This window comes from Salvelinus namaycush, chromosome 1, assembly GCF_016432855.1.
Source record: "Salvelinus namaycush isolate Seneca chromosome 1, SaNama_1.0, whole genome shotgun sequence".
Classification (NCBI taxonomy): domain Eukaryota; kingdom Metazoa; phylum Chordata; class Actinopteri; order Salmoniformes; family Salmonidae; genus Salvelinus; species Salvelinus namaycush.
The window spans coordinates 1,583,091-1,702,104 of NC_052307.1; the positions used below are offsets into that span (position 1 = coordinate 1,583,091).

The 119,014-nt window shown below is 46.5% G+C and overlaps 1 protein-coding gene across 4 annotated transcripts; it reads right to left on the reverse strand.

The window, feature by feature from the left end:
• Window positions 1-33,587: 33,587 nt before the first annotated feature.
• On the reverse strand, window positions 33,588-100,708 carry LOC120032017 (BMP-2-inducible protein kinase-like). Of its 4 annotated transcripts, none has more exons than XM_038986968.1 (17): window positions 100,580-100,706; window positions 99,677-99,850; window positions 75,583-75,701; window positions 70,512-70,617; window positions 64,332-64,474; window positions 61,730-61,851; window positions 60,134-60,215; window positions 58,820-58,952; window positions 53,952-54,055; window positions 50,317-50,396; window positions 49,993-50,171; window positions 45,494-45,627; window positions 45,113-45,295; window positions 42,494-42,660; window positions 42,181-42,347; window positions 41,829-41,951; window positions 33,588-36,884 (listed from the first exon to the last, which is right to left on the reverse strand). In XM_038986968.1, exons 1-17 carry the CDS (start codon window positions 100,584-100,586, stop codon window positions 35,335-35,337), a joined length of 3,573 nt encoding a protein of 1,190 aa, XP_038842896.1. In that variant the 5' UTR covers window positions 100,587-100,706; the 3' UTR covers window positions 33,588-35,334. The 4 variants fall into 4 exon arrangements, with proteins under 4 accessions (XP_038842896.1, XP_038837506.1, XP_038844676.1 ...); XM_038981578.1 differs by having other exon boundaries at window positions 42,181-42,350; XM_038988748.1 differs by having other exon boundaries at window positions 42,181-42,350; window positions 99,677-100,708.
• Between the last annotated feature and the right edge of the window lie 18,306 nt (window positions 100,709-119,014).

A 119,014-nucleotide genomic window follows, 5' to 3' on the forward strand; every position in this document is an offset into this window, starting at 1 on the left:
ATATTACTACAATGGAGTGGTAATCCAGAGTTTTTTACCCTTATTATTACTATTATTATTATTATCTACCCTGATGCCTAGTCACTTTACCCCTACCTACATATCTACCTCAACTAAGGGGCGGCAGGTTATATAAATGGTGTTAATTCAAATCCCCAAGGTGGGAAAAAATCTGCCGTGCTGCCCTTGAGCAAGGCAGTTAACCCCCAACAACTGTTCCCCGGGTGCCGATAACGTCCGTTATGATAGCCCCCCCCCCCACCCCGCACCTCTCGTAGGTGTTGGGTTAAATGCGGGAAGACACATTTCAGTTGTAACGCATTCGGTTGTATTAACTGACTAGGTATTCCCCCTCCCTGTCTACACCCGTGGTATTCGGTAATAAATACTATTTTGACGGTAAAAGTATAATAATTAACTCATTACAGAAGAAGCCTTATTCAAGGTCTACATCCGTGTTTTGGAAATGTGTTGTATTCATTTAACTTTAACAAATAGATTAAATGTATAGCCGTGTCTACTTCAATGATAGTCTTGATTTTGAGACCTGTGGATTTATAGAAAGCAATAATGCAAATTAGCATGAATAAAGCTGAGAACATCCTATAGATTTATGTTATTAACCTTAATTAGTTCAATGAGTTATTAACCAGATATTAACCTTCAGGTTGACTAAGATATCTATGACCTGGATAAAACTCATAATTGTCTATTTGTTTGTTTTTTCAAAAAGCAATAGTAGTTCAGAAGTTTGGACAAAAAAATGATATGATGCTTTTTAAAAATGTGATTATGCTTTTCACCAAAAATATAGATGAGATTATTTATCTTTAAAATGAATTTATTATTGATCATTCACAAACATATTTTTGATATCAGGGCATTTAAAAAAAAAAAAAAATGTTATTTTATATTAATCTCCTTTGAAAACACTAGAAAAATCTACTTTTCATGTAACCCCATAAAGAGCAATATGTACATACAGTATAATCTAGAATCAGTTTTATAGTAAAGTGCTTATTTTGGGCATTGATGTAAAATAAGTTTGCAATATACAGAACCAGTCAAAAACAAATTGGACACACCTACTCATTCAAGGGTTTTTAAACAACAAGATTGTTCAAAGTAGCCACCCTTTGCCTTGATGACAGCTTTGCACACTCTTGGCATTCTCCCGGTGGCAAAAAGCTTAGAATGGCTGTATTTTCCGTCAGCGACATGGGTGGGCATATCATTTGATGTTTTGAGGACACACACACACACATGCACACACTCACACACTGAAGTTTAGCCTTGTAGGCAGCAAAAGTGACACACACCAATCCATTGTATGATTTTAGAGTATGTTAATTATTGTTCCAGTGGCTGCTAAAGGCTGTGGAACAATTACAATACCCCCCTAGACCCTCCAACCTCATCTCTCGCTTATTGTAAAAAAATATATAATATTTTTTCTTTCAGACTTGGGGGGAATTAAAAGACTCAGACAGATGTACTTCTTATTTTTTTTAGAGAACGTAAAGTAAAAGGAGGAAGCTCTAAGATTAGCATCTAATTAATATTAATAACTAATATTGTTATAGGATGAAACTTCTAGAACGTGTCAGGAGGATATTTATATATATATATAAGGATGTTATTCTGTAAAGTTGCTTTATGACCAAAGTTAAATGTGTGTTGAATTATTGTACAATATCGTGAACTGCTGGGGAAAAGATTTTGGTAATATGATTTTGATATATATTTGTATTTTTTGTGAATGTTGGTTTGCAGGGTGATGTAGGCCTACTCTTTCTGTAATGAGACATTTGTTAAAAAATAAATAAAAAAATGGTACATAAGTCATACTTATTGTGTTCTCAGCTAGGAATTTATTCTGAAAAGCCATGGATATTTGTCAAAATAAAATGTATTTTCTTGGTTATTCTTTTCAGGAACTAGTAAACAAAGGACATTTTTTGCTCTGTCTCTCTCTGTCTGTCTCTGTCTCTCTCTGTCTGTCTCTGTCTCTGTCTCTGTCTGTCTCTGTCTGTCTCTGTCTCTGTCTCTGTCTGTCTCTGTCTGTCTCTGTCTCTGTCTGTCTCTGTCTCTCTCTGTCTCTCTCTGTCTCTCTCTGTCTCTCTCTGTCTCTCTCTCTCTGTCTCTCTCTGTCTCTCTCTGTCTCTCCCTCTCTGTCTCTCTCTGTCTCTCTCTGTCTCTCACTTCATCCCAGCTCTGTGAGGAGAGAAAATACCTGTCGCTACAGGTAAAAGCCAGCAGAGTGGGTTAGAGCGAAAGAGCGAGACATCCTACTGCCGTGGATAGAGAAGGAGAGAGAGAGAGAAACAGAGAGAGAGAAGACGGACCCGCCATGCCACATCAGACGTCTGCAGAGGCAGAGCTCCACTCAACAATAGTTGCATACAGCAGCGACCAGACTGCTGATGTCACAAGTAAAACTGACTCTTGCTAACCCTTGCTAACCTAGAGACTACCATTCTGTCTTATATCATCAGCATGTCTTATTATTGTACTTATCACATGTCTTATTATTTTACTTATCAGCGTGTCTTATTATGTTACTTATCAGCGTGTCTTATTATGTTACTTATCAGCGTGTCTTATTATGTTACTTATCAGCATGCCTTATTATTTTACTTATCAGCATGCCTTATTATTTTACTTATCTGCATGCCTTATTATTTTACTTATCAGCGTGTCTTATTATGTTACTTATCAGCATGCCTTATTATTTTACTTATCAGTGTGTCTTATTATTTTACTCGTCAACTTGTTTATTATTTTACTTATCAGCATGTCTTATTTATGTGATAATGCCCGAGAAGCCGGTCTTTGGATTATATATTGGCACGGGTGTTGTAAGGCCTGAGACGAAGTCAGTGGTCGGAAAACCGGGCCAATATATCCTCCAAACACCAGCTTTGAGGGAATTATCACTTTTTTACAACAGGATATCAACAGTTTCAAATAATGACATATTTTAATTAAAAAACATTATGTTTATGAATTTCTTAATTCCATTTCATCCTTCCACAAGATATAATCCCAAAACAAATCTAGATTGCTACCTAAGCCGGCTGGTTGTTCGTTCTATTGGTTCGGTTGCCAGGGACTCAACCCAGTCATTCAGTCTTTTTGTTCTGTATCTATGGACGCGACCCAGTCGTTGTTCTGTATCTATGGACGCGACCCAGTCGTTGTTCTGTATCTATGGAAGCGACCCAGTCGTTCAGTCTTTTTGTTCTGTATCTATGGATGCGACCCAGTCGTTCAGTCTTTTTGTTCTGTATCTATGGACACGACCCAGTCGTTGTTCTGTATCTATGGACGCGACCCAGTCGTTCAGTCTTTTTGTTCTGTATCTATGGACGCGACCCAGTCGTTCAGTCTTTTTGTTCTGTATCTATGGATACGACCCAGTCGTTCAGTCTTTTTGTTCTGTATCTATGGATACGACCCAGTCGTTCAGTCTTTTTGTTCTGTATCTATGGATGCGACCCAGTCGTTCAGTCTTTTTGTTCTGTATCTATGGATGCGACCCAGTCATTCAGTCTTTTTGTTCTGTATCTATGGACGCGACCCAGTCGTTGTTCTGTATCTATGGATGCGACCCAGTCGTTCAATCTTTTTGTTCTGTATCTATGGATGCGACCCAGTCGTTGTTCTGTATCTATGGATGCGACCCAGTCGTTCAATCTTTTTGTTCTGTATCTATGGATGCGACCCAGTCGTTGTTCTGTATCTATGGACGCGACCCAGTCATTCAGTCTTTTTGTTCTGTATCTATGGACACGACCCAGTCGTTGTTCTGTATCTATGGACGCGACCCAGTCGTTCAGTCTTTTTGTTCTGTATCTATGCACGCGACCCAGTCGTTCAGTCCTTTTGTTCTGTATCTATGGACGCGACCCAGTCGTTGTTCTGTATCTATGGATGCGACCCAGTCGTTCAGTCTTTTTGTTCTGTATCTATGGATGCGACCCAGTCGTTCAGTCTTTTTGTTCTGTATCTATGGATGCGACCCAGTCGTTCAGTCTTTTTGTTCTGTATCTATGGACGCGACCCAGTCGTTCAGTCTTTTTGTTCTGTATCTATGGACGTGACCCAGTCGTTCCTTCTAAATGTTCCATTGCCATACTGGCTGGCAACGTTCTTATCCCTTGCTTGCTAGCTAGCCAACTACAGCTAACTTACAGTCACGTCAAACAGTGCAGACAGAATAACAACAGTAACTGCATTTGTTTAAGCTGTTTTCTAGTGACATTTATTTGGATACATCCATAACAATGAGCTAATGAGGCGTGATTTCACCTGGCATAGAAAATGTGCTCTCTCATCAGGACACTGTTGTTCAGAGGCAAGCCAACAACACAGCTAACACAATGACTTCAAACTGAAGCTGGAAAGACTGCAAACTAGATGCACTTCGTTTAATTTCACCTTTTTTCAATTGCCATTATGCTAGCTGATTTATGATTTAGACTGGCTGAGAAAAGCTGCCTGTCTCTCTCTCGTCCCGACTCCCGACCCCTGCACGTTCATTACTATGGGACAGTTGGAGATCGAATTTGGATTTTGAAGCAATGTTACAAATGTCGGAGAGACAGACAGCAAGGTTTATACAAATCTCCACTGATGAAAACGAAATGTTAGTCTAAAAGAAATGTGAGATAATGTCATAAATTATAAATTGCCTGGCTGGGCTGATGAGACAGTGGATTGCGCAGTCAGATGGAACAGAGTAAATATACATTTTAACATCATAGATTTAGCCGGTGGTAAATAGTGGAATAGACACCGGCTGGAATGCGCTTTTACCCTCTACTTAATCACCATCCGGGATCATCCTCATCAGAAAAGCTGACTAGCATAGCCTAGCCTAGCGCCACAGGGATATTCATATAATATAATTTCATGAAATCACAAGTCCAATACAGCAAATGAAAGATAAACATCTTGTGAATCCAGCCAACATTTCCGATTTTTAAAATGTTTTACAGCGAAAACACAATATATATTTATGTTAGCTCACCACAATAACCAAACACACAACGTCATTTATTTCACCGCAAACATAGCTTTCACAAAACCCACAAATAGAGATAAAATGAATCACTAACCTTTGAACAACTTCATCAGATGACAGTCTTATAACATCATGTTATACAATACATTTATGTTTTGTTCAAAAATGTGCATATTTATAGCTACAAATCCTGGTTTTACATTGTGAATACGGCGCCAAAATGCACCAAATTGTCCGGAGAAATTTTGGACAGTCACGTAATCTAACCAAAAAACTCATCATAAACTTTGCAAAAAAATACATATTGTACAGCAAATGAAAGATACACTGGTTCTTAATGCAACCGCTGTGTTAGATTAAAAAAAAAAAATGAGTACAAAGTACAGCATGCAATATTCTGAGACAGCGCCCAGCCATTCTCCGCCATGTTGGAGCCAACATATTCCACAAAAATACGAAAAAACATCATAAATATTCTCTTACCTTTGATGATCTTCCATCAGAATGTAGTGCAAGGAGTCCTAGTTCCACAATAAATCGTTTTGTTTTAGAATGTCCATTTCTTCTGTCGAATTAGCAACTTTGGCTAGCATTGTGGAGTGCACATGTCCATCAACTCTTGGCGCATGGAACGAAAAATTCCAAAAGTCACAATAAACGTTGAATAAACTGGTCAAACTCAGTTGAAAATCCATCTTTATGATGTTTTTCTCATATGTATCCAAGACGGAGCATTTCGTCGTGTCTACCTAAGGCATTGCAGAAAACAATACGGTGCTCTCTGGTGCGCAGGAAAAAAACTGCCAATATGGTGGACCTGTCACTCCAAAAGCTCTCATTCGGTCTCACATCAAGCTAGACACCCCATTCAACATTCTACTGCCTGTTGACATCTAGTGGAAGGCGTATGAAGTGCATACAGATCCATAAATAAAAGGCAATTGAATAGGCAAGGCCTTACACAGAGACCCATTTTCAGAATATTCGCTTCCTGTTTGGAAGTTTGCTGCCAAATTAGTTCTGTTTTACTCACAGATATAATTCAAACAGTTTTAAAAACTTCAGAGTGTTTTCTATCCAATAGTAATAATAACATGCATATCGTATGATCTAGAACAGAGTACGAGGCCGTTTAATTTGGGCACGATTTTTTCCCAAAGTGAAAACAGCGCCCCCTATTAAGAAGAAGTTTTAAGCAATCAGCATTCAGGATTAGACCCACAAGTTGTATAATATTTTTATAAAATACTCTATTTATGATATCCTTATAATCACGTGTGTTATGTTATTTACAACGATTACCTTTCACTTAACTCCTTACATTCTCACGCGTTGAATGGAATTGTATAGGATGAACTATGTTCTTGCATGGTGTGCTGTGATTCTATAGAATGGCAAGGACTATATTGACTGTTGCCAATCCCTATCACATCCTCCTTCCCTGAACGTATTGCCAAACGCTCAAGAACTAGGCACAAAAGGAAATGGACACTTACCAGGACCATGTCATTCCAATGGGAACCTCTCCACCAACGGATGTCTGGCTTCTAGCTGCTCCTCGACCGCTGTCCCAAATCTGGCTGATCGTCTGTGGGATACTCCATTACAACACACTGCTAAAGGAATGCGCTTATTTCTAACGTGTGAGTGTGTGAACTCTAATCGGTTGTTTGTTGTCCCCCTGCGAAGGACCCGCCCGGCGCAGCGGAGAACCTACACTGAGACTTACAGTCCAGCAGTTCCAGTCCAGAGAGAGGGACAGCCGGCGTCCAGCCGAGCCGGGCTACTAAGAAGGAAACTCATTGAGCACTACTAAAGGAAAGTACTTACGCCTAAAATGTGATTCCAAGGTGTAGATCAGTACATTCTCTAAAGGTATGTTTGTTGTACCCTGTGACTACAGAAACGGGGGAAAACGCCCAACGTAGCTGCGAGATTGTAATGTGTTGAAGGTATTATATATCGTTTTCTTGGTGGTTTTCATATAAACCCTTGGCCTTCCAACCTGCACACTGTTCTTATTTATTTATATCTGTATTGTTGTCTATTTTTTATTTTTTTATTTAACCTTTATTTAACTAGGCAAGTCAGAGCGTTGGGCCAGTAACCCAACTCTCTTATTTTCAATGTCGGCCTCGGAACAGTGGGTTAACTGCCTTGTTCAGAGGAAGAACAACAGATTTGAACCTTGTCAGCTCAGGAATTCGATCCAACAACCTTTCGGTTACTGTCCCAACGCTCTAACCACTAGGCTACCTGCTGGTTACTGGCCCAATGCTCTAACCACTAGGCTACATGCTGGTTACTGGTCCAACGCTCTAACCACTAGGCTACATGCTGGTTACTGGCCCAACGCTCTAACCACTAGGCTACATGCTGGTTACTGGCCCAATGCTCTAACCACTAGGCTACCTGCTGGTTACTGGCCCAATGCTCTAACCACTAGGCTACATGCTGGTTACTGGTCCAACGCTCTAACCACTAGGCTACATGCTGGTTACTGGCCCAACGCTCTAACCACTAGGCTACCTGCTGGTTACTGGCCCAACGCTCTAACCACTAGGCTACCTGCTGGTTACTGGTCCAACGCTCTAACCACTAGGCTACCTGCTGGTTACTGGTCCAACGCTCTAACCACTAGGCTACCTGCTGGTTACTGGCCCAACGCTCTAACCACTAGGCTACCTGCTGGTTACTAGTCCAACACTCTAACCACTAGGCTACCTGCTGGTTACTGGCCCAATTCTCTAACCACTAGGCTACCTGCTGGTTACTGGCCCAACACTCTAACCACTAGGCTACCTGCTGGTTACTGTTCCAACACTCTAACCACTAGGCTACCTGCTGGTTACTGGCCCAATGCTCTAACCACTAGGCTACATGCTGGTTACTGGCCCAACGCTCTAACCACTAGGCTACATGCTGGTTACTGGCCCAACGCTCTAACCACTAGGCTACCTGCTGGTTACTGGCCCAACGCTCTAACCACTAGGCTACCTGCTGGTTACTGGTCCAACGCTCTAACCACTAGGCTACCTGCTGGTTACTGGTCCAACGCTCTAACCACTAGGCTACCTGCTGGTTACTGGCCCAACGCTCTAACCACTAGGCTACCTGCTGGTTACTGTTCCAACGCTCTAACCACTAGGCTACCTGCTGGTTACTGGCCCAATGCTCTAACCACTAGGCTACATGCTGGTTACTGGTCCAACGCTCTAACCACTAGGCTACATGCTGGTTACTGGCCCAACGCTCTAACCACTAGGCTACCTGCTGGTTACTGGCCCAACGCTCTAACCACTAGGCTACCTGCTGGTTACTGGCCCAACGCTCTAACCACTAGGCTACCTGCTGGTTACTAGTCCAACACTCTAACCACTAGGCTACCTGCTGGTTACTGGCCCAACACTCTAACCACTAGGCTACCTGCTGGTTACTGGCCCAACACTCTAACCCCAACACTCTAACCACTAGGCTACCTGCTGGTTACTGGCCCAACGCTCTAACCACTAGGCTACCTCTGCTACACTCCTCTTCAACTCTACTCTACTCTACTCCACTACCCTCCTCTCCACTACTCTCATCTCCTCTGCTCTCCACTACTCTCCTCTCCTCTCCACTACCTTCCTCTCCTCTCCACTACCTTCCTCTCCTCTCTACTTCCCTCCTCTCCACTACTCTCCTCTCCACTACCTTCCTCTCCTCTCCACTACTCTCCTCTCCACTACTCTCCTCTCCACTACTCTCCTCTCCACTACTCTCCTCTCCACTACCCTCCTCTCCTCTCCTCTCCACTACTCTCCTCTCTACTACCTTCCACTACTCTCCTCTCCACTACCTTCCTCTCCTCTCCCTTCCTCTCCTCTCTACTTCCCTCCTCTCCACTACTCTCCTCTCCACTACCTTCCTCTCCTCTCCACTACTCTCCTCTCCACTACCTTCCTCTCCTCTCCACTACTCTCCTCTCCACTACCTTCCTCTCCTCTCTACTTCCCTCCTCTCCACTAGTCTCCTCTCCACTACCTTCCTCTCCACTACTCTCCTCTCCACTCCTCTCTACTTCCCTCCTCCCCACTACCCTCCTTTCCTCACCTCTCCACTACCCTCCTCTCCACTCCTCTACCCCCCATGACACAGACGGAATGGCCGCCTCCTAATGTATCGTCTAGGAGAGGTTGACATCCTCCTCTGTGTGGATACGGGTGGATGGATCCGAGGCTGCAGCAGATGTCTCCTGGCATAGTCCAACTAGAACTGTAGCAGATGATATCTGTGGGCCAGTGATGCTGCCCTGCCATGCAGCCTGGCTGTCTGGTTGGACGGGGCCTGCTAGATATACTGCCCTGCCATGCAGCCTGGCAGTCTGGTTGGACAGGGCCTGATAGATGGGACTGTCCTGTGTCTCGTCGCAGTCTGCACGCTAACCCCTCGACGGGCCGTACAACGCTAGGCAGTAAGACAGGCACCAGACTGGGGCCTGCCCCTCTTGTAAATGGGCCACAGCGAATGAGGTACCAAAGTAGTGGGTGGGACTTGAGACTAAAATAAGGGTCACATCTGTCTCTAGACCTACTTCCCCTGTACATTGTAATCTATGGGGCTTGTCCTTGCGTTATTATCTTGGCATAGCACTTGACAGTTAGTGGAAGTGGAGACGTTGAGAGGTACATTAGTAGATGCTAATGAAGACACACTCCCACAAGGCAATGAACTGACTCGGTGTTAAAATACAATAGGTGTGAAAGAGGGAGGGAGGGAGGGAGGAAGGGAGGACTACAACGTGTGATTCTACGCCTGAGGGGGTGCTACCGTACAGCAGAGGTGCAGCAGCTCACACCTGAAATGTCTACGGAGGGAGGGAGGGAGGGAGGGAGGGAGGGAGGGAGGGAGGGAGGGAGGGAGGGAGGGAGGGAGGGAGGGAGGGAGGGAGGGAGGGAGGGAGGGAGGGAGGGAGGGAGGGAGAATGAAGACATGTTGATGGGAATGTGTGCCGACTACAGTATGTCGACACCCACAAGTATCCAAGAAAGATCACAAGCTCAGTGAACTCACACAACCACAAATTAAGTTACAGAATGGCGCCTGTAAGGTCATGATTTCATTGTACATCACATTATATTTATAGTTTATATTTTATTATATTTTATCGTAGGCTATAATAATATTTGCATGCATCATCAATCAACATTTTGTCAAAGACTAAGATTATTGAATTCAGATAATAACTGAATTATAGGCTCTATTTTATTATATTCTACAATAATTGAAAGCCATTTAAGGAGATTAACAACTATTATTGTTTTTATCATGTGGAAAGATAGGCTTGGCTACCATGACTATATTCCCTCAGCCCTATGCTCCCTCAACCATATGTTCCCTCAGCTCTATGTTCCCTCAACCATATGTTCCCTCAGCTCTATGTTCCCTCAGCTCTATGTTCCCTCAGCCCTATGTTCCCTCAGCCCTATGTTCCCTCAGCCCTATGTTCCCTCAGCTCTATGTTCCCTAAACCCTATATTCCCTCAGCCCTATATTCCCTCAGCTCTATGTTCCCTAAACCCTATATTCCCTAAACCCTATATTCCCTCAGCCCTATATTCCCTACGTTCCCTCGGCCCTACGTTCCCTCGGCCCTACGTTCCCTCGGCCCTACGTTCCCTCGGCCCTACGTTCCCTCGGCCCTACGTTCCCTCGGCCTTACGTTCCCTCGGCCTTACGTTCCCTCGGCTCTACGTTCCCTCGGCTCTACGTTCCCTCGGCTCTACGTTCCCTCGGCCCTACGTTCCCTCGGCCCTACGTTCCCTCGGCCCTACGTTCCCTCGGCCCTACGTTCCCTCGGCCCTACGTTCCATCGGCCCTACGTTCCATCGGCCCTACGTTCCCTCGGCCCTACGTTCCCTCGGCCCTACGTTCCCTCGGCCCTACGTTCCCTCGGCCCTACGTTCCCTGGGCTCTACGTTCCCTCGGCTCTACGTTCCCTCGGCCCTACGTTCCCTCGGCCCTACGTTCCCTCGGCTCTACGTTCCCTCAGCTCTACGTTCCCTCAGCTCTACGTTCCCTCAGCTCTACGTTCCCTCAGCTCTACGTTCCCTCAGCTCTACGTTCCCTCAGCTCTACGTTCTCTCAGCTCTAAGTTCCCTCAGCCCTATGTTCCCTCAGCTCTACGTTCCCTCAGCTCTACGTTCTCTCAGCTCTAAGTTCCCTCAGCCCTATGTTCCCTCAGCTCTACGTTCCCTCAGCTCTACGTTCCCTCAGCTCTACGTTCCCTCAGCTCTATGTTCCCTCAGCTCTACGTTCCCTCAGCTCTACGTTCCCTCAGCTCTACGTTCCCTCAGCTCTACGTTCCCTCAGCTCTACGTTCCCTCAGCTCTAAGTTCCCTCAGCCCTATGTTCCCTCAGCTCTATGTTCCCTCAGCCCTATGTTCCCTCAGCTCTACGTTCCCTCAGCTCTACGTTCCCTCAGCTCTACGTTCCCTCAGCTCTACGTTCCCTCAGCTCTACGTTCCCTCAGCTCTACGTTCCCTCAGCTCTAAGTTCCCTCAGCTCTACGTTCCCTCAGCTCTACGTTCTCTCAGGTCTATGTTCCCTCAGGTCTAAGTTCACTCAGGTCTATGTTCCCTCAGGTCTATCTTCTAAACCAGGGATCGGCAACCCAAAAGAGAAGAAGAGTACCCTGTTTGATAGGGGAATATGGAACAGAGGAGATTATAGACAAAAACTGGATTTTATGTGATGAGAAATATTTTACATACCGTATATTTTTCACACCCTTGATGTACACAGGTCTTTTGGTGAGTCGATCCACTGTTGCATGAATGAATGAATAAGGACCATCAATACCAGACCAGACTCATGTTTATTGTAACACATGTTACAATAAATGTGATGGTCAGGCCATATAAAGTTAGGTCATTACCTCCAATGAATATTTCCGGTCAATGAACTTTCTGCCAAAGTATATATTCTTTAGAAATGTTTTGTCTGTCCAATTGGCATTGCTTATTTGTGCCAAATATGATTGAAATAGCTTCTATAAATGGCGAAATAAATAACCACTTATTCAACTCAGAAATGTGTTTCCGGTCACCAATGAATAGTTCAGTGGGTCCTAGGCCATATCATTTTACACATTTAAGCCAATCATTATAAAAATGTATTGAGTAGATGTTGAGATAAACATTTAAGAAAACCCAGAAAATGCTATATGGGGTGCTGCAAAACTGACAAAAGGTCAAATTGATCTAACATATTCAGAAGGTCCCATATTTGTATTTATTATGGATCAACATTAGTTCCTGCCAAGTTGCTGCTCTTCCTGAGGTTCATTATGGTTCCCCATTAGTTCCTGGCAAGTTGCTGCTCTTCCTGGGGTTTATTATGGATCCCCATTAGTTCCTGCCAAGTTGCTGCTCTTCCTGGGGTTTATTATGGATCCCCATTAGTTCCTGCCAAGTTGCTGCTCTTCCTGAGGTTTATTATGGATCCCCATTAGTTCCTGCCAAGCTGCTGCTCCTCCTGGGGTTTATTATGGATCCCCATTAGTTCCTGGCAAGCTGCTGCTCTTCCTGAGGTTCATTATGGATCCCCATTAGTTCCTGCCAAGTTGCTGCTCTTCCTGGGGTTCATTATGGATCCACATTAGTTGCTGCCAAGTTGCTGCTCTTCCTGGGGTTTATTATGGATCCACATTAGTTCCTGCCAAGCTGCTGCTCTTCCTGAGGTTCATTATGGATCCCCATTAGTTCCTGCCAAGCTGCTGCTCTTCCTGAGGTTCATTATGGATCCCCATTAGTTCCTGCCAAGCTGCTGCTCTTCCTGAGGTTCATTATGGATCCCCATTAGTTCCTGCCAAGTTGCTGCTCTTCCTGAGGTTCATTATGGATCCCCATTAGTTCCTGCTAAGTTGCTGCTCTTCCTGTGATTTATTAGTATTATATACAACACACAATCCAGGTGTTCGTGTGTATAGTGTGTGTGTGTGTGTGTGTTTGTATGTGTGTGTTTGTACTTGTGTGTGTGACTCTTCACTGTCCTCGCTGTTCCATAAGGTGTATTTGTATCTGTTTTTTTTTTAATCTGATTTTTCTGCCATGGAGTCACTACCTCCACCTCTAAAGGACGTCTTCAAACTACAGGAACTCCTGGTCAAAAATATGAGAACAGAAAAAAATGTATCCCTAATGTCTGATGAAACAGCAATTAAAAAACATCGAGATTACAAATCGCGAAAAGGGACGCCGTCGACGGCTTAACCATCAAGGGAGATGTTGCCAATCAGGCAATGGTTGCTATGGTGAGGAGTGTCACATCGACGTGGAAACAGGTCATTATGGGACCCGAGCTATCAGACAACTACATAACTGTTTGTTTAACGTTCCTAAAATTCCCCTCCATAATAAGACACTTAATTCACTTACCCCTTGCCTTGTTTACATTTCCCCACACAGGCATATGGCTAAACCGGCAACGCCAGCCCAAGAGACTGCTGATATTGCGGCTGAGGCAATAAAGAGACTAAAAAGCATAGGACTAACTAAGTAATAATGTCTATATACAATAGTTCGGTTCCATCACTACTTTATATTTGGGATTTACAGGAATTACTTTAATTGTTCAAATAAATATTTTTAACATCAAATAAGACTTCAGGCACGTCCAAGATGTCGGAGAGCTATCCAACCACATCCTCTGTGTGTGCGCGTCATGTTCATGAGCGAGTCAGGCCTTTGCCAGAGGAGAGAGAACAAGGTAGGTAAGCCTACACAATTTGATAGACAACAACACTAACTAGAGCTGGGACGATAAACCAAAAATTACAAAACAACGATAATTGCCCTCCTCTTACCGAAGCAGTTTTTGGTTCTAAAACCATTATTTGGTCAACAGTCATTAACCTGCTTCCTGCAATGAAAGTATCTGCCCTGTCGCTGTTTCGCTGCAGGCTCTCACTACCGCTCCCCTCCTTTACACACTGAGTGAATGGATGCAGTCAGACATGAACAAACAACTACTGACAGTTGAGCAACATCTCAAAATGGGATTGCTGGAAAGACACAATAGTTATTTCTCAACTGACAATTTAGAGAAAAATAACACCACTTTAAAAAACACTAATTCAATTAATAAAAAAATGCAATTGAGATGTGCCAGCTGTCCCGAGCCGTCAGAGCCGTTAGTCAGTCAGGAGCCGCTAGAGCCATTCGTCAGTCAGGATCTGCCAGAGCCGCCAACCAGACAGGATCTGCCAGAGCCGCCAACCAGACAGGATCTGCCAGAGCCGCCAACCAGACAGGATCTGCCAGAGCCGCCAACCAGACAGGATCTGCCAGAGCCGCCAACCAGACAGGATCTGCCAGAGCCGCCAACCAGACAGGATCGTACAGAACCACCCACCAAACCCGGATCAAGCAGCGGGACTACGAGCAGCGACCAAGTAATCAGGACTCATGGACTTGGGAGGAAGTAATGGAGGGAAAAGGACATTGGGCACATATTGGGGAATATCGCCGCGCTCGTGAGGAGATGGAAGCAGCGAGAGCCCAGGAGCGGTGGTATGAGGAGGCAGCAAGGAGACGTGGCTGGAAGCCCGCGAAGAAACCCCAAAAATTTCTTGGGGGGGGGGGCTAAGAGGTAGTGGGCCTAGGGCAGGTAGGAGACCTGCGCCCACTTCTCAGGCTAACCGTGGAGAGCGGGAGTACGGGCAGACACCGTGTTACGCAGTAGAGCGCACGGTGTCTCCTGTACGTGTTCATAGCCCGGTGCGGGTTATTCCACCTCCCCGCACTGGTAGGGCTAGATTGGGCATTGAGCCAGGTGTCATGAAGCCGGCTCAACGCGTCTGGTCTCCAGTGCGTCTCCTCGGGCCGGCATACATGGCACCAGCCTTACGCATGGTGTCCCCGGTTCGCCTACATAGCCCGGTGCGGGTTATTCCACCTCCCCGCACTGGTCAGGCGACGGGGAGCATTCAGCCAGGTAAGGTTGGGCAGGCTCAATGCTCAAGGGAGCCAGTACGCCTGCACGGTCCGGTATTTCCGGCGCCACCTCCCCGCCCCAGCCCAGTACCACCAGTGCCTACACCACGCACCAGGCTTCCAGTGCGTTTCCAGAGCCCTGTTCCTCCTCCACGCACTCTCCCTGTGGTGCGTGTCTCCAGCCCAGTGCCTCCAGTTCCGGCACCACGCACTAAGCCACCTGTGCGTCTCCAGAGCCCTGTACACACTGTTCCTTCTCCCCGTACTCGTCCTGATGTGCGTGCCCTCAGCCCGGTGCCACCAGTGCCGGTACCACGCACCAGGTCCATAGTGCGTTTTGAGAGTCCAGTGTGCCCTGTCCCTGCTCCCCGCACTAGCCTGAAGGTGCGTGTCCTTAGCCCGGTGCCTCCAGTTCCGGCACCACGCACCAGGCCTACAGTGCGCCTCATCCGGCCAGAGCCATCCGTCTGCCCAGTGCCATCTGAGCCATCCGTCTCCCCAGTGCCATCTGAGCCATCCGTCTCCCCAGCGCCATCTGAGCCATCCGTCTCCCCAGCGCCATCTGAGCCATCCGTCTCCCCAGCGCCATCTGAGCCATCCGTCTCCCCAGCGCCATCTGAGCCATCCGTCTCCCCAGCGCCATCTGAGCCATCCGTCTGCCCAGTGCCGTCTGAGCCATCCGTCTGTCCCGAGCCATTAGAGCCGCCCGTCTGTCCCGAGCCGTCAGAGCCGTTAGTCAGTCAGGAGCCGCTAGAGCCATTCGTCAGTCAGGATCTTCCAGAGCCGCCAACCAGACAGGATCTGCCAGAGCCGCCAACCAGACAGGATCTGCCAGAGCCGCCAACCAGACAGGATCTGCCAGAGCCGCCAACCAGACAGGATCTGCCAGAGCCGCCAACCAGACAGGATCTGCCAGAGCCGCCAACCAGACAGGATCTGCCAGAGCCGCCAACCAGACAGGATCTGCCAGAGCCGCCAACCAGACAGGATCTGCCAGAGCCGCCAACCAGACAGGATCTGCCAGAGCCGTCAGCGAGCCATGAGCGTCCAGAGCCGTCAGCCAGCCATGAGCGTCCAGAGCCGTCAGCCAGCCATGAGCGTCCAGAGCCGTCAGCTAGCCATGAGCGTCCAGAGCCGTCAGCGAGCCATGAGCGTCCAGAGCCGTCAGCCAGCCATGAGCGTCCAGAGCCGTCAGCCAGCCATGAGCGTCCAGAGCCGTCAGCCAGCCATGAGCGTCCAGAGCCGTCAGCTAGCCATGAGCGTCCAGAGCCGTCAGCTAGCCATGAGCGTCCAGAGCCGTCAGCCAGTCATGAGCTGCCCCTCAGCCCAGAGCTGCCATTTATCCAGAACTGCCCCTCAGTCCAGAGCTGTCTCTCTGTCCGGAGCTGCCCTTCAGTCCGGAGTTGCCCCTCTATCCTGAGCTACCTCTCTATCCTGACCTACCTCTCTGTCCTGAGCTATCTCTCTGTCCTGAGCTACCTTATCCCGGTGCTGCCCCTTGTCCCGGTGCTGCCCCTTATCTTAAGGTTACCATTTAAATTAAGTGGGTGTAATATGAGGGTGGTCATTCTAAGGGGGAGACGTAAGCTGGGATTGACTATGGTGGGGTGGGGACCTCGCCCAGAGCCTGAGCCACCACCGTGGTCAGACGCCCACCCAGACCCTCCCCTAGACTTTTGGTGGTGCGTTCGGAGTACGCACCTTGAGGGGGGGGTTATGTCACGTTCCTGACCGGTTTTCTGTTATTTTGTATGTGTTTGACGGTCAGGGCGTGAGTTTGGGTGGGTAGTCTATGTTATGTGTTTCTATGTTTGTTAAAGGGTGACCTGATATGGTTCTCAATTAGAGGCAGGTGGTTTTCATTTCCTCTGATTGAGAGCCATATTAAGGTAGGTGTTTTCACATTGATTGTGGTGGGTGGTTGTCTCCTGTGTCTGTGTATGTTGCGCCACACGGGACTGTTTCGGTTTGTTTGTTCGTTCGTTCGTTCGTTTTGTGTAGTCTGTTTTTCCTGTTCGTGCGTTCTTCGTTACATGTAAGTTCTTACGTTCAGGTCAGTCTGCATTCGTTTTGTGATTTTGTTTAGTATCAAGTATAGTTCGTTTTTTGTCTTGTTTAAATAAATCATGTCAAACTACCACGCTGCATATTGGTCATCTGATCCGTCTCTCCTCTCCTCGTCCGAGGAGGAGGAAGAGCTAGAGAATCGTTACACCAGCGGAATGGAGCAAAGTGCGCCATTTGCGGTGAATACCTCAAGTAGCCTATTAAGGTCTACCAATGGAAAAGTTTTTGTAGGACATCTTTACTGTTAGATCAATTGCATGGCTATCTAGCTACTATATCATATTTAGAGTTAGCGATCTAGGTAATGTGTTTTGAGTTCCCACTTCCTCAGGTGGTGAAGGATGTAGGATATAGGCCTAGCCTAGGGTCTAGGGCAATATGCCCCAAAAAACATGCAGGCAAATTAATCTCTACACATTGAAATAATTCATCATGCATTCCCTGAGCATGCTATCAGTGGTTCCCAAACTTTTTATTGTCCCGTACCCCTTCAAACATTCAACCTCCAGCTGCGTACCCCCTCTAACACCAGGGTCAGCGCACTCTCAAATGTTGGTTTTTGCCATCATTGTAAGTCTGCCCCCCACACACACAATATGATACATATATTAAACATTAGAATGAGTGTGAGTTTCTGTCACAACCCGGTTTGTGGGAAGTGACGAAGAGCTCTTATAGGACCAGAGCACAAATAATAATATAATAATAATCAATAATTTTGCTCTTTATTTAGCCATCTTAAATATAAAACCTTATTTGATCATCAAAAATTGTGAATAACTCACCACAGGTAATGAGAAGGGTATACTTGAAATGATGCACATAAATCTGCAATGTTGGTTTGTATTGGAGAGTCTCAGTCTTAAATCATTTTCCACACACAGTCTGTGCCTGTATTTAGTTTTCATGCTAGTGAGGGCCGAGAATCCACTCTCACATAGGTACATGGTTGCAAAGGGCATCAGTGTCTTAACAGCGCGATTTGCCAAAGCGAGAAACTCTGAGCGCAGTCATATCCAGAAATCTGGCAGTGGCTTCTGATTAAATTAAATTTTCACAGAACCGCTTGTTGCAATTTCGATGAGGCTCTCTTGTTCAGATATCGGTAAGTGAACTGGAGGCAGGGCATGAAAGGGATAACGAATCCAGTTGTTTGTGTCATCCGTTTCGGGAAAGTACCTGAAGTAATTGCGCACCCAACTCACTCATTAAGGTGCTTCGATCTATCACATTTGACATTGTCCATAAGCTTGAGTTCATTTGCACACAAAAAAAATCATACAATGATGGAAAGACCTGTGTGTTGTCCTTGTTAATGCAGACAGAGAAGAGCTCCAACTTCTTAATCGTAGCCTCAATTTTGTCCCACACGTTGAATATAGTTGTGGAAAGTCCCTGTTTATTCTAGATTCAGATCATTCAGGTGAGAAAAAACATCACCCAGAAAGGCCAGTCATGTGAGAGGAAACATCACCCAGAAAGGCCAGTCATGTGAGAGGAAACATCACCCAGATAGGCCAGTCATGTGAGAGGAAACATCACCCAGATAGGCCAGTCATGTGAGAGGAAACATCACCCAGATAGGCCAGTCATGTGAGAGGAAACATCACCCAGATAGGCCAGTCATGTGAGAAACTCGTCATCATGCAAGCGGTCAGACAAGTGAAACTAACGATTTTCACTGTAGTGTCCAACACGTCTTTCAAGCTGTCAGGCATTCCCTTGGCAGAAAGAGCCTCTCGGTGGATGCTGCAGTGTACCCAAGTGGCGTCGGGACAAACTGCTTGCACACGCGTGTTACCACTCCACTATGTCTCCCGGTCATGGCATTTGAGCCATCAGTGCAGATACCAACACATCTTGACCACCAAAGTCCATTTGATGTCACAAAGCTGTCCAGTACTTTAAAAATATCCTCTCCTGTTGTCCTGGTTTCCAGAAGAGAATGTCTTCCTTAATTGACCCCCCATAAACGTAACGGACATATACCAGGAGCTGTGCCAGGCCCGCCACGTCTGTTGACTCATCCAGCTGTAACGCATGGAATTCACTGGCTTGTATGTGAAGCAGTAATTGTTTCAAAACATCTACTGACATGTCACTGATGCGTCGTGAAACATTGTTGTTTGATGAAGGCATTGTCCCAGCCATATCCGTGGCAGCAGGAATAATTAAGTCCTCCACAATAGTATGGAGCTTGCCTGTCCTAGCCATTCGGTAGCTCACCATATAAGACGCTTCTAGCCCCTTCTTATTAATGTTATCTGTTGCTTTTATACATGTCTTACTATTCGAAAGTCGTCTTTAGTCTCGGTCAAAAAACTCCTGTGGCTTATTTTTCAAACTGTCATGTTTCGTTTCTAAATGTCTGCGCAAGAGTGAAGGTTTCCCGTGAGAGAGTAAAGGTTAATGTGATTGGATGTTAATTATTTGACTAGGCTACCTGTATTTGACATTGTGTTGTTATATCGCTGAACACTAGATGGTTTAATTTTATTTTTGGCAGTGAAACGAGGCTACTCAGGAGAGAAAAAAACCTCACCCAAATAGCCCCGTTGTAAAATAAATGTAAATCACATTTTTATTTGGCGTACCCCCGACGGCATTGTGCGTACATACCCCAGTTTGGGAATACCTGATCTAGATGGAATAGCTAACTTCTTTCATGTCTTACCTGGCACTGGAAAAAAGTCAGTCTAGATCCCTCTCGCTTAGCTACCCTGTTTCGATGTACAGCCATTTGATACCTGATTCACCGAATGAGGGAATTATTGAATTAGAAATTTTTCAGTTCTAGGTTACTGTTCTAATGTTCTAATGTCATAATAGCCCCAGGGGAGTTACTGGGTGTGCAGGCTTTTGTTACAGCCCTACTCTAACACACCAGATTCTACAAATCAACTGTTCACAACAGGAACTTGTTAAGCTGACTCGGGTGTGCAGGTTTATGATAGAGCCCTGCTCAGACACACCCGAGTCAGCTTAACAAGTTCCTGTTGTGGCCTAGCTCTCCAGATGCAGAGTTGACCACGTGTTTTATACAGTAACAGTGCTGTATATTTGACTTCAAGGCATTCTTCCACAGTGGTATTATTATTATGGTATTGACTCGTTATACTAAGCTGGTATTGTTAGCGAAGACAAAATGCTGAACACTTAAAGAGTTTGTGATCTAGCTAATGACTAGCCCATTGGGTTAGACTAAACAAATGCATATGGGCAACGCCATGCTTTGGCCATCTATAGCCTAGCCACTATGCTACTACATCCATTAGCCATCTATAGCCTAGCCACTATGCTACTACATCCATTAGCCATCTATAGCCTAGCCACTATGCTACTACATCCATTAGCCATCTATAGCCTAGCCACTATGCTACTACATCCATTAGCCATCTATAGCCTAGCCACTATGCTACTACATCCATTAGCCATCTATAGCCTAGCCACTATGCTACTACATCCATTAGCCATCTATAGCCTAGCCACTATGCTACTACATCCATTAGCCATCTATAGCCTAGCCACTATGCTACTACATCCATTAGCCATCTATAGCCTAGCCACTATGCTACTACATCCATTAGCCATCTATAGCCTAGCCACTATGCTACTACATCCATTAGCCATCTATAGCCTAGCCACTATGTTACTACATCCATTAGCCATCCATAGCCTAGCCACTATGCTACTACATCCATTAGCCATCTATAGCCTAGCCACTATGCTACTACATCCATTAGCCATCTATAGCCTAGCCACTATGCTACTACATCCATTAACCATCTATAGCCTAGCCACTATGCTGCTACATCCATTAACCATCTATAGCCTAGCCACTATGCTACTACATCCATTAGCCATCTATAGCCTAGCCACTATGCTACTACATCCATTAAAATGCTAATTGATAAAATAGCACACCTGCCTGATAATATGAGCCATGTAGATTTTGGTGGAAGAGCCAAAATACAATTTTTTGCCAACATGGGCTAATTTCTGGGGAGGAACATTAGCAGGAGTGTGGCGTGTGCAGATCCCAACATATGTATTAAATTGTATTACAAGTGGCGTTAAAAAAAGTCTTAAAAGGTCTTAAATTCAACTTCATGGAACCTGCAGATACCCCGAATAGGCTACACAATAGGCCTTGTAACTATATTTGAGAAGTAACATTTAAGAATAATGTAATTGAACCAACAAACCAGCAGTGTGCGGCACACTGAAGATTGTTTGAGAACAGAACTGTGGACAGCGACCGCTCAGCGCTCACTGAAGATTCAGTCCAGCACCTTGGCGAGCGCCACTGCAGCTGTCAAGCATGTAAAACCTGTCAATGTTTTAGCAACTAGAAAAACAAAGTAGGTTTAACTTACTGTTTTCAAGTGGCATATTATATTCGTTGTTGAACTATGGTAAGAAAAACCCGATGTTTGCTAAGTTTGCATTCTGCCTTTTGTTTTGGCGTCATCCTTTTACTACGTGTTGTCGTAAGGAGGCCTAATAACAGTATCAAGTAGTGCCCGTATGTACCGGTAAATAAGTCTTTGGCTACAATTAGGTTCATGTGCGTGTGGTGTCTGCAAAAATAAAATCAGGCAGATACACTAGAACCGTTAAAGCAGTCATTTGGACTGCTCATGAATTTAAAAACAATATTACTCTGCCATTTAAAAAAAAAAGTCATGCCCCCCCCTTCCGTCCTTGACTTGTCCTAAATAAGTCTATAAAGCACAGCGCTGTTGTTAGAATCTTAATATCACAAACAGAACTGGAGTTTTAAACAGTTTTAGGAGGGGTGTCATTTTTGGATTGGCTATCCCCAGTTGCCCCTCCTCCCGAGGGTTGGGCTTGCTCCACTCCTTCTCTAGACAGTGATAATCATCCTGATAATTGCCTTGAAACTGAACCTAAACTAGACCGAAATTACACTGAACAAAACATCTAAATGCAACATGCAACAATTTCAAAGATTTTACTGAGTTGCAGTTCATATAAGGAAACCAGTCAATAGAAACACATTAATTAGGCCCTAATCTATGGATTTCACATGACTGGGAAAGGGCGCAGCCATGGGGAACCAGGCCCAGTCAATCAGAATACTCCTCAGCACCCCCCCACCCCCCCACCCATCAGACGATCCCGCAGGTGAAGAGGTGAAGAAGCCAGATGTGGAGGTCCTGGGGTGGCGTGGTTACACATGGTCTGCGGTTGTGAGGCTGGTTGGATGTACAGTACTGCCAAATTTTCAAAAAAGACATTGGAGGCGACGTATGGTAAAGAAATGAACATGAAATTCTCAGGCAACAGCTCTGATGGACATTACTGCAGTCAGCATGCCAATTTGCACACTCAAAACTTGAGACATCTGTGTCATTGTGTTGTGGTGGCAAAACTGCCAATTTTTAGAGTGACCTTTTATTGTCCCCAGCACAAGGTGCACCTGTGTAATGATCATGCTGTTTAATCAGCTTCTTGATATGCCACACCAGTCAGATGGATGGATTATCTTGGCAAAGGAGAAATGCTCACTAACAGGGATGTAAACACATTTGTGTGCAACATTTGAGAGAAATATGTTTATGTGCTTATTGAACATTTCTGGGATTTAAAAAAAAAATTCAGCTCATGAAACATGGGACCAACACTTTATATGTTTCGGTTATATTTTTGTTCAGTATACATTTCACACATAACAGATAAAAACCAATGAATTAGAAGTATGATGAGTGAAGGGGAGGTAAACAATGCATAATTATGTAATCACCAATTGTGAATGAAGAACAGGGCAGCCCGTTCTATTGTATTGATCTATTCAAATTATAATATCAAAATGGTATGTACCCTATATCAGTCCGCCGAATCCAAGAAGTCTAATCGGTCTACTTCTGGCTGAGAGCGTGCGTAATTTACAATGGCAAGAAGCCCAAGACTAATGGATGCAAGTGCTGCTACAAAATCTGAATGAAAATGACTCCGATGGTGGGGAGGAAATGAATCATGACATCTCTGATGATTATTCTTCTGATTCTGAGCCTCAGTTTGAACCTCCTAAACGCAAAAAAAAAAGCCAGAACGGTGCGCAATGAGCAGGTGCCAGTGCCAGTGCCACCACCAACAGGGTTGGGAAGTAACGGATAACATGTAATCCGTTACATATAAGGGATTACCAAAAAAAAACAGTAACTGTAATCCATTACGTTACCAGCAAAAAAATTGTAATCAGATTACAGATACTTTTGAAAAACTAGATGATTACTTCAAGGATTACTTTTAAATTCAGAAAGGATGTTTACGAGAAAAAAAACTGACACTTCTCTGTTTTCTCAACGACATTCAAATCAGCATTGAAAAAAGGTGCAAGTTTAAGTTTGTTCCACCTGAGCGAGTCTGACCACAAATCAGAGACCACTGTGATGACACACCAAATGTGTTTGGTGGATCGCGGGAAAAGAGCAGGAATAGACTTTTGTAGGCTACAGTCCAAGCTATGTCTTCCAATGGTGCGACTGTTGTCGGCATCCAAACATTATCCAACTTGAATAAACGCTTGGAGGTAAGGATGACAGCAGAGGTGTAGTCTACTGTACATTGCGCATCTACATTGCGCATTGATGTGAACCACACTGCTGCTCTCTCATTTAGCTATTTGCGCTTTACGGATTGTAGTTGTTGTGGATGGCTGTTCACAAATCTAAATGTGTATATGAACCCAATAATGGTTGAATTCAAGAAGTTTAAGCTGCCTATCAATCATTGTTTTTGAAACCAGTGGAGAGACAGTGAACAAATGCGCTCTTGCAACAGCTGCATAGTGCGGATCCCAGCCTATGGAATAAAAGTGGGGCTTTTATTGCTCAATCTAATTCATGCTGATTTAAAAAGATCCATAGACCTAATGGACACATGCTCAAACTCGCACACTTTTGATAGACTTAAAGAGGCAATCTGTAGTTGCTGAATCCATTTTTAAATGTATATATATATATATATAAATTGATTCTTGAAGAATATAATTTATAAATCACTCATGAGCTTAGTTCAACTGTTCATAACACTGTATAGCCCCATAACATGGTTAAAACAATCGTTTTGATATCATGGATGGTCAGTCCTGTATAGCCTCATAACATGGCTAAAACTATAATGTTGATGTCATGGATGGTCAGTCCTGTATAGCCTCATAACATGGCTAAAACTATAATGTTGATGTCATGGATGGCCAGTCCTTGCATCCATAGCTCTGTCTATTAATCTGAGAGAGGTTGCATTTCTCCAGGCCCATCCCTCAGATTTTTACCAAAACAGAGGCGGGGCGTCCGTGTTGTTATTGTTTCATCTGTGGATGGGCTTCCGAGTGGCGCAGCGGTCTAAGGCACTGCATCTCAGCGCTAGAGACACTACAGACACCCTGGTTTGAATCCAGGCTGTATCACAAACCGGCCGTGATTGGGAGTCCCATAGGCAGGCGCACAATTGGCCCAGCGTCGTCCGGGCTTGACCGGTGTAAGCCGTCAATGTAAATAAGAATTTGTTCTTAATTGACTTGCCTAGTTTAATAAAGATTAAAATAAAAATGTAAATAGTTGAATATTATCAAGATATCAAAGTGTCACCAACAAAAAGGTCAACAATAAGCCTGCAGCATATGACATTTATTTATCACATGTAAATAGGACTTTTCTGTAGTGCTCAAAGCATGCCCTTCCACGAGCGCAGCAGTTATTTTTCAACTGGAATCAATGAGCCCAAATCAGTTCTCCATGGCAACAAAATCATAAACAACAGAGTAGTGCTGGTTCTCGGGTCATGCTCAGGTAAAACAATCTGGCTAATCTTTACTTCCATATTTCCAAATTCTATTCTTGGGGTATAACATTTATTGGAATGCCTGGGATTAGGATAGACTTTGTTTTTTAATGTAAAGATACAATTTAATCGTGTTATTATTTGTAGTAGAAAGCGATGGGTTAGAAGAAGCCTACATAACCAACCCATGAAGTACAATGTAACATCCATGTATGGCCAGCGATGTAAACTTTAACACTGATTTATCCTGCAATAGATGTCGTTCAATTGGTAACATACATTTTTTGTCTTCTTCTAATGCCTCTTAATAAGGGGAAAGTAATCTAAAAGTAACTGAGTGTAATCAGATTACGTTACTAAATTTGTGGTAATCCTAAAGTTACATTACCGATTAAAATGTTGGACAGGTAACTAGTAACTAGTAACGGATTACATTTAGAAAGTAACCTACCCAACGCTGACCACCAAACGAAACGGTGAAACAGTAGAGGGGTTAGGAACGGGCACAGTAGAGGGGTTAGGAACGGGCACAGTTTAGATAGAACAAGACGGTGATAATAATACAGGCAAGATTATCAGCAGAAAAATGTCTTCACTGAGAGAGCAGGTCGTCAAGCAAAAACGGACTCACCAGCTTTCGTTGTTTATGTAACATGGACATGATCCAAATGATGACATTGTGTGAAGACGCACATCAAGCACAAGCTGACGTTAATTCACCATTTTGTTGTTGTTGACTGCAGTCATATGAATACTTATATATTTATTTTAAGGCCGTTATTGCTTTGTGCGATTTTCTCTATTTCTCAAGCACACTTGGTGCGTAAAATGATGTTTAGGCCACTGATGTTTTCCAAATTTTACCGTGTGTTTTACTGGTTGGTATTTTTTTTAAAAATAAAGACAAAGCTGTTACTGTGTTCCAACTCGCATGCGTTCTCTTTTATAGCTGTAACAGAAGGCACTCCCGTCAATACAATTGATTGAACACTCGGATTTTTGTTTTTACATATAGCCTACAGTAACAAACGAATTAAAATGCTATTGTTATTTATTTGAAATATATTTGTTTTGTATTCTAATGTTAATCTAAGACCTTCATAAACACACCCAAATTATATATATTTTTTTGCGATAACATGAAACGTATGAATTCCACTGTTAGAATGCTACAGTCAGAATGACTGCTCATTAGCATATATATATTTTTTTATCGGTGTTTTTACATAATATATTCATATACAATTTCAGTAGCACATACAGTATGTTGTCGAGTGATGGACTGTGGATTAGTCCGCTAAGACAGCGCGAATCAGACAGGTGTCCCGTGTCAAAAAAAAAATATATATATATATACACTTGCGACTTTATCAATCGATTTGCGTGTTTATGGGTTGTTGTTGTGTGTGTGTGTGTGTGTGTGTGTAAGGGTCGGGTGTGTGTAGAATCAGTGCAAACAGTCTCTAAGGTGAAGGTCTGTGCAGGGAGACAGCTAGCGTTAGCTGTTCAGCAGTCTCATGGCCTGGTGGTAGAAGCTGTCTTGAAGCCTATTGGTCCAACACCTGACGCCCCGGGTACCAGATGGTAAGAGAGTGAACAGCCCATGGCTCGGGTGAGGGCACGGCGCTCGTCCCCAGTGATGTATTGGGCCGTCCGCATCACCCTCTGTTCAGCCTTTGCGGTTGAAGCCGGTGCAGTTGCCGAACCAGGGAGGTCGGTCAAGATGCTCTCGATGGTGCAGCTGTAGAACTTCTTGAGGATCTTATAGGACCCATGCCACATTTCTTCAGTTGCCTGGAGGTTGAAGAGGTGCTGTTGTACCTTCACCACAGTGTCGGTTTGATTGGTCCATGTCAGGTCCTCTATGATGTGCATGCAGAGGACCTTAAAACTGTTACGTAGACTAAGCAAACTTCTACCCATGCAGACTTTACCCTGCTGTTACTTCACTTGGCTTTCCCTGCTGTACTTAACATTGCATGAAATCACACTTTAGGGAAAGCTTGACATGTGAAGGGTTTTGTGTGCGAGGTGTAGGAATGAAACTCTTCCTTCGGATCGGTTCTGTCTGAATTTCCCAAGGACTCTAGGTTAGTAGTGGAGACTGCTTTTTCTGTTCTACAATTTTGACATGATGGCCCTTGGAGATAATTACATTTCTCTTGATAAATTCATTATTCCTAGAAAAATAATAGGATGTGAGTTTCATTTCATTGCTGCTCTGTACTGAAGGAAAACAATTTGGACTTTGATGTGTTGCCCGAGCAAGTCCGTCCGTTCCTTCCCCCTTTCCAGTTGCCTCCCACTCACTAATTTCTGTTCTGTGGGTGCTTTGCGGCGCTATGTCTGTCTCTCAGAATTTTTGGCGGTGGCACCAGTAAGCGATTTCCCCCGCATATTGGAAGTGCTGGGTTATTGTGCCCCCAGAACGCAGCTGAAATCTGCTCCAGTCAGAACCAGATGGCTGCGTTCACAGAACGGTCCATCACTCCTGTTACCCACCATATGACATTCACACATAGGGGAGCCAGAACCATCTTCACTACTCCCCATGCCTGCCAAGACTGGGGCGCCTCCACTTTGGGTGACTACTCAATCTACTCAATCAGCCAAGGCCCCAAACAGAAAAGGGCTTCAACAACAAAAAGAAAACAAAAAATGTATTATTTGGAGTTGTATAAATCAAATACAATAAAAGGCGAGTTTTTGTGGAATGGGTTTAAGTGGAATGGAGAAAAAAAAAACTTTGCCAAAATGTACAAAGTGTATATTCCAGTAGACCAAAATTATGCTTCATGTTTGTGTGGGCATATTTCTCGGACGTGAAAATTAATTCACTGTGAAAACTGAAATTCCACCCAAATTGGCAAGCAAGGGTGTATCTGGATTTTGATTGGTGCAGATGCCTTGAGAAAGTACACTTGTTATTTTTAGGAAATCTTTTAATGTAATATATTTCTTTTTTTTTTTTTAAACAAGAGGGTGTTGGGTGGATTGGGATAAAGGGAAAAGATCTGTCTCTCTGTGACAATTAAGTCATCTTCTTCTACTTTTCCAAAGTACTGGCGTCAGGTGTACTTAGTTTCAGTGCTAGCCGTGATCCTGGCGGTGTTCTTTACCCAGATCCCCCCCTCCCCTCCTACCTCAGCAAGCAGTGGCAGCAGTTACGCGTCATCTCCTGCAGCATGGCCAGCTATGGCCTCATCCCCACCGTACATTGGGTCTGGCTCTTCAGAACCGGGTAACTTTCAACCAAAATTAATCCCCCCCCCCCTTCCAGACATCCCAGTTGAAGGATAAATTAAACTAAGAGGGAATCCTCTAGTTAGAGTCCTCCAACATAGACAAAATAAACCTATGTTAATAAAGCTTGAAGATACAAGACAGGAAATGTAGACGGGAAGACTGAGGACAGGGATACAGCATAAAAAGTGAACGGGGAATCAAACCGCTGCCTTCTGGGACACATGTGTTCAGAGGGTGACTGCAGAACTAACACTAGACCAGCCCCCAGCACCAACCAGGTTTCTGGAAAACCAGACAATCTTGGGAAAGTTACCGGTGGCTCATTGACCTAATTTAACATATGGTACTGCACTACAGCTGGATTGTCTTATATTCCTCATCTTCTGGGGATGTATGTGACCGTTGCCTTAGAGACGTAAAGGACAAAGGCTACGGTTCCCGAGTGCTACTTCCCAGGTAAGCTGTTGAGTTGACCTCTTTCTCAATACATTATTTTCCTTCATTTCTTGCATACCTCTCTCCTCACCTTCTTTAAATAGATTTGGAGAAGGTGTGAGGGGACTTTTGGCTCTAAAACGGTTGAAAAGAAAGCGAGTAGATGGGATGCAAGGAAATCACAGAAAAACAAATTGAGATGGAGCCTAAAATGTAATTTCGGGTTCCCTCGTCGTCATGGCGATGAACCTGGTTTGGAGACCATACATTCTCCGTGGTCTTTCTGAACCCGTTCCCTATAACCATAAGTTCTGGTTTTCCCTCTCTCAGGTCAGTTGAACTACCTGGGCTCCAGCCACCAGGTGTGGCATGTTCTGATGATCGTGACGTTCGACTGGTGGCACCAGGCTGCCCTCTTCATCTAGGCCCACCGACACAGCTTCCCCTGCACAGACCTCATCGTACATACATAGGACTGTCAATGGTAGACTACCGCCTAGGATTGCCGACACTACTCACATCACACCTACAGTAGGGGACTACTGCCAAGATGACACAGAGCATGCCTAGGACTGTTGCCCCAAAGAGGGACGCAGATAAGCTTGGGATCCCAGTTCCAGGACTGACCAGCCCAGAATACCTGCGGAGCACCTAGGACTGCCCAGCCCTGCACTATCTAGGACTGCCCAGCCCAGAATACCTGCAGCACGCCTAGGACTGCCCAGCCCTGCACCCCTAGGACTGCCCAGCCCGGAACGCCTAGGACTGCCCAGCCCCATCTAGGACTGCCCAGCCCCATCTAGGACTGCCCAGCCCTGCACTATCTAGGACTGCCCAGCCCAGAATACCTGCAGCACACCTAGGACTGTCCAGCATTAAGATTCCCTTTCACTGGAACTAAGCGGCCTAGTCCGAACCATGAAAAACAGCCCCAGACCATTATTCCTTCACCACCAAATTGTACAGTTGGCCCAACGCAATGGAGCAGGTAGCGTTCTCCTGGCATCCACCAAAACCCAGATTCATCCGTCGGACTGCCAGATGGTGAAGCATTATTCATCACTCCAGAAAACGTGTTTCCACTGCTCCAGAGTGCAATGGAGGTGAGCTTTACACCACTCCAACCGACGCTTGGCATTGTGCATGGTGATCTTAGGCTTGTGTGCGGCCACGGAAAGCCATTTCATGAAGCTCCCAACAAACTTTTATTGTGCTGACGTTGCTTCCAAAGCAGTTCTGGAACTTGGTAGTGAGTGTTGAAACCGAGGACAGATTATTTTTATGCGCTATGCGCTTCAGCTGTCCTGCTCTGTGAGCTTGTGTGGTCTACCACTTCGCGGCTGAGCCGTTGTTGCTCCTAGACATTTCCACTTCACAATAACATCGGTGCCACGTTGAAAGTCACTGAGCTCATCAGTAAGGCAATTCTACTGCCAATGTTTGTTTATGGAGATTGCATGGCTGTGTGCTCGATTTTATACACCGGTCAGCAACAGGTGTGGCTGAACTAGACAAATCCACCAATTTGAAGGGATGTCCACATACTTTTTTTTTTTTTTTTTTGGGGGGGTGGATCAGCTTAATATTGCGGAAAGAATGTTGCTTCCAATGTAATTGTCTGCATCATTTCCAATCCCCCATATTTTTTTGGGTAAATATATATATCCATACACGCATGCATACATATATACATATATACATACACATACCTATATAGACATACATACTTTTTTAAAGAATTTATTATTATTCCCCGCAACCCTACCACCGCTCCCCCAATTGGAGTAAACTTATAAACACTAATAAACACTGTCCACATACTTTTGTATATACAGTACCAGTCAAAAGTTTGGACACATACTCATTCAACGGTTTTTCTTAGTTTTTATTATTTTCTACATTATAGAATAATAGTGAAGATATCAAAACTATGAAATAACACATATGGGATCATGTAGTAACCAAAAAAGTGTTAAACCAACCAAAATATATTTTATATTCTTCAAAGTCGCCACCCATTTGCCTTGATGACAGCTTTACACAATCTTGGCATTCTCTCAACCAGCTTCACCTGGAATGCTTTTCAGGTTCCCACATTTGCTGAGCACTGTGTTGGCTGCTTTTCCTTCACTCTGCGGTCCAACTCATCCCAAACCATCTCAATTTGGTTGAGGTCGGGTGATTGTGGAGGCCAGGTCATCTGATACAGCACTCCATCACTCTCCTTGGTCAAATAGCAACTAAGGGGTGTGTTGGGTCATTGTCCTGTTGAAAAACAAATGATAATCCCACTAAGAGCAAACCAGATGGGATGGCATATCGCTGCAGAATGCTGTGGTAGCCATGGTGGTTAAGCGTGCCTTGAATATTTTTTTTTACCACTGAGTGTCACCAGCAAAGCACCCCCACACCATCACACCTCCTCCTCCTCCATGCTTCACGGTGGGAACCACACCTCCTCCTCCATGCTTCCCGGTGGGAACCACACCTCCTCCTCCATGCTTCACAGTGGGAACCACACATGCCGAGATCATCCGTTCACCTACTCTGCGTCTCACGAAGACACGACGGTTGGAACAAAAAATCAAACATTTTGACTCAAAGGACAGATTTCCACCGGTCTAATGTCTATTGCTCGTGTTTCTTGACCCAAGCAAGTCTTCTTATTGGTTAGTGGTTTCTTTACAGCAATTCGACCACGAAGGTCTGACTTAATTGAAGTCTGAAGCATTTATTTGGGCCGCAATTTATGAGGATGGTAACTAATGAACGTATCCTCCGCAGCAGAGGTAACTCTGGGTCTTCCTTTCCTGTGGTGGTCCTCATGAGAGCCAGTTTCATCATAGAGCTTGATGGTTTTTGCGACTGCACTTGTAGAAATTTTCCAGATTGACTGACCTTCATGCCTTAAAGTAATGATGGACTGTCGTTTTTCTTTGCTTATTTGAGCTGTTCTTGCCATAATATATGGACTTGGTCTTTAACCAAATACAGCCATCTTCTGTATACCACCACTACCTTGTCACAACACAACTGATTGGCTCAAAAGCATTAAGAAGGAAATAAATTCCACCAATTAAGGCACACCTGTTAATTTAAATGCATTCCAGGTAACTACCTCATGAAGCTGGTTGAGAGAATGCCAAGCTTGTGCTAAGCTGTTATCAAAGCAAAGGGTGGCTACTTTAAAGAATCTCAAATATGAAACAAATGTTAATTTGTTTAACACTTTTTTGGTTACTACATGATCCCCATATGTGTTATTTAATAGTTTTGATGTCTTCACTATTATTTTATAATATAGAAAATAGTAAAAGTAAAGAGAAACCCTTGAATGGGTAGGTGTGTTCAAACTTTGGACTGGTAGTAATATATATGTATACACACACAAACACGAGACATATGTGGCAGGGTCTACAGTCAATCACGGATTACAAAAAGAAAACCAGTTGCGGACATCGATATCTTGCTCCCAGACAAATTAAACGATTTCTTTGCTCGCTTTGAAGACAATACAGTGCCACTGACATGGCCCCCTACCAAAACCTGTGGGCTCTCCTTCACCGTGGCCAACTTGAGTAAAACATTTAAACGTGTTAACCCTCGCAAGGCTGCCGGCCCAGATGGGCATCCCTAGCCACGTCCTCAGAGCATGCGCTTACCAGCTGGCTGGTGTGTTTATGGACATATTCAATCAATCCCTATCCCAGTCTGCTGTCCCCACATGCTTCAAGATGGCCAACATTGTTCCTGTTCGCTAGAAAGTTAAGCTAACTAAAACTAAATGACTATCGCCCCGTTGCACTCACTTCTGTCATCATGAAGTGCTTTGAGAAACTAGTCAAGGATCATATCACCTCCACCCTACCTGACACCCTAGACCCACTCCAATTTGCTTACCGCACCAATAGGTCCACTGACGATGCAATCGCTATCACACTGCCCTATCCCATCTGGACAAGAGGAATACCTATGTAAGAATGCTGTTCATTGACTACAGCTCAGCATTTAACACCATAGAACCCTCCAAACTCATCATCAAGCTCGAGACCCTGGGTCTCGACCCCGCCTTGTGCAACTGGGTCCTGGACATTTGACGGGACGCCCCCAGGTGGTGAAGGTAGGAAACATCTCCAACCCACTGATCCGCAACTGGGGCCCCACAAGGGTGCCTTCTCAGCCCTGTACTCCCTGTTCACCCATGACTGTGTGGCCATGCACGCTTCCAACTCAATCAAGTTAGCAGACGACACTACAATGGTAGGCTTGATTACCAACAATGACGAGACGGACTACAGGGAGGAGGAGGTGAGGGCCCTCGAAGTATGATGTCAGGAAAATAACCTCACTCAACATCAACAAAACAAAGGAGATGATCGTGGACTTCAGGAAAAAGCAGAGGGAGCAAACTTGTGTGAACAGGGAACACAGTCGTGGGTAACCGGAGTACAGTAGGGGACTAAGTACAGTAGGGGACTACAGTAGGGGACTAAGTACAGTAGGGGACTAAGTACAGTAGGGCACTACAGTAGGGCACTACAGTAGGGGACTAAGTACAGTAGGGGACTAAGTACAGTAGGGGACTAAGTACAGTAGGGGACTAAGTACAGTAGGGGACTAAGCACGCACCACCCCTGTGGGGCCCCAGTGTTGAGGATCAGCGTGGCAGACGTGTTGTTTCCTACCCTTACCACCTGGGGGCGGCCCGTCAGGAAGTCCAGGATCCAGTTGCAGAGGGAGGTGTTTAGTCCCAGGTTCCTCAGCTTAGTGATGAGCTTCGAGGGTACTATGGGTGTTGAACGCTGAGCTGTAGTCAATGAATAGCATTCACACATTATGTACAAAATAAGTTAAAAACATACAAAATAGAACAATTGGTTAGGAGCCCGTAGAACTGCATCCATCCCCTCCGACACCTTATTTTATACGTTGACTTTTATTACTCGTGAGTTATGAATAAAATCACTATTGCTAGCAGAGGGGTCTAAAAATGTGCTTTACATGACTTTCCAAGGACAGCACACATTTAATCAAACGTGTTTATTGCATTATTAGACAGCAGTATAGCATGATAAATACAAAACAAGATTAACCTTAAATAAAAATGAAACAAAATATTAAAATCACAGGGTTCCATAGGCAAATAAGGCAGCTACGAGCTTTTTCAGTCAACATCAATGTGCCAAAAAGGTAGGTACATATCGTCACTGAGAACCTCATCTCCTAAACAAACATTTCAGGAAATTCAAAATAATTCCATATTTTCCCCTTTAAAATCATACAATTATGAAAACATCTGAAGCCATTTTGAATAGCTTCTTGATCAGAGTCATTGAGAGTTAATGCTTTCAATAGAATGAAAACAAATAAATTGAGTTACGGGGTTATCAGACCGCGACATATCTGTCCTTTCTGTATCCTCACGATTCATAATTGCCATAATTACTAGCCAATGGAAGAGTTGACGCTGAAAGGGCATTCATTTAAAACAATTTGGACACGTGACCTGATTCTAATTAGACTACAAGTAAATGGTAGGAGATTTGGCATGGCTTATGTTACCAATAGATGCAAGACAGGAGACCGTCTCAAGAGGTGGAAGTAGTCAGATATATTATACTCAGTATCGCCATGTAGGAAAATGGGTTGTGTTTTTCCCCTTATTCAAAAATTATATTTTTTATTGTTTGAGGTAAAAGATCACATTAAACAGTACTTATTGACAAGTTCAAAGTCTGGAATTAAACCTAAAATGTCCTAAATAATAAATGAGAAATCTTTAAAAAGAAATGAAACAAAACGAATGCCTTTCATTCTAGTGAATATATTGCAATTAAAATTAAAATTAAATAAAAAAATGAGCTGTTATCTACTGTAAGTAGACTAAATGGAAAGAAATGTGCATAGAAATGAAAGGGTCTAAGTAGGGTGAAATGATAAAGTGATAAAGGCCTACTCTTAAACGAATCACTCCGTTGACACAAAAGGCAATGTTAGCCATTTCCTTAGCCAAATGGTTTCCGAGGTACTGTGCAGCAAGGCGGAGTCACGTCCATAAGGCTTTACGGTGCTAAATTAATCTTATTTGGTAGATCACGGAGCTAAATTAATCTTATTGGTAGATCACGGTGCTAAATTAATCTTATTGGTAGATCACGGAGCTAAATTAATCTCATCGGTAGATCACGGAGCTAAATTAATCTCATCGGTAGATCACGGAGCTAAATTAATCTCATCGGTAGATCACGGAGCTAAATTAATCTCATCGGTAGATCACGGAGGCCACAATCTTTACAAATGTTTTTTTTTTTTTTTCAGCAGCAACTCAAGCAATCCGAAAACTGAGCAATCTTGTTGTTTGACACAGTGTGATCTTGAGTGAAACCAAATCGATCTCCGTGTCTCAAGAGACACGTATTGTGACGCAGCATAAAAAGCTCGTCAGCTAACAGGTACAGGTGAAGGAAATTCATACAGAACCTGAAATAAAAATCAGATATACTCCACAGGTTTATGTTGGTTTTGTTAATCCCAAAGTCCAGTTATTCATGTATTGAAATATCCTTTAGGGGGGGGGGAAGCATTGGAAACACATTAGCGCAGTTGCCAATCGCAGTTAAATTTGGCTGAAAATATAATCAACTACCACACCAGCAAGCTAATTGCCATCCCTTGGGAGGGAATTTCACCCCGGAACTCCACAGGCTTGGTGTAACACAGCAGTGTGTGTGATTGAGAAAGACGAGAGTGTGTGTGGCGGGAAGACGAGCAAGACATTCACTGTTTGGAGGGGAACGGCGCAGCTCCGAAGGGATCCAGCTCCACTGCCTGTGACGGCTGCGGTTCAGGCCCAGGGTGGTCCACCAGTTCTGTGAAAGGTACCGCCCCAAAGTCATCCATGATGTTCCCGTCCCCAAACGCATCATGGAGCGAGCTAGTCCGAGGCCTGCCATTGGCCGAACCTATGTCTGCCTTGCTGTCCCCCAGAAGCACTTGGTACTGGCCCTGGTTAAGTCGGCTGCCATCCTGAGGACCAAAGGGATTGGCTCCGAAGGGGTCGACCTCATGAGGAAGGCTAGGCAGGGAAGCCCCTTTGTCTTTGTCGGCGTCTGCCATCGTTACGCTGATGTTCTCCTTGGAGTCTGAGGTGCTAAGGAACTCGTTGGAGCTCTGGGAGTCCCTCCTGCCGGCCTTCTTGTGCCGGCGGACGCGCTCGGGGGTTCGGAAGCTGGGCTTGTTGTTCTTGCGACCGCCAGTGGGCGTGCCGTGGTGGCGCTTGCCATTGCTGCCACCGCTGGTGCCACCAGAGAACTTCCTCTGACGTGAGGACAACTTCTGGAGGCTACGCTGTTTCAGCCTCTGCTGCTGGGGGCTGAGAGAATTCTCGAAGGCTGGACGGAAGATGTCCTCTGCGCTCCTGGAGGTGGTTGGTGGCGGTGCCGTGGGGCCGGGCTGGAAGGGGGAGAAGCCGAACGGGTCGATGCTTTCAGGGGACACCGAAGGAGTCCGACCCATAGAGAAGTCGCTGCTTCCGGTCTTGCCAGATTTGGAGAGGTTCCGGCTGAACGGAGCCTTAGTAAAGACGTCCAACTCTTCCATGGCCTGGTTGGGCTGGTTGACTATGGCCTCCTGGCTCACCTGCCTGAAGGGAGCCGCGGAGAAGATGTCTGCTCTTTCTGCCAGAGCTGCCGCTGGAGGAAAGAAGGGCACAGCACCAAACACATCCGCACCAAACACGTCCACAATGCCACCGACACAGGGGAGGGCTCTAACAGCCGCCACACCAGGCGACTCGGGAGGCGTAATCGTGATTAGTGTGTCTTCTGACTCCACGCTCGGACTTCCCTCACGGGTGGCAGTAGCCACTCCTCCTTTTAGCTTCCTAGTAAGTCCTTCCTTAACATTCCTGGGTTCATAGTCTGAGTCGGAGCTGTGTTTGTCGTACTCTTCCTCAGCCTCTGAGTCCATCAGCAGAGGCCTATGTCCCAGCATCTCCGTTTCCTCCAAATCTTCCAGTTCATTGAAGAACTCTCTGTGCTCGTTGTTCAGACCTTCGTCGTCCTCCGGCTCGTCTTCCCCCTCGCTGCTCTTAGGGGAAGGAGGATCTGACTCAAAGTCACTGTCTGATTCGTCACCACCTGGTTTGCGAGTCGTTTGTGAACCGCCAACAGGAGAGTTTCTCCTCCTACTTGGTTTGTGCTCGTTTGCCACCGGAGGTTGCAGTTCTTCCTCAAGGGCAGGCTGGCCCACAGGAACTGGTACGGGGGCAGCGACTGAGTTACTGAGCTCTTCAATAGGCTGATCAGTTATCACCACCACACTAGAACCTGTTGGATTGAAGCAGACAAGAGAATGTTGTTTAAAGTAAATTACCGGTATCAAGAAGCCTATACACTCAAAGCTATATTCAATGTCAGTAACCAAATATACAGTGCCTTGCAAAAGTATTCATCACCCTTAGTGTTTTTCCTATTTTGTTGCATTACAACCTGTAATTTAAAATGATTTTTATTTGGACTTACACAAAATAGTCCAAATTGGTGAAGTGAAAAGAAAATAGTTTAAAAAATATATATATATAAAAAAAAATGAAACGTGGTGCGTGCATATGTATTCACCCCCTTTGCTATGAGGCCCCTAAGATCTGGTGCAGATCTGGTGCAACCAATTACCTTCAGAAGTCTCATAATTAGTTAAAGTCCACCTGTGTGCAATCTAAGTGTCACATGATCTCAGTATACACACACACACACCTGTTCTGAAAGGCCCCAGAGTCTGCAACCCCACCAAGCAAACGGCACCATGAAGACCAAGGAGCTCTCCAAACAGGTCAGGGACAAAGTTGTGGAGAAGTACAGATCAGGGTTGGGTTATAAAAAAAGATCTGAAACTTTGAACATCCCACGGAGCATCATTATATCGATTATTAGTAAATGAAAAGAATATGGCACCACAACAAACCTGCCAAGAGAGGGCCGCCCATCAAAACTCATGGATCAGGCAAGGAGGGCATTAATCAGAGAGGCAACAAAGAGACCAAAGCTAACCCTGAAGGAGCTGCAAAGCTCCACAGCGGAGATTGGAGTATCTGTCCATAAGACCACTTTAAGCCATAACACTCCACAGAGCTGGGCTCTACGGAAGAGTGGCCAGAAAAAAGCCATTGCTTCAAGAAAAAAATAAGCAAACATGTTTGCTGTTTGCCAAAAGGCATATGGGAGACTCCCCAAACATTCGGAAGAAGGTACTCTGGTTAGATGAGACTAAAATTGAGCTTTTGGGCCATCAAGGAAAACACTGTGTCTGGCACAAACCCAACACTTCTCATCACCCCGAGAACACCATCCCCACAGTGAAGCATGGTGGTGGCAGCATCATGCTGTGGGGTTGTTTTCATCAGCAGGGACTGGGAAACTGGTCAGAATTGAAGGAATGATGGATGACGCTAAATACAGGGAAATTCTTGAGGGAAACCTGTTTCAGTCTTCCAGAGATTTGACACTGGGACGGAGACTCACCTTCCAGCAGGACAATGGTCCTAAGCATACTGCTAAAACAACACTCGAGTGGTTTAAGGGGAAACATTTAAATGTCTTGGAATGGCCTAGTCAAAGCCCAGACCTCAATCTAATTGAGAATCTGAAAAGATTGCTGTACACCAGCAGAACCCATCCAACTTGAAGGAGCTGGAGAAGTTTTGCATTGAAAAATGGGCAAAAATCCCAGTGGCTAGATGTGCCAAGCTTATAGGAGACATACCCCAAGAGACTTGCAGCTGTAATGGCTGCAAAAGGTCGCTCTACAAAGTATTGACTTTGGGGGGGTGAATAGTTATACACGCTCAAGTTGTTTTGTCTTACTTCTTGTTTGTTTCACAATAAAAAATATTTTGCATTATCAAGAAGTACTCATTATAGGCAAGTGTTCATAACTGAATTTCTTAACAATACAAATTCCTAAATGGAGGCAAAGACGTGTGATTTACATTGCGACTTCAGGCCTGCTGTTGTAAGAGCTAGCAGGGGAGACACTCCAGGCCCCAGCCCCCGGGGAGAGAGACACTCCAGGCCCCAGCCCCCGGGGAGAGAGACACTCCAGGCCCCAGCCCCCGGGGAGAGAGACACTCCAGGCCCCAGCCCCCGGGGAGAGAGACACTCCAGGCCCCAGCCCCCGGGGAGAGAGACACTCCAGGCCCCAGCCCCCGGGGAGAGAGACACTCCAGGCCCCAGCCCCCGGGGAGAGAGACACTCCAGGCCCCAGCCCCCGGGGAGAGAGACACTCCAGGCCCCAGCCCCCGGGGAGAGAGACACTCCAGGCCCCAGCCCCCGGGGAGAGAGACACTCCAGGCCCCAGCCCCCGGGGAGAGAGACACTCCAGGCCCCAGCCCCCGGGGAGAGAGACACTCCAGGCCCCAGCCCCCGGGGAGAGAGACACTCCAGGCCCCAGCCCCCGGGGAGAGAGACACTCCAGGCCCCAGCCCCCGGGGAGAGAGACACTCCAGGCCCCAGCCCCCGGGGAGAGAGACACTCCAGGCCCCAGCCCCCGGGGAGAGAGACACTCCAGGCCCCAGCCCCCGGGGAGAGAGACACTCCAGGCCCCAGCCCCCGGGGAGAGAGACACTCCAGGCCCCAGCCCCCGGGGAGAGAGACACTCCAGGCCTAGCCCCCGGGGAGAGAGACACTCCAGGCCTAGCCCCCGGGGAGAGAGACACTCCAGGCCTAGCGCAGTGGCAGAAGACAGATGTAGAGCATACCACTGTTCAAACCAACATTACACATATTAGGTTCACTAAACGATAGCTGGAAAAGGTAGTAGAATTAAACAAACAATGGTACAGAGATGAACTGGTGGCATTACTAAACTAGCCTACCACAGATGGAAAATATGACAATGTACTTAGCAACATTAATTGTCTGTGTATGGCACAAATACAGTGGTCAGTTATACCTTTAACTACAAAGTCGTGTTAGGTTAATGACGCATAGGATACACACATTTCTGTGTGTCAGATTTCAGTTGCAATAAGTTACTACAATCACTTAACGGAAGTCATTCTGGGATTTGCATCGTCATACTCTTGTAGTAGTCTAATCCACACTGTAGGTATTAACAGATTGTGGCATACGGGCACCGCTGACTGTTATATTATGAAACAGAAACGTCCATTTAGCTACCATAAAAATTAATGTATAATCTTAAAATATAATTTATAAAATACACTACATGACCAAAACTTTGTGGACACTCGCTCGTCGAACATCTCATTCCAAAATCATGGGCATTAATATGGAGTGGCATAAATAACAGCCTCCACTCTTCTGGGAAGGCTTTCCACTAGATGTTGGAACATTGCTGTGGGGACTTGGGCGATTAGGCTCGGCTCGCAGTCGGCGTTCCAATTCAGCCCAAAGGTGTTCGATGGGGTTGAGTTCAGAGATCTGTGCAGGCCAGTCAAGTTCTTCCACAACGACAAACCATTTCTGTATGGACCTCGCTTTGTGCATGGGGGAATTGTCATGCTGAAACAAGAAAGGGCCTTCCCCAAACTGTTGCCAAAGTTGGAAGCACAGAATTATCTAGAATGTCATTGTGCTGTAGCGTTAATATTTCCCTTCACTGGAACTAAGGGGCCTGAACCATGAAAAACAGCCCCAGACCGTTATTCCTCCTCCACCAAACTTTACAGTTGACACTATGCATTGGGGCAGGTAGCGTTCTCCTGGCATCCGCCAAACCCAGATTCGTCCGTCGGTCTGCCAGATGGTGAAGCGTGATTCATCACTCCAGAGAACGCGTTTCCACTGCTCCAGAGTGCAATGGAGGTGAGCTTTACACCACTCCAGCCGACACTTGGCATTGTGCATGGTGATCTTAGGCTTGTGTGCGGCTGCTCAGCCATGGAAACCCATTTCATGAAGATCCCGATGAACAGTTCTTGTGTTGATGTTGCTTCCAGAGGCAGTTTGGAACTCGGTAGTGAGTGTTGCAACCGAGGACAGACAATTTTTACACGCTTCAGCACTCGGCGATCTCGTTCCGTGAGCTTGTAGCCTACCACTTCATGGCTGAGCCGTTGTTGCTCCTAGACGTTTCCACTTCACAGTAACAGCACTTAGTTGACCGGGGCAGCTCTAGCAGGACAGTTGACCGGGGCAGCTCTAGCAGGACAGAAATTTGACGAACTGACTTGTTCGAAAGGCATCCTATGACGGTGTCACGTTGAAAGTCACTGAGCTCTTCAGTCAGGCCATTCTACTGCCAATGTTTATCTGTGGAGATTGCATGGCTGTGTGCTCAATTTTATACACCAGTCAGCAACAGGTGTGGATGAAATAGCCGAATCCACTCATTTGAAGGGTGTGTGTGTGTCCACATACCTTTGTATATATATATATTGTATCTTAAATAACTAATCTAGATTGTTTGTTAGAATGGCTCATAACCAATTCACATTTACAGAGCAGGAAGTGACTACACAGGTAGGGATCCTTCCACTGCCACCAAATGTATCTGTCCGCAGCTAATAAAGAGAAATACTGTACAGTTACGAGATACATTCGCACGATAAATATACCTCTTTACCATACTATTAGGAGAAACATCTTGTAACATTGTACTGATCATTATTAAGAGATATTTTAGTTATACAATTCATTTTGGGGTTGGGGCTATAGCTAGAATACACCTCTGTAGTCCCAACCCAATATTAAAACATTTGAGGCAAAACTCCTTACCGGGGCTTTCGAGACTGAAGGCCACTGAAAAATATATCAATGTGGCTAATTTTCAAATGAGTTTAATAAGATAAATATAATTACAAATGTCAACAAAAAAAACAAAAAAATGGCTTAACGGTCACACATTTAGAACTTTTCACTGCTAGTTTGTGACAAAAAAAAAACTACTACTACTACTTTACCATCTTCAATAACAAGATGTGTTACACACACCAACTGCTCGGTTCTAATTTGCTAATAATTATATATGCCATCTGACCTTTGAACTCCTCTGTTGTTGAAGCAAAAAAGACTGCAGTTACGCACCACGGCCCGTATTCACAAAGCGTCTAAGACTACTAGGTCGTGCTGATCTAGGATCAGTTTAACCTTTTAGATCATAATGATCTATATCGTCGGGGAGGGGAAGGCGGTGTGACCTGATCTTAGATGTCACAACCTCTTGGGTTTAGGGTTTATGGGGGACAGAACAGTGGGGGTTTGGACTACAGAAGAGGGTAGTTCCTGTTGGAGCAGGACAGGAAGGGGACTTGCCTGCACTAGACAGGAAGGGGGAGGAGCCAAACAGGTCTTCGGGGAGGAGGGGCATGGCGGCGGGGGTGATTGGCTGCAGCGGTTGATCTACCTCCTGGCTACTGGTTCTCTCCAGAGGTTTACCTGTTAAGACAAAGGAGGGGAGAGAACCGTTAGACAGAGGTGGTGGTCATTCAATGAAGTGAAACGTAACAGAACATTTGCAGAATGAATTTCAAATGAATAGATAACATATAAAAGTTTCTCTTAGTTGTAAGTAAGAGCAGGAACGAGTTGAAGATCTATGTAAAAAGCAGTGTCAGAGATGGAATAGTAGAGGTCCGGGGGGGAAGGTTAAAGACGGGACACTTGCTTGTTCTGAGGAGGTCGAACTCTCGGTCCAGCAGCTCCTCCTCTGTCAGTTTGGAGAAGTTGTCCTCTCCAAAGGGGTTCCAGCGGGACATGTCAGGAGGGTGGCTCTGGGGAGTGACCAGGGTCTGGGGGGGAGGGGTGGTCACCTTGAAGTCCACCAGAGGGCTTCTACTGGGGTACGAGGGGCAGGGAGGAGAGAGCGCAAAGATTGAGAGAGCAAGGGAGTATTATTTGTGGTGTCTGTTACTGACCGAGACATTACATAGATATTGCAGTAAAAACACAGTGGAGGCTAAGTAGGCGAGGGATGTTACCTGGTGTTAGTGGATGGAGGCTCAACAGGGGACATAGGCCCAGTCCCAGGCCCAGGCCCAGCAGGGTTATAGGAGCCTGGGGGAAGCTGGTACTCCAGAGGAGAGGTGACATAAGGCTGCTGGGTGGGATGTTGATGCTGTCCAAAAGCCTGTTGGTACTGGTGCATCTGCCAGGGGGACAGGAAGGAGGTCACTAACGGTGACAGACGATCAGAGACACCATTCATTTAAATCAATGGGAGCAATCAACGGGAGCGCAATCAACGGGAACGGGAGTGCAATCAACGGGAGTGCAATCAACGGGAACGGGAGTGGAATCAACGGGAGTGCAATCAACGGGAACGGGAGTGCAATCAACGGGAGTGCAATCAACGGGAACGGGAGTGCAATCAACGGGAGTGCAATCAACGGGAGTGCAATCAACGGGAGTGCAATCAACGGGAACGCAATCAACGGGAACGGGAGTGCAATCAACGGGAGTGCAATCAACGGGAACGGGAGTGGAATCAACGGGAGCGCAATCAACGGGAATGGGAGTGCAATCAACGGGAGTGCAATCAACGGGAGAACTATGACTGGGAGGTATCAGCAGCAAAATGGTTTTAGATACTTTAATTAAAAAGTTGATGACATAACGGCGAAAAACTACAAGTGACCGACCCGGAGTTTCAAGGTTCCTGTTGTGGAACGACTCCGTTTTTTAAAAAACAGGGCAGCGGGCCAAGATAGTAAACAACTAGCTATTTCATGTCCAAGATGCCCTAAGAAACAGCACAGAAACAAGACTCTCTGCCAAGTTTTCCAAGTGCCAAAACAGAAGTTACTTCATAGTAAACTTTACCCACCCCCACCCCAAATCCTGTTGACTTACCCTCCGTGGCCAAACACCAGCCCTCCAAACACATACTGTTAGAGACAGAAGCACTTAACTTGTTTTCCACAGAACGGTTACCATCGGTTACCATCTGTTTAATTTCAGCCGCAATCTGCTCCGTCCACACAGTCAGAGGATTGGGTGAACTCCACCGGTTCACTGTGTGTGTGTGTATATATATATGTGTGTGTGTGTGTGTGTGTGTGTCCCATTGATCACTCCCATGCTTCGTCCACACAGTCAGAGGATAGCAGAGGATTGGGTGAACTCCACCGGTTCACTGTGTGTGTGTGTGTGTGTGTGTATCGCCGTATTCAATGAAATTATACCAAGATCAGGCTGTGTGTGTGTCTGTTATACTATCCATCTGACCACTCCATACCACTGAGTGTTTAAGAAACATTAGAAAATAAAATGGAAAAACACTCAAACATTAGAAGTTGCTATACATGTTCATTTGTATAGGGGTAAAATGTTGGAGCATACTAACCCACGAGAGTGACTGACAGAGAAATGAGGTTCACACTCCAGTCCAGTCGGTGGCAGTAATGCATCTTGCGTGATGTATCGTTGTCTCTACCTTCTTGCCCTTTGTGCTGTTGTCTGTGACCAATAATGTTTGTACCATGTTTCGTGCTGCTGCCATGTTTCGTGCTGCTGCCATGTTTCGTGCTGCTGCCATGTTGTGTGCTGCTGCCATGTTGTGTGCTGCTGCCATGTTGTGTGCTGCTGCCATGTTTCGTGCTGCTACCATGTTGTGTGCTGCTGCCATGTTGTGTGCTGCTACCATGTTTCGTGCTGCTACCATGTTTCGTGCTGCTACCATGTTTCGTGCTGCTACCATGTTTCGTGCTGCTACCATGTTTCGTGCTGCTACCATGTTTCGTGCTGCTACCATGTTTCGTGCTGCTACCATGTTTCGTGCTGCTACCATGTTTCGTGCTGCTGCCATGTTTCGTGCTGCTGCCATGTTTCGTGCTGCTACCATGTTTTGTGCTGCTACCATGTTTTGTGCTGCTACCATGTTTCGTGCTGCTACCATGTTGTGTGCTGCTACCATGTTTCGTGCTGTCATGTGTTGCTGCCTTGCTATGTTGTGGTCTTTAGGTCTCTCTTTATGTAGTGTTGTGTTGTCTCTCTTGTTGTGATGTGTGTTTTGTCTTATATTTATATGTTATTTATTTTTAATCCCAGCCCCCGTCCTCGCAGGAGGTCTTTTGCCTTTTGATAGGCCGTCATTGTAAATAAGAATGTGTTCTTAACTGACTTGCCTAGTTAAATCAAATATAAAAATTTAAAAAGTTGGTTGCCAAATGCCATATAAAATCCACAGAAGAATGAACGAGGAGAAAACTGAACACTAAGTTCCCTCTTATCTGTGGATTAATTGTCGGGAATAGAGATCAAAACGATTTTGACTTCAAAAAAATAGGTCAAAATACTACAAAGATACAGCAACAACAAAATAAAAACGATGCGCATTTCAGGTAAAATAAACAGCCCAATGTTTATCTCCCAGCACAAATTAGCTAGCATCAGCAAACGAGCTAAAATGTCCATGAATGTTTGTTTCGACATGTTCCCCAAATGAATACAGTTGGTTTAGGTATTTTAACCTGCGTGTCATGAATGTCTATGGTGGAGATAGACCATCAACATGGAGGCAGTTTGATCAGCATTTAAAGTTGAGAAGACCACAAAAAGGGGAATTTCCTTTATAAAGCCGAATTGGACATGGCTCTTACCATGGCTGTGTAGTGGGCCTGTTGTTGCTGGTTCATGGGCTGCATCGTCATCGGTTGTTGGAGCAGGGCCTGCTGCTGGAGCTGGACCGACTGCTGCTGTTGGAGCAGGGCCTGCTGCTGGAGCTGGACCGACTGCTGCTGCTGCTGTTGGAACTGGACCGACTGCTGAAGGGCCTGCTGGTACTGTTAAAGGGTACAGAGATCGTTTAGATTTCTCCTGATGATTTATAGATATTGATAGATCATGTGGCTCTCTGTGTACAGTTCAGGACAACCCAGTACAGCCCATATCACCTTGCAGGGCGGTGTTAGTAGTAGTGGGTGGAATAAGCGTCAGGCACTGTTTTTTGCTACGGTGTCATTTGTGTGACTCAGTAGTACCTGAAGGAGCTGCTGTGGATGGACAGGGTGAAGCTGATCTTGTTGTTGCAGACGCAGGTCTCCAGGCTGCAGCTGCTGGAGCACCCTGTTGGCTGTCTGTGGAGCCACTGGCTGCCCGTTCCCTGGCGTAGTTGCTGTGATAAGCGGAGAGATATTTTATTGTCCATTTTGGTGAAAAACAGAAATTTGTCTCCTTTTTTGGTCGACCTAGCGCCGCAAAGACTCCTGGTGCCAGAAGCTTACTTTAAAATATCCGTGCAGCGATGACTGTAAATCAAATTTTTATTGGTCGAGTACACATATTTGCAGATGTTACCGTAGGAGCAACAAAATGCTTGTGTTTCTAGCTCCGACAGTAATACCAGGCTAAATGCCTGTGTCTCTAGCTCCGACAGTAATACCAGGCTAAATGCCTGTGTCTCTAGCTCCGACAGTAATACCAGGCTAAATGCCTGTGTCTCTAGCTCCGACAGTAATACCAGGCTAAATGCCTGTGTCTCTAGCTCCGACAGTAATACCAGGCTAAATGCCTGTGTCTCTAGCTCCGACAGTAATACCAGGCTAAATGCCTGTGTCTCTAGCTCCGACAGTAATACCAGGCTAAATGCCTGTGTCTCTAGCTCCGACAGTAATACCAGGCTAAATGCCTGTGTCTCTAGCTCCGACAGTAATACCAGGCTAAATGCCTGTGTCTCTAGCTCCGACAGTAATACCAGGCTAAATGCCTGTGTCTCTAGCTCCGACAGTAATAGCAAGCTAAATGCTTGTGTTTCTAGCTCCGACAGTAATACCAGGCTAAATGCTTGTGTCTCTAGCTCCGACAGTAATACCAGGCTAAATGCTTGTGTCTCTAGCTCCGACAGTAATACCAGGCTAAATGCTTGTGTCTCTAGCTCCGACAGTAATACCAGGCTAAATGCTTGTGTCTCTAGCTCCGACAGTAATACCAGGCTAAATGCTTGTGTCTCTAGCTCCGACAGTAATACCAGGCTAAATGCTTGTGTTTCTAGCTCCGACAGTAATACCAGGCTAAATGCCTGTGTTTCTAGCTCCGACAGTAATACCAGGCTAAATGCCTGTGTCTCTAGCTCCGACAGTAATACCAGGCTAAATGCCTGTGTCTCTAGCTCCGACAGTAATACCAGGCTAAATGCCTGTGTCTCTAGCTCCGACAGTAATACCAGGCTAAATGCCTGTGTCTCTAGCTCCGACAGTAATACCAGGCTAAATGCCTGTGTCTCTAGCTCCGACAGTAATACCAGGCTAAATGCCTGTGTCTCTAGCTCCGACAGTAATACCAGGCTAAATGCCTGTGTCTCTAGCTCCGACAGTAATACCAGGCTAAATGCCTGTGTCTCTAGCTCCGACAGTAATACCAGGCTAAATGCCTGTGTCTCTAGCTCCGACAGTAATACCAGGCTAAATGCCTGTGTCTCTAGCTCCGACAGTAATACCAGGCTAAATGCCTGTGTCTCTAGCTCCGACAGTAATACCAGGCTAAATGCCTGTGTCTCTAGCTCCGACAGTAATACCAGGCTAAATGCCTGTGTCTCTGGCTCCGACAGTAATACCAGGCTAAATGCTTGTGTTTCTGGCTCCGACAGTAATACCAGGCTAAATGCCTGTGTCTCTAGCTCCGACAGTAATACCAGGCTAAATGCCTGTGTCTCTAGCTCCGACAGTAATACCAGGCTAAATGCTTGTGTCTCTAGCTCCGACAGTAATACCAGGCTAAATGCTTGTGTCTCTAGCTCCGACAGTAATAGCAAGCTAAATGCTTGTGTTTCTAGCTCCGACAGTAATACCAGGCTAAATGCTTGTGTCTCTAGCTCCGACAGTAATACCAGGCTAAATGCTTGTGTCTCTAGCTCCGACAGTAATACCAGGCTAAATGCTTGTGTTTCTAGCTCCGACAGTAATACCAGGCTAAATGCTTGTGTTTCTAGCTCCGACAGTAATACCAGGCTAAATGCTTGTGTTTCTAGCTCCGACAGTAATACCAGGCTAAATGCTTGTGTTTCTAGCTCCGACAGTAATACCAGGCTAAATGCTTGTGTTTCTAGCTCCGACAGTAATACCAGGCTAAATGCTTGTGTCTCTAGCTCCGACAGTAATACCAGGCTAAATGCCTGTGTCTCTAGCTCCGACAGTAATACCAGGCTAAATGCTTGTGTCTCTAGCTCCGACAGTAATACCAGGCTAAATGCTTGTGTCTCTAGCTCCGACAGTAATACCAGGCTAAATGCTTGTGTTTCTAGCTCCGACAGTAATACCAGGCTAAATGCTTGTGTTTCTAGCTCCGACAGTAATACCAGGCTAAATGCTTGTGTTTCTAGCTCCGACAGTAATACCAGGCTAAATGCTTGTGTTTCTAGCTCCGACAGTAATACCAGGCTAAATGCTTGTGTTTCTAGCTCCGACAGTAATACCAGGCTAAATGCTTGTGTTTCTAGCTCCGACAGTAATACCAGGCTAAATGCTTGTGTTTCTAGCTCCGACAGTAATACCAGGCTAAATGCTTGTGTTTCTAGCTCCGACAGTAATACCAGGCTAAATGCTTGTGTTTCTAGCTCCGACAGTAATACCAGGCTAAATGCTTGTGTTTCTAGCTCCGACAGTAATACCAGGCTAAATGCTTGTGTTTCTTGCTCCGACAGTAATACCAGGCTAAATGCTTGTGTTTCTAGCTCCGACAGTAATACCAGGCTAAATGCTTGTGTTTCTAGCTCCGACAGTAATACCAGGCTAAATGCTTGTGTTTCTAGCTCCGACAGTAATACCAGGCTAAATGCTTGTGTTTCTAGCTCCGACAGTAATACCAGGCTAAATGCTTGTGTTTCTAGCTCCGACAGTAATACCAGGCTAAATGCTTGTGTTTCTAGCTCCGACAGTAATACCAGGCTAAATGCTTGTGTTTCTAGCTCCGACAGTAATACCAGGCTAAATGCTTGTGTTTCTAGCTCCGACAGTAATACCAGGCTAAATGCTTGTGTTTCTAGCTCCGACAGTAATACCAGGCTAAATGCTTGTGTTTCTAGCTCCGACAGTAATACCAGGCTAAATGCGTGTGTCTCTAGCTCCGACAGTAATACCAGGCTAAATGCGTGTGTTTCTAGCTCCGACAGTAATACCAGGCTAAATGCTTGTGTTTCTAGCTCCAACAGTAATACCAGGCTAAATGCTTGTGTTTCTAGATCCAACAGTGCAGTTAAAATAATACAATAGACAGACATAAATCGACAGTATGGACAGTATGAATAGAAAAGGTGTGTACAGCAGTAGTTATATATTTTAGCCTTGACTAAAATACAGTATATACATATGAAGTATGTAAACATTATTAAAGTGGCTAGTGTTTAATGACCATGTACATAGGGCAGCAGTCTCTAAGGTGCAGGGTAGAGTACTGGGTGGTAGCTGGCTAGTAACAGTGACTAAGGTTCAGGGCAGGGTATTGGGAGGAGGCTGGCTAGTGGTGACTGTTCATCAGTCTCTCTGTCCCAGCTTTGATGCACCTGTACTCTCAGTCTGCTAGATGGTAGTGAGGTGAACAGGCCGTGGCTCGGGTGGCTGAGGACCTTGATGATCTTCTTGGCCTTCCTGTTACATTTGTAGAAGACTGTGAGGGTCTTAGGGGACAAGGCACATTTCCTTCAGCCTCCGGTCATTGAAGAGGTGCTGTTGCACCTTCTTCACCACACTGTCGGTGTGGAGGGACCACCTTCTTCACCACACTGTCGGTGTGGAGGGACCACCATCTTCACCACACTGTCGGTGTGGAGGGACCATTTCAGGATGCCTGTGATGTGCACGCTGAGGAACTTGAAGCTTTCGACCCTCTCCGCTGCGGTCCCGTCAATGTGGATGGGGGGGGGGGGGGGGGGGGGGGTGCTCCATCTGCTGTCTTCGGTAGTCCACAAGTCAGCTCCTTTGTTTTGTTGACGTTGAGAGAGAGGTTATTTCCCTGGTACCACTGCGCCAGGGCCCTCACCTCCTCCCTGTTGGCTGTCTCGTCATTGTTGGTAATCAGGGCCTACTACTGTTGTGTCATCTGCAAATGGTTGAGTTCTTGGGTACAGGAACAATGGCGGACATCTTGAAGCAAGCGGGAACAGACTGGGATAGGGAGAGATTGAACATGTCCGTAAACACTCCAGCCAGCTGGTCTGAGCTCTGAGGACGAGGCTTGGGATGCCCATCTGGGCCGGCAAGGGTAAACACGCTTAAATTACTTACTCCCGTCGGGCCACAGAGAACGAAAGCACAAAGTCCTCTTCAGTGTCGATGTTGATTTCCTCGAAGCGGGAAAATAATGGTGTTCAGCTCATCCGGGAAGCGTAAGCTCGCGGGACCAGGAGGCTTTGCAAGGCTATTGTCAACCCCCCCCCCAAAAAATGCACACGGTGCGATGCCCATGGGGGGAAGCCACTTAGGGGTTCAGTGCCTTGCTCAAGGGCACAAGGGGAAGATAAACACACACACAGTAATTGAGCGCTCACCTTTCTGCCCATTGCTGACAGGTACAGAAGGCTGAGCCGTAGGTGTGACGATGGGCGTGGCAGCGACTGGGGTGACCGCTGTGTTGGCTACAGGGACGGGTAGCACATAACTGTTTGCAGCTTTGGGTCTCTGTCTCGGAGTGATTGAAGTTGCCGTCGGACCCACGGACTCTGTGATTCTGGAACAGTGGGAAACCAGAAGACCGCTTAAGTTGGAAACTTTATGATTTCTCTTTAATATAACCTATATTTATTCATTCTCCTTGAGATTAAATCCCTTTTGCTAGAGACGCATTACAGAATATCTATAACACAGTGACGTACCTGGCTTTCGTCATACTCTTCCTAGCAGCGAATTCGCTGGCTGTGAGCGGCTCAGGAAGTGATGTGGGGAGAGGAGAGTTCTGTAGGAGACAACATGATGTTAGACAACTACCATGTCAACCTAACTAACCTCAGGGAGCATTGTGGGGAGAGCTCTGCAGAGGGACAGATACAACCATGAGTGTTGCTGGACAAAAATCACACACACGAAAAAGTATGTGAACCCTTTGGAATTTCCTGCATTTCTGCATAAATTGGTCCTAAAATTTGATCTGATCTTCATCTAAGTCACAAATAATAATAAATACAATTTGTGTTATTAGTTTTCTTGACTATATTGAATACATCATTTAACATTTCACAGTGTAGGTTGGAAAAAGTATGTGAACCCCTAGGCTAATGACTTCTCCAATTAGCTAATTGTGAGTCAGGAGTCAGCTGACCTGGAGTCCAACCAATGAGACGACATTGGAGATGTTGATTAGAAAAACACTCACAAAATGTGAGTTTGCTGTTCACAAGAAGCATTGCCTGATGTGAACCATGCCTTGAAGAAAAGACATCTCAAAATACCTAAGATTAAGAATGGTTGACTTGCATAAAGCAGGAAATGGTTATAAAAGTATCTCTAAAAGCCTTTGATGTTCATCAGTCCCCGGTAAGACAAATTGTCTATAAATGGAGAAAGTTCAGCACTGTTGCTACTCTCCCTAGGAGTGGCCGTCCTGCAAAGATGACTGCAAAAGCACAGTGCAGAATGCTCAATGAGGTTAAGAAGAATCCTAGAGTACCAGCTAAAGACTTACAGAAATCTCTGGAACAAGCTAACATCTCTGTTGACGAGTCTACGATACGTAAAACACTAAACAAGAATGGTGTTCATGGGAGGACACCACGGAAGAAGCCACTGCTGTCCACCAAAAACATTGCTGCACGTCTGAGGTTTGCAAAAGAGCACCTGGATGTTCCTCAGCACTACTGGCAAAATATTCTGTGGACAGATGAAACTACAGTTGAGTTGTTTGGAAGGAACACACAATACTATGTGAGGAGAAAAAAAGGCACAGCACACCAACATCAAAACGTCATCCCAACTGTAAAGTATGGTGGAGGGAGCATCATGGTTTGGGGCTGCTTTGCTGCCTCAGGGCCTGGACAGCGTGCTATCATCGACAGATTTCCCAAGTTAATCAAGACATTTTGCAGGAGAATGTAAGGCTATCTGTCCGCCAATTGAAGCTCAACAGAAGTTGGGTGATGTAACAGGACAACGATAAAAAAAATAAGTAAATCAACAACAGAATGGCTTCAACAGAAGCAAATACACCTTCTGGAGTGGCCCAGTCAGAGTCCTGACCTCAACCCGATTTGAGATGCTGTGGTATGACCTCGAGAGCAGTTCACACCAGACATCCCAAGAATATTGCTGGACTGAAACAGTTTTGTAAAGAGGAATGGTCCCAAAACTCCTCCTGACCGTTGTGCAGGTCTGATCCACAACTATAGAAAACGTGTGGTTGAGGTTATTGCTGCCAAACGAGGGTCAACCAGTTATTAAATCCAAGGGTTCACATACTTTTCCCACCCTGCACTGTGAATGTTTACACGGTGTGTTCAATAAAAGACATGAAAATGTATAATTGTGTGTTATTAGTTTAAGCAGACTGTCTATTGTTGTGATGAAGATCAGATCAAATTTTATGACAAATCTATGCAGAAATCCAGGTAATTCCAAAGGGTTCACACACACATATTTCAGTCAGTCATAAAAGTCTTGATTCATATAAGTATTTTGTATGTTTATGGGATAGAGAGCGATGGAGGTGAAAGGTAGGAGAGAGAGAGAGAGAGATGCTGAAAGAGCAGTGGGGCAGGAATCGAAGCCATGCTGGCAGCTGTACATTTTTAAATATGCTCCAGAAGTGGTTCACGACACCAAACCACAATGCTCCCTCCACCATACTTTACAGTTGGGGTGAGGTTTTGATGTTGTGTCCTAGGGACACCGAACCAGGCCACGACGTATTCTACACTCTCCACACACTGATCTTCATATCACTTGGTACGCACACTACCGTTCAAAAGTTTGGGGTCACTTTAAAATAACATCAAATTGATCAGAAATACAGTGTAGATATTGTTAATGTTATAAATGACTATTGTAGCTGGAAACGGCTGATTTTTAATGGAATATCTACATAGGTGTACATAGGCCCATTATCAGCAACCATCACTCCTGTTTTCCAATGGCACGTTGTGTTAGCTAATCCAAGTTTATCATTTTAAAAAGGCTAATTGATCATTAGAAAACCCTTTTGCAATTATGTTAGCACAGCTGAAAACTGTTGTTCTGATTAAAGAAGCAATAAAACTGGTCTTCTTTAGACTAGTTGAGTATCTGGAGCCTCAGCATTTGTGAGTTTGATAACAGGCTCAAAATGGCCAGAAACAAAGACCTTTCTTCTGGAACTCGTCAGTCTATTCTTGTTCCGAGAAATTAAGGCTATTCCATGTGAGAAATTGCCAAGAAACTGAAGATCTCGTTCAACGCTGTGTACTACTCCCTTCACAGAACAGCGCAAACTGGCTCTAACCAGAATAGAAAGAGGAGTGGGAGCCTCCGGTGCACAACTGAGCAAGAGGACAAGTACATTAGAGTGTCTAGTTTGAGATACAGACGTCTCACAAGTCCTTAACCGGCAGCTTCATTAAATAGTACCCGCAAAACACCAGTCTCAACATCAACAGTGAAGAAGCGACTCAGGGATGCTGGCCTTCTAGGCAGAGTTGCAATGAAAAAGCCATATCTCAAGACTGGCCAATAAAAAGAAAATATTTTTAAAAAATGGGCAAAAGAACACAGACAGAGGAAGATTTGAAAAAAGTGTTATGGACAGACGAATCTAAGTTTGAGGTGTTCGGACCACAAAGAATAACAGAAAAAACGAAAAGATGCTGGAGGAGTGCTTGATGCCATCTGTCAAGCATGATGGAGGCAATGTGATGGTCTGGGGGTGCTTTGGTGCTGGTAAAGTGGGAGATTTGTACAGGGTAAAAGAGATCTTGAAGAAGGAAGGCTATCACTCCATTTTGCAACGCCATGCCATACCCTGTAGACAGCACTTAATTGGAGCCAATTTCCTCCTACAACAGGACAATGACCCAAAGCACAGCTCCGAACTATGCAATAACTATTTAGGGAAGAAGCAGTCAGCTGGTATTCTGTCTATAATGGAGTAGCCAGCACAGTCACCGGATCTCAACCCTATTGAGATGTTGTGGGAGCAGCTTGACCGTATGGTACGTAAGAAGTGCCCATCAAGTCAATCCAACTTGTGGGAGGTGCTTCAGGAAGCATGGGGTGAAATCTCTTCAGATTACCTCAACAAATTGACAACTAGAACGGCAAAAGGTCTGCAAGGCTGTAAGTGCTGCAAATGGAGGATTCTTTGACGAAAGGAAAATTTCAATTAAAAAAAATCTGTATTTATAAACCTTGTCAATGTCTTGACTATATTTCCTATTCAGTTTGCAACTAATTTCATGTATTTTTTCATAGAAAACAAGAATTTCTATTTGATCCCAACGTTTTGAACGGCAGTGTACTACATCTGTCACAATGAACAGAGACTTACAAAGAGATTTGGCACCGGACACTCCTTTCCCGCTAACTTGAAGGCAAAGTAGGAGACTTGATAGATATCTGGTCTCTTCTCATGGTCAGGCTCAAGCATATATCCTGGAGAAGACATGGGAGAAGAGGGGACATAATGTTTACTATAGTCTGGAGTAGAGGGGACATATAGTTTACTATAGCCTGGAGAAGAGGGGACATATAGTTTACTATAGCCTGGAGAAGAGGGGACATATAGTTTACTATAGCCTGGAGAAGAGGGGACATATAGTTTACTATAGTCTGGAGTAGAGGGGACATATAGTTTACTATAGTCTGGAGTAGAGGGGACATATAGTTTACTATAGTCTGGAGAAGAGGGGACATATAGTTTACTATAGCCTGGAGAAGAGGGGACATATAGTTTACTATAGCCTGGAGAAGAGGGGACATATAGTTTACTATAGCCTGGAGAAGAGGGGACATATAGTTTACTATAGCCTGGAGAAGAGGGGACATATAGTTTACTATAGTCTGGAGAAGAGGGGACATATAGTTTACTATAGCCTGGAGAAGAGGGGACATATAGTTTACTATAGCCTGGAGAAGAGGGGACATATAGTTTACTATAGCCTGGAAAAGAGAGGGACATATAGTTTACTATAGCCTGGAGAAGAGGGGACATATAGTTTACTATAGCCTGGAGAAGAGGGGACATATAGTTTACTATAGCCTGGAGAAGAGGGGACATATAGTTTACTATAGCCTGGAGTAGAGGGGACATATAGTTTACTATAGCCTGGAGTAGAGGGGACATATAGTTTACTATAGCCTGGAGTAGAGGGGACATATAGTTTACTATAGCCTGGAGTAGAGGGGACATATAGTTTACTATAGCCTGGAGTAGAGGGGACATATAGTTTACTATAGCCTGGAGAAGAGGGGGACATATAGTTTACTATAGCCTGGAGAAGAGGGGACATATAGTTTACTATAGCCTGGAGAAGAGGGGACATATAGTTTACTATAGCCTGGAGAAGAGGGGACATATAGTTTACTATAGCCTGGAGAAGAGGGAACATATAGTTTACTATAGCCTGGAGAAGAGGGAACATATAGTTTACTATAGCCTGGAGAAGAGGGAACATATAGTTTACTATAGCCTGGAGAAGAGGGGACATATAGTTTACTATAGTCTGGAGAAGAGGGGACATATAGTTTACTATAGTCTGGAGAAGAGGGGACATATAGTTTACTATAGTCTGGAGAAGAGGGGACATATAGTTTACTATAGCCTGGAGAAGAGGGGACATATAGTTTACTATAGCCTGGAGGTGGGAGAAGAGGGGGACATATAGTTTACTATAGTCTGGAGAAGAGGGGGACATATAGTTTACTATAGTCTGGAGAAGAGGGGGACATATAGTTTACTATAGTCTGGAGAAGAGGGGACATATAGTTTACTATAGTCTGGAGAAGAGGGGGACATATAGTTTACTATAGTCTGGAGTAGAGGGGACATATAGTTTACTATAGCCTGGAGAAGAGGGGACATATAGTTTACTATAGTCTGGAGAAGAGGGGACATATAGTTTACTATAGCCTGGAGAAGAGAGGACATATAGTTTACTATAGCCTGGAAAAGAGAGGGACATATAGTTTACTATAGCCTGGAGAAGAGGGGACATATAGTTTACTATAGCCTGGAGAAGAGGGGACATATAGTTTACTATAGCCTGGAGAAGAGGGGACATATAGTTTACTATAGACTGGAGTAGAGGGGACATATAGTTTACTATAGTCTGGAGTAGAGGGGACATATAGTTTACTATAGCCTGGAGAAGAGGGGACATATAGTTTACTATAGCCTGGAGAAGAGGGGACATATAGTTTACTATAGTCTGGAGAAGAGGGGACATATAGTTTACTATAGCCTGGAGAAGAGGGGACATATAGTTTACTATAGTCTGGAGAAGAGGGGACATAGTTTACTATAGTCTGGAGTAGAGGGGACATATAGTTTACTATAGCCTGGAGAAGAGGGGACATATAGTTTACTATAGTCTGGAGTAGAGGGGACATATAGTTTACTATAGCCTGGAGTAGAGGGGACATATAGTTTACTATAGCCTGGAGAAGAGGGGACATATAGTTTTCTATAGTCTGGAGTAGAGGGGACATATAGTTTACTATAGTCTGGAGTAGAGGGGACATATAGTTTACTATAGTCTGGAGAAGAGGGGACATATACTTTACTATAGTCTGGAGGGGACATATAGTTTACTATAGCCTGGAGAAGAGGGGACATATCGTTTACTATAGCCTGGAGTAGAGGGGACATATAGTTTACTATAGTCTGGAGAAGAGGGGACATATAGTTTACTATAGCCTGGAGAAGAGGGGACATATAGTTTACTATAGCCTGGAGGTGGGAGAAGAGGGGACATATAGTTTACTATAGTCTGGAGAAGAGGGGGACATATAGTTTACTATAGTCTGGAGAAGAGGGGGACATATAGTTTACTATAGTCTGGAGAAGAGGGGGACATATAGTTTACTATAGTCTGGAGAAGAGGGGACATATAGTTTACTATAGTCTGGAGAAGAGGGGACATATAGTTTACTATAGCCTGGAGAAGAGAGGACATATAGTTTACTATAGCCTGGAAAAGAGAGGGACATATAGTTTACTATAGCCTGGAGAAGAGGGGACATATAGTTTACTATAGCCTGGAGAAGAGGGGACATATACTTTACTATAGTCTGGAGGGGACATATAGTTTACTATAGCCTGGAGAAGAGGGGACATATCGTTTACTATAGCCTGGAGAAGAGGGGACATATAGTTTACTATAGACTGGAGTAGAGGGGACATATAGTTTACTATAGCCTGGAGAAGAGGGGACATATAGTTTACTATAGTCTGGAGTAGAGGGGACATATAGTTTACTATAGCCTGGAGAAGAGGGGACATATAGTTTACTATAGCCTGGAGAAGAGGGGACATATAGTTTACTATAGTCTGGAGAAGAGGGGACATATAGTTTACTATAGCCTGGAGAAGAGGGGACATATAGTTTACTATAGTCTGGAGAAGAGGGGACATAGTTTACTATAGTCTGGAGTAGAGGGGACATATAGTTTACTATAGCCTGGAGAAGAGGGGACATATAGTTTACTATAGTCTGGAGTAGAGGGGACATATAGTTTACTATAGCCTGGAGTAGAGGGGACATATAGTTTACTATAGCCTGGAGAAGAGGGGACATATAGTTTTCTATAGTCTGGAGTAGAGGGGACATATAGTTTACTATAGTCTGGAGTAGAGGGGACATATAGTTTACTATAGTCTGGAGAAGAGGGGGACATATACTTTACTATAGTCTGGAGGGGACATATACTTTACTATAGTCTGGAGGGGACATATAGTTTACTATAGCCTGGAGAAGAGGGGACATATCGTTTACTATAGCCTGGAGTAGAGGGGACATATCGTTTACTATAGTCTGGAGGGGACATATAGTTTACTATAGTCTGGAGTAGAGGGGACATATAGTTTACTATAGTCTGGAGAAGAGGGGACATATAGTTTACTATAGCCTGGAGAAGAGGGGACATATAGTTTACTATAGTCTGGAGAAGAGGGGACATATAGTTTACTATAGCCTGGAGAAGAGGGGACATAGTTTACTATAGCCTGGAGAAGAGGGGACATATAGTTTACTATAGTCTGGAGTAGAGGGGACATATAGTTTACTATAGTCTGGAGAAGAGAGGACATATAGTTTACTATAGCCTGGAGAAGAGGGGACATATAGTTTACTATAGCCTGGAGAAGAGGGGACATATAGTTTACTATAGCCTGGAGAAGAGGGGGACATATAGTTTACTATAGCCTGGAGAAGAGGGGACATATAGTTTACTATAGCCTGGAGAAGAGGGGACATATAGTTTACTATAGCCTGGAGAAGAGGGGACATATAGTTTACTATAGCCTGGAGAAGAGAGGACATATAGTTTACTATAGCCTGGAAAAGAGAGGGACATATAGTTTACTATAGCCTGGAGAAGAGGGGACATATAGTTTACTATAGCCTGGAAAAGAGAGGGACATATAGTTTACTATAGCCTGGAGAAGAGGGGACATATAGTTTACTATAGTCTGGAGTAGAGGGGACATATAGTTTACTATAGTCTGGAGAAGAGGGGACATATAGTTTACTATAGCCTGGAGAAGAGGGGACATATAGTTTACTATAGCCTGGAGAAGAGGGGACATATAGTTTACTATAGTCTGGAGAAGAGGGGGACATATAGTTTACTATAGTCTGGAGTAGAGGGGACATATAGTTTACTATAGTCTGGAGAAGAGGGGACATATAGTTTACTATAGCCTGGAGAAGAGGGGACATATAGTTTACTATAGCCTGGAGAAGAGGGGACATATAGTTTACTATAGCCTGGAGAAGAGGGGACATATAGTTTACTATAGCCTGGAGAAGAGGGGACATATAGTTTACTATAGCCTGGAAAAGAGGGGACGTTTATACTATCACAATCAAACCAGAGAAGGCCTGTACATTTTACATTGGTTACAGAGTGAATTGTAACGTGTTTGAAATAGATCACTACCTCTGTATGATGCAATATCCCCCACGGTACAACACATTTCACCACAAGGTGGAGCTATTGGCTAATACTTGTACTAAAGGCCTACAGTGGGCGTTGTAAAGAATGAACTATAGTCTGACTGGGCCAATGAAAATCGGACAGTTACATGTTTACACATCAGAAAACAAATCACGTGACAATGGTCAATGTGGTTTAATTCATTATTATACTGATTGCCAGCTTTGTGGTTCGTGTGGTGCTGAGGAACAAGGTACTTACTGATTAAGCAATGCAACTTGGAGGAGAATTTGGAATTGTCAGGAACGATAAAGTTTCCGTCACATATGGCGACTTGACTCTCTCCGAACGGGAGCGAGAAGAAACACAGCTTGTACAACAAGCAACCAAGAGCCTGAAACACAGAAACACAGCTGGTACAACAAGCAACCAAGAGCCTGAAACAGAGAAACACAGCTTGTACAACAAGCAACCAAGAGCCTGAAACACAGAAACACAGCTGGTACAACAAGCAACCAAGAGCCTGAAACACAGAAACACAGCTGGTACAACAAGCAACCAAGAGCCTGAAACAGAGAAACACAGCTGGTACAACAAGCAACCAAGAGCCTGAAACAGAGAAACACAGCTGGTACAACAACCAACCAAGAGTAAGGTGACCATTTTGACAAACTAAGACATCTTAAAAACAGTATATTTCTAATCTTCTCCTTGTCGTGAAGTGCTAACATGAAATATGAGTTGATATACGTGAGTCAAAATGTCTAAAGGCAGAGCTAAGCAAGCAGGAGGCATAACGGCCTGGACCAAACCACACACACTAAGTTCTTCTGTTGCTGACTGGCTAGTCCACACACAAATCTACACCCACCCCCAGGTTTCCGTACACACACCCACCCCCAGGTTTCCGTAGACACACCCACCCCCAGGTTTCCGTAGACACACCCACCCCCAGGTTTCCGTAGACACACCCACCCCCAGGTTTCCGTACACACACCCACCCCCAGGTTTCCGTACACACACCCACCCCCAGGTTTCCGTACACACACCCACCCCCAGGTTTCCGTACACACACACCCACCCCCAGGTTTCCGTACACACACACCCACCCCCAGGTTTCCGTAGACACACCCACCCACCCCCAGGTTTCCGTAGACACACCCACCCACCCCCAGGTTTCCGTAGACACACCCACCCCCAGGTTTCCGTAGACACACCCACCCCCAGGTTTCCGTAGACACACCCACCCCCAGGTTTCCGTAGACACACCCACCCCCAGGTTTCCGTAGACACACCCACCCCCAGGTTTCCGTACACACACCCACCCCCAGGTTTCCGTACACACACCCACCCCCAGGTTTCCGTACACACACCCACCCCCAGGTTTCCGTACACACACCCACCCCCAGGTTTCCGTACACACACCCACCCCCAGGTTTCCGTACACACACCCACCCCCAGGTTTCCGTACACACCCCCAGGTTTCCGTACACACCCCCAGGTTTCCGTACACACCCCCAGGTTTCCGTACACACCCCCAGGTTTCCGTACACACCCCCACAGCTCTAAACTCACCCATATATCAGCCTTGGTGGTAATGGGCTTCCCTGCGTACACGTTGACCATCTCTGGAGCTCGATATGACAGGGTCGTGTACCTACACACAGGAAGTGGTCAAGGTAAAAGGTTATTTATGCAGTTATGGTATGTTAGAGTGGTAAACCACTACTGCTGAGAAGGATGGCACCCTACGTAGTGCACTACTGCTGAGAAGGATGGCACCCTACGTAGTGCACTACTGCTGAGAAGGATGGCACCCTACGCAGTGCACTACTGCTGAGAAGGATGGCACCCTACGTAGTGCACTACTGCTGAGTACAACTAAGCAATAAGGCACGAGGGGGTGTGGTATATGGCCAATATACCACGGCTAAGGGCTGTTCTTAGACACGACGCAACGCAGAGTGCCTGGATACAGTCCTTAGTCGTGGTATATTGGCAACATACCACAAACCCCCGAGGTGCCTTATTGCTTTTATAAACGGGTTACCAATGTAATTAGAGCAGTAAAAATACATGTTTTGTCATACCCGTGGGACACGGTCTGATATACCACGGCTGTCAGCCAAATCAGCATTCAGAGCTCGACCCACCAAGTTTATAAAAAGCAAAAGATTAACTTGTTGGTCCACCGGTCACTGTGGCAGGAAGTTATATAAAATCTACCAGCCACTCAGATTTGTTTACCAGCCAAAATATTTTGTTGCCACAAATTACACCAACAAAATGAATGAGCATGTTTTGTAATGTTTTTCTAAAACAAAATGTATTACTAGCAAGAAGTAAATGTGGTATATTGTTTAATTACATTTTTCGTGAGTTGAATATTTTAAACAAACAAAAAAAATCACACAGTGTCACCTGCCCCTTTAAGGGCGGGAGGTTACCGTGGTAACATTGTGCCTGTGAGTCTCTGAACAGCAGCAGTGTCGTCGCTCTCTTCACTAGCGGTTGAAACTCAAACATTGACAAATCAACCTGGCGTGTGAACAAAACAACGTAAACTAGACCAAGAAACACGAGGACAAAGCCTCACTTCAGTCCACTTTCCTTTCCAGTAAACTAGACCAAGAAACACAAGGACAAAGCCTCACTTCAGTCCACTTTCCTTTCCAGTAAACTAGACCAAGAAACACGAGGACAAAGCCTCACTTCAGTCCACTTTCCTTTCCAGTAAACTAGACCAAGAAACACGAGGACAAAGCCTCACTTCAGTCCACTTTCCTTTCCAGTAAATTAGACCGACGTGTATGCCTGTGCACAGCGCTTCTAAAAACGAATCCTTCACTCCAGCCCTTCACTCCAGCCCTTCACTCCAGCCCTTCACTCCAGCCCCCCAACCAGGCAGGAAGGTGTTCTTAATGTTTTGTACACTCCTAACTGGAACTAAAGCAAATAGAGGGGATCCGTGGGACAGTTCACATGATGTGAAATGGGGTGCGCTCTAGCTACGCAGGCACATGTAAGACAATCACCTGGGTTCTCACACACGTCACCCCCCCCCCCCCCCCCCCCCCACGTCACCCCCCCTACTCACATCACCCTCCCCCCCACACTCACGTCACCCCCCACACTTACGTCACCCCCCCCCCCCCCCACACACACACTCACTTCCTGATTTCGTCCTCCACAGCGGTCACTCCGTCTTTATGTGGAAGCAGCACTTTGAGAGAAGCACTTCCAAAATCACACAGAACATAACTCCCATTATCACTCAGGAGGATGTTCTCTACCTGGAAGAGAGACAGAGGGGAGACCCACACAGAGAGGGGAGACCCACACAGAGAGGGGAGACCCACACAGAGAGGGGAGACCCACACAGAGAGGGGAGACCCACATAGAGAGGGGAGAGGGGGAGAGATATAAGTATTATTGTCAGCATGACTGAAGGTGTGCTTTATGCTCTAGGATATAACATTGTCCTGGTGAAGTAGCTGCATTTCCCCAGAAGCTGGCCAGTAAAAAGCCAGTTTATTCACCGGCCGTGGACAGACTGGCCAATAGAGAACGAGCTTATTCACCGGCCGTGGACAGACTGGCCAATAGAGAACGAGCTTATTCACCGACCGTGGACAGACTGGCCAATAGAGAACGAGCTTATTCACCGGCCGTGGACAGACTGGCCAATAGAGAACGAGCTTATTCACCGGCCGTGGACAGACTGGCCAATAGAGAACGAGCTTATTCACCGGCCGTGGACAGACTGGCCAATAGAGAACGAGCTTATTCACCGGCCGTGGACAGACTGGCCAATAGAGAACGAGCTTATTCACTGGCCGTGGACAGACTGGCCAATAGAGAACGAGCTTATTCACCGGCCGTGGACAGACTGGCCAATAGAGAACGAGCGTATTCACCGGCCGTGGACAGACTGGCCAATAGAGAACGAGCTTATTCACCGACCGTGGACAGACTGGCCAATAGAGAACGAGCTTATTCACCGACCGTGGACAGACTGGCCAATAGAGAACGAGCGTATTCACCGGCCGTGGACAGACTGGCCAATAGAGAACGAGCTTATTCACCGACCGTGGACAGACTGGCCAATAGAGAACGAGCTTATTCACCGGCCGTGGACAGACTGGCCAATAGAGAACGAGCGTATTCACCGACCGTGGACAGACTGGCCAATAGAGAACGAGCGTATTCACCGGCCGTGGACAGACTGGCCAATAGAGAACGAGCGTATTCACCGGCCGTGGACAGACTGGCCAATAGAGAACGAGCTTATTCACCGGCCGTGGACAGACTGGCCAATAGAGAACGAGCTTATTCACCGGCCGTGGACAGGCCTTGTTATGTTGACACTATTTTCTCTCACAGCAGAGATAAGCCAAGACTGAAGGAATTCACAAAATGGGACAAACACCAAATTGAGACTCTGTATGTAGAATTATGCAAAAATATCCTCAGTGTACAACGTAAAACACCAAACGCATGCAGAGCAGAATTAGGCCGATACCCGCTAATTATCAAAATCCAGGTAAAGAGACGTTAAATTCTACAACCCCCTAATAGGAAGTGATTCCTAAACCTTCCATAACAAAGTTATCACCTACAGAGAGATGAACCTGGAGAAGAGTCCCCTAAGCAAGCTGGTCCTGGAGCTCTGTTCACAAACACAAACAGACCCCCAGGACAGCAACACAATTTGACCCAACCAAATCATGAGCAAACAAAAAGATAATTACTTGACACATTGGAAAGAAATTGCCAAAAAAATGGTAAACTAGAATGCTATTTGGCCCTAAACAGAGAGTACACAGTGGCAGAATACCTGACCACTGTGACTGACCCAAACTTAAGGAAAGCTTTGACTATGTACAGACTCAGTGAGCATAGCCTTGCTTTGAGAAAGGCCTCCGTAGGCAGCCTGTCTTCTCTTGAGCCAGGTCTATGTGCACACTGCCCACAAAGTGAAGTGGAAACTGAGCTGCACTTCCGAACCTCCTGTCAAATGTATGACCATATTAGAGACACATATTTCCCTCAGATTACACAGACAAAAATAATTAATAAAACATTTTTTTTTGATAAACTCCCATATCTACTGGGTGAAATACCACAGTGACATCACAGCAGCAAGATATGTGACCTTTTGCCACAAGAAAAGGTTAACTAGTGAAGAATAAACCCCATTGTAAATACAACCTATATTTATGTTTATTTATTTTCCCTGTTGTACTATTTGTTTCTCTATTTCGCTTGCTTTTAGAAGAGACAGAGACAGAGAGACAGAGAGAGACAGAGAGAGACAGAGAGAGACAGCTCAGAGTAGATGACAGCTCAGAGTAGATGACAGCTCAGAGTAGATGACAGCTCAGAGTAGATGACAGCTCAGAGTCTGGTGTCAGTCCACAGTGCTAAGACAGCCGAGGATAGCACGACGGAGGAGGAGGAGGATGGAAAGGAGGAGGAAATCACAGACTCCAGGGTGACAACAGTACAGTAGGAAAGGGGAGGAGGAGGAAGGACAGGAGGAAAGGGGTGTAGGAGGAAGGACAGGAGGAAAGGGGTGTAGGAGGAAGGACAGTAGGAAAGGGGTGTAGGAGGAAGGACAGGAGGAAAGGGGAGGAGGAAGGACAGGAGGAAGAGGGATGACAGGAGGAAAGGGGTGTAGGAGGAAGGACAGGAGGAAAGGGGTGAAGGAGGAAGGACAGGAGGAAAGGGGTGACGGATGAGGACAGGAGGAAGAGATGGGTAATTCCCTTACCTTCAGGTCCCTGTGTATGACAGGGGTCCTACACTGATGCAGCCTGGCCACAGCCTCACAGGTATCAGTGAAGATGGTCAGCACCTCCGGCTCCGTAAACCCAATATGGAGACGCTGATTCATCTGCTTCACTACCTGACCAGCTGGGGAGGGGGGAGGGAGAGAGGAGGGCGAGCGAATGGGAGAGAGGAGCGAGAGAGAGGAGCGAGAGGAAGGGAGGAGGGAGAGGAGGAGCGAGAGGAAGGGAGGAGCGAGAGGAAGGGAGGAGGGAGAGGAAGGGAGGAGGGAGAGAGGAGCGAGAGGAAGGGAGAGAGGAGCGAGAGGAGCGAGAGGAAGGGAGGAGGGAGAGAGGAGTGAGAGGAAGGGAGGAGGAGCGAGAGGAAGGGAGGAGGAGCGAGAGGAAGGGAGGAGCGAGAGGAAGGGAGAGAGGAGCGAGAGGAGCGAGAGGAAGGGAGGAGGGAGAGAGGAGCGAGAGGAGCGAGAGGAGCGAGAGGAAGGGAGGAGGGAGAGAGGAGTGAGAGGAAGGGAGGAGGAGCGAGAGGAAGGGAGGAGGAGCGAGAGGAAGGGAGGAGCGAGAGGAAGGGAGAGAGGAGGAGCGAGAGGAAGGGAGGAGCGAGAGGGAGGGAGGAGGAGCGAGAGGAAGGGAGGAGCGAGAGGAAGGGAGAGAGGAGGAGCGAGAGGAAGGGAGGAGCGAGAGAGAGGAGCGAGAGGAAGGGAGAAGCGAGAGGAAGGGAGGAGCGAGAGGAAGGGAGGAGCGAGAGAGAGGAGCGAGAGGAAGGGAGGAGCGAGAGGAAGGGAGGAGCGAGAGAGGAGCAAGAGGAAGGGAGGAGGAGCGAGAGGAAGGGAGGAGGAGCGAGAGGAAGGGAGGAGCGAGAGGAAGGGAGAGAGGAGCGAGAGGAGCGAGAGGAAGGGAGAGAGGAGCGAGAGGAGCGAGAGGAAGGGAGGAGGGAGAGAGGAGCGAGAGGAGCGAGAGGAGCGAGAGGAAGGGAGGAGTGAGAGGAAGGGAGGAGGAGCGAGAGGAAGGGAGGAGGAGCGAGAGGAAGGGAGGAGCGAGAGGAAGGGAGAGAGGAGGAGCGAGAGGAAGGGAGGAGCGAGAGGAAGGGAGAGAGGAGGAGCGAGAGGAAGGGAGGAGCGAGAGAGAGGAGCGAGAGGAAGGGAGAAGCGAGAGGAAGGGAGGAGCGAGAGGAAGGGAGGAGCGAGAGGAAGGGAGGAGCGAGAGAGAGGAGCGAGAGGAAGGGAGGAGCGAGAGGAAGGGAGGAGCGAGAGAGGAGCAAGAGGAAGGGAGAGAGGAGCGAGAGGAGCGAGAGGAAGGGAGGAGGAGCGAGAGGAAGGGAGGAGGAGCGAGAGGAAGGGAGGAGGAGCGAGAGGAAGGGAGGAGGAGCGAGAGGAAGGGAGGAAGAGCGAGAGGAAGGGAGGAAGAGCGAGAGGAAGGGAGGAAGAGCGAGAGGAAGGGAGGAAGAGCGAGAGGAAGGGAGGAAGAGCGAGAGGAAGGGAGGAAGAGCGAGAGGAAGGGAGGAGCGAGAGGAAGGGAGGAGCGAGAGGAAGGGAGGAGCGAGAGGAAGGGAGGAGCGAGAGGAAGGGAGGAGCGAGAGGAAGGGAGGAGCGAGAGGAAGGGAGGAGCGAGAGGAAGGGAGGAGCGAGAGGAAGGGAGGAGCGAGAGGAAGGGAGGAGCGAGAGGAAGGGAGAGAGGAGGAGCGAGAGGAAGGGAGAGAGGAGGAGCGAGAGGAGCGAGAGGAAGGGAGAGAGGAGGAGCGAGAGGAAGGGAGGAGGGAGAGAGGAGCGAGAGGAAGGGAGAGAGGAGCGAGAGGAAGGGAGAGAGGAGCGAGAGGAAGGGAGAGAGGAGCGAGAGGAGGAGCGAGAGGAAGGGAGAGGAGGAGCGAGAGGAAGGGAGGAGGAGCGAGAGGAAGGGAGGAGAAGGGAGGAGGAGCGAGAGGAAGGGAGGAGGAGCGAGAGGAGCGAGAGGAAGGGAGGAGGAGCGAGAGGAAGGGAGGAGGAGCGAGAGGAAGGGAGGAGGAGCGAGAGGAAGGGAGGAGGAGCGAGAGGAAGGGAGGAGGAGCGAGAGGAAGGGAGGAGGGAGAGGAGGAGGGAGAGGAGGAGCGAGAGGAAGGGAGGAGCGAGAGGAGGAGCGGAGGGAGAGGAGGAGCAAGAGGAGCGAGAGGAAGGGAGAGAGGAGCAAGAGGAGCGAGAGGAAGGGAGGAGGGAGAGAGGAGCGAGAGGAAGGGAGGAGGGAGAGAGGAGCGAGAGGAAGGGAGGAGGGAGAGGAAGGGAGGAGAAGCGAGATGAAGGGAGGAGGTGATAGAGGAGGGGAGGAGTAGAGAGAGGAAGGGAGGAGGGAGAGGAGGAGGGAGAGGAGGAGCGAGAGGAAGGGAGGAGCGAGAGGAGGAGCGGAGGGAGAGGAGGAGCAAGAGGAGCGAGAGGAAGGGAGAGAGGAGCAAGAGGAGCGAGAGGAAGGGAGGAGGGAGAGAGGAGCGAGAGGAAGGGAGGAGGGAGAGAGGAGCGAGAGGAAGGGAGGAGGGAGAGAGGAGCGAGAGGAAGGGAGGAGGGAGAGAGGAGCGAGAGGAAGGGAGGAGGGAGAGAGGAGCGAGAGGAAGGGAGGAGGGAGAGAGGAGCGAGAGGAAGGGAGGAGGGAGAGAGGAGCGAGAGGAAGGGAGGAGGGAGAGAGGAGCGAGAGGAAGGGAGGAGGGAGAGAGGAGCGAGAGGAAGGGAGGAGGGAGAGAGGAGCGAGAGGAAGGGAGGAGGGAGAGAGGAGCGAGAGGAAGGGAGGAGGGAGAGAGGAGCGAGAGGAAGGGAGGAGGGAGAGAGGAGCGAGAGGAAGGGAGGAGGGAGAGAGGAGCGAGAGGAAGGGAGGAGGGAGAGAGGAGCGAGAGGAGCGAGAGGAAGGAGAGAGGAGAGAGAGGAAGGGAGGAGGAGAGAGAGGAAGGGAGGAGGAGAGAGAGGAAGGGAGGAGGAGAGAGAGGAAGGGAGGAGGAGAGAGAGGAAGGGAGGAGGAGAGAGAGGAAGGGAGGAGGGAGAGAGAGGAAGGGAGGAGGGAGAGGAGGGGCAAGAGGAAGGGAGGAGGGAGAGAGGAGCGAGAGGAAGGGAGAGAGGAGCGAGAGGAAGGGAGAGAGGAGGAGGGAGAGAGGAGCGAGAGGAAGGGAGAGAGGAGCGAGAGGAAGGGAGAGAGGAGGAGGGAGAGAGGAGCGAGAGGAAGGGAGAGAGGAGCGAGAGGAAGGGAGGAGGGAGACGAGGAGCGAGAGAGGAGCGAGAGGAAGAGGAGGAGCGAGAGGAAGAGGAGGAGCGAGAGGAAGGGAGGAGGGAGAGGAGGAGCGAGAGGAAGGGAGGAGGGAGAGGAGGAGCGAGAGGAAGGGAGGAGGGAGAGAGGAGCGAGAGGAAGGGAGGAGGGAGAGAGGAGCGAGAGGAAGGGAGGAGGGAGAGAGGAGCGAGAGGAAGGGAGGAGGGAGAGAGGAGCGAGAGGAAGGGAGAGAGGAGCGAGAGGAAGGGAGAGAGGAGCGAGAGGAAGGGAGAGAGGAGCGAGAGGAAGGGAGAGAGGAGCGAGAGGAAGGGAGAGAGGAGCGAGAGGAAGGGAGAGAGGAGCGAGAGGAAGGGAGGAGGGAGAGGAAGGGAGGAGGGAGAGGAAGGGAGGAGGGAGAGGAAGGGAGGAGGGAGAGGAAGGGAGGAGGGAGAGAGGAGCGAGAGGAAGGGAGGAGGGAGAGAGGAGCGAGAGGAAGGGAGGAGCGAGAGAGGAGCGAGAGGAAGGGAGGAGCGAGAGAGGAGCGAGAGGAAGGGAGGAGCGAGAGAGGAGCGAGAGAGGAGCGAGAGAGGAGCGAGAGAGGAGCGAGAGAGGAGCGAGAGAGGAGCGAGAGAGGAGCGAGAGAGGAGCGAGAGGAAGGGAGGAGCGAGAGAGGAGCGAGAGGAAGGGAGGAGCGAGAGAGGAGCGAGAGGAAGGGAGGAGCGAGAGAGGAGCGAGAGGAAGGGAGGAGCGAGAGAGGAGCGAGAGGAAGGGAGGAGCGAGAGAGGAGCGAGAGGAAGAGAGGAAGAGAGGAGCGAGAGGAAGAGAGGAAGAGAGGAGCGAGAGGAAGAGAGGAAGAGAGGAGCGAGAGGAAGGGAGAGAGGAGCGAGAGGAAGGGAGAGAGGAGCGAGAGGAAGGGAGAGAGGAGCGAGAGGAAGGGAGAGAGGAGCGAGGAGGAGAGGAGGAGAGAGGAGCGAGAGGAAGGGAGAGAGGAGCGAGAGGAAGGGAGAGAGGAGCGAGAGGAAGGGAGAGAGGAGCGAGAGGAAGGGAGAGAGGAGCGAGAGGAAGGGAGAGAGGAGCGAGAGGAAGGGAGAGAGGAGCGAGAGGAAGGGAGAGAGGAGCGAGAGGAAGGGAGAGAGGAGCGAGAGGAAGGGAGAGAGGAGCGAGAGGAAGGGAGAGAGGAGCGAGAGGAAGGGAGGAGGGAGAGAGGAGCGAGAGGAAGGGAGGAAGGGAGGAGGGAGAGAGGAGGGAGAGAAAGAGAGGAGCGAGAGGAAGGGAGAGAGGAGCGAGAGGAAGGGAGGAGCGAGAGAGGAGCGAGAGGAAGGGAGGAGCGAGAGAGGAGCGAGAGGAAGGGAGGAGCGAGAGAGGAGCGAGAGGAAGGGAGGAGCGAGAGAGGAGCGAGAGGAAGAGAGGAAGAGAGGAGCGAGAGGAAGGAAGAGAGGAGCGAGAGGAAGGAAGAGAGGAGCGAGAGGAAGGGAGAGGAGCGAGAGGAAGGGAGAGAGGAGCGAGAGGAAGGGAGAGAGGAGCGAGAGGAAGGGAGAGAGGAGCGAGAGGAAGGGAGAGAGGAGCGAGAGGAAGGGAGAGAGGAGCGAGAGGAAGGGAGAGAGGAGCGAGAGGAAGGGAGAGAGGAGCGAGAGGAAGGGAGAGAGGAGCGAGAGGAAGGGAGAGAGGAGCGAGAGGAAGGGAGAGAGGAGCGAGAGGAAGGGAGAGAGGAGCGAGAGGAAGGGAGGAGGGAGAGAGGAGCGAGAGGAAGGGAGGAAGGGAGGAGGGAGAGAGGAGGGAGAGAAAGAGAGGAGCGAGAGGAAGGGAGAGAGGAGCGAGAGGAAGGGAGGAGCGAGAGGAAGGGAGGAGGGAGAGGAAGGGAGGAGGGAGAGGAAGGGAGGAGGGAGAGGAAGGGAGGAGGGAGAGAGGAGCGAGAGGAAGGGAGGAGCGAGAGAGGAGCGAGAGGAAGGGAGGAGCGAGAGAGGAGCGAGAGGAAGGGAGGAGCGAGAGAGGAGCGAGAGAGGAAGGGAGGAGCGAGAGAGGAGCGAGAGAGGAAGGGAGGAGCGAGAGAGGAGCGAGAGAGGAAGGGAGGAGCGAGAGAGGAGCGAGAGAGGAGCGAGAGAGGAGCGAGAGAGGAGCGAGAGGAAGGGAGGAGCGAGAGAGGAGCGAGAGGAAGGGAGGAGCGAGAGAGGAGCGAGAGGAAGGGAGGAGCGGAGAGAGGAGCGAGAGGAAGGGAGGAGGAGAGGAGCGAGAGGAAGGAAGAGAGGAGCGAGAGGAAGGAAGAGAGGAGCGAGAGGAAGGGAGGAGGAGAGGAGCGAGAGGAAGGAAGAGAGGAGCGAGAGGAAGGGAGGAGGAGAGGAGCGAGAGGAAGGAAGAGAGGAGCGAGAGGAAGGGAGAGGAGCGAGAGGAAGGGAGAGGAGCGAGAGGAAGGGAGAGGAGCGAGAGGAAGGGAGAGGAGCGAGAGGAAGGGAGAGGAGCGAGAGGAAGGGAGAGAGGAGCGAGAGGAAGGGAGAGAGGAGCGAGAGGAAGGGAGAGAGGAGCGAGAGGAAGGGAGAGAGGAGCGAGAGGAAGGGAGAGAGGAGCGAGAGGAAGGGAGAGAGGAGCGAGAGGAAGGGAGAGAGGAGCGAGAGGAAGGGAGGAGGGAGAGAGGAGCGAGAGGAAGGGAGGAAGGGAGGAGGGAGAGAGGAGGGAGAGAAAGGGAGGAGCGAGAGGAAGGGAGGAGGGAGAGAGGAGGGAGAGGAAGAGAGGAGGGAGAGAGGAGAGAGGAGGGAGAGAGGAGTGAGAGGGAGGAGGGCCAGCGAATGGGAGAGAGGGTGAGGGACAGGGAGAGAGATTGTGTTTAAGTTAATTCTACTTTATTGGGTCAATATAAAATCACAGGTCTGTTTGTTCAAATCTGTACAGCCTATTATGCACCCGTCTCATGCTCAATAAAACAATAATGACCGGTCCATTGTATTAAAATCACAGGGGGAACCTATAACACCTACCTTTACAGTACTCCATGAGAATGAGCACCTCCCAGACACTGTCCCCTACTGAGTTGATGGTAGAGTCCAGGTAGTTCACTATGTTCCTGTGACCAGACAGCTCCTTCTGCAGAGAGGAAGAACACAGACAGGATGGACATTCATGAGAGGTCTATGGTCCTTCTAGGAGCCAAGAGTTAATTAAGTTAATTACCATAAAACAGCAATTAAAAACCATATCAAAATAGTCAACGGTCCCTTTTTATAGACGGGCGACGGCACACATTTCAGCAAATAAACGGCTGTTTAAAATAAACACCGGGTCTAAAAGGAATTGTTTATGAGGTTACCATGAATTATTTACAAGATGTAATGTTTGATTTGTTACATGAAATAATTGGTAATGACTTGAAAAAAAATGAATGGCAATCGGTTTAAATCACCAGTAAGAAACCGCTAGCTAACTGGCAGCTAAACAGCCCGGTGAACCGCTAGCCAACTGGCAGCTAAACAGCCGGTGAACCGCTAGCCAACTGGCAGCTAAACAGCCGGTGAACCGCTAGCCAACTGGCAGCTAAACAGCCGGTGAACCGCTAGCCAACTGGCAGCTAAACAGCCGGTGAACCGGCTAGCCAACTGGCAGCTAAACAGCCGGTGAACCGGCTAGCCAACTGGCAGCTAAACAGCTGGTGAACCGCTAGCCAACTGGCAGCTAAACAGCCGGTGAACCGCTAGCCAACTGGCAGCTAAACAGCCGGTGAACCGCTAGCCAACTGGCAGCTAAACAGCCGGTGAACCGCTAGCCAACTGGCAGCTAAACAGCCGGTGAACCGCTAGCCTACTGGCAGCTAAACAGCCGGTGAACCGCTAGCCAACTGGCAGCTAAACAGCCGGTGAACCGCTAGCCAACTGGCAGCTAAACAGCCGGTGAACCGCTAGCCAACTGGCAGCTAAACAGCCGGTGAACCGCTAGCCAACTGGCAGCTAAACAGCCGGTGAACCGCTAGCTAACTGGCAGCTAAATGCTAGCTAACTGGCAAGCACAAAAACAGTCAACCACTTTGAAAGCACAGAACCCTAGAAAGAGAAAGAGGCTGATTGCCTTCTAGTGGCGTAAGTAAGAACTGACAAAAATGCACAGTCAAAAGAGGAGAATAATTGTTGTCAAGGAAGTTTTTTTCCCTTCTTCTTACAACTAGAAGCACGTCTATAATATGAGACTGTTGTGTTCCGGGATTTAAACAAAAAAACACCAGTCTACTAATTGAAGTTTCACAGTAAGTTTTACGGTAAGTTTCGCGGTAAGTTTCACGGTAAGTCACTACTCAGTGCTGCTTCTGGTCTTTGTTTCTTTATGTAGTTACTCTTTATTAGTCCTTTCAGAGACACGTCACCTACAGTCCTGTGTCTCTCCAGTGTGTGTGTGTGTGTGTGTGTCTCTCCAGTGTGTGTGTGTGTCTCTCCAGTGTGTGTGTGTGTCTCCCCAGTGTGTGTGTGTGTGTCTCCCCAGTGTGTGTGTGTGTGTCTCCCCAGTGTGTGTGTGTGTGTCTCTCCAGTGTGTGTGTGTCTCTCTCTCCAGTGTGTGTGTGTCTCTCTCTCCAGTGTGTGTGTGTCTCTCTCTCCAGTGTGTGTGTGTGTGTCTCTCTCTCCAGTGTGTGTGTGTGTGTCTCTCTCTCCAGTGTGTGTGTGTGTGTGTGTCTCTCTCTCCAGTGTGTGTGTGTGTGTGTGTCTCTCCAGTGTGTGTGTGTGTGTGTGTCTCTCCAGTGTGTGTGTGTGTGTGTGTCTCTCCAGTGTGTGTGTGTGTGTGTGTCTCTCCAGTGTGTGTGTGTGTGTGTGTCTCTCCAGTGTGTGTGTGTGTGTGTCTCTCCAGTGTGTGTGTGTGTCTCCCCAGTGTGTGTGTGTGTGTCTCCCCAGTGTGTGTGTGTGTGTGTCTCTCCAGTGTGTGTGTGTGTGTCTCTCCAGTGTGTGTGTGTCTGTCTCTCCAGTGTGTGTGTGTCTCTCTCTCCAGTGTGTGTGTGTGTGTGTCTCTCTCTCCAGTGTGTGTGTGTGTGTGTCTCTCTCTCCAGTGTGTGTGTGTGTGTGTCTCCAGTGTGTGTGTGTGTGTGTGTCTCCAGTGTGTGTGTGTGTGTGTGTCTCCAGTGTGTGTGTGTGTGTGTGTCTCCAGTGTGTGTGTGTGTGTGTGTGTGTCTCCAGTGTGTGTGTGTGTCTCCAGTGTGTGTGTGTGTGTGTGTGTCTCCAGTGTGTGTGTGTGTGTGTGTGTCTCCAGTGTGTGTGTGTGTGTGTGTGTGTGTGTGTGTGTGTGTGTGTGTGTGTGTGTGTGTGTCTCCAGTGTGTGTGTGTGTGTGTGTGTGTGTGTGTGTGTGTGTCTCCAGTGTGTGTGTGTGTGTGTGTGTGTGTGTGTGTGTCTCCAGTGTGTGTGTGTGTGTGTGTGTGTGTGTGTGTGTGTGTGTGTCTCCAGTGTGTGTGTGTGTGTGTGTGTGTGTGTGTGTGTGTCTCCAGTGTGTGTGTGTGTCTCCAGTGTGTGTGTGTGTGTGTGTGTGTGTGTGTCTCCAGTGTGTGTGTGTGTGTGTGTGTGTGTGTGTCTCCAGTGTGTGTGTGTGTGTGTGTGTGTGTGTGTGTCTCCAGTGTGTGTGTGTGTGTGTGTGTGTGTGTGTCTCCAGTGTGTGTGTGTGTGTGTGTGTGTGTGTGTCTCCAGTGTGTGTGTGTGTTGTGTGTGTGTGTGTGTGTCTCCAGTGTGTGTGTGTGTGTGTGTGTGTGTGTGTGTGTGTGTGTCTCCAGTGTGTGTGTGTGTGTGTGTGTGTGTGTGTGTCTCCAGTGTGTGTGTGTGTGTGTGTGTGTGTGTGTGTGTCTCCAGTGTGTGTGTGTGTGTGTGTGTCTCTCCAGTGTGTGTGTGTGTGTGTGTCTCCAGTGTGTGTGTGTGTGTGTGTGTGTGTGTGTGTCTCCAGTGTGTGTGTGTGTGTGTGTGTGTGTGTGTGTCTCCAGTGTGTGTGTGTGTGTGTGTGTGTGTGTGTGTGTGTGTCTCCAGTGTGTGTGTCTCCAGTGTGTGTGTGTGTGTCTCTCCAGTGTGTGTGTGTGTGTGTCTCTGTGTGTGTGTGTCTCTCCAGTGTGTGTGTGTGTGTCTCTGTGTGTGTGTGTGTCTCTCCAGTGTGTGTGTGTCTCTCCAGTGTGTGTGTGTGTGTGTGTGTGTGTGTGTCTCTCCAGTGTGTGTGTGTGTGTGTCGCTCCAGTGTGTGTGTGTGTGTGTGTGTGTGTGTCTCTCCAGTGTGTGTGTGTGTGTCTCTCCAGTGTGTGTGTGTGTGTGTGTGTGTGTGTGTGTCTCTCCAGTGTGTGTGTGTGTGTGTGTGTCTCCAGTGTGTGTGTGTGTGTGTGTGTGTCTCCAGTGTGTGTGTGTGTGTGTGTGTGTCTCCAGTGTGTGTGTGTGTGTGTGTGTCTCTCCAGTGTGTGTGTGTGTGTGTGTGTGTCTCTCCAGTGTGTGTGTGTGTGTGTGTGTGTGTCTCTCCAGTGTGTGTGTGTGTGTGTGTGTGTCTCTCCAGTGTGTGTGTGTGTGTGTGTGTGTGTGTCTCCAGTGTGTGTGTGTTCCCAGTGTGTGTGTGTCTCCAGTGTGTGTGTGTGTGTGTGTGTCTCCAGTGTGTGTGTGTGTGTGTGTCTCCAGTGTGTGTGTGTGTGTGTGTCTCCGGTGTGTGTGTGTGTGTGTGTGTGTCTCCAGTGTGTGTGTGTGTGTGTGTGTCTCCAGTGTGTGTGTGTGTGTGTGTGTCTCCAGTGTGTGTGTGTGTGTGTCTCCAGTGTGTGTGTGTGTGTGTGTGTCTCTCTCTCCAGTGTGTGTGTGTGTGTGTGTGTGTCTCTCTCTCCAGTGTGTGTGTGTGTGTGTGTGTCTCTCTCTCCAGTGTGTGTGTGTGTGTGTGTGTCTCTCTCTCCAGTGTGTGTGTGTGTGTGTGTCTCTCTCTCCAGTGTGTGTGTGTGTGTGTCTCTCTCTCCAGTGTGTGTGTGTGTCTCTCTCTCCAGTGTGTGTGTGTGTGTGTGTGTGTCTCTCTCTCCAGTGTGTGTGTGTGTGTGTGTGTCTCTCTCTCCAGTGTGTGTGTGTGTGTGTGTCTCTCTCTCCAGTGTGTGTGTGTGTGTGTGTGTCTCTCTCTCCAGTGTGTGTGTGTGTGTGTGTGTCTCTCCAGTGTGTGTGTGTGTGTGTTGTGTCTCTCTCTCCAGTGTGTGTGTGTGTGTGTGTCTCTCTCTCCAGTGTGTGTGTGTGTGTGTGTGTGTGTGTGTGTGTGTGTGTGTGTGTCTCTCTCTCCAGTGTGTGTGTGTGTGTGTGTGTGTGTGTGTGTGTGTGTGTCTCCAGTGTGTGTGTGTGTGTGTGTGTCTCCAGTGTGTGTGTGTGTGTCTCCAGTGTGTGTGTGTGTGTGTGTGTCTCTCTCTCCAGTGTGTGTGTGTCTCTCTCTCCAGTGTGTGTGTGTGTGTGTGTGTGTCTCTCTCTCCAGTGTGTGTGTGTGTGTGTGTCTCTCTCTCCAGTGTGTGTGTGTGTGTGTCTCTCTCTCCAGTGTGTGTGTGTGTCTCTCTCTCCAGTGTGTGTGTGTGTGTGTGTGTGTCTCTCTCTCCAGTGTGTGTGTGTGTGTGTGTGTCTCTCTCTCCAGTGTGTGTGTGTGTTGTGTGTCTCTCTCTCCAGTGTGTGTGTGTGTGTGTGTGTCTCTCTCTCCAGTGTGTGTGTGTGTGTGTGTGTCTCTCCAGTGTGTGTGTGTGTGTGTGTGTCTCTCTCTCCAGTGTGTGTGTGTGTGTGTGTGTCTCTCTCTCCAGTGTGTGTGTGTGTGTGTGTGTGTGTGTGTGTGTGTGTGTGTGTGTGTGTGTGTGTCTCTCTCTCCAGTGTGTGTGTGTGTGTGTGTGTGTGTGTGTGTCTCTCTCTCCAGTGTGTGTGTGTCTCCCCAGTGTTAAAGTCAGCACAGAAACACCACATAAAATAACTAGCTGTTCAGTTACAGGTCAAAAGTTCAGGGAAAAACTACATCTTGTCAATGTTCAACAACTACCTTCTTTTATGGACGCATATAAACCAGACTCAAGACATCTAGAACACACACACACACACACACAGAGAGCACTATGCCCACCATAATAGTGATTTCTCTCTTGTAGATGTTGAGGTCAGGAACGTTGTTGACGTACATCCTCTTGAGAGCGCAGCGCGTTCCACTGTGTGTCCGGGCCAGAAACACCACAGAAAACCCACCTGGAGGAAGGAGGGGAGCGGTTAGCACCTCACACACAATAACACAGAAAACCCACCTGGAGGAAGGAGGGGAGCGGTGAAGTGAAAATATGAAAAAATATGAAGTGGAACTCATTGATGTGTTGTATTTGCTTTGTATTCAATAAACCTTTGTGCCATACATGTTTGGCAGTTGTACTTCAGATGCCATGTTTAGGAATATTGTATTCTGTACAGGCTTCCTTCTTTTCACTGTCATTTAGGTTAGTATTGAGGTGTGACTTATAAAACGTCGTTTGGGTCTTTGCGTGTCAAAAAACATATGTCAAATAACACTATTTGACGCATTAAATTAGCTTTTAAATTTGACACGTCAAATAACACAATTCTATTATAGAATGTTGTAGAGAGGAACTCTGCCTAGAAAGCCAGAATCCCAGAGTCCCCTCTTCACTGTTGATGTTGAGACTGGTGTTTTGAAGGGTACTATTTAATGAAGCTGCCAGTTAGGGACTTGTGAGGTGTCCGTTTCTCAAACTATACACACTAAATGTACTTGTCCTCTTGCTCAGTGGTGCACCGGGACATCCCACTCTTTATATTCTGGTTAGTGCCAGTTTGTGCTGTTCTGTGAAGGGAGTTGTACACAGTGTTGAACGAGATCTTCAGTTTCTTGGCAATTTCTCACATGGAATAGCCTTCATTTCTCAGAACAAGAATAGACTGACGAGTTCCAGAAGACAGGTCTTTGTTTCTGGCCATTTTGAGCTTGTTATCAAACCCACAAATGCTGATGCTCCAGATACTCAACTAGTCCAGTTGTATTGCTTCTTTAAATCAGAACAACAGTTTTCAGCTGTGCTAACATAATTGCAAAAAGGTTTTCTAATGATCAATTAGCCTTTTAAAATGATAAACTTGTATTAGCCAACACAACGTGCCATTGGAACACAGGAGTGATGGTTGCTGATAATGGGCCTCTATACGCCTATGTAGATATTCCATTAAAAATCAGCCGTTTCCAGCTACAACAGTCATTTACAACATTAACAATGTCTACACTATTTCTGATCAATTTGATGTCATTTATGGACAAAAATGTTTTGCTTTTCTTTCAAAAACAAGGAAATGTCTAAGTGACCCCAAACTTTTGAACGGTAGTACACACACAAAACGCCAAAAATATAAAAACTCAACATGTAACAATTTCAAAGATTTTTATTGAGTTACAGTAGGACTCAAGGAAATCAGTCCATTGAAATAAATGTATTTGTCCCTAATCTATGGATTTCATATGACTCTCTGTACTCCCATTTATTTATCTGTTATCACAGATCGCAAAAAAATATATAATGATAAATAAAAAAAGTAGGGTCAAGGACCAGAAAACCAGTCAGTATCTGGTGTGACCATGATTTGTCTCACAGCGCGACACACCTCCTTTACATAGAGTTGACCAGGCTGTTGACTGTAGAATGCTGTCTCACTCCTCTAATGGCTGTGTAAAGTTGCTGGATATTGGCCGAAACTGGAACATGTTGTCGTACACGTTGATCCAGAGCATCCCAAACATGCTCAATGGGTGACATGTCTGGTGAGTATGCAGGCCATGGCAGAATTGGGACATTTTCAGCTTCCAGGAATTGTGTACAGATCCTTGCGACATGGGTCCGTGCAGGACACCGAAACATGAAGCGATTCATGTTATCAATGAAAATTTGAATGCACAAAAGTGTTTGTAACTTATGCCTGCTCATACCATAACCCCACCGTCACCATGCGGCACTCTGTTCACAACGTTGACGTCAGCAAACCGCTCACCCACACGACGCCATACACAAGCCCGGTTGGCGCTACTGCCAAATGTTCTAAAACGACATTGGAGGCGGCTTATGGTAGAGAAATTAACATTATCTGTCAACAGCTCTGTTGGACATTCCAGCAGTCAGCATGCCAATTGCACGCTCCCTCAAAACTTGAGACATCTGTGGCATTGTGTTGTGACAAAACCACACCTTTTTTTTTTGTGTCCCCAGCAGAAGGTGCACCTGTGTAATGATCATGCTGTTTAATCAGCTGCTTGATATGCCACACCTGTCAGGTGGATGGAATATTTTGTCAAAGGAGAAATGCTCACTAACAGGGATGTAAACAACTCTGTGCACCAAATGTTTTGAGAAATAAGCTTTTTGTGTGTTCGGAACATTTCTGGGATCTTTTATTTCAGCTCATGAAACATGGGACCAACACTTTACATGTTTTGTTAATACCATTTATGTCGCCTGGAAACAGCCCTGCACATAAACAAAGTGGAGATGTGATAACGTAGCCTTTTTATCATCACGTAGTCTACAGCTAGTGTCACTAGTCCACGTTTCTCTCATTAGGGGACCGAGCGGATGGCTTCAAAGACTCGTTGCAGGGCCGGAACAAAGCAGCGCCCCCACAATGGCGTCCTTGTTGCCTAACAAAAAAACACTGCTCCCCGAGGTAGAGTCCTGCATCGAGGTAGAGTCCCACAGTTCCCTGTGTTTGACCCAACTTTTTTATTTTATAAAATCAGCCGGCGGGTGGAATGAAAACATTCTTTCAACTCGCTGTTCAGAACAATTATATTGCCGGTTGGAAACAGTTTAACCTCTTGAGCCTATGGGGGCGCCATTTCGACTTTGTAAAAATGAGTTCCCAAATTAAACTGCCTCGTACTCAATTCTTGCTCGTACAATATGCATATTATTATTACTATTGGATAGAAAACACTCTCTAGTTTCTAAAACCGTTTGAATTATTTCTCTGAGTGAAACAGAACTCATTCTGCAGCACATTTCCTGTCAGGGAGTGAGATTTCAGAAATCGAGGTCCCTGTTCTGAGGTCAGTTTATAAGTCCCCATGTAAGCCATCGGGCTACATGCACTGCATACGTCTTCCTCTAGATGTCAGTAAGCGGGGAGAATTTGAATGGAGTGGATTGCGCAATCTGGGACCCTATATATAGACCGTGGAACGGAAGTACCGTCCTTTTCAACGGTGCGCCTGGCGCAAGAAGACATCACAATGGCGTCCTGCAAACGCTTTCGTTTTAGTAGTTCTATATCTCCGGTCATGTTTTTATTCGTTATAGGTGTTAAAGACATCATAAGGTAGTTAATTTAAACCGACTTATAGCAGTTTATTGCGATTTTCTGGGATTTCTTTGTCATGCGCTTTCACGAGTTGGACACCTCTCCAGTGGGTGGCTATCGTTAGCTGCTATTTCGACAGGAGAAGAGGACATCTTTCAACCCAAAGACGATTGTTCTGGAGAAAGGACACCTTGCCCAAGATTCTGATGGAAGCTCAGCTAATAGTAAGCAGTCTTTATGCTGTTAATTCGTACTTATGTTGACAAATGTCAAATAATAATTCCGCCATGAATTATGGGGCGGTCTCGCTTTAGCGCACGCTGTATTGCGCAGTAACGTTAATTTTTAAAATCTAACACAGCGATTGCATTAAGAACTAATTTAGCTTTCATTTGCTGTCCAACTTGTATTTTTTAGTCAAGTTTATGAATAGTTTTCGATTAGAATAGGTGCCTTTCCCAAGATTTCTCCTGACATTTTCTTTGCAGCTTGGCTACTTTTCTCATTGTATAACCACGATTTGTGCCGCTAAATATGCACATTTTCGAACAAACTCTATATGCATTGTGTAATATGATGTTATAGGACTGTCATCTGAAGAATTCTGAGAAGGTTAGTGAAAAAATTAATATATTTTGGTGGTTTATACGTTATTGCTATGTTTGGCTTGAATCAATGCTGTTGTGATGTTTGCTATTGTGGTAAGCTAATATAACGCTATATTGTGTTTTCGCTGTAAAACACTTAGAAAATCTGAAATATTGTCTGGATTCACAAGATCTGTGTCTTTCAATTGCTGTACGCTGTGTATTTTTTTTAAAATGTTTTATGATGAGTAATTAGGTAATACACGTTGCTATCTGTAGTTATTCTAGTTGCTTTGGTGAGAGTTGTGATGGTGGCTGCAATGGTAAACTATGATTTATACCTGAAATATGCACATTTTTCTAACAAAACATATGCTATACAATAAATATGTTATCAGACTGTCATCTGATGAAGTTGTTTCTTGGTTAGTGGCTATTTATATCTTTATTTGGTCGAATTTGTGATAGCTACTGATGGAGTAAAAAACTGGTGGAGTAAAAAAAGTGGTGTCTTTTGCTAACGTGGTTAGCTAATAGATTTACATATTGTGTCTTCCCTGTAAAACATTTTAAAAATCAGAAATGATGGCTGGATTCACAAGATGTGTATCTTTCATCTGGTGTCTTGGACTTGTGATTTAATGATATTTAGATGCTAGTATTTACTTGTGACGCTATGCTAGGCTATGCTAGTCAGCTTTTTTACTGATGGGGGTGCTCCCGGATCCGGGTTTGGGAGGAATTAGAGGTTAAATCAAGATACACTTTTTTTTTTACCCAGGAGTCGTGTTGTGAATTCCACTGTGAGCGGCGAGGCAGACAGGCAGAGGTAGGCTAGCAGTCACACAGCGAGAGTAGAGCAGGGAACTGTCCATTGGCAGACCTATTCGTCCATTGGCAGACCTATTCGTCCATTGGCAGACCTATTCGTCCATTGGCAGACCTATTCGTCCATTGGCAGACCTATTCGTCCATTGGCAGACCTATTCGTCCATTGGCAGACCTATTCGTCCATTGGCAGACCTATTCGTCCATTGGCAGACCTATTCGTGTGGTGCTGAAAACATCCTTAAAATTTGTCCGAGAGCAGAGTTTATATTCTAGCGACGGGTATCAGTAATCTAACGAACGGAGGTCACAGCTCGATCTTTAGATAAAAACATTTAAAATACTACAGAACTATTTGGTGGAATGTGCTTTCTGGCTGCCTGAATGGTCAAGTTAAACGTCTAGACACATTGACTAGTGTTCTATTAAGGCATCATTTAATTTTCTTCTGTTATATTCCATCAGGATTACATTTCTTCTGTTATATAAAACATAATACATTTTCTTCTGTTATATCACATCATGATTTATTTCATATTCCATCAGGATTTATTTTATTACAAAATCAGCATGTTTTTTTTACTGTCAAATAGGTGTCTTGACAGTGATAAGGGCTCGAGAAATAAGTATTGTTTGCTAATTTACAAAAAACAAGGCTGTGTCATTACACAGCCATAGGCTTCTACAAGCAAGCACCACGGCTGAGGTTACTGCATTTGTGAAGATGTGTGTTTCCACGATATAATATAACCAGTTGATATTACCACAACGTAATTCATAGAGGAGAGGGGACTGACCACGGCAGGAGTCAAGTCCACGTGGGCTAATAGTACGCTACATTCTAGATTGGCTTAAATCCGTCTCAGATCAACGTCCTGTCAACTCTTTAGGGCTGTGAAAGGACAGCGGAGCACGATTCTCTCATCACACAGTCTGCTAAGGAGAAATTAGCACTGATAATGTATACACGATAAAGCAGTGATAAGCTATTATAACCTCGGGCCGTGACCGCTGGGCCTGTGTCACGGGTCGGATCTGATACGAGTGTCACGGGTCTGGGTCGGATCTGATACGAGTGTCACGGGTCTGGGTCGGATCTGATACGAGTGTCACGGGTCTGGGTCGGATCTGATACGAGTGTCACGGGTCTGGGTCGGATCTGATACGAGTGTCACGGGTCTGGGTCGGATCTGATACGATTGTCACGGGTCTGGGTCGGATATGATTGTCACGGGTCTGGGTCGGATCTGATACGATTGTCATGGGTCTGGGTCGGATATGATTGTCACGGGTCTCTGGTATTTTAACGGACTCTTCCGGAAGGACGCCCTGATATTATTATTTATGTTGCTGCTCGTTGCTTTTAAAAACAGGAGTGGCGTGTTAGCCAATCAGAAGTCATCAAAGCAGCACTAGGCTACAGTCATAGGGCCTCCGTGGGGAGGGGTGTGGTCAGGAGATATCTAACCAATGGACGATGGAATTAAACGTTTTTTAAAAAAATGATTATTTATTATCTTTATTTAATTAGGCAAGTCAGTTAAGAACAAATTCATATTTTCAACCGGAAGGTTGCAAGATCGAATCCCCGAGCTGACAAGGTAAAAATCTGTCGTTCTACCCCTAAACAAGGCAGTTAACCCGCTGTTCCTAGTCCCAACGCTCTAACCACTAGGCTACCCTGCCGCCCCGAGGCTACAACGACCAAGAGCCAACAAGTAAGGCTGCTTTGTTGTATTTCTGAACGGAGTCGTTTGTTACTGTGTAGGATGAGAAAGCACACGCAGCGTCAATTAGCCTAGTTCGTTTATCCCCGGTTTGACGTAGTCAAGACAGGTACTATGTAATCATGTTGGATGATAAACCAACCTAGCTATAGCAGCTATTAGGTTACTAGAGCACGAGTCAGCTTGGTTGGTTGCGGTCTCTCATCTCTCCCTCCCAGAGCATCACCGTTCTGCCTCGCGCTTCATCATCTCTGGTTCATAAAGGAGCTTACAAAAAATGGACTTTTCTGCTCGGATTTGGATCCGACCAGGTCTATACAGAACGGGTCTAGTTGTCCTCGGGTCTGTCCGGATGGGAAATCATTTTTTTGGACCCATGAAGGCCTCTTCTCCATTACTCATAACGATCTATATATAAACATTAGCCTAAACAGAGCCAACTAGCTAGCTAGAGTCATTACCATCAGTGGTAGGAAACTGTTTGTGTTGTACTGGAACTGCAATAAAAAACTGTAGCGGCCTTGAACTCAAGTTGTGCCAAGTGAGTGAACTCAAACTAATGAGATATCAAGCAGGAAGGGAGACACGAGACAGGAGGCTTTATAGAGAGAGAGAGCCTGGAGTCTCTGCCTGGCCTCTCTGCCTGGCCTCTCTGCCTGCCTACTTGACAGAGACCATATGGTTCAGGATCTCACTAAATCAGTCTAAATCCTTTTGTACACACACACACGGAAATGCAATGGCTATAGAGTCCATTTATCTCCCAGAGTGCCTTAGGAGAGATGGTTTGTTAGGGGGCTTTTTGCCCTGCATACAGAGGAGGAGAAAGAGCAGGGCAAGGTAGGAAGACAAAAAGGAGCCTCTACGTACAGGAGATTGATGTTGTCTCATTAGAATATTTAACTATCAGTCTCCATGGACATTTTTCCATTACTTGTGCTAATTTTGTTAGCATTCTAGCATCAATGGGCTTTGTTTTTGTTTTTTTGGGCACCCCCTTGTGTACTAAATTTCTAATACATTAAATCCCAGGATGAAAGAAGGACGTATGAACATCTGACTACTATCTGACTAACATCTGAACACCCCCCCCCCCCCACCCCCATTACACACTACTACCCCCCCACCACCAAACACCCTCTCTGATATGCCGTGCCATGATCTCATCCACCAGTCCCCCCCCCCCCCCCCCCTGCTAAAGAGAGCATTATTCCACATGCATCCACCAGACAGAATCTTCTGTACGGACAGACACTGTAAACAAGTAATGATTCAGTTAGACATGAGAGGTCTTGAAGAAAACACATTTTCTTAAAGTCTGGATAAATGAATCCGGCAAAGAGTTTCGGTTAGCCGGTAATAGCCGGCTTTTGGCCCCCCCAAAAAAATATTAAGATAGATAAAATTGCCTCCGGCCAATTTTCCCGGGAGAAGAAAAAATCCCATTGTGAAAATGATTTTTAAGCCTATTCATTGATTAAAATACCAGTCCATGTAGAGTTCTCTGCTACAGCTCCTCGTGTGTTTTTTATAAGCCCAATCAAATGTAACAATTCAAAATGGTGTGTTAAAAAAAACAGTTTCAATAGCCACGTTTTAAAAAAAGATTCTTCCAAAGTTACAACACGATGATGTTCGAGAAATACGCAGATATAGATGGTTGTGGGACCTAAAAGACAATTGATCAGAGTAAGTTTTTTGGCGTGTAGTTGATCGATTCTGCACCGGGAGAGTAGATCGGCCCCCTTGACGGAACACTGAGCACACTTATCACGTTCTGGAACTTTCCAGGCATTCTGGAATCCACGGAAGCCCTTTGATGAGGAACACTGTCGTGTTTGACAAGACAGGCAGGGTAATTATGAAGCCTCTCTACTGTATAAAACAGCTTTATCCTAGATTTTAAAAAATCCGTCTAATTAGCTAGATTGCCCAATTGTTACAAGGATGTCAAACATGATACAGAGCCTAATCTCTGAACACAATGTGGCCTCAGTTTGTGGATTTGGAAAAAGAGACACTTAGCCTCCTGCTTGAAAAGCAACAGTCTAGGATTTGCTTTTATCAGCAAAAATGGACGCCGCCCACTTGTTTTGGTACACAGCTAAAACTACCGGCCTTCATTACAACCTCACCCTGCTCCTTCTCCAGCTGTGAACCTTTATGGCAAAACAAGCAGCAGCATCCATGCTTTTGAAAAAGGAAATTCAATTTGACCATAGGAGCCGATGCACGACAGACCTCTAGAACCAACGTGACGTCCACTATTTCCATAGCTGAGAGGTGTGGGGGTGGAACGACTGCAAACCCCATGCTACTAAAATAGAGCTATGCTGTAAAAGCAGGTTTGCCCATTTTTGCTAAATGGCTGTAATAAAACACTAGTCTAGACATGCATTTAATTCAGAGTCTCTCCCCCCCCCCCCCCAAAAAAACCCTTCCTCAACCTCCACTCATTTGGTGTAATCCAATACAAGCACACTTGAATTCAATTGGTCAATTAATCATCAAGCCCATGTAGCTAAAATCCACAGCGCTGGTTCACAGTACATCAAATCAATAAAGCTGGCCGGGGAGGGGGGAGGTTTGGGAAACACAAACCCTCACCGATTCTCACTTTAGCCAAACCCCCCCCAATAAATAAATACATATATTTATTTTTTTAAATCTGTACTATTATTCTAGCGTACAACTACCACTGGTGGTTTTAACCCTCCTCTTCCCTACGTGACTAAAACAAGGGGAGAGAGGTCATAGGTCAGATATTTATAAGCCTAAAGAGAGAGGTGACGGTGGCTCTCTGCCAAAAGACCCTGTGTGGGACTCTGGAGTGGCACGGAGATTAAAACGGAAGGTTCCATGCAGAGAGAGAAAGGAGGGAGAGAATATCAGCAAAAAACTAAATCATTCAATCCTCAGGACTTGTTTAAAACAAAAACGTTCAAAGTGGCTCAGTCGTCATCCCTTCAACAACAACAAAAAACACCAGAGTGAAAGTACACGAATCATCCATCTCACAAGATACTTTTACAAAACTACGACTATCATATCTGTACAGCGTCTGTTCTTGTAGGACAATGTTTGTTCTGTTAAAAGAACAGAGAGTTAACAAGATGAACTTCTAAACCGCGATGGGGGGGGGTGGAAGTGTCACTGAGCGGGGCAACTCCTCACTGCGCTACAACTACAGATGTGTAGAAGTAGATGCTCGTTGAAAATTCAGGTTATAGCCTTCAGAAAGTATTCAGACCCCTTCACTGATTCCATGTTGTGTTATAGACTGAAATCAAAAATAGATTAAATTTTTTTTTTTTCTCCATTTACACACAATACATGGGCATTCTGAAAATTTTCCCACATTGTTACGTTACGGCTTTATTCTAAAATGGATTAAATAGTCCCCCCCCCCTCATCAATCTACACACCATACATAACGACAAAGCAAAAACAGGTTTAGAAAATGTATTACAAATCTCACATTTACATAAGTATTCAGACCATTTATTCAGTACTTTGGCAGCGATTACAGCCTCGAGTCTTCTTGGGTATGACGCTACAAGCTTGGCACACCTGTATTTGGGGAGTTTCTCCCATTCTTCTCTGCAGATCTCCTCAAGCTCCGTCAGGTTGGATGGGGAGCGTTGCTGCACAGCTATTTTCTGGTCTCTCCAGAGATGTTCGATCGGGTTCAAGTCCGGGCTCTGGCTGGGCCACTCTAGGACATTGAGACTTGTCCCGAAGCCACTAATGCGTTGTCTTGGCAGTGTGCTTAGAGTCGTTGTCCTGTTGGAAGTTGAATCTTTGCCCCAGTCTGAGGTCCTGAGCGCTCTGGAGCAGGTTTTCATCAAGGATCTCTGTACTTTGCTCCACCATGGTGCAAGGTTTCCTCCAGACGTGACACTTGGCACTCAGGCCAAAAAGAGTTCAATGTTGGTTTCAGCCCAGAGAATCTTGTTTCTCATGGTCTGAGAGTCCTTTCGGTGCCTTTTGGCAAACTCCAAGTGGGCTGTCATGTGCCTTTTACTGAGGAGCGGTTTCCATCAGGCCACTACCATAAAGGCCTGATTGGTGGAGTGCTGCAGAGATGGGAGAACCTTCCAGAAGGACAACCATCTCCACAGAGGAACTCTGTCATAGAGACCATTGGGTTCTTGGTCACCTCCCTGACCAAGGCCCTTCTCCCCCTATTGCTCAGTATGGCTGGGCAGCCAGCTCTATGAAGAGTCTTGGTGGTTCCAAATGTTTTGGCACCCTTCCCCCAGATCTGTGCTTCGACACAATCCTGTCTCGGAACTCTACGGACAATTCCTTCGACTTCATGGCTTGGTTTTTGCTCTGACATGCACTGTCAACTGTGGGACCTTATATAGGACAGGTGTGTTTTTCCAAATCAATTGAATTTACCACAGGTGGACTCCAATCAAGTTGTAGAAACATCTCAAGGATAATCAATGGAAACAGGATGCACCCGAGCTAAATTTCGAGTCTCATAGCAAAGTTTGAATACTTATGTAAAGAAGGCATCTGTTTATGTTTAAGAGATTTGCAAACATTACAACAACAAAAAATATTAATAAAGTTTTTGCTTTGTCATTATGGGTTATAGTGTGTAGATTGATAATGACTTTTTCCATTTAATCCATTTTAGAATACGTCTGTAACGGAACAAAATGTGGGGAAAGTCAAAGGGTCGGGATACACTGTACATCATAATGACAAAAACAGGTTTAGACATTTCAGCAAATGTATTGAAAACTAAATTTCCATAGGTGTGAATACTTGAGTCAATACATTGGTCGATGCACCTCTGGCAGCTGAAAGGCCTTCTGGGTAAGTCTCTTGAGCTCTCCACAACAGGAGTGCGCAATGTTAACCCATTATGTTCAAAATGATTTGAGCTCTGTCAAATTGGTTGTTGATCATTACTAGACAACCATTTAAGTAGATTTTCAAGTGTTGCCATAGATGTTAAAGTAGATTTAAGTCAAAACTGTAACTCGGCCACTCAGGAATATTCACTGTCTTCTTGGTAAGCAACTCCGGTGTAGATTTGGCCTTGTGTTTTAGTTGATATAATATATTAAATCATGTATTATTTTTCAACAGCTCTGGTGAACATTACTGCAGGCAGCATGCCAATTACACGCTCCCTCAAAACTTGAGACATCTGTGACATTAGTGTCCTTTTGTCCCCAGCACAAGGTGCACCTGTGTAATGATCATGCTGTTTAATCAGCTTCTTGATATGCCACACCTGTCAGGTGGATGGACTTTTCTTGGCAAAGGAGTAATCCTCACAGACACAGAAGCTTTGTCTTCTCCAAACCAGCCCGTTTCTATCTTTTGTAGAACATGGGGGGTGGGTGGGGGGGGGGGTGGAGTAGAGTTGTGATCCTAACAGACTTTTTGGTTAAATACCTACCAGACTAGACTTTGCATGCTTAGTATACCATGGCACAGGGCCCAGTACAGGATGTTAGAAAAGCAGGAAACGGTGACGTACTTCTCCTGACAGATGATTTACTGTTGACAAGCCTTTTAGAAGGGAAGAAAAAGGAGTGACAACATCCATCCTGAGGGAAGCAGCGAGGGAGGGAAGGAAGCAGCGAGGGAGGGAAGGAAGCAGCGAGGGAGGGAAGGAAGCAGCGAGGGAGGGAAGGAAGCAGCGAGGGAGGGAAGGAAGCAGCGAGGGAGGGAAGGAAGCAGCGAGGGAGGGAAGGAAGCAGCGAGGGAGGGAAGGAAGCAGCGAGGGAGGGAAGGAAGCAGCGAGGGAGGGAAGGAAGCAGCGAGGGAGGGAAGGAAGCAGCGAGGGAGGGAAGGAAGCAGCGAGGGAGGGAAGGAAGCAGCGAGGGAGGGAAGGAAGCAGCGAGGGAGGGAAGGAAGTAGCGAGGGAGGGAAGGAAGCAGCGAGGGAGGGAAGGAAGCAGCGAGGGAGGGAAGGAAGCAGCGAGGGAGGGAAGGAAGCAGCGAGGGAGGGAAGGAAGTAGCGAGGGAGGGAGGAAGAGAAGTAGCGAGGGAGGAAGAGAAGTAGCGAGGGAGGAAGAGAAGTAGCGAGGGAGGGAAGTGGTGAGGGAGGGAAGTGGCGAGGGAGCGAAGTGGTGAGGGAGGGAGGGAAGTGGCGAGGGAGGGAAGGAGGATAAGGCAGCCTACTCTGCTGTTTTCAACAGACTTGGCTTCCCTTAGATCAGCTTTCATTCAGAGTGGAAGATGGAGGCTACTGCAAGGTTCGTGTAGTAGTACTCAGTTCATTCTGTATACCGGAGAGGAAAACGGGGTAAAAAAACTAAACACTGACCTAACACAAGGACAACACACTGAAATGAGCGGTTACACAAACAAGTGCAGGGAAAAATCAGGATAAGAATCAAAAACGGCCTGAGCTGGATGTAATGGAAACATTTTAACAACCAATGGGCAGAAATTTAAACTGGTCTGAGCTGATGCACGGCGGAGAGAAAACGCCAGCCTCTTTCCTTCAGACTTGACTGACCTAATTTTCCTCGCACTACAGCTCAATTCTGGTGTGTACGGCAACGTATGTCTGGCGAATGTGAACGACAAGCACGAAACGAAGGTCTATGCAGTCAGCTTTTAGTTAAAAAAAAATCATTCTCGGGGTCAATTCATTAAGCACCGGCGCCACACAGAACACTAACAGGGAGGGACTACCTGAATATTTTTGTTATGTTTTGCAAAACGTTGTGCTACAGCAGGCCCTAATGAATGCAACCCAGGTGTGCATGGTGCAGAGCACCACAGAAGCAGTAAGATGAGAAGCGTGTGCATGTGACTGTATCCAAGTCTATGTGAGCAGCCAGACTTAACCCTGGCCATATATGGTAGCATGTCTTGTTGTCCAGTCTAGAGGTCGACCGATTAAAAATCGGAAGGGCTGATTAATTAGGGCCGATATCAAGTTTTCCTAACAATCGGAAATCTGTATTTTTTAGGACATCGATTTGGCTGAGACAACTTTATTTAACTAGGCAAGTCAGTTAAGAACACATTCTTATTTACAATGACGGTCTAGGAACAGTGGGTTTACTGCCTCGTTCAGGGGGCAGAACGACAGATTTTTACCTTGTCAGCTCGGGGGATTCAATCTTGCAACCTTACGGTTAACTAGTCCAGCGCTCTAACCACCTGCTTTACAGGGCCGTTGGTGCATATGGCACATTCACTGTGCTCTATTCAATGAGTCAAATATAAACCTCAGCCTATTAGTTCATGTGCATGGAGTGAAAGAACCTGTTACCACGGAAACCCCCCCCCCCCCCCCAGGTGAGATTTAAGAGCGCCTGTCCCAGGTGATATTTAAGAGCGCCTGTCCCAGGTGATATTTAAGAGCGCCTGTCCCAGGTGATATTTAAGAGCGCCTGTCCCAGGTGATATTTTAAGAGCGCCTGTCCCAGGTGATATTTTAAGAGCGCCTGTCCCAGGTGATATTTTAAGAGCGCCTGTCCCAGGTGATATTTTAAGAGCGCCTGTCCCAGGTGATATTTAAGAGCGCCTGTCCCAGGTGAGATTTAAGAGCGCCTGTCCCAGGTGAGATTTAAGAGCGCCTGTCCCAGGTGAGATTTAAGAGCGCCTGTCCCAGGTGAGATTTAAGAGCGCCTGGCCCAGGTGAGATTTAAGAGCGCCTGGCCCAGGTGAGATTTAAGAGCGCCTGGCCCAGGTGATATTTAAGAGCGCCTGTCCCAGGTGATATTTAAGAGCGCCTGTCCCAGGTGATATTTAAGAGCGCCTGTCCCAGGTGTTATTTAAGAGCGCCTGTCCCAGGTGATATTTAAGAGCGCCTGTCCCAGGTGATATTTAAGAGCGCCTGTCCCAGGTGTTATTTAAGAGCGCCTGTCCCAGGTGTTATTTAAGAGCGCCTGTCCCAGGTGTTATTTAAGAGCGCCTGTCCCAGGTGTTATTTAAGAGCGCCTGTCCCAGGTGTTATTTAAGAGCGCCTGTCCCAGGTGTTATTTAAGAGCGCCTGTCCCAGGTGTTATTTAAGAGCGCCTGTCCCAGGTGTTATTTAAGAGCGCCTGTCCCAGGTGTTATTTAAGAGCGCCTGGCCCAGGTGTTATTTAAGAGCGCCTGGCCCAGGTGTTATTTAAGAGCGCCTGGCCCAGGTGTTATTTAAGAGCGCCTGGCCCAGGTGTTATTTAAGAGCGCCTGGCCCAGGTGTTATTTAAGAGCGCCTGGCCCAGGTGATATTTAAGAGCGACTGGCCCAGGTGATATTTAAGAGCGACTGGCCCAGGTGATATTTAAGAGCGACTGGCCCAGGTGTTATTTAAGAGCGACTGGCCCAGGTGATATTTAAGAGCGTCTGGCCCAGGTGTTATTTAAGAGCGTCTGGCCCAGGTGTTATTTAAGAGCGTCTGGCCCAGGTGTTATTTAAGAGCGTCTGGCCCAGGTGTTATTTAAGAGCGTCTGGCCCAGGTGTTATTTAAGAGCGTCTGGCCCAGGTGTTATTTAAGAGCGTCTGGCCCAGGTGATATTTAAGAGCGTCTGGCCCAGGTGATATTTAAGAGCGTCTGGCCCAGGTGTTATTTAAGAGCGCCTGTCCCAGGTGTTATTTAAGAGCGCCTGTCCCAGGTGTTATTTAAGAGCGCCTGTCCCAGGTGTTATTTAAGAGCGCCTGTCCCAGGTGTTATTTAAGAGCGCCTGTCCCAGGTGTTATTTAAGAGCGCCTGGCCCAGGTGTTATTTAAGAGCGGCTGGCCCAGGTGTTATTTAAGAGCGGCTGGCCCAGGTGTTATTTAAGAGCGGCTGGCCCAGGTGTTATTTAAGAGCGGCTGGCCCAGGTGTTATTTAAGAGCGGCTGGCCCAGGTGTTATTTAAGAGCGGCTGGCCCAGGTGTTATTTAAGAGCGCCTGGCCCAGGTGTTATTTAAGAGCGCCTGTCCAAGGTGTTATTTAAGAGCGTCTGGCCCAGGTGTTATTTAAGAGCGTCTGGCCCAGGTGTTATTTTAGAGCGTCTGGCCCAGGTGTTATTTTAGAGCGTCTGGCCCAGGTGTTATTTAAGAGCGCCTGGCCCAGGTGTTATTTAAGAGTGACTGGCCCAGTGCTCCAGTTGTCTTGAGAGATGTGGAGATCTAACACCTTAGGTTATTGAAACGCTCGTGTAGTTTGTTACTGCTGCCGTATAACCAACAACAGCCCTGATGTCCTTTTTTATCTTCCAAAACACCCAAGTCCCATCCCACCACTTGGCCCAATGCCTACCCTAACACAAACTGGATGGATAATGAGATGACTCAAAATGGCACCCTATAGGGGCCAATAGGGCTCTGGTCAAAAGTAGGGCACTATGTAGGGAATTGAGTGGCATTTGGGACGCAAGCAATGAGTTGAGTTTGAAGCAAAATAATTTGGAACAAAGAGGCGATGAGAGACAGCGATGCATCGTACCAGCGGTATTCTTTATAGGGTGCTAGAGTAGGACAAGGAGACACAATCCACCCATTCATTACCATTTTCAGAATGCTAATAATGCTAATGTCTTCTGAAAGTATTCATACCTCAACTCCCCCCCCCCCCCCTCCCAAAAGAAAATGTTGTGTTACAAGCCTGAAGACAATACCACACAAGGTCAAGTGCAATTATTTGTTTGGAAATGTTTACAAAATGTTAAAAGCTGAAATGTCTTGACTCAAGTATTCAACCTCTTTGTTATGGCAAGTCTGAATAGGTTCAGGAGTCTTAACAAGTGCTTAACTAGTCACAATAAGTTGCATGGATTCACTCTGTGTGCAATAGTGTTTAACATGATTTTTTTAAATGACTACAGCATCTCTGTAAAGGTCCCTCAGTCGAGCAGTGAATTTCAAAACACAGATTCAAACCACAAAGACCAGGGAGGGTTTCCCCCTCGACAAAGACCAGGGAGGGTTTCCCCCTCGACAAAGACCAGGGAGGGTTTCCCCCTCGACAAAGACCAGGGAGGGTTTCCCCCTCGACAAAGACCAGGGAGGGTTTCCCCCTCGACAAAGACCAGGGAGGGTTTCCCCCTCGACAAAGACCAGGGAGGGTTTCCCCCTCGACAAAGACCAGGGAGGGTTTCCCCCTCGACAAAGACCAGGGAGGGTTTCCCCCCAATGCCTCGACAAAGACCAGGGAGGTTTACCCCTCGACAAAGACCAGGGTGGTTTCCCCCCAAAGCCTCGACAAAGACCAGGGTGGTTTCCCCCCAAAGCCTCGACAAAGACCAGGGAGGTTTCCCCCCAAAGCCTCGACAAAGACCAGGGAGGTTTCCCCCCAAAGCCTCGAAAAAGACCAGGGAGGTTTCCCCCCAATGCCTCGAAAAAGACCAGGGAGGTTTCCCCCCAATGCCTCGAAAAAGACCAGGGAGGTTTCCCCCCAATGCCTCGAAAAAGACCAGGGAGGTTTCCCCCCAATGCCTCGAAAAAGACCAGGGAGGTTTCCCCCCAATGCCTCGAAAAAGACCAGGGAGGTTTACCCCCCAATGCCTCACAAAGACCAGGGAGGTTTACCCAATGCCTCACAAAGACCAGGGAGGTTTACCCCCCAATGCCTCACAAAGACCAGGGAGGTTTACCCAATGCCTCACAAAGACCAGGGAGGTTTACCCAATGCCTCACAAAGACCAGGGAGGTTTACCCAATGCCTCACAAAGACCAGGGAGGTTTACCCAATGCCTCACAAAGACCAGGGAGGTTTACCCAATGCCTCACAAAGACCAGGGAGGTTTACCCAATGCCTCACAAAGACCAGGGAGGTTTACCCAATGCCTCACAAAGACCAGGGAGGTTTACCCAATGCCTCACAAAGACCAGGGAGGTTTACCCAATGCCTCACAAAGACCAGGGAGGTTTAGCCAATGCCTCACAAAGACCAGGGAGGTTTAGCCAATGCCTCACAAAGACCAGGGAGGTTTACCCAATGCCTCACAAAGACCAGGGAGGTTTACCCAATGCCTCGACAAAGACCAGGGAGGTTTGTTATAGAGCACCGATTGGTAGATGGAAGAAAAAGCAGACACTTAATATCCCTTAGAGCATGTTGAAGTTATTAGGTGACAACTGAGGATGGATCAACATTGTAGTTACTCCACAATACGAACCTAAATGACAGAGTGAAAAGGGAACCTGTAGAGAAAAAATACAAAGTAGCGAAGACATTAACCTTTTGTCTGGAGCAAATCCAAAGTCACAGCGTACTGGTGGTGGCTGCATCATGTTATGGGTATGCTTGTCGCCGGCAAGGACTAGGGAGTTTAGGATAGAAGGAAAAGGAAGAGCTAAGCACAGGCAAAACCGTAGAGGAAAACCTGGTTCAGTCTGCTTTCCACCAGATACTAGGACACAAATCTACCTTTCAGCAGGACAACCTAAAACCCAAGGCCAAATATACACTGTTGCTTACCAAGACGACATTGAATTTTCCTGAGTGGCCTAATTCAGTGGACTTAAAAATCAGCTTGAAAATCTAAATGGCAAGATTTGAAAATGGCTGTCTAGCAATGTTCAACAACCAACTTGACACGGCTTGAAGAATTTAAAAACAGGATTAATTTATGAGGGTTGAATAATTAAAAATATGTTTTACTTTCCATTACTTTGTGTAGATCGTTGACAAAAAAAAAAAAAGTGTCATCAATGTCATTTTAATCCCACTTTGTAACAAAATGTGGGAAAAATCCGTGTGTAAATCCTTCATGAAGATACTGTACATACTAGTGCCCTACATTAGAGCACTACGGGCCCCGGTCAACAGTAGTGCCCTACATTAGAGCACTACGGGCCCCGGTCAACAGTAGTGCCCTACATTAGAGCACTACGGGCCCCGGTCAACAGTAGTGCCCTACATTAGAGCACTACGGGCCCCGGTCAACAGTAGTGCCCTACATTAGAGCACTACGGGCCCCGGTCAACAGTAGTGCCCTACATTAGAGCACTACGGGCCCCGGTCAACAGTAGTGCCCTACATTAGAGCACTACGGGCCCCGGTCAACAGTAGTGCCCTACATTAGAGCGCTACGGGCCCCGGTCAACAGTAGTGCCCTACATTAGAGCGCTACGGGCCCCGGTCAACAGTAGTGCCCTACATTAGAGCGCTACGGGCCCCGGTCAACAGTAGTGCCCTACATTAGAGCACTACGGGCCCCGGTCAACAGTAGTGCCCTACATTAGAGCACTACGGGCCCCGGTCAACAGTAGTGCCCTACATTAGAGCACTACGGGCCCCGGTCAACAGTAGTGCACTACATTAGAACAGAGCGCTACGGGCCCCGGTCAACAGTAGTGCCCTACATTAGAACACTACGGGCCCCGGTCAACAGTAGTGCCCTACATTAGAGCACTACGGGCCCCGGTCAACAGTAGTGCCCTACATTAGAACGCTACGGGCCCCGGTCAACAGTAGTGCCCTACATTAGAACGCTACGGGCCCCGGTCAACAGTAGTGCCCTACATTAGAACGCTACGGGCCCCGGTCAACAGTAGTGCCCTACATTAGAGCACTACGGGCCCCGGTCAACAGTAGTGCCCTACATTAGAACGCTACGGGCCCCGGTCAACAGTAGTGCCCTACATTAGAGCACTACGGGCCCCGGTCAACAGTAGTGCCCTACATTAGAACGCTACGGGCCCCGGTCAACAGTAGTGCCCTACATTAGAGCACTACGGGCCCCGGTCAACAGTAGTGCCCTACATTAGAACAGAGCGCTACGGGCCCCGGTCAACAGTAGTGCCCTACATTAGAGCACTACGGGCCCCGGTCAACAGTAGTGCCCTACATTAGAGCACTACGGGCCCCGGTCAACAGTAGTGCCCTACATTAGAGCACTACGGGCCCCGGTCAACAGTAGTGCCCTACATTAGAACGCTACGGGCCCCAGTCAACAGTAGTGCCCTACATTAGAACGCTACGGGCCCCGGTCAACAGTAGTGCCCTACATTAGAACAGAGCACTACAGGCCCCGGTCAACAGTAGTGCCCTACATTAGAGCACTACGGGCCCCGGTCAACAGTAGTGCCTTATATAGCAGGTATGGTGCTATGTCAATTGGGACACACAACAGACCTCATTACACTAAACACTGCAGGTGAGGTGGAACTAACACAGGTGATCGTGACAACCAGAAATGGATGGTCTTGTTGTTGACTTGGGGGGGGGGGGGGGGGGGACACATTTCCTAGAACTTTCTCTTGAATGTAAACATTGGCTGTTTGACATGCACACACACCAGGAGTTTCCGTTAGTCGGTAATAGGCGGCCCGATAAAATTAAAAGCTGACGTAAAAAGTGCCCCAAAAACATTACCATCACAAAATAACATGTAGCCTAGTCGTTACAGGAATCAAAATAGCAGTCGATTTAAATATTTTTATTTTTTTATAAACAGTCATGCTTATCGGTCTATAGCCTTGTTAATGTTATGTTTTAAAATGTTCATTTGCATAATTTTGTAGATTTATGATACAGATTGAGAGCGGAAAAATACTACTCTAGTAGAGCTGCTGCTTACAGCTCCTCAACGTAACGTGCCCCAAACAGAGGAGTTTCAGGCTATTTCTCCGAACAGTGTCGAGAACGACAGAGTAGGAACTACAGAAGTCAAGAAAAGTGTCCGCCGAGCGATCAGTTGAGGAAGAGAGATAATAGACCAATGGTGACTAGCTCACAGATGACTTCCTGTCGCTAAAGTCTGCTTATCAACTCTGAGGTCACCTTCTCAGAACAGAGCGTAGACGGGGGAAATGATCGAGTTCCTGCTCATCACCAGACACCACTCTGCTGTGTGTGTGCTCCTTCATCAGTAGATCGCAACCAGTGGTATATAATGACTAGTGTTGAAAACAGCACGATTAACAACACACGTTAAATGTCAAGGCAAATCAACAAAGAGACCCTATATTGGCTTGGCAAAGGATAGAGAAAACGTTTAAGGTTAGGTAACTCACACCTACAGACTAGAAAATATTCTCTGTTTGAGGCGTCGAGGGAATCTCATGCTTCTCATTGAACAGCTGCTGCTGACTAATGGCAGGAGGAAACATGAGTAGTGGGGGTTTGGAGAGGGAGGGAGAACAAAGGGGGGGTCTGAGAATTATTCATTGAGTTAGTTCTGGACACAGAGTTTAGTCACATCAGCAACGACCCGCTAACAGACGCCACCAGCCTGCTAGAGGGACGGCAGGGTTAGAGGGGGACACAGAGAGCAGTCACACCAACAACGACCCAATAATAGACACCACCAGGCCGTATGGGGACAACCAGGGAGAGGAGAGAGGGGCCGTATGGGGACAACCAGGGAGAGGAGAGAGGGGCCGTATGGGGACAACCAGGGAGAGGAGAGAGGGGCCGTATGGGGACAACCAGGGAGAGGAGGGCAGCCAGATAGGACCACTGATTGCCAATAACTAGATTAAATCATTATTCAAAATGACAAATGTAACAGACTTAATGATATTTTAGTTTAAAATGACCAAACTAAATAAAATACAAATGTAAATGCCAAATGTAAAACACTGGTGTGTTAATGATGCGCGAGGATTATCTAACTAGTATTTCGCAATGAAAAAAAATAAATGTCAATGGAAACGAGTCGCCTCTCGTTAAACGCCAACCAAGACTTTATTCAAGAGTCCTCTACTGTTGACCAATTACAACCAAGACTTTATTCAAGAGTCCTCTACTGTTGACCAATTACAACCAAGACTTTATTCAAGAGTCCTCTACTGTTGACCAATTACAACCAAGACTTTATTCAAGAGTCCTCTACTGTTGACCAATTACAACCAAGACTTTATTCAAGAGTCCTCTACTGTTGACCAATTACAACCAAGACTTTATTCAAGAGTCCTCTACTGTTGACCAATTACAACCAAGACTTTATTCAAGAGTCCTCTACTGTCGACCAATTACCGACTTAGGGGCGGAGACTTCAGCTTGCCTCGAGAAAACGGTGTGCCCCGAACAGCCCGGAAAAAAAGGTTAAAAACTCACCGAAGCAGACAAATGAACACACACACACCTCAGTGTGCACAGCCAGCTGTTTGTTTTTTAAACGATAAGTGGTAGAACAGGTTAGGTGGTTAGTCAGTGACTTGTTGCTAAGTGAGAGGAGAACACCTGTATGACTCAGGAAGCAGTCTAAAGGCTAGATGTTGACTCAACCAGATTTGGCCTTGTTAGTATCAGGGAGCTGTTGACTAGTCATTTTTGCAGGACTTGTAAACTTTTCTATGTTACAGTCAACTAAAGACAACAGTGGTGGGGCTTTGAGTGTAGGCCCATGTTCAAAAAGGCAATATTGTGGAAAGTTCTAGAAAGAAATACATAATGTAGAACAAACTTGCCTCCCTGATATGTACTGTTAATTTTCTGGGAGAAAGAGCAATACTGCCCTACCAAGCAAAAAAGGCAGTTACTGCCAATTGGGTGACAAATGTGTCATTTTTGCTACATTAAATACATGCTTAATCTTGTGGACAAGTATCCTGCCTCTCTTGTATTGTGTTTTGGAGAAAATGGGGGTCATGTTTGCAGTAACTGCATCAAGTTACTGTGTAACCAAGGTAAATAAAAAAGCTATTTTTCTCAGTTCTACGCTATGAGCAGTGACTGCCTTTTTGCTTGGTAGGGCAGAGTAGCTAAATAGCTTTGGGGTGAAAATGGTTTAAACCCATTTATTGAAGACAAACAGCCAGTGGATGGAAGTGTATGTACTGGATGGGTACCAGGGCATGTCACAGACACCGATGTGGTGCTCCCGAACAAGTTATAACACCTTCTTTGAGGAAAACGCAGTGCCACCGTCGACGCGGCCCGCTTTGAGGAAAACGCAGAAATGTGTCTGTTACTTGAAGCACATTCGGCAGCGATCACAGCCTCCAGTCTTCTTGGGTATGACGCTACAAGCTTGGCACACCTGTATTTGAGGACTTTCTCCCATTATTCTCTGCAGATCCTCTCAAGCTCTGTCAGGTTGGATGGGGAGAATCGCTGCACAGCTATTTTCAGGTCTCTCCAGAGATGTTCGATCAGGTTCAAGTCCAGGCTCTGGCTGGGCCATTCAAGAACATTCAGAGACCTGTCCCAAAGCCACCCCTGCATTGTCTTGGCTGTGTGCTTAGGGTCGTTATCCTGTTGGAAGGTGAACCGTCGCCCCAGCTCGAGGTCCTGAGCAGGTTAAGGATCTCTGTACTTAGCTCCGTTAATCTTTTCCTCAATCCTGACTAGTCTCCCAGTCCCTGCAGCTGAAAACATCTCCACAGCATGATGCTCATGTGTTGCTACCATGCTGTTGTCTTGGGTCTCTCTTTATGTACTGTTGTCTTGGGTCTCTCTTTATGTACTGTTGTCTTGGGTCTCTCTTTATGTACTGTTGTCTTGGTGTCTTTTGTCCTATATATATATATATTTTTTTTTAATGTATTTGTATTTTTCATCCCCTGTCCCCACAGGTTGCCTTTTGGTTATCATTGTAAATACGAATTTGTTCAACTGACTTGCCTAGTTAAATATAAATATTAAAAACAGTGGCGACCCGTCTTTAAATAAATAAAGAAATTCTGCCACCATGCTTCACCGTGGGGATGGTATTAGCCAGGTGATGAGCGGTGCCAGGTTTCCTCCAGACGTGACGCTTGGCATTCAGGCCAAATAATTTAGTATTGGTTTCATCAGACTAGAGAATCTGGTTTCTCATGGTCTGAGCGTCCTTTAGGTGCCTTTTGTCAAACTCCAAGTGGGCTGTCATGTGCCTTTTACTGAGGAGTGGCTTCCATCAGACCAGACTATCATAAAGGCCAGATTGGTGGAGTGCTGCAGAGATGGTTGTCCTTCTGGAAGGTTCTCCCATCTCCACAGAGGAACTCTGGAGCTGTCAGAGTTACTATCAGGTTCTTGGTCACCTCCCTAACCAAGGCCCTTCTCCCCAGATAGCTCAGATTGTCCAGGCGGCACGCTCTAGGAAGAGTCTTGGTGGTTCCAAACTTCTTCCACTTAAGAATGATGGAGGCCACTGTATTCTTGGGGACCTTCAATTCTGCAGAAATGTTTTGGCACCCTTCCCCCAGATCTGTGCCTCGACACAATCCTGTCTTGGAGCTCTACGGACAATTCCTTCGACCTCGTGGCTTGGATTTTTGCTCTGACATGCACTGTCAACTGTGGGACCTTTATATAGACAGGTGTGTGCCTTCCCAAATCATGTCCAATCAATTACATTTACCACAGGTGAACTCTAATCAAGTTTTTAGAAACATCTCAAGGGTGACCAATGGAATAAGGATGCACCTGAGCTCAATTTCCAGTCTCATAGGAAAGAATCTGAATACTGATGTAAATAAAAGGTTTTCATAATTGTTTGCAAATTTGTTTTTGCTTTGTCATTATGGGGTATTGTGTGTAGATTGGTAAGAAAAACATTTAATTGATATAACACTGTAATGTAACAATGTGGAAAAAGTTAAGGGACCTGAATGCAAGGTATTTGGGTGAAGGTCATCCTATTCCTCTACATATACTATTCTATCCTTCAGATATCTACACACACACTACTCGTCCTAATATTTCTAAATGCCATTCTTTGACTTAAGATCCATATGTTTGTGTATTGTTAGATATTACTGCACTATTGGAGCTAGGTTACATAAGCATTTCGCTACACCCGCAATAATTAACATCTGCTAAATATGTGTATGCGACCAATACATTTAGATTGTATGTACTTTATGTGCAATAGTCTAATGTTATATAAAAGAGAGATGACACACCTTCTGCTATGAGTTCTTCCACCGTGACTTGATACCGGCCCACGGCAAACACTTTCCCAAAGTAGTTACTGACGGCTCCAGAGCTCGATCCGGACCCGGAACCTCCTCCCGGTCCGCCGCTCTCCGACTTCGGCATACGGGAAAACTTCTTCATTCTTTGCTGTCGAGACTGACCTACAAATACAGTCCTTTGGTTCAACTACGGTCGACAGTAGCCAACTTTAATGAAGGATTCCTGACCCCCCCCCCCCCCCCCCCCCCCCTTTCTACTTATGCCAAATGTTGTTATCTCGCATACTCTTTGAAATGACTTGACTTGCACTTTAACGTCATGACACAGCAAGGCGAAATTATCAGGCGAGGAAATGTTGCTCCTCTTGACCGACTGGTCAGCGGTTTAGCTAGCTATCTGGCTAACAACTATGCCTCCGAGTTGACAACAAAATGTGCTTGTTAGTTTTGGTCTTTTGACGTTAAAGCGAGATAATGAGACAGTAGATCCACGCTGTTAGCTAGTTACCCGTGTAATATCAGCTAGCTAGCGTGTGGCTATCAGGTACTCGTTGCTGCACCAAAACAGTCTGCAGACAGTAGTAGGCAAAAGCTTCAACAACGAGCACTAGAAGGCATGTTAAAGCACTAAAGAGCATATAGCACGATACCGGTGTTGTGAGCACGGTATGCGACTCCGTCTCGCTAGCTGGCTGGCTATAAAATGTCCAACTGTTCCTTTTGTCAAACGATTCGTCGAAGAAACACTTGCTTTCAGCCCGCTACTTCTCTGGGACACTTCCCGCTAGGCTTGATGGTTGGCTAACTGTCTTCACTTGCTTCTATCAAGATAAGCTAGCTACGACCACATGTAACCCCCACTGTGCAATCCCACCGAAACTCCGCACGAACCGTTCATTAAATATCGCGTGCAATTCCGGTGGTTCGATTTATTTTATCATGTCTTCGGCCTCGTGTCTTGTTGATACCAGCCAGGCGCAGGCTCCGTAAACTTCGACCTCCTTCTTGACTAACCCAGCTCTGTCCGTCCCCTCCTATTGTTATGATTGGTTTGTTATGGTCCAATCAGACAGTTGACAACCTAACCCAGCTCTGTCCGTCCCCTCCTATTGTTATGATTGGTTTGTTATGGTCCAATCAGACAGTTGACAACCTAACCCAGCTCTGTCCGTCCCCTCCTATTGTTATGATTGGTTTGTTATGGTCCAATCAGACAGTTGACAACCTAACCCAGCTCTGTCCGTCCCCTCCTATTGTTATGATTGGTTTGTTATGGTCCAATCAGACAGTTGACAACCTAACGCAGCTCTGTCCGTCCTCTCCTATTGTTATGATTGGTTTGTTATTGTCCAATCAGACAGTTGACAACCTAACCCTGCTCTGTCTGTCCCCTCCTATTGTTATGATTGGTTTGTTATTGTCCAATCAGACAGTTGACAACCTAACCCAGCTCTGTCCGTCCCCTCCTATTGTTATGATTGGTTTGTTATGGTCCAATCAGACAGTTGACAACCTAACCCAGCTCTGTCCGTCCCCTCCTATTGTTATGATTGGTTTGTTATTGTCCAATCAGACAGTTGACAACCTAACCCAGCTCTGTCCGTCCCCTCCTATTGTTATGATTGGTTTGTTATGGCCCAATCAGACAGTTGACAACCTAACCCAGCTCTGTCCGTCTTCTCCTATTGTTATGATTGGTTTGTTATTGTCCAATCAGACAGTTGACAACCTAACCCTGCTCTGTCCGTCCCCTCCTATTGTTATGATTGGTTTGTTATTGTCCAATCAGACAGTTGACAACCTAACCCAGCTCTGTCCGTCCCCTCCTATTGTTATGATTGGTTTGTTATGGTCCAATCAGACAGTTGACAACCTAACCCAGCTATGTCCGTCCCCTCCTATTGTTATGATTGGTTTGTTATTGTCCAATCAGACAGTTGACAGCCTAACCCAGCTCTGTCTGTCCCCTCCTATTGTTATGATTGGTTTGTTATTGTCCAATCAGACAGTTGACAACCTAACCCAGCTCTGTCCGTCCCCTCCTATTGTTATGATTGGTTTGTTATTGTCCAATCAGACAGTTGACAACCTAACCCAGCTCTGTCTGTCCCCTCCTATTGTTATGATTGGTTTGTTATGGTCCAATCAGACAGTTGACAGCCTAACCCAGCTCTGTTCGTCCTCTCCTATTGTTATGATTGGTTTGTTATTGCCCAATCAGACAGTTGACAACCTAACCCAGCTCTGTCCGTCCTCTCCTATTGTTATGATTGGTTTGTTATGGCCCAATCAGACAGTTGACAACCTAACCCAGCTCTGTCCGTCCCCTCCTATTGTTATGATTGGTTTGTTATTGTCCAATCAGACAGTTGACAACCTAACCCTGCTCTGTCCGTCCCCTCCTATTGTTATGATTGGTTTGTTATTGTCCAATCAGACAGTTGACAACCTAACCCAGCTCTGTCCGTCCCCTCCTATTGTTATGATTGGTTTGTTATTGTCCAATCAGACAGTTGACAGCCTAACCCTGCTCTGTCCGTCCCCTCCTATTGTTATGATTGGTTTGTTATTGTCCAATCAGACAGTTGACAACCTAACCCAGCTCTGTCCGTCTTCTCCTATTGTTATGATTGGTTTGTTATTGCCCAATCAGACAGTTGACAACCTAACCCAGCTCTGTCCGTCCCCTCCTATTGTTATGATTGGTTTGTTATGGCCCAATCAGACAGTTGACAACCTAACCCAGCTCTGTCTGTCCCCTCCTATTGTTATGATTGGTTTGTTATTGCCCAATCAGACAGTTTTAAACCTAACCCAGCTCTGTCTGTCCCCTCCTATTGTTATGATTGGTTTGTTATTGTCCAATCAGACAGTTGACAACCTAACCCAGCTCTGTCCGTCCCCTCCTATTGTTATGATTGGTGGAACGCAGAGGTAGACAGTGCGCTTCTCTGACGGGAGAGCGTCAATGACAGTCTGTACAACGGTTGTCGCTAGTTACCACAGCCACAAAGTCAGCGTGGGCTATATTTAAAAAATTCATGAAAATAATCATGTGCCTTTTGATCTAAATGTAAGGTTAGGATAATGTATAAGGTTATCAGTGTGGTCAATGTTAGGGTTAAGGTTAGGTTCAAAATCAGCTTTTAAGATGATACATGGAAGAAATGGGCGGGGTTTAGCCATAACTATGACTTTGTGTATGTGGTAACTAGTGAGGACCTTTGGACCATTTGACCTTTCCAATGTTAGGTTGCGGGAGAACCACACAAAACTGATTCAAAAGAAGTGAGAATGATTTATATGTCTTTGTTAATATTTCTTATCAAGTAGATAGAGTGATTCTCATCGAGAAAATGTATTTATTTTCAGTGTGTACTGGTAGGCTATTCAGTAGAATATGCATGTCAAACATACCTTTTTCATCTTATTTTAACATTTTGTTTTGTTTTGTCTTAGAGTGATTCCTTTAATATAAGGGGCAATTTCATGGACACTGATTTTAAGCTGGGACTAACTAAAATTGCATTTCTCAGACATGATTTAAAATAGTCTCCAACTTGCCCTCGTCTAGATTTTAAAAGTTTGATTTCCAGAAAGACGATTAGAGTTCATCTAGATCTTGCATAAGTTAAATCTGGTCAGAGGCAGGTTTAACTTCAGATGAATGGACGTCGGCACCCAGGTTGGCCTTGGCTATGTCTGGGTGAAATGCCCACCCAGACCCTCCCCTATAGGTGGGCCATGGCTATGTCTGGGTGAAATGCCCACCCAGACCCTCCCCTATAGGTGGGCCATGGCTATGTCTGGGTGAAATGCCCACCCAGACCCTCCCCTATAGGTTGGCCTTGGCTATGTCTGGGTGAAATGCCCACCCAGACCCTCCCCTATAGGTTGGCCTTGGCTATGTCTGGGTGAAATGCCCACCCAGACCCTCCCCTATAGGTTGGCCTTGGCTATGTCTGGGTGAAATGCCCACCCAGACCCTCCCCTATAGGTGGGCCTTGGCTATGTCTGGGTGAAATGCCCACCCAGACCCTCCCCTATAGGTTGGCCTTGGCTATGTCTGGGTGAAATGCCCACCCAGACCCTCCCCTATAGGTGGGCCTTGGCTATGTCTGGGTGAAATGCCCACCCAGACCCTCCCCTATAGGTGGGCCTTGGCTATGTCTGGGTGAAATGCCCACCCAGACCCTCCCCTATAGGTTCAGGTTTTGCCTGGGGGGGGGGGGGGGGGGGTACTGTCACGGCCTGACCGTAGAGAGCTGTTTATGTCTCTATTTTGGTTTGGTCAGGGTGTGATTTGGGTGGGCATTCTATGTTCCTTTTTCTATGTTTTATATTTCTTTGTATTGGCCGGGTGTGGTTCTCAATCAGGGGCAGCTGTCTATCGTTGTCTCTGATTGAGAACCATACTTAGGTAGCTTTTTCCCACGTGGTTTTTGCGGGTAGTTGTTTTCTGTTTTTGTGTCTTCACCAGACAGAACTGTTTTCGTGTTGTTACATTTTGTTATTTTGTCTCGGTGTTCAGTTTTTTTTAATAAATAATCATGAACACTTCCCACGCTACGCTTTGTTCCACACCTTCTTCATACGACGACCGTGACACCGGGACTATTTCAATGATGATCAAATAACACCAAGGCCAGACAGGAGCCAACCCACTGAATGATTTCTGATTAAATCAATTTCTGTGACCGTTTCCGTATGTACAAAGAAAATGCAGCGGAGCCAAGGGTTTCATCTGACTCTCTTCGGGGAAAGGTCCCATCCCTCCCAGTACTGATCCCCTTGAGGTTTTAAGCATCTGGAACGTTCCATTGTCATTTGTGTGGTGTTCGTGAACCAACTGTATGAAGAATAGTCCACAATGCTATATTTTATTTTTTATTTTGAACCTTTATTTAACTAGGCAAGTCAGTTAAGAACAAATTCTTATATACAATGACGGCCAACCCTGGCGACACTGGGCAGCTGCCCTATGGGACTCCCAATCATGGCCGGATGTGATGCAGCCTGGTTTCAAACCAGGGACTGTAGTGACACCTGCTTGCACTGAGATGCAGTGCCTTAGACCGCTGCACCAGTCGGGAGCCCCAGATTATATTGAACTGAAAGACAATTACATCAAGTTTCTTGCCGCTGCTGCCCCCCAAAAACTACAAGGTGAAGACTTCTATGATAATGGCAACTTCTCTGGAGTCATTGGCTGTGTGTGTAACAGTATAACTTTAAACCGTCCCCTCGCCCCGACCTCGGGCGCGAACCAGGGACTCTCTGCACACATCAACAACAGTCACCCACGAAGCGTCGTTACCCATCGCTCCACAAAAGCCACGGCTCTTGCAGAGCAAGGGGAAACCCTACTTCAGGTCTCAGAGCAAGTGACGTAACCGATTGAAATGCTATTAGCGCGTACCCGCTAACTAGCTAGCCATTTCACATCCGTTACATGTAGACAGTGGTGGGCCGTCAGGGCCTGCAAGGCCTTCTCTGCTGGCTTAAACATCATCAGAATATAATTTTTTTTTAAATATATTTTCCCACAAATATGTATTAAATTATTCCCCAGAGTAAGAGTTATACTCTTCATTTCATAGCTTTCCTCTTGGTTGCACTGCTTCCAGCCCCAGGTTGAGATTTTGAGGGCTGGTCTTTATGTTAGATCTTTTATCCAATCATATTCAGCCATCATGTGTTGCCAGGGGTCTAAAATCTGCCCTCAGGCCTTCAGAATCAACAGTGCGGGCGCTTGTAGCTTATAGTGAATGGAAATGAAAATTTAGTGTCAACCAATCAGCTTTAGAGTTGGCTATTGTACGCCTTCTGGCTGGCTCCAGTGTTACACAGGAGCCAGCTAGCAGGCGTAGTGCGTGCACGTCTTTTGATTGGATTACCAATATTGAGAGGCAGGTCCTATGGAGATCTAGGAAACTGAATTTGATAAACAAATTAATTGGCGTACTACTAAGCTGTTTTTTCAACCCACAATGGCGGAAGGAGGAGAAGATATCGATTTGGTCGAGGATATAATTATAACGCCATTCTCAAGACGAACTTTTCAAGAAAAGTTAGACATTGTAAGGAGAGGTCGCCCGACGCCACAAAGCCTGTCACAGGCGGGAAAGTGCTTCGTTCGCTCGCCACTTTCAAAGTTTCAACTACGAGCGCTGTCAATGGCTCACAGGCTCCTTGGCTCCGAGAAGCACTGCAAACTGTACTGCTGGGAATGCCTATTATTTGCAAGTGATCGATTTGGTGTTTGGAGCCACACTGGCTTTGCAAACTTGAGTTGTCTAACCAAGGCAGCAACGAGACACCAAAGTACGGCTGGGCACTAACAAGCAATGGTGCTTTTGAAAACTTTTGGGGACACCGGAGTGGATCGACAGCTCAAAGAACAAACGCGCAGGGCAACGGAGCTGCACAATGAAAAGGTGAAGGGAAATATTGAAAAGACTCATTGATTGTGTCATGTTTTTGGGTAAACACTGTTTACCCAAAAATGTCAATTTGTCAATTTCAAGGTGACGCAACGCCTGGTTATACTGCGTTTCTGTCTAAATGTATAGTTTCTAGAGCCATGGCATCATAATGAGGTGGATTAATTCGGGTGGGACTGTGTAGTACCTCACTGAAGGCCCAGGCCCCAGGCCCACGGCACGCCACTGCATGTAGATGAATGTCATATTCCCATTGTGTCCCTCGACAGCAGATGCTAAGGAGTATAAGAAACTTAACTTGTTTTAAATACGTGTACAACGTGTGTGTGTGTGTACTGACAATTTTCAGTTCTCCAACGTTATTTTGCACATTGTTGCATGTTGGAAACTCCTCTTCGTATGCTCAGCTTGAAGGAGGACAACATAGTGGAATCATACTTGGTGACAGTGGGTACATGCACAGACCAACTTCTTGTTCAACCCCCGATCTTTATGCAATAGTAGCTGAGCAACAACGGTACAACCAAGATCATATCTGCACCAGAGGTGTAGGGGAGTCATTTCCAGTGTCTCAGAAACACATTGCGCGTTCAACCAAGAAGATACTACATTGTCATAATTGCAACAACAGTGCTTCACAATGACCTCAAACAACATGGCTGCCCAGTACTTCACAATGACCTCAAACAACATGGCTGCCCAGTCCTTCACAATGACCTCAAACAACATGGCTACCCAGTGCTTCACAATGACCTCAAACAACATGGCTACCCAGTGCTTCACAATGACCTCAAACAACATGGCTGCCCAGTGCTTCACAATGACCTCAAACAACATGGCTGCCCAGGGCTTCACAATGACCTCAAACAACATGGCTTCCCAGGGCTTCACAATGACCTCAAACAACATGGCTGCCCAGTGCTTCACATTGACCTCAAACAGCATGGCTGCCCAGTGCTTCACATTGACCTCAAACAACATGGCTTCCCAGTGCTTCACAATGACCTCAAACAACATGGCTGCCCAGTGCTTTACAATGACCTCAAACAACATGGCTTCCCAGGGCTTCACAATGACCTCAAACAACATGGCTACCCAAGGCTTCACAATGACCTCAAACAACACGGCTGCCCAATGCTTCACAATGAAGATGAGGACGACCCCCATGTTCCCATGATTGAGGCAGACATTAACAGACATGGACTAGCCTGCAGAGATGCTTTAGCTATGCAGAACAAACTCACAAGCTAAAGATATCTCAAGTGATTGAAGCAAACAATAGCCATGGATTGGTAACAACAAAAAAGTGTTTAATTCACAAATGGAAATATCGGGACCTCAAACTACTGCTGGTTAGAGAAGAACATTGGTACTGCTTCTTCATGTTTGTGTCCTCCTCCATAGTCAACTCAACGTGACGGACATTGGTACTGCTGCTTCTTCATGTTTCTGTCCTCCTCCATAGTCAACTCAACGTAACGGACATTGGTACTGCTTCTTCATGTTTGTGTCCTCCTCCATAGTCAACTCAACGTGACGGACATTGGTACTGCTTCTTCATGTTTGTGTCCTCCTCCATAGTCAACTCAACGTGAAGGACATTGGTACTGCTGCTTCTTCATGTTTGTGTCCTCCTCCATAGTCAACTCAACGTAACGGACATTGGTACTGCTGCTTCTTCATGTTTGTGTCCTCCTCCATAGTCAACTCAACGTGAAGAACATTGGTACTGCTGCTTCTTCATGTTTGTGTCCTCCTCCATAGTCAACTCAACGTGACGGACATTGGTACTGCTGCTTCTTCATGTTTGTGTCCTCCTCCATAGTCAACTCAACGTGACGGACATTGGTACTGCTGCTTCTTCATGTTTGTGTCCTCCTCCATAGTCAACTCAACGTGAAGAACATTGGTACTGCTGCTTCTTCATGTTTGTGTCCTCCTCCATAGTCAACTCAACGTGACGGACATTGGTACTGCTGCTTCTTCATGTTTGTGTCCTCCTCCATAGTCAACTCAACGTGACGGACATTGGTACTGCTGCTTCTTCATGTTTGTGTCCTCCTCCATAGTCAACTCAACGTAACGGACATTGGTACTGCTGCTTCTTCATGTTTCTGTCCTCCTCCATAGTCAACTCAACGTAACGGACATTGGTACTGCTGCTTCATGTTTGTGTCCTCCTCCATAGTCAACTCAACGTGACGGACATTGGTACTGCTGCTTCATGTTTGTGTCCTCCTCCATAGTCAACTCAACGTGACGGACATTGGTACTGCTGCTTCATGTTTGTGTCCTCCTCCATAGTCAACTCAACGTGACGGACATTGGTACTGCTTCTTCATGTTTGTGTCCTCCTCCATAGTCAACTCAACGTGAAGTACATTGGTACTGCTTCTTCATGTTTCTGTCCTCCTCCATAGTCAACTCAACGTGACGGACATTGGTACTGCTGCTTCTTCATGTTTGTGTCCTCCTCCATAGTCAACTCAACGTGACGGACATTGGTACTGCTTCTTCATGTTTCTGTCCTCCTCCATAGTCAACTCAACGTAACGGACATTGGTACTGCTGCTTCTTCATGTTTGTGTCCTCCTCCATAGTCAACTCAACGTGACGGACATTGGTACTGCTTCTTCTTCATGTTTGTGTCCTCCTCCATAGTCAACTCAACGTAACGGACATTGGTACTGCTTCTTCATGTTTGTGTCCTCCTCCATAGTCAACTCAACGTGACGGACATTGGTACTGCTTCTTCATGTTTGTGTCCTCCTCCATAGTCAACTCAACGTGACGGACATTGGTACTGCTTCTTCATGTTTGTGTCCTCCTCCATAGTCAACTCAACGTGACGGACATTGGTACTGCTTCTTCATGTTTGTGTCCTCCTCCATAGTCAACTCAACGTAACGGACATTGGTACTGCTGCTTCATGTTTCTGTCCTCCTCCATAGTCAACTCAACGTGACGGACATTGGTACTGCTTCTTCATGTTTGTGTCCTCCTCCATAGTCAACTCAACGTGACGGACATTGGTACTGCTGCTTCTTCATGTTTGTGTCCTCCTCCATAGTCAACTCAACGTGACGGACATTGGTACTGCTGCTTCTTCATGTTTGTGTCCTCCTCCATAGTCAACTCAACGTGAAGGACATTGGTACTGCTGCTTCTTCATGTTTCTGTCCTCCTCCATAGTCAACTCAACGTGACGGACATTGGTACTGCTGCTTCTTCATGTTTCTGTCCTCCTCCATAGTCAACTCAACGTGACGGACATTGGTACTGCTTCTTCATGTTTGTGTCCTCCTCCATAGTCAACTCAACGTGAAGGACATTGGTACTGCTTCTTCATGTTTGTGTCCTCCTCCATAGTCAACTCAACGTGACGGACATTGGTACTGCTTCTTCATGTTTGTGTCCTCCTCCATAGTCAACTCAACGTGACGGACATTGGTACTGCTGCTTCATGTTTGTGTCCTCCTCCATAGTCAACTCAACGTGAAGGACATTGGTACTGCTTCTTCATGTTTGTGTCCTCCTCCATAGTCAACTCAACGTGACGGACATTGGTACTGCTGCTTCATGTTTGTGTCCTCCTCCATAGTCAACTCAACGTGACGGACATTGGTACTGCTGCTTCTTCATGTTTCTGTCCTCCTCCATAGTCAACTCAACGTGACGGACATTGGTACTGCTGCTTCTTCATGTTTCTGTCCTCCTCCATAGTCAACTCAACGTGACGGACATTGGTACTGCTTCTTCTTCATGTTTGTGTCCTCCTCCATAGTCAACTCAACGTAACGGACATTGGTACTGCTGCTTCTTCATGTTTCTGTCCTCCTCCATAGTCAACTCAACGTGACGGACATTGGTACTGCTGCTTCTTCATGTTTGTGTCCTCCTCCATAGTCAACTCAACGTGACGGACATTGGTACTGCTGCTTCTTCATGTTTGTGTCCTCCTCCATAGTCAACTCAACGTGAAGAACATTGGTACTGCTTCTTCATGTTTGTGTCCTCCTCCATAGTCAACTCAACGTGACGGACATTGGTACTGCTGCTTCATGTTTGTGTCCTCCTCCATAGTCAACTCAACGTGACGGACATTGGTACTGCTGCTTCTTCATGTTTGTGTCCTCCTCCATAGTCAACTCAACGTAACGGACATTGGTACTGCTGCTTCTTCATGTTTGTGTCCTCCTCCATAGTCAACTCAACGTGACGGACATTGGTACTGCTTCTTCATGTTTGTGTCCTCCTCCATAGTCAACTCAACGTAACGGACATTGGTACTGCTTCTTCATGTTTCTGTCCTCCTCCATAGTCAACTCAACGTGACGGACATTGGTACTGCTGCTTCATGTTTGTGTCCTCCTCCATAGTCAACTCAACGTAACGGACATTGGTACTGCTTCTTCATGTTTGTGTCCTCCTCCATAGTCAACTCAACGTGACGGACATTGGTACTGCTGCTTCTTCATGTTTGTGTCCTCCTCCATAGTCAACTCAACGTAACGGACATTGGTACTGCTTCTTCATGTTTGTGTCCTCCTCCATAGTCAACTCAACGTGACGGACATTGGTACTGCTTCTTCATGTTTGTGTCCTCCTCCATAGTCAACTCAACGTGACGGACATTGGTACTGCTTCTTCATGTTTGTGTCCTCCTCCATAGTCAACTCAACGTGACGGACATTGGTACTGCTTCTTCATGTTTGTGTCCTCCTCCATAGTCAACTCAACGTGACGGACATTGGTACTGCTGCTTCTTCATGTTTGTGTCCTCCTCCATAGTCAACTCAACGTGAAGGACATTGGTACTGCTGCTTCTTCATGTTTGTGTCCTCCTCCATAGTCAACTCAACGTGACGGACATTGGTACTGCTTCTTCATGTTTGTGTCCTCCTCCATAGTCAACTCAACGTGACGGACATTGGTACTGCTGCTTCTTCATGTTTGTGTCCTCCTCCATAGTCAACTCAACGTGACGGACATTGGTACTGCTGCTATGTTTGCTGTCTCCTCCATAGTCAACTCAAGTGACGAATGGCTTCTTCATGTTTGTGTCCTCCTCCATAGTCAACTCAACGTGACGGACATTGGTACTGCTTCTTCATGTTTCTGTCCTCCTCCATAGTCAACTCAACGTAACGGACATTGGTACTGCTGCTTCTTCATGTTTGTGTCCTCCTCCATAGTCAACTCAACGTAACGGACATTGGTACTGCTGCTTCTTCATGTTTGTGTCCTCCTCCATAGTCAACTCAACGTGACGGACATTGGTGCTGCTTCTTCATGTTTGTCCTCTCCATAGTCAACTCAACGTGACGGACATTGGTACTGCTTCTTCATGTTTGTGTCCTCCTCCATAGTCAACTCAACGTGACGGACATTGGTACTGCTTCTTCATGTTTGTGTCCTCCTCCATAGTCAACTCAACGTGACGGACATTGGTACTGCTTCTTCATGTTTGTGTCCTCCTCCATAGTCAACTCACGTGACGGACATTGGTACTGCTGCTCTTCATGTTTGTGTCCTCCTCCATAGTCACTCAACGTGACGGACATTGGTACTGCTGCTTCTTCATGTTTGTGTCCTTGTGGGGTCCTCCTCCATAGTCAACTCAACGTAAGAACATTGTACTGCTTCTTCATGTTTGTGTCCTCCTCCATAGTCAACTCAACGTGACGGACATTGGTACTGCTGCTTCTTCATGTTTGTGTCCTCCTCATAGTCAACTCAACGTGACGACATTGGTACTGCTGCTTCTTCATGTTTGTGTCCTCCTCCATAGTCCCTCAACGTGACGGACATTGGTACTGCTCTTCTTCATGTTTGTGTCCTCTCCATAGTCAACTCACGTGACGGACATTGGTATGCTGCTTCTTCATGTTTGTGTCCCTCCTCATAGTCAACTCAACGTGAACGGATATGGTACTGCTGCTTCTTCATGTTTGTGTCCTCTCCATAGTCAACTCAACGTGACGGACATTGGTACTGCTGCTTCTTCATGTTTGTGTCCTCCTCCATAGTCAACTCAACGTGAAGACATTGGTACTGCTGCTTCTTCATGTTTGTGTCCTCCTCCAGTCAACTCAACGTGACGGACATTGGTACTGCTTCTTCATGTTTGTGTCCTCCTCCATAGTCAACTCAACGTGAAGAATTGGTACTGCTTCTTCATGTTTGTCCTCCTCCATAGTCACTCAACGTGACGGACATTGGTACTGCTGTCTCATGTTTGTGTCCTCCTCCATAGTCAACTCACGTAACGGACATTGGTACTGCTTGCTTTCATGTTTGTGTCCTCCTCCATAGTCAACTCAACGTGACGGACAATTGGTACTGCTGCTTCTTCATGTTTGTGTCCTCCTCCATAGTCAACTCAACGTGACGGACATTGGTACTGCTGCTTCTTCATGTTTGTGTCCTCCTCCATAGTCAACTCAACGTGAAGAACTTGGTACTGCTTCTTCATGTTTGTGTCCTCCTCCATAGTCAACTCAACGTGACGGACATTGGTACTGCTGCTTCTTCATGTTTGTGTCCTCCTCCTAGTCAACTCAACGTACGACATTGGTACTGCTTCTTCTTCATGTTTGTGTCCTCCTCCATAGTCAACTCAACGTGACGGACATTGGTACTGCTGCTTCTTCATGTTTGTGTCCTCCTCCATAGTCAACTCAACGTAACGGACATTGGTACTGCTGCTTCTTCATGTTTGTGTCCTCCTCCATAGTCAACTCAACGTGAAGGAATTGGTACTGCTGCTTCTTCATGTTTTGTCCTCCTCCATAGTCAACTCAACGTAACGGACATTGGTACTGCTGCTTCTTCATGTTTGTGTCCTCCTCCATAGTCAACTCAACGTGACGACATTGGTACTGCTTCTTCATGTTGTTGTCCTCCCCATAGTCAACTCACGTACGGACATTGGTACTGCTTTCTCATGTTTGTGTCCTCCTCCATAGTCAACTCAACGTGAAGACATTGGTACTGCTGCTCTTCATGTTTTGTCCTCCTCCATAGTCAACTCAACGTAACGGACATTGGTACTGCTGCTTCTTCATGTTTGTGTCCTCCTCCATAGTCAACTCAACGTAACGACATTGGTACTGCTTCTTCATGTTTGTGTCCTCCTCCATAGTCAACTCAACGTGAAGGATATGGTACGCTGCTTCTTCATGTTTGTGTCCTCCTCCATAGTCAACTCAAGTAACGGACTTGGTACTGCTTCTTCATGTTTCTGTCCTCCTCCATAGTCAACTCAACGTAACGGACATTGGTACTGCTTCTTCATGTTTGTGTCTCCTCCATAGTCAACTCAACGTGAAGGATTGGTACTGCTGCTTCTTCATGTTTGTGTCCTCCTCCATAGTCAACTCAACGTGACGGACATTGGTACTGCTTCTTCATGTTTGTGTCCTCCTCCATAGTCAACTCAACGTGACGGACATTGGTACTGCTTCTTCATGTTTGTGTCCTCCTCCATAGTCAACTCACGTGACGGACATTGGTACTGCTGCTTCTTCATGTTTGTGTCCTCCTCCATAGTCAACTCAACGTACGACAGGACTTGGTATGCTTCTTCATGTTTGTGTCCTCCTCCATAGTCAACTCAACGTGACGGACATTGGTGCTGCTTCTTCATGTTTGTGTCCTCCTCCATAGTCAACTCAACGTGACGGACATTGGTACTGCTTCTTCATTTTGTGTCCTCCTCCATAGTCAACTCAACGTGACGGACATTGGTACTGCTGCTTCTTCATGTTGTGTCCTCCTCCATAGTCAACTCAACGTAACGGACATTGGTACGCTGCTTCTCTTCATGTTTGTGTCCTCCTCCATAGTCAACTCAACGTGACGGACATTGGTACTGCTTCTTCATGTTTGTGTCCTCCTCCATAGTCAACTCAACGTAACGGACATTGGTACTGCTGCTTCTTCATGTTTGTGTCCTCCTCCATAGTCACATCAACGTGAGGATTTGGTACTGCTGCTTCTTCATGTTTGTGTCCTCCTCCATAGTCAACTCAACGTAACGGACATTGGTACTGCTGCTTCTTCATGTTTGTGTCCTCCTCCATAGTCAACTCAACGTGAGAACTTGGTACTGCTGCTTCATGTTTGTGTCCTCCTCCATAGTCAACTCAACGTGACGGACATTGGTGCTGCTTCTTCATGTTTGTGTCCTCCTCCATAGTCAACTCAACGTGAACGGAATTGGTACTGCTGCTTCTTCATGTTTGTGTCCTCCTCCATAGTCAACTCAACGTAACGGACATTGGTACTGCTTCTTCATGTTTTGTCCTCCTCCATAGTCAACTCAACGTACGGACATTGGTACTGCTTCTTCATGTTTGTGTCCCCTCCATAGTCAACTCAACGTGAAGGAATTGGTACTGCGCTTCTTCATGTTTGTGTCCTCCTCCATAGTCAACTCAACGTGACGGACATTGTACTGCTGCTTCTTCATGTTTGTGTCCTCCTCCATAGTCAACTCAACGTGACGGACATTGTACTGCTCTTCATGTTTGTGTCCTCCTCCATAGTCAACTCAACGTGAGACATTGGTACTGCTGCTTCTTCATGTTTTGTCCTCCTCCATAGTCAACTCAACGTGACGGACATTGGTACTGCTTCTTATGTTTTGTCCTCCTCCATAGTCAACTCAACGTGACGGACATTGGTAGCTGCTTCTTCATGTTTGTGTCCTCTCCATAGTCAACTCAACGTGACGGACATTGGTACTGCTTCTTCATGTTTGTGTCCTCCTCCATAGTCAACTCAACGTGAGGAATTGTACTGCTGCTTCTTCATGTTTGTGTCCTCCTCCATAGTCAACTCAACTGACGACATTGGTACTGCTTCTTCATGTTTTGTCCTCCTCCATAGTCAACTCAACGTGACGGACATTGTACTGCTGCTTCTTCATGTTTGTGTCCTCCTCCATAGTCAACTCACGTGACGGACATTGGTACTGCTTCTTCTTCATGTTTGTGTCCTCCTCCATAGTCAACTCAACGTGACGACATTGGTACTGCTTTCTTCATGTTTTTGTCCTCCTCCATAGTCAACTCAACGTGAAGGACATTGGTACTGCTGCTTCTTCATGTTTGTGTCCTCCTCCATAGTCAACTCAACGTAACGGACATTGGTACTGCTTCTTCATGTTTGTGTCCTCCTCCATAGTCAACTCAACGTAACGGACATTGGTACTGCTGCTTCTTCATGTTTGTGTCCTCCTCCATAGTCAACTCAACGTGACGGACATTGGTACTGTGCTTCTTCATGTTTGTGTCCTCCTCCATAGTCAACTCAACGTAACGGACATTGGTACTGCTTCTTCATGTTTGTGTCCTCCTCCATAGTCAACTCAACGTGACGGACATTGGTACTGCTTCTTCATGTTTTGTCCTCCTCCATAGTCAACTCAACGTGACGGACATTGGTACTGCTTCTTCATGTTTGTGTCCTCCTCCATAGTCAACTCACGTGACGGACATTGGTACTGCTTCTTCATGTTTGTGTCCTCCTCCATAGTCAACTCAACGTGACGGACATTGTACTGCTGCTTCATGTTTGTGTCCTCCTCCATAGTCAACTCAACGTGACGGACATTGGTACTGCTTCTTCATGTTTGTGTCCTCCTCCATAGTCAACTCAACGTGACGGACATTGGTACTGCTCTTCTTCATGTTTGTGTCCTCCTCCATAGTCAACTCAACGTAACGGACATTGGTACTGCTGCTTCTTCTTCATGTTTGTGTCCTCCTCCATAGTCAACTCAACGTGACGGACATTGGTACTGCTGCTTCTTCATGTTTTGTCCTCCTCCATAGTCAACTCAACGTGACGGACATTGGTACTTGCTTCTTCATGTTTGTGTCCTCCTCCATAGTCAACTCAACGTGAAGGACATTGTGTACTGCTGCTTCTTCATGTTTTGTCCTCCTCCAGTCAACCAACGTGACGGACATTGGTACTGCTGCTTCTTCATGTTTGTGTCCTCCTCCATAGTCAACTCAACGTGACGGACATTGGTACTGCTGCTTCTTCATGTTTGTCCTCCTCCATAGTCAACTCAACGTGACGGACATTGGTACTGCTGCTCTTCATGTTTTGTCCTCCTCCATAGTCAACATACAGTGACGGACATTGGTACTGCTTCTTCATGTTTGTGTCCTCCTCCATAGTCAACTCAACGTGAAGGACATTGGTACTGCTGCTTCTTCATGTTTCTGTCCTCCTCCATAGTCAACTCAACGTGACGGACATTGGTACTGCTTCTTCTCATGTTTGTGTCTCCTCCATAGTCAACTCAACGTGAACGGACATTGGTACTGCTGCTTCATGTTTGTGTCCTCCTCCATAGTCAACTCAACGTGAACGGACATTGGTACTGCTGCTTCTTTTGTGTCCTCCTCATAGTCAACTCAACGTAACGGACATTGGTACTGCTTCTTCATGTTTGTGTCCTCCTCCATAGTCAACTCAACGTAACGGACATTGTACTGCTGCTTCTTCATGTTTGTGTCCTCCTCCATATTCACTCAACGTGACGGACATTGGTACTGCTTCTTCATGTTTGTGTCCTCCTCCATAACGATCATCAACTCAACGTAACGGAAATTGGTACTGGCTTCTTCTTGTTTGTGTCCTCCTCCATAGTCAACTCAACGTGACGGACATTGGTACTGCTTCTTCATGTTGTGTCCTCCTCCATAGTCAACTCAACGTGACGACATTGGACTGCTTCTTCATGTTTGTGTCCTCCTCCATAGTCAACTCAACGTGAACGACATTGGTACTGCTTCTTCATGTTTGTGTCCTCCTCCATAGTCAACTCAACGTGACGGACATTGGTACTGCTGCTTCATGTTTGTCCTCCTCCATAGTCAACTCAACGTGACGGACATTGTACTGCTGCTTCATGTTTTGTCCTCCTCCATAGTCAACTCAACGTACGGACATTGGTATGCTTCTTCATGTTTTGTCCTCCTCCATAGTCAACTCAACGTGACGGACATTGGTATGCTTCTTCATGTTTTGTCCTCCTCCATAGTCAACTCAACGTAACGGACATTGGTACTGCTTCTTCATGTTTTGTCCTCCTCCATAGTCAACTCAACGTGACGGACATTGGTACTGCTTCTTCATGTTGTGTCCTCCTCCATAGTCAACTCAACGTGAGGACATTGGTACTGCTTCTCATGTTTCTGTCCCTCCTCATAGTCAACTCAACGTGACGGACATTGGTACTGCTTCTTCATGTTTTGTCCTCCTCCATAGTCAACTCAACGTGACGGACATTGGTACTGCTTCTTCATGTTTTGTCCTCCTCCATAGTCAACTCAACGACGGACATTGGTACTGCTTCTTCATGTTTTGTCCTCCTCCATAGTCAACTCAACGTAACGGACATTGGTACTGCTTCTTCTTGTTTTGTCCTCCTCCATAGTCAACTCAACGTAACGGACATTGGTACTGCTTCTTCTTGTTTTGTCCTCCTCATAGTCAACTCAACGTGACGGACATTGGTACTGCTTCTTCATGTTTGTGTCCTCCTCCATAGTCAACTCAACGTGACGGACATTGGTACTGCTTCTTCTTGTTTCTGTCCTCCTCCATAGTCAACTCAACGTAACGGACATTGGTACTGCTTCTTCTTGTTTCTGTCCTCCTCCATAGTCAACTCAACGTGACGGACATTGGTACTGCTTCTTCATGTTTGTGTCCTCCTCCATAGTCAACTCAACGTGACGGACATTGGTACTGCTTCTTCATGTTTCTGTCCTCCTCCATAGTCAACTCAACGTGACGGACATTGGACTGCTTCTTCATGTTTCTGTCCTCCTCCATAGTCAACTCAACGTGACGGACATTGGTACTGCTTCTTCATGTTTTGTCCTCCTCCATAGTCAACTCAACGTGACGGACATGGTACTGCTTCTTCATGTTTGTGTCCTCCTCCATAGTCAACTCAACGTGACGGACATTGGTACTGCTTCTTCATGTTTGTGTCCTCCTCCATAGTCAACTCAACGTGACGGACATTGGTACTGCTTCTTCTTGTTTCTGTCCTCCTCCATAGTCAACTCAACGTGACGGACATTGGTACTGCTTCTTCATGTTTGTGTCCTCCTCCATAGTCAACTCAAGTGAGGACATTGGTACTGCTTCTTCATGTTTTGTCCTCCTCCATAGTCAACTCAACGTAACGGACATTGGTACTGCTTCTTCTTGTTTGTTCCTCCTCCATAGTCAACTCACGTGACGGACATTGGTACTGCTTCTTCATTGTTTTGTCCTCCTCCATAGTCAACTCAACGTAACGGACATTGGTACTGCTTCTTCTGTTTCTGTCCTCCTCCATAGTCAACTCAACGTGACGGACATTGGTACTGCTTCTTCATGTTTCTGTCCTCCTCCATAGTCAACTCAACGTGACGGACATTGGTACTGCTTCTTCATGTTTGTGTCCTCCTCCATAGTCAACTCAACGTGACGGACATTGGTACTGCTTCTTCATGTTTGTGTCCTCCTCCATAGTCAACTCAACGTAACGGACATTGGTACTGCTGCTTCTTCATGTTTCTGTCCTCCTCCATAGTCAACTCAACGTGACGGACATTGGTACTGCTTCTTCATGTTTTCTGTCCCTCCTCATAGTCAACTCAACGTGACGGACATTGGTACTGCTTCTTCATGTTTTGTGTCCTCCTCCATAGTCAACTCAACGTGACGGACATTGTACTGCTTCTTCTTGTTTCTGTCCTCCCCATAGTCAACTCAACGTGACGGACATTGGTACTGCTTCCTTCATGTTTGTGTCCTCCTCCATAGTCAACTCAACGTGACGGACATTGGTACTGCGCTTCTCATG

Excerpts from the sequence above, each read along its gene's own strand:
- LOC120032017 (XM_038981578.1), bottom strand. Across the intron at positions 61,852-64,331 it reads TCATACACAGGGACCTGAAG|GTAGAGAACATCCTCCTGAG; the intron begins GTAAGGGAATTA and ends TCTCTCTTCCAG. Across the intron at positions 42,351-42,493 it reads CCTCCATCCACTAACACCAG|TAGAAGCCCTCTGGTGGACT; the intron begins GTAACATCCCTC and ends CTCGTACCCCAG.